This window comes from Artibeus jamaicensis, unplaced genomic scaffold (genome assembly GCF_021234435.1).
Source record: "Artibeus jamaicensis isolate MK-2021 breed Jamaican fruit bat unplaced genomic scaffold, CSHL_Jam_final contig_519, whole genome shotgun sequence".
Taxonomy (NCBI): Eukaryota; Metazoa; Chordata; class Mammalia; order Chiroptera; family Phyllostomidae; genus Artibeus; species Artibeus jamaicensis.
Genome location: NW_026521871.1, coordinates 56,361,211 through 56,498,948, shown reverse-complemented (window position 1 = coordinate 56,498,948; position 137,738 = coordinate 56,361,211). Strand labels below are relative to the sequence as shown.

The 137,738-nt window shown below is 57.3% G+C and overlaps 3 protein-coding genes and 1 long non-coding RNA gene across 6 annotated transcripts; 3 read left to right on the top strand and 1 right to left on the bottom strand.

Moving 5' to 3' along the window:
• The first annotated feature begins 53,239 nt into the window (after positions 1 to 53,239).
• Positions 53,240 to 80,532, top strand: ARL8B (ADP ribosylation factor like GTPase 8B). The gene is made up of 7 exons (XM_037128495.2): positions 53,240 to 53,526; positions 71,443 to 71,523; positions 73,007 to 73,080; positions 73,474 to 73,567; positions 75,547 to 75,614; positions 75,861 to 75,931; positions 79,628 to 80,532. The coding sequence occupies exons 1-7, from the start codon at positions 53,404 to 53,406 to the stop codon at positions 79,675 to 79,677; spliced, it is 561 nt and encodes a 186-aa protein (XP_036984390.1). The 5' UTR covers positions 53,240 to 53,403; the 3' UTR covers positions 79,678 to 80,532.
• On the bottom strand, positions 73,563 to 88,166 carry LOC119036623 (uncharacterized). Its single transcript, XR_008392372.1, has 4 exons — positions 87,930 to 88,166; positions 84,121 to 84,357; positions 75,839 to 83,469; positions 73,563 to 75,272 (listed from the first exon to the last, which is right to left on the bottom strand). It is a non-coding gene; the product is annotated as an uncharacterized LOC119036623 (long non-coding RNA).
• Positions 88,167 to 88,422: 256 nt separating this feature from the next.
• EDEM1 (ER degradation enhancing alpha-mannosidase like protein 1) lies at positions 88,423 to 111,383 on the top strand. The gene is made up of 12 exons (XM_053669500.1): positions 88,423 to 89,039; positions 95,757 to 95,829; positions 98,273 to 98,376; positions 99,321 to 99,492; positions 100,398 to 100,581; positions 101,700 to 101,874; positions 102,615 to 102,735; positions 102,904 to 103,074; positions 104,753 to 104,826; positions 105,746 to 105,842; positions 106,801 to 107,004; positions 108,523 to 111,383. The coding sequence occupies exons 1-12, from the start codon at positions 88,534 to 88,536 to the stop codon at positions 108,610 to 108,612; spliced, it is 1,971 nt and encodes a 656-aa protein (XP_053525475.1). The 5' UTR covers positions 88,423 to 88,533; the 3' UTR covers positions 108,613 to 111,383.
• A 10,779-nt stretch (positions 111,384 to 122,162) lies between these two features.
• Positions 122,163 to 137,199, top strand: LOC119036673 (twinfilin-2). 3 transcript variants are annotated; one of them, XM_037128559.2, is made up of 9 exons: positions 122,163 to 122,327; positions 125,638 to 125,715; positions 127,468 to 127,646; positions 127,998 to 128,093; positions 128,263 to 128,367; positions 128,495 to 128,620; positions 129,221 to 129,371; positions 129,466 to 129,587; positions 133,989 to 137,199. In XM_037128559.2, exons 1-9 carry the CDS (start codon positions 122,303 to 122,305, stop codon positions 137,091 to 137,093), a joined length of 3,987 nt encoding a protein of 1,328 aa, XP_036984454.2. In that variant the 5' UTR covers positions 122,163 to 122,302; the 3' UTR covers positions 137,094 to 137,199. The 3 variants fall into 3 exon arrangements, with proteins under 3 accessions (XP_036984454.2, XP_036984453.1, XP_036984452.2); XM_037128558.2 differs by lacking the exon at positions 133,989 to 137,199 and adding an exon at positions 129,927 to 130,487 and having other exon boundaries at positions 122,180 to 122,327; XM_037128557.2 differs by lacking the exons at positions 122,163 to 122,327; positions 125,638 to 125,715; positions 127,468 to 127,646; ... (3 more) ...; positions 129,221 to 129,371; positions 129,466 to 129,587 and adding an exon at positions 133,159 to 133,229.
• The last annotated feature ends 539 nt before the right edge of the window (positions 137,200 to 137,738 follow it).

The following is a 137,738-nucleotide window of genomic DNA, read 5'->3' as shown; positions in this document are numbered from 1 at the left end:
ACGCATTCTGTGTGACCATGGGCTCCGGAGGAACAAAGCACCCATCTGGGCTTCAAGAGGGTCGAACCCCGAACACTCGATGCTCAGCAGAAGAAGACAGACACAGAAAGTTTCCCTCCCCGCCATGGAATTGTGGCATCAGCAGACGGGCCTCTGCCATCCCAACAGCTGTCACCAGACTGGGGTCCACGAGGCTGGGGCGGCTCTTAGTCCTTTAGGAACCCAGGGGCGCTGCCTGGTTGGGAGGCAGCTTGCAAGAGGCGGCGAGAGCCCAGGAGCGTGTGTGTCCCAGGGCACGGGATCTGGGAGCCACCCGAGGGGGGTTACTGATCGGGTCTGCAAAGACATCATCTCTGTGTCATCCTTCGTGTTTAAAAAAAAATCAGAAACATGGCCCAGAAATCACTGGGCCATTTATGGCTTGTGCCAATGCCAGAATGCCCAATGACGCCAATTGGGAAACTGTATTATTTATTTATTTGTTTGTTTGTTTGTTTGTTTATTGCAAAGGGGGAGAAAGTAGGTCACAAAACAGTATGTTCGGGACAACCCTATCTTTTGTTAAATAGAGAATCCCCTGCCCTCTGCCTCGGCTGGCACACCTGTAAAAGGAGGATGATGACATCAGCTCACCTGGTCGTTGTGAGGTTTGAATGAGCTAGAAAGCCCAGGATGCTTAGACCAGTATCTGGCACAGAGGAAGCGCCAGATTGGCTAAAATCCATGTTGCCATTATTATTATTAAATACATTGTGTTTGCATAAGGAAAAATTCTGATGGACAATGCAGCACAATTTTAACCATTCTGGCAGGACTTGAGTTATTGTTACTTTGAGAATTTTTGCTTCTTTATGTTTTCCTTCCTTCTCCTTCTCCTTCTTCTTCTCTTACAACGAACATGTGTTGTTTCTGTAATACGTATTGTATCATGAAGGCCAAAACCAGAACGAGAATCGGATTCTAAGACAGCCTCGGAAGCCTGGACCCGGCGCAGCCCAGGAGAGCGTGTGGGAGGGAAGAGAGGGCGGCAGGCGGTTTGGGTTGCCAGCTCAGCTGAGGGCAGGGCCAGGCCTGCCACGGGGAAGAGGGCAACTCCCCGCCAGGGCCCCCGGGAGGATTCGGGGAAGCTCTTCCTGCCCATGTGCACAGGCGTTTGGGGGGATCTCATGATCAGAGCAGGGGCAAAAATGTGCAAGTGCCCTCAGCAGGGGCAGCTGAAGATGGGCCTTCAGCTCACCCCCAGTTGTGCCCCTAGCACCCATCATGAGGCCAAATAGAAATTCTGTCAGTGTTTCCTGAAAGAATAGATAACTGCTGTGTGACCTCGGCCACATCCTTTCCCGGTTCTGAGTCTCTGGTCCCTCCTCCCCCAACGTGGTCTTCGTGATCTGGTAGAGACTGTTGTGAGTACTAAGAGAAGCACCTGTACGTAGAGTGTGTAGCACAGAGTCTACCTCAGGCTCACGGCAGGGGCACAAGCACTTGTTGGATAAACGAATGAGGAATGACACAGGAGCTCATTCACACTACCGTGTAAATGACTGCCATGCCATTCTTTCCTAAAAGAAGCTTTGTAGGGGATAAAGGGAGAAGCTAGAAGAGATCTAGCATGCGTACCAGACTCTGCTCTACATGTATTATCTCGTGTAAGCTCCATTTTACACCAACAGAAATTGAGACTCTGTGAGATCAAGTGACCTTACTTACCCAAGGTCACACAGCGGGCAGCTGGCACAGCCAGGATTTACCCTGACTTAAAGTCCTTGCTGAAGAGCCCCAGCCATCACCATGCACAATGGCACAGGGAGGGCAGAGGCTCGGGGGAAGCCACTGGAGGCAAACTCTGCGCTCCATACCCTGTGCTGAACTACCCGAAGGGCAGCCGGACCGGGCTCAGGGCACTAGGAGAGCAGAACCCCCGCTCCTTCCCTCCCCCTCAAAGTAGCTTTTTGATGGCTCAGAGAAAATCATCAGGACCTCATGAAGAAAAGCAAGACCTCATTGGGTTTCTCTACACGCATTTTAAGCTCAGTGTTTTCTCTGTGCGCACTTCCTGAGAGGAGGAAGACCAGAACGTCCCTGCCTCGGGTCATTAAGGCTTATTTCTCCCTGCCCCGCCCCCCGGCCTGTGCAGACCTCCCCCGGCCCTGCTGTGCCAGGCCCCCCCCCCACGCCGGGGAGGGCTGCGAGGGGAGGGCCCCACCGCACTGCATCCACAGCTTCCTTCAGGCCTCCCCCAGCTGCCCGCGGGTGTCTCCTGGGCAGGGCCCCGCTCCCTGACCCCGGTTTCTCACGGACCAGCAGTTCAGACAAGGCCCTCACTGTCCAGGCCTGTCCCCGGCCAGCGGCGCGCGTCCCCGCCAGCCCAGGCCTGCTGCGATGACTCAGCCTTTCACTGGGGAAAAACTCGGTGACTGGCCCGAGAGTCACTTTTTCCAGCCTGCCCTCGTCCTGGGCCGGGTGTCGGGAGGCCTGCATCTCTCTCTTGGAGACTGGCTGCCTCCAGGGAGTTCCCGAGGGTCCCTGGGAGGCAAGATGATTGGGGTTTTGAGGGGAGCAAGTTGAGTTGCTTCAGCTGAGCCAGGAGAGAGGTGTCCACCTCGATGTGCCCACCTGGTCTCCTCAACCTCATCCGAGGGAAGGAACCAGCCACAAAAGTCAAATCTGCATCTTCTACCCCAGGGAGCCCTGAGTGGCCACAGCAGCTGGGGGGGGGGGACTCCAAAAGGCCCGCCCCTCGATCTGGCCCAGACCTGCTGGCAGGGTGCCCGGGGGCCTGGAGTTTGGGGCACACTTGGCCCCCTACCAGCCGGAGTGCGTTCCTGAAAGCTGATGCTCCCTCGGGCGGGCGCCTTACCTTCAATGAACCCGCCCCCTCCCCCCAGCTCGATGCCCAGGGTTCGGTTTCACAGCCGTTCACTTTACTGTCCCGTCTGACTCCCCTCCGCCGTCCCTGGAGGTGGGAGGCCTCCCCTGCCCGGCGGAGCTCACAGAGACACTCCCCTCGTGCGTGCAGGGTGGGAGGGAGAGGCAGTGACCGTGGGTCCACAGCTGGCAAGGGTGCGTGAGGGTGGGGGTGACCCCGGTGGGCCCCGGCACACATTCCGTCCCTCTGGACCGAACGCTGGCCTCCTGGCCTCCGAGGCTCTTGCGTGGGAGGCCGCTTCGTCTCTGTGGTCAGCAAAGATGAGTCTCTCCCTCGTTCACGCGGTTGCTCAGGCTGTGTCCACGCGGCCGTCCCACGCCTGTCCCCGTGGAGTGGGCATCTGAGAGGCACACAAGTGCTGCTACCACAGCACACGAGAAGGAAGAGCACGGAGGGGGACGGCAGGGCTGGGGGCGGTCTGGGGCGATGGGGGCCGGCTGGCCGGGGGGCTGGACCAGGAGCAGTGACCTGGTTGGGATGGGGGAGGGGTGAGAACGGCACGCCTCCGAGCCAACCCTTTCCCTCCCCAGAAGACACTGAAGTCCTAGTGCCCCCACCTCCCCACTGTGACCTTATTTGGGAACAGGGTCTTTTCTGCGGTCATCACGTTAGGTTGGGACCCTCAGGGCGGTGGGCACCCAGCCACCGGGGCCCTTACCAAAAGAGGGGGCTTGGGCAGAGATGTGCACACAGAGAGAACGCCACGTGAATTTGGAGGCTGAGGCCAGGGGGCGCATCTCCCGGGCAACGACGTCAGACTGCCAGCCAGCCAACTCCAGAGCTGGCGGCCGGGCGGGGCCCCTCTCTCCCTCCCTCCCAGCCCCAGGAAGAATCAGCCTGCCGACACCTGGACCTTCGGCTGGAGCCCATACGTTTCTGTTCTTTTATTTATTTATTTATTTATTTATTTATTTATTTATTTATTTATTTTTAGAGATAGAGGAAGAAGGAGAAACATCAATGCGTGGTCACCTCCCATGGGTCACCCACTGGGGCCTGGCCTGCAACCCAGGCATGTGCCCTGACTGGGAATGGAACCAGTGATTCCCTGGCTCACAGGGCAGCACTCAATCCACTGAGCCAGACCGGCCAGGGCCGCTTCTGTTCTTTAAGTCGCCCCATTTGTGGTCCTTTATTACAGCAAGGCCAGCAAGCGAACTGAGGGGCCCAGACAGAACCGCACTGGCAGAAAGAGGGGTGGGCCGGCCTCAGAAAGAAGACGGGATGCATTCAAAGACCCTTTGTGTCTCCTGACCCGTGTGGGCGCCTCAGATGACAGTAAAACAAACTAGTACAGTACGTGCAGGGAGGTGTGCAGAACGTGCGAGGCGAGGCTGGGGAGGCCGCAGTGACCGGGCTGGGGGTTCTCCTGGGAAGGTGAGGCCGCAGCCGAGAGCCCTCGGACCCCCGGGCCGGCCGCTCTCTGCCCCTGCCTCCCCCCTTCCCTCTCTTTCCTGGACGTTGCAGGACCGCAGAACCAGGCTGCTCGACGTAGCCGTCCTGTGTGGGGTGGCCACAGGGAGGGGGGAAAGAAGAATGGAAACAGCGCCCGACACTGCTGTCGTGCTGACGGAACTCCTGGTCCTACCTGGGCACGTGACACGCATGCCAGCTCAGTGCGGAGTGTGGTAAGAGGACAGTGGTGGACATTCTCAGTGCCAAAGTGGGACCTGGCGGGGTCCTGGTACCCTGGGGTCAGGGTCTGTGGGGCGCAGCTCCCCCCTGAGCTGCCCCCACCCCCGCCCAGGCTGACTGACATGGCCCACACTGGACCAGTCAGAGTCTTCCCTGGATGTTCTGGCCTGGGTCTAGGGGAGAAAGTTCAGTCTCTCTCTGAGGAGACAGGACGACCCCGGTGGCCATGTTTGTGGCCGCACAGAGGGAGCTGGCCTGAGGGAATGCAGTGGGCAGGCAGGGACAGAGAGCGTGCAAGCCCTCGGCTGTCCCCGGGCCTGGCTGCACGTGTGCCTTTCCTGTACGTGCAAGAGTTACCCCAAGGTTCATCGCCCCCATTTCCCCTTCATGCCTGCAATTATGAGAGTCTGACTCATCCAGGGACCCACAGTGTAAACGCTTCTCGATGAAGTGACGGGGGTCCCGCCCCTGGCCCCCGTGTGTGCTCGGAAGCTGCCCCTGCCCTCTTTGGGACCTCCCAGCGGATCTGGGGGGGTCACCCATACTCCGTCCCCGACAGGGCATTTGCCCCTGTGAGCCTTGCTGCATTCGCTTTGCCATGCAAACCCTAAAAGACAGAAGTTACCCCTCCACCTCCCCTCTTACTGCTGAGGAAACTGAGGAAATAATAGCGTGTGTGAGCGTCAGAGTCACTTGCATGCCTGGGTCCTTAAGACGGCGCACGTGTGGCCGGGGTGGCCCTGGGCAGTTTGAGCTCTGCTGCGGGAGTGGGTGGAAGCATCGTCCTCACTCGGGTCCCACAGGGAGCGTCTTCCTGTGGGTAAGGGTGGGGAGTGACTGCAGCTTGGTGTGGACTCAGAGTGTGCGCTCGGGAAGGCAGGCCTTCTCCGCGGTCTTGGATGGCCCAGGAAGAGCCACAGACACGGGGCTGGGCAGAAATCAGATGCTCAACAGACGTTCGCTGGACGAGAACGACGACAGCCTCTCGTTTAGCCAGTGCTGCCTCGGCACCGGGCGCGGAATCCCCCAGTGTCCCCGGACATGCCTTCAGCTGGCTGCCGTCCAGCTTTAGGGGGCCGGGGTGATGGGCCCTCTTAGAGAACGGAGGGCTGATGTGGGGAAAGGGACGGGGGACTAACCCGCAGGCACCCAGGGGGTGGCAGGCAGCGCGACCTCCAGCTGTCTGGCCCCCATGTGCGTTCACAGACTTCCGACCACACTACCGTTCCCGAGCGGACCAGTGGATGAGTAGGTGAATGTGTGGCAGGCAGCTCCACACACACACACACACACACACACACACACACGTGTACCGGGGCACGCTTGCCCCGGGGAGGGGCAGATGCAGGGGAGAGCCGGGGGCTTGTGAGGCCCAGAGACAAACTCGGGTGGGACTTTGGAAACTCAGAAGAAAGAGATGGGCCCTTAGGTCTGGACACTCCTGGCTGTCTGACCAGCATAGGGATCGCTCTCAGGCACCCAGCACTCTCTCTGGGCCCGGCGCCCACCGCCTTCCCCTTTGGGACCGTCCCACCCTCTCCGGGTCAGTGCCGGCCGCCTCACCCTCTCTACCACTCTCCCTCACCCCCCGAAATTCACAGGAAGGTCAGCCTCGTCAGTCTTCTCTTCAAATTTGCAGAATCTTTTCTTGCGAATGACCAGTTTCCAAGGCAAAAATTGACATACACTTATGGCGTCCACAGACCCAAAGCGCTGAGGCCAGAAAGACCCATGTTCCCCTCTTGGGTGTTGGCTGAGACCTAAACCAGACCAGATGCACGAGGGAACAGGCCCCCGTGGGGGTGGCGGGGACGGTGCAGGGCGGTCACTCTACCTGCTGGCTGCCTTTGCTGCAGGACTGGATTTCACTCCCTATCTGCAGCTCCCATCTCCAGAGCTCCCACTTCGCCCTGGGGAGGGAACGGGCTGCTTGCTGGCTTTGAGGCCCAGCCAACCACAGAACAAGAAGAGGCACATTCCAACTTCAAAGGGCCTCCGGAGACCAGAGCAGCGGGGCAGCGCCTGGGCTCCCCCACGGGGACCTGGCTGCGGCAGGACCCCGTCACGGCAGGCGTACGGGGCGCTGGCCCGCGGGCCCCAGGGGCGTCTGCGTGGCCCCAAGCAGATTTCACAGCAATTTACTTTCCGTGCGGCCTCCTCTTCCAGGAGAGCAACCTCTGGGCCTTTTGGGGGAAGCCCAGGGACAAGAGTCCTTCTGGAGAAAAAGGCCCTTTAGAAAAATGCACCCTCACCCTTAGACACGTGAGATGTTCGATGACTAGAGCCCCGTCTCTGTTCCCGGAGCCCCACTGGGCGCTTTGGGTGCATGACCTCACCTGACCCTCACTCAGCAGGCCCTGACTTAGAGACCCACTCCCCTGACTAGTGCGCTGGGGAACTGGAGGCTCAGAGACGCAGCAAAAGTGGCCGAGCCAGACCCCCCTGGTGTGGCTCAGTGGCTCGAGCATGGCCTGCGAACCGAAGGGTCCCCGGTTCAATTCCCAGTTAGGTCACATGCTGGGGTTGTGGACCAGGTCCCCAGCGGCAGCGTGCAAGAGGCAACCACACATTATGTTTCTCTTCCTCTCTTTCTCCTTCCCTACAAAATCTTTAAGAAAAGAAAATAAAAGTGGCAGGGCCCGGAGCCACGCCGTGGTCTCCGGTCAAACTGCGTGCTGCTCACCGGCACCCGGGGGACCCAGGCCCCCACCTCCAGGGAAGCCGAGGTGCTCCACTCCCATTGGTTCGTCCTGCAAGGATTTCTCACGCACCGCCTCGTGCCGGGCGCTGTTTTAGATGCCGGAATACGGCGGTGTGAGAGCGAATGCCTCGCAGAGCGTCCGTTACAGCAACGGCCTCGGACAAGGTGAAAGGCAGAGATGCTGGCGGCGGGCTCCTGTTCACAGAGGAGGCCGCCGAGGCGGGGTTCCTTGCCGTCTGACCCCGAATCCGCTCCTCCGCGTCTCATCGTTCAGTGAGTGTGCCTTGAACACCTACTCGGGGTCCGATGCGGTGCCTGGTACGGTGCCTGGTGCGGTGCCCGGCGTGGGCGCGGGGGCCGGGCGGGAACCAGACGGAGGCGGTCTGGGGCCCTGGGGGAATGGCACTCCGGCCAGTTCGCCTCGTCGCCTTCCTCCCCGGAGCCGGGCTCCGGGAACCTGAGCTGAGCTGACCTCTGCCCCCTGGGGAAGCCAGAGCGTCCCAGACAAGCCCGAGATGGAAGGGACAAGCCAACACAAGGCTGGGGATGGTGACCCCTGACCCCTGTCTGTGTTAGCAGAAGCACTAGGCTAGAGGCCAGTGGCTCTGGGTCCTCACCAGCGTGTGACTTGGAGCCTGCCACTGGCCTCTAGCCGTAAAAGGGAAGGATGGGCTGGACTGGCCCGCGCACGCGCAGAACCACGATGCAGCCCCGGGCGTGGCGGCTCTGTGAGCGCGGGCGCGTCGCCTGGGTCCTCACCCTCCGTGCGGCGCCCCTGCTTCCACGACCCCGACGCGGCCGAGAGGCCCTCGTAGCCTTGCTGGGACCCTGCAGCACGTGAGCACCCGGCGGCCTTTCGGGTCCGGTCTCTCCCAGGCCCGGAGGCTCCTTCATCCGCAAAAACCTCTGATTCTGGCCAGAAGTGAGCAACAGGGACCAGATCCACCCTCCCACCTGAAATTGTTCAAAAGTGCCCTGGCTATGCCCCTGACAAAACTCACTACTGTTTTTTAATTGAATGAGACACAGAGAGAGAAACATTGACTTGTTGTTCTGCTTATGGACACACTCACTGGTTGCTTCTTGTATGTGCCCTGGCCGGGGATCGAACCTGTAACCTTGGTGTATGGGACAATGCTCTAACCAACTGAGCTACCCGGCCAGGACAGAACTCACATATGTTTATGATGAAAAAAAAAAAAAATCCAGTGCCCAATGAGGTGGAATTTCCAATCTCTGGCATCCGGTCAAAAAGCACCCCAGTGCAGGTATCTCGGGCTAGAACCGGAACTCCTGAGGGCGGGGGTCCTGTCCAGCATCCTCGGCTGTGTCCCCAGAGCCTAGAAGAGGGCCAGGCAGGAGAATGCGTCATTGAATAACAAACGAATGACAGGCAGCAAGGGGCAGGGAGGACGATGGAAGGGCCACTCTGGGCAGGGGTCTCTTCCGGAGCCCTAGAGACGACCCCGGGCTGCAGCCTGCCAGACGGACGCTCCTCGGGTCAGGCCGCACGATGGGCACGGAGACCCTCTGCCCAGTGACCGCTTCTTGGGAGGCGGCCCAGTCACCAGGCAGGAGGAAAAGGAAAGCTTTTCATCAGCGATAACCATCGCTGCGAACCGCCGCTCCCCACAGCACCCCCCCCTTCGAGCCCTGGCCTGCTTACTGGAAGGCACGACCCTGTTTTCTACATCCTGAGCACTGAGAGGTTGCATCACGGCTCACGGCGAGGCAGAGCAGGCTGGGTATCAAGGCCCAGCGACAAGTCATGTCAGATCCGAGGTGGCTGGGGGCTCGGGGACGCAGTCGGTGTCACCGTGAAGGATGAAGGAATCTGTTCCTTCATTGGTTATTACTCCTACTGTTCAGCCCCTATAGTGAACTGGGTCATGCCTAGGGCATGGGGGTGGGGCGGGGGGGCCAGGTTCTGAGACAAAAATGAAAACGATGGTGATTCAAGTAATTATAAAAGTCACTGCTTTCTGAATGATTACTTCAAAAGGCAGAGTGCTGGAGAGGCCGGGAGCAGGGCCCTGGGCCTAGCGCCCCGGGTTCCTCGCCTCAGCTCTGCCTGGTGCCTGCCTGTGCAGCCCAGAGCAGTCACCTAACCTCTCTGAGCCTCTGCTTCCACGTGTGACTCGGAACGAAGGCTGTTCTCATCAGCGTCAGCACATCTGGAGCCCTCTGAACAGCATCAGGGACTCTGTGCCTGGGGTCCTCCCCAGCTGTACCCTCAAGGGGATATGCTATTGCGGTTGAGAGCTCTGAGTGGGGTGTGGGGCACCCCCTTTTTCACTGTGTGGCCTTCCCGTCTCTGAACCTCAGCTCCCTGATCTGGCAAATGATGCAAAGTAAACTTCTCGAGGGCGGGGAGTTCTGTTCCGTTCACCCCTGTTTTCCCAGGGCCTTCCACCCTGCCTGCCATCATGCAGTGTTCCCCAGTGGGTGAGTGAGCATAAAGCAGTCTGGGCCATCCACCCAAAGTGCTGGGCCCAGGGCAAAATTAAAATGGGGGAGGGGGCTGCTGAAACATTATTAAGTATTTTAAAACAGCAACAGCTGTTGAGCCGAAAACCAAGCACGGGGCTTCCAGCGTGCCCAGACAGGCCACGACCTGTGGGCTGGCTCTGATAACACTGCCCGGCCCCTGCTGGGGCCGAGAGGAAAGAGTGAGGTCACGCGCAGCAGGGAGTCAGCACGTGCTCCGCCCGGCCCCCAGCAGGCGCTCAGTGTCAGCTGACAGCACTCCTCTCCCAGCTCATGGCCCCCCGAGCCCCGTGGGAGCCGCAGGTGGCAGCCCATTGCACAGGTGTGGCAGGAGAGGGTCTGCAAGGTGATTAGCACACTCAACGCCCAAGAGGTTGCTGCGAGGAGGGCAGGATTCGAGCCCCATCCAATGACGCCGGCTCTGCTGTGTGGGACGAGCCAGTGGGGGAGGGAGGGGCCAGGCGGGGCTGGGAGGCAGGGTCCTGGGTCTGCAAGGCTTCCTGTAGGGCTGACTTTCCCCCGCGGCCCAGTGGGAAACCCACAGGCTCAATCGGCCCCTGAGCTGTGGCGCCGGAGTAGCTCTGCCCGTCCAGTGACATGGGGAGAATGGAGGGAACCGGGGACTCGCTCTGGTGGAGCCCAGCCTGGAGTCGGGTCAAGGCCTTCTCTCGTGTGGCTTTCAGAAGCTGCCATGCCCCTCCTTGTCCCACCGGCCCATCTGAGACGCCCCTCCTGAGTGATCAGCTTACTTGCTCACGGTGAGACTCCCTTCACTTGGACCGACCCAAAAAAACTGGTCCGCTGCCCCGTCCTCCCTCAGCGGTCCCCGCAGCAGGGACTTGGTGAGTACTTGTTGAATCCGTGGACAGATAAATAGTTGCTGGACTGCCAGGAAGCTACTTAGGCTCCTGAGCCTCAGTTTCCCCACTTGTGAAATGGGATTAATACCTACTTAAGATTAAGCTTAACGTGAAGACACGCGGACAGGCCCGACCCTATACCAGATTTGGAGGGCTGGCATCTGCGCAGCTATTCATGGCGTCACCCATGTCACCAGCATTACTACCACAGCTAAACTTCATAGGTTGGGGGTCCCTGAACTGAAGGGCTAGACCCTGGATCCTGAGTGTCCCCCAAAGGGCACCACGGTGACTCAGACGAGGACGCCCCAGGGGCCCTGCAGCGCACTCAGGGAGAGAGGGCCAGCCCCAGATTCGGAGGGTTCCTTCTTTCTGGATCCGTCCCTCCTCTCCTGACATCCATCCTCCTCCACCCCCTCAGCCCCGCCCCCCCAACCACACTCTAAGAATAAACCCCACGCCCTGCACGCCTTGGGTGTCACGGTTTCCTGCCTTTACGGTCACGGCTGCTCGGGCCGTGAGGGATTTTCCAGCTCAGGGCAATGCTGGTGGGAGCAGAGGCGACGTGACCCAAGAAGAGCGAGCTGCGCCGCGGCCCCAGAAGCAGGAAAGCCCCAGGCAGGCACCACAGGGCTGGAGTGGGGCCCCGGGGCGCCACCGGGGCGCGGGAGGGGGAACTGGGCCATCCCTCGGACTTTGCCCCTTGCCCCGGCTGGCCATGGCTCGCTGCCAGCACAGGCTGTCCTGACCATTGGCCGAGGGCCTCCGGATTGAAGGAAGGCCCAGAGCAAAAAATTCCACTTAGTGTCTGGGAAAATCTGGCCAGGTTGGATCCAACAGGATCCCAGTTCGGGGCCCGCCCACCCCTTGAGGAAGTCCTTGTCTGTCTCCCTTCTCTGCCCTGTCAGACCATCTCGGAGGACTGTCCTCCATGTCCTGCGCTCACCCCGGCAGCCTCGCCGTGCCCTCACCAGGAGATGCCATCCCCAGAGGGCTCTACCCCCCCTCGGGCTCTGCTAATCTCCCCTCCTGATCTCTGTCTGCTGCTTCCACACCTGTCGACAGGCCGGGCCGGGCTTCTAGTCTTGCCCTGACTCTGACATTCCCAGCCACTGAGCAATTTCCAGCCTCCCCTGGGCCTCAGTGCCCACGCTGTAACACGAGGCCCTGAGGGCCCCTTCCAGCTCTGAGGGTCTGTCTAGGACTCCAAGCTCAGAAACTGAAACACAAAAACCCATACCAGAGGGGGCACGACCCCACCCCCCACTGGGCCCCCAGGACTTGGCGGGTTCACACGCAGCAGGACCTGCTGGGGAGGATTCGAGGGCCCCTGCCTGCCTTCCCAGCTGTGTGGCCGCGGCTGGTCCCTGTGGAAGGGGCAGAGGGTCCAATGTTCGGAGGACTGAAGACGCAAACTTTCTAACCCGGTGCCCCCTGACACTGAGCAGGTTTGCATCTGCCGGAAGCCTTTGTAAAACTGGGAAGAAAAGCACAAGAGAGCAGAAAGCCTGAAGGAGAAAGAAACAGTGAAAGGCTAGGCATCCAGCAACCGCTCTCAGCACCTGCCGTGTGCGCTGGGCTCACAGCCGGCAAAGCACTCCGAACTCCAGGTGCTGCCGTGCCGGCGGCGGGTTCATCAACACACGCTCCACGGCCCTTCCGCTTCCCCTCCTGGAATCCGCAGCCACGCGCACAGCGCACGGGCTGTTCGGCGCACCGGGGAGGCTCCGTGATGGCGGGGCTGACACCCAGGCCAGCCCTGTCCCCCGAGCACGGGTCTGCCGGCCTGTGTCGTCCTCGATGGGGCCTCCCCTCAGCCTCGCTAGGGAGCCGTACGCGAGCTAACCCAGGCCAGACAGACGGACGCCCACGAACACATCGCCCTCACGTCGCTCCTTCGTGATCCTCCCCCTCCTCCCCCTCGGAGCGCACAGTGCACACCGACTTCCCACACGTGCGACCTTCACCGAGCCGGGCCCCGGGGCCCCTGCACACGCTGGCTGTGTCCTCTGCCTGGAAGCACACCATCTCCCCGTCTGACCTGGGGGTGCCCAGCTCTGCAGACCTCAGTTTGGACTGGTTCTCGGCGAGGAGCTGAGCCCCCTGCCTGAACCCAGCGCCACGTGGAGGTGCATTCTCTCTCCTGCGCCCTCACGGCCCCTGCCCTCCCCCAGAGCGCCTGTCAGAGCCATAATTCAATGGTCACGGCTGATCACTGCCTTCCTGCCCAGGAGAACGGGCTCCTGGGACACGGAGACCACGCCCGGCCTTGGTCTGTGTCATCTCTGCCATCTGTCCATCCGCTCGCTAGACACTGTAACTGTGGACACTGAGGCCGTGCTCAGTGTATAACTCCGAACACGCGAATGACCGTCACTCAGCCCGGCGAAGGCCCGTGGGAGGTGGTGGTGCGGTCTGAGCAAGGGCAGGGTGCAGACAGCCGGTCCCGAGGTCCCGGGAGCACTGAGGACACTCGGGGTGAGCCGGGGCCCTCGTGGCAGGAGGCGAGGGGCCACTCTCGGACATTCGCCCGTCACATGGAAGTCAGAGGTCTCATCTTCCCCAATTTTCTGGGTGTTCCAGGGCGTGGACAGCCACGGCGCTTGTGCTGATAACACAAGAGACTCCAAGTTTCCCGACTCGGTGGACAAGAACCACATCTGGGTCCCAATTCCCTCACCAGGCCACGGCGTGGCTTTGGGAAGCCCAGCACCCAGTCTACACTTGGGGGGTCCTGGAGAGTGGAAGGGGGGCCGGAATGCACGCCTCCTCTGGGCGGCCTGAAAGTGCTTTCCGCTAGGAGGTGGGGGACACACGGCCGCCGCCCCTCAGTGTGGCCTTTCCCAGGCCAACCGGTTTCTCCTGAATGAGTCACTTTCTAAATGTGAAATTTGAATTCCTTTCTGTCCTGGCCAGTGTGGCTGGGGCTCTGTTCCTGGTCAGGGCACTTATCCAGCTGGCGGGTTGGAGCCTCAGTCAGGGCACAAGTGGAGGGCGACTGACTGCTGTTTTCTCACATCAGTGTTTCTCTCTCTCTCTCATCCCCTCTTGTTGTTAATCAATACACATATTATTTTCAATTTTTCACTTTTAAATTATCATGGACATTTTCAAACACATTCACGGTGAGAGAGAACGGTCTAAAGAACCTCATACCCAATACCCAACCTCAAGAAGGATGAATTCATGGACAATCTCGCTTTATTTAGAGCCCCCGCCCCACCTTCAAACCGGATGCATGTAAATGAAATTTGAGACAGTCTGCCGCATCATCTGTAAATGCTCTCATGGACTGCTCCCTCCAAAACTGCACGTAATACGTGCTCGTTCCGAGGGGGCATGTTTTAATTTAAAAAAAAAGGAAATCACCCCATATTCTGATCACTCGGGGTTGATGGGAACAGAGCGGCTCTGTCAAACAAAGTCCCGCGGACTGGGTTCGAATGTGCCTCCCGGCACCTGCACCACCCTGAGCCAGGCGCCGCTCTGAGCCTCAGCTTCCATGGGGGTGTGGGCGCGCGTGCCTGCCCGAGGGTCGTGAGGTGGGAGGAGACCGTGGTGCTGGCTCTGCGTCCTGCCAGGGCCAAGGCCGACGGCGTGCTTGGCCTTGGCGCTGAGCGCAGAGCACAGCTGCGTCGCCCACAGAAGGCACAGGCTGCGCAGGAAGGGAGGCGGCCGGCGTGGGAGGGAGCACTTCTGCTTGCCTGTGGGGGGTTGGAATCTCAGATCCCGGGGCGTCTGAAACTGCTCCCAGAGGCCGACCTCAGAGCTGGGTCGTCAGCTAAAGCACATGGATCGGGGCGGCTTTTGCCTTGGAATTCCACACCCTTTGTTCTGGAGGGAAAAGAAGGTGTGGCCTGGACGCTTCCACTTTACAGATGGGGAAACTGAGGCTGGCCAGGCATGCCCCCGGGATCCCAGAGCCAGCTAAAGGCTGGGCTGGGGCCAGAGGCTGGGTCCCACCCTCGGTGCTGTGAAATGGACAGGCCGACAGCATGGGAAATGCCACCTGGAAGGAGAAGGCCCCCGGGGCAAAAGGCCCACGCCCCGCTGCTGGTGTGCACGGTGGGGTGAGGGAGGCTTCTAAGAATCAGGGCCACGTGGCTTCTCCCCAGAGACATGACAGTCGAGTTTGCGAGGACCCCCATCCGTAGAGACAAGGTCACAGACAAGGTATCTGGCCACAAACAAACAACTTCCCCCTCTGTTCTGGTGAATGCTGATAAAGGGCTTCCTTCCTCATTCTCAGGACCTGCGCCTCGGCCACCAGGGCCCCTCTTGTCACACTATCCTCCCACCCCCTCCACCCTCTGGCCGCCCTGGACTTGACCTTGCCCTAGCCTGTCTATTTGACAGGATTCGGGGGCCACTCGACTCTCCTGGGCTCAGCTAGTTCCTTCTCTTCTTTCTGACACCACCGGGTTTGTGTTTCACTTCTGCCGGTGAGGGGTGGGGACCAGGGTGGCGATACACTGTCACCTTATTTCTGGCAGCTGCGGTGGGCCCCAGGGCCGAGGTGTCTAGTTCTGGTTCTGCCACCAGGCCCGCCTCTCCACCTGGCCCGCTCTGGTTTCCTCTTTTGCCCCCTGGGGAGAGGCATGTCTGCCACGCAGCGTTGGGCAGAGGGAGCTGTGACTCCGGCTCCCACGAAACAAGACCCGAGTGAGCACCTACTGTGTGCTGGGTCAACACGGGCTTAATCTCGTGGAAACCTCGCAAAGCCAAACAAGCTCGGAGAGACAGGGTGCTTGCCCACGCCCACCCAGGGGCGACAGGTAGAGGCAGACGGAACCTGGGGTATCCTGCCACCGCCACCCTGACTTCCTGGAAAGTCACCCCTGTAGGACACCCCTGGGACAACCAGCAGCGGAAGCTGCGGACTTTCCGAATGGGGCCAGGTCTCCTCCGTCCGTCCTCTCCCTCTTTCAGTGACAGCTGCAGACTGGACGCCCTCGAAATCTTATCTCACCGAGGGGTGGGGGGCGCGGAGGCTGTATGTTTGCTGCCGCTCCCCCTCGTGCTGTCAAGGGAGCACCACTCAGCGAGGCACAGGGACGGGGGCAGGGTCACACTGCAGGTCAAGGGCAGCAGAGAGCTGAATGCCTGTAGTTCACTCCTCCCGTTGCTGAGCACCTGCTGTGTACGAGCCTGCACGTCGAGGGCTGGGTACCCAGTGGGCTCCCCCCTCGCAGGGTGTACAAGCGTCGGGGTGGGAGTAATAAAGCACCAGGTGACAGGTCCTTCCAGCCGGCTGGTCGCCCTCCACAGGGCTGTTTCCTTTCCGCCGTTAATCTGCCAGAACGGACAAGCCACGGGGCTCTGGGGCCGGACCCTGCGGCGACAAGCCGGTTCCAGTTTCCAGTGAGCTCCGGGCCCCCACTTCTCCCTCTCAGCAATCACCCAGCAGGCGCCGTGCCCCAGGGGAGGAAGGAGAGGGCCCCAGGGTTCGGTGGGGTGGGCTGGGGCGGGGCCCTGACTCACCACCCACCACCAACAGACCTTGGTCTGAACACTTCCCCTGGGGCGGCGGGAACACCCATCTGGAAACCCAGGTGAAAAGAGGGTGGAGCCGGCTCCGGCTCCGAGAGGTGAGCCCGGCACCCGCCTCTGTGTGGTCCCCCTCCCCCATCCTCCACCTTCACTCCAGCAGCCAACCCGGCAGCTGCCTCAGCCTGCAGCTGCTGACGGCTCGCCCTCCCGCCCAGCTAAACAGGGGCCACCCGTTCCCCTTCCCTCTCCCCCCCCCAACCACTCCCCCTGGGGCAGCGGACTCCTGCTAACGTCCCTTCATCCCTCGTGCACAGTGCAGCGGGGAGGAGAACCATCTCCCTGCACCCCGCAACGGCTCTCCTTGCTTCCTTGTTCGGGAACAGTTGCCTTTCTCTTTGGCTTCAGAATAATATTCGGAGACTACCTTCTCCCTGCAAAACACACTTGTTTTGTGTGCTTCGGTCAGTCACATGCCCTGGAGGGCTGGCCCTGCCGGAAAGTGTGCCGTTATCCTCCTCTTGCCGCACAGAAAGACACTGTTCATTCCGCTGACCTGTGGGCCTACGGCTAAGGCAGGCCTGAGCCCAGCTTCCCTTTCTGCAGGCCGGTCTGCGGAGAGTCACCCACTGTCCAGCCCGTTGTCCCCGCCAGGACAGAGGCGAGGGCTGGGAGTGGGCAGGAGCAGTGGCCCTCGGCTGGGCAGTGTCTGCGGAAACGCTCACCCACGTGCAGGCCAGGCGCAGCGCCCGCCGGTCGGGTTTCCGCAAGCCCAGACCACGGCGAGGTGCTGAAAACGCTCTGTTCACCACAGTGGTGTTTGTCCAGTCGTGGTTGGTAAGAAGGCCCGAGACACAGGGGAGAGGAAGGCGGGAGAGGAAGGGAGGAAAATCAGGGGCGTGAGGAATGGAGAGGTGGACGGAGCAGGCGAGGGAAGCAGCCACAGGTGGGAGCGACAGACAGTCAGACAGACGCAGCATGAGAATAAAGACGCAAGAGAAGGAACAAAAGGAAGAGCCAAGGACAAATGACAGGGGAAGTACAGGACCAAAGGAGGGACAGGCTGGGGAGAGAAAGGAGAAAATAACAGGGGGAAAGAGAAAACAGAAAGAACCAGAGATTTTTAGAGCCGGGAAGGACCTTGAAGTTAATTCCTGATTTCGCCGACACACAGGTGTCTAGACCCAAGCCCGTCTCCCAGCTGTGCAGTGGGGACAGCTCACTAAGACGTTGTGCCTCAGTTTCCTCGTCAGCAAACAAAGACAGCAGTCCCTGCCTCGTAGGTTCCCGGGAGGTCTGCGGGACTGAACCCGTCAAGCAAATGCTCAAAAAGCACCAGGATGGATATTGTCATTTGTTGAGTGCATGTGTGTGGCAGGCAGGGTGTGCCGTGGGCCCGGAAGAGGCCTGCGACCCCGCCCTGCCGTGAGGGCCCTGTGCGCTCCCGCAGCCCTGGGCTGTCTGCCCCAGTCTGCTTGGGTGTCCCGACTTGGATGGTAGACTCCTACGTCAGCCCTCTGCTGGGGCGGAGGGTGTGAGCTGCGGGGCGGGCCCGGCCTGCCTCGGCACAGCACGTGCCTGCCTGGGGCCGACACCCCCGCAGGTGCAGGTGGGCACGGCGGCTTGTGGTGGCAGCTTCTGATTTTCCAAGAATAGCTGGAAATCCCCGCTTTTATGTGAAGTCATCCTATTGTTTCAATGGACTTTGTTTTTTAGAGTTTTTCACAGACTTGATTCTTTTTTAGTGATTCATTCTATTTCCAAAGCTGGGCCTCCCATTAACAACGTCTCCCATCTGCTCTGCGGCCCGCTAAAGCATACCTGTGGTTTGGGCCGGCTGGTGGTCCCAGCCCACCCTCCTGACTAGGGGAAGTGACTGTCTATTGCGGAGCAAGTAAACAGACGGCTACCACGCCTGTGATAAGGGTGGTGACAGCGGTGAGTGTAGGGTGAGTCAGAAACCAGAGGAGGGCAGCTACCTCAGCCGGCAGGTGGGAATCAGGGAAGGCTTCTTGGAAGAGGCTGACAACTGGGCTGATTCCTGAGAGATGAGTGGGGACAGGTTCCAGAAATAATCATCACAATGGCAGCGATTTTTTCCCTCGCTGCCTTCCAGGTGTGGGGCACAAGCGTCATCTCATTGAACCAGCCCACTAACCCGAGACATCATGAGGCATTGCCGCCCTTGTTTTCTAGGCGACTCAGGCACAGACAGGGTGAGTAACTCATCCAAGGACACACAGCCCGCACCTGGGATGGGCTCCACCGCACGTCTGGGGACTTCACAGCCTCCAAGAGCAAGACGCACCGGCAACACCAAGGCTGCCCACTGTGGCTGAAGCCTGGGAGGCATTCACGACACAGGACCAGGCACCAGATTGTGGGTCACCAGGCAGGGACGTAGCAGGAGGGAAACCAGGCCCTGCAAAGGAGCTCAGGCTGTGTGACCGCCAGAGGGAAACAGGGACTTGAGGCTTAGGGATCCTCTCCCCTCCCCCCACCGCGCAGAAGAGGAAATTGAGGCCCGGAGCACTGCCCCCCTCACCCAAGGTCACACGGCCCAGCGCCGGGGCCAGCCCCAGACTTTCCCTTCCCTGGGACAGAGCCCCACCCCAGGGAGGAACCGTGGGAAGGGAGAAGGCCCCGAATGGTGGCTTTCAAGACTTTCTACTGAAGATTAAAGAGTTATCTGAACAAGGGGAAATTAATCTGCCTGATTCCTCTCCCTTGCACACCCTGGGTGGACCCAACTTGTTCCTGTGGCCTCGCCCTCCCCACCCACCAGCAGTTCACGAGGAAGGGGGAGGGCTGAGAGATGATTCTTCCTCGGAAACCCTAGGTCAGGGCTTCCTCGGGGCCGGCACCCCAGGAGCCAGCCCTTTGAAGCCACCACAGTGGTAACAGGAGTCCCTGGGAAGGCCTGCTCGGGCGGGGCGGGCCGGCAGCAGAGACAGGCAGGCCCTTCAGAGGCAATTCCCGCCTCTGCTCCCTGGGTCCGTGCCTGTGCGGGTGGGCGGTTCATGTGCATCCGGCCACCAGGGCTGTCCAGCCAAGACGTTTATGGCCGGGCTGGTCCCAGCCTGTTTTCTGGGCAGAGGGGTCTCACAGCCTTATTCTGCGCCTATGGCAGGTGGGCCTGTGTTTATTCACACAGATGAATCCAAACCACTTGGTTGGCTCACATGGCTAGAGCCACTCTAGGGAATGACAAAACGCTGTGCCTAGGAGCCGTGGGCAGGTGACACCCCTGACCTCATGGGACTTAGATCCTAGGAGGGGGGACACAGACAACGGACAGGGAACAAAACCATTTCGGAGACGGCGGGGATGATCCTAGACCAGCATTCTGCAGGCCCGGCACTTGGGGCTGAATGACCTTCGCTTGCGAGGGGCTGGCCTCTGGATTGCAGGGGTTTGGCGGCATCTCTGGCCTCTACCGTCAGATGCCAGCAGAAGCCCCCTCCGTTTTGACATCTCAGAATGCCCCCAGACATTGCCAAATTACTGCTGGGGGGCAGCGTCGCCTGCCTGGGTGAGACCCACTGCTCTCCTGAGAACTACGCGATGAACATGCAAAGCAGGCTACAGGCACTGTGGTTTGGTAGCACTCAGACGAGAAGGTAAAAAGGTGCCGGTGAAAGAACTGTTACTATTTCTTAAACTACAGTATACGTTGTCTTTCTAAATTTCATTTACTGGTTTTAGAGCGAGGGAAGGGAGCGAGAGACCAACCCCAGCGCAGCAGGATGAGGCTCTAACCACCGGGCCACCGGGCCGGGGCCGTACATGTTAAAGTAGATTTTATTTTACCCTGTATATCTCAAATGCCCTCACTTCCTCGTGTAACGAATACAAAAAGTTATTAAAGGGATATTTACATCATCTCACTTCTCCAGGTCTTCCAAGCCTGCGTGCATTTTCTTCTCGGACCCCCAGCTCGGCGGTGCCGTCCCGGAGACGAGCGGGGACGCTGGCCTGCGGACGCTCCCAGCTCACCAGGAACAGCCTGGACCCGGAGCCCGGCTTACCCACCGCGATCCGGGCAGGAGCAGCCCAGCGCCAGGGGAGCGGTCAGCAACGGGGGAGCGGTCAGCAATGCAGGCTCAAGCCTCTCCCAGACCTGCTGGTTCTGGTCTGGGTTTTAATAGCGTCCGGGCATTAATCTGAGAAAGCCCTGGTGAGGAGGACGTCACAGAGCCCAGGCGGCAGGCATTTCCAGGGCAACGGAAATCAGTTAAAATGAAATGCACTTTTCTGTTAGTTAGACTGTGTCTCAGCTCCCCCACCCCCCAGACGGGGATTATTTGTGCTTTTTCTCCAGGTTGCGTGAAATTTAAGCGCAAGCTTCCCCAGGGAGCCTCTCTCTCTGTCCAGCCCCCCCCCCCGAATTACAGCCTCCCCCCAGGTTGTGGGGCGGTAACTCTGCTGCCAGGTCAGCACCGGGGGAGGGGAGACCCCACCTGACTGCAGTGTTGGTGGGTGGGGGTCACCTGCAGATCCCCCCCGAGCAGCTTGGGCCTGCGGAGGCCCCCACCCCAAACGGGGTGGGTGCACACACAGCCACTTCCTCACTCTCTCACGCTCAGGAGCTGCCACAGGGCAGTGAGTGTGTGGATGCAGGGCCAGCAAAGCCCTGTTAGCTCTGCCACCTGTGTGGACTTCGGTCCCTAAGGCCAGAACATTACAAAATCGTGATTCAGGAGCCTCTCCAAGCTCCCACCCCGCCGTCCCCACCTGTCCTTCCTCAGGAAGGCCACCTTCCAGGGCTCAGGCTGCGTCTGCCCAGGGCCAGCCCCTCCCACGCCCGGGCCCCAGCCCCAGATCCGGGTAAGGCCCAGCCCTCCCCGCCGCCGTCAGCGTGTTGCTGGTCACAACACGTCCAAACTGAAGGTGCTTATCTCAGACCCCTGGGCAGTCCTCACCCGGCTGTACTTCCTTTCCCTCTCACCCGGCCTCTGGGCCAGCTCCCCAGTCGCGGGACGGGTGACAAGAGAGGTCAGGAGAGGCTCGGGTGAAACTGTGTGGGAGGTGGGTGCGGGCGGTGGGCTGCCAGGCACGGGGGGGTCCAGATTAAACCCACAGCGCCACTTGCAAGCGGTGGTGGGTGATGGGGGATGGGCAGGCCTGGAGGTGTGAGGAGGGCTGGAGGGAACCCCCCCCCCCCCCGTTCCCCGGGCCCAGCCAGACGGCTGCACTGGGGCTCACGCTGCGGGGTCCTCTTGAGGAGACAGCCATGTTTTAGGCGGGTGAATAAAGCTGTGGGGATGGGAACATCCCAGGGCGGGGGCCCCTGGGCTGCCGCGTCCACTTCCTAGCTCCGGGACCTGGAGCAGGCCGCTCAACCCCTCCCACCCTCAGCTGCCGCACCTTTGCCACAGGTGACCTGACAGATTAAATGCTGTCGAGTGAGTGAGATACAACACGCGTGGCGCCCAGCGCAGGCCTCCCATTCGGAACGTGGCGCCCCTGGCACAGCTCCTCAACAGGGAGGTGCGGGAGGCCGCATGGCTCGAGAGCAGCCGGAGCTCCAACTCCGGTCAGCTGAGGCCGGAGATGCACACTTCCTTCCCCAGGCCAGGCTGACTCACTGACCAGCCGGCCGGGCTGGTGGCTCCTGCGCTGGAAACCCTCTCTCCCGCAGGGGTGCTTTTCTGCTCAGGGAGTGGACACCTATTGTTTTCGCCTGCCCAGCAACCATGCCCTTTTAGTCTGGAAACAGCATTTGTTTCTTTCTCAGCCTGGGAGATATTTTTGTTGTTGTTGGAAAAGATTTCTTTCAAGTGAAGTGGTTAGGCTGCTGGCCTGTAAGCCTAGAGCTACGGGCAAGATTCTTGGCCACCTCATGGGCCTAGGAAGGCAGAGCTAAGAACTATAGAACAACAGGTCCCCAACACTATCACGGGGGCACCTGGATACAGCTGTGCCTGAAGTCAGCCCCTGGATTTTTTTCCCCTCCAGTTGATTTAAATTCAGCCTGCAATCAAGAGTACCTGACTGACTAATAGTGCAAGACTTGTCTGATACTAAAGCTCATGTACCTTAAACCCTATCAGACTGACTCAACAGTACAGAGAGACTGAAGAGGGAAAAGGCAAAACAAACAAATCAAGAACTTTCTCTTTCTGGCTCCCTTTCATGTTATAGACATGGTAGCTCAGCTCACAGTTGCTGAATGAGTGTGCAGACGTGTTGGAGGAAGTCCTTCGCACGACCACTTATTAATGACCTGGTTCCCCACATAAACATCACGGTTCTTTGTGTCACCAGAGCTGTCCTGACACGCGACAGCTGGGCCAGCCCCACAGAAGTGAGTGCAGTTTCTGGTGCCCCTTCGAACACCCGCCCTGGGGAAAGCTATGGAAGACTACGCCCGGGTCTGTGCCGAGTCGGGACGGCCCTGGCCGCTGAAGGCCTCCGGGCGAGGAATCATTCGGCAAATATTTGCTGCCCCTGCCCTGTGCCACTCTCTTAATCGCCATCATCAAGATAAGTGGATCCAGTCCATCATTTCTTAGATAGTTAGCATTCCAACAAACGGAAAAAAAAGCCCTCCCTTCGCCCTTCCCAAGGCTGCTCTGTCTTCCCTCTCTGGCTTCTCGGCCATGGCCTGGCAGTCCAGCGTCTCAACCTCAGAGCAAGTGGCTTTGGGGACTGAGGCTCCTTGAGGCCACGTGTTGGGGCATCGAGTCACCGAGTCCCACAGAGAAATGCCTCCCAGTGAACATCACGCCAGAGCAGCTGGACTTTCGGCCAAGCTGACCAGTGACCTGGCTGCTCCTGAGGGCAGAAGATGGGAGCTGGGGGGCTGGTGTGTGGGGTGGGGCGCTCCCTCTGCACAGCCTGCAGCCGGTCACCCCAGGATGACCTCACCTGGCACGCCAGTGACTCACTCACTCCCTCTTTCCCGGTCCCAGCCGGGTCTTGCTCATTTGGAATACCTGAGGGGAATACCAGACTCCTGCATTTAGCAAAACCAAGGTTGCGAGCTATTTTTAAAGGCATGACATTGTCTTCCTTTCGATTAGAGGCAGCAACCCCTGCACAGCACGGAAACCGGCCTCGTGTTGGAGTCACTCCTGTCTTAATAAAGCCTGTGAGGACGTGCCTCTGGCAGCAAAGGGAGGGAGCAAAAGCAGGGTCCTCTTTATTTTTCCAAATGTTTTTCATTGTGGTAAAAGATACAAAAAAATTAAATCTATCATCTTAACCGTCATTAAGTGTAGAGTTCAGTGGCACTGATTACAAGCAACCATCCCCACCATCCATCTCCAAAACTTGTTCACCATCCCAAACACGAATTCTGTCTTGCCTTGACCGGTGCAGCTCAGTGGATTGAGTACCAGCCTGTGGACCAAGAGTTGTCTGTTCAATTCCCAGTCCGGTCACATGCCTGAGTTGCAGGCCAGTTCCCCAGTAGGGGGCGTGAGAGAGGCAATCACACACCGATGTTTATCTTCCTCTTTTTCCCTTCCCCTCTGTCTAAAAATAAATAAATAAAATCTTTTTTAAAAAACAAAAAAGTTAAAAAATAAAAAGAAAAGAAAAGAAAGAGTCTGTCTCCAATAAACACTAACTTCCCATTCTCTTCTTCCCCCCTGGGAACTTCCGTTCTACTTTCTGTCTTTGTAAATGTGTCTGTAGGTACTGCACAGAAGTGGAATCAGACAGAATTTGTCCTTTTGTGACTGGCTTCTCTCACTTAACCATGTCTTCTAGGTTCATCCATAGTGTAGCATGTATCGGAATTCCATTCCTTTTTAAGGCTGATTAATACTCCATTGTGTAAATATGCCATATTTTATTTATCTATTCATCCGCGGATGGACATTTGGTTTATTACCACTGTGGGTTAGGGTAGGCGGTGGATTCCTGGGTCCTTCAAGGCCATTTGTTTCATTTAACGGTTACGAAGTCTTCCCTGCAAAGCTTCTCGGAGCGCGCCTGTGGGCCGGCCTGAGCTCAAAGTCTGAACCACTTCTCAACATGCTGTGAAGATGAGCAGCTGTCCTGGGGAGGGAGGTGCTTTCTAACTCCAGAACGTCCCCGTAAAATCGTCCTCGCCTCGTTTTTACAGTTGGCTTAGCCACCGTGTCCCTGGGGAGATAAAAGGAGCCCCACCTGGCCTGCTTGCAAATCACAGCACATCTGAGATGGGAACGATCTGAATGAGCAGGGCGTTTGCCTGCACCGCCTTGTCTCTGAAGCGCGGTGCGCCCAGACCGCCGGGGTGCGCCCTCGATGCCCAGGACGCGCTTCCGTTGGTGACGCAGTCTTCGTCCACTAGCTGTGGGACGTGCGTGGGCAACTGCCTCACCTCTTTTGCCTCAGTTTCCTGATGGGTGAAGTGGGACCAGAGTAGCAGAACCGACCTCCTAGAATTGTTGGGAATGTCAAGTACAGTGAAGACTGGAAGGACCGGCACAGCGCCGGGCGGGGGTGGCGGGCGTTCAGTCGACGGTGGCGGCACGTGCCCTGTTGTGGGCTCATTCTCCCTTCTTCAGGGTGGTTTTGGCGCCGACCGTGTCCATCAGCGACAGATCGTTACAGGTTGCACGCCTGGTCTCAGCGCAGGCTACGGCGTGTGCCGAAGGACGCCAGTGTGGGGCCCGGGTCTGGGTTGGCTTCCTCGCCCATTCACACTCCCTGGCTATTCTGAGGTCCCCGATCTGACAAACAGGGTGTGACCTGCCGCCCAAGCTTCCAGCGAAAGTCGAACGGGGCGCCCGGCCGATGAGTGTCCCGCACCCGCAGGCCAGATGTGTCCCGCCAGCCCCTCCGCCTGCTCCTGGCACATTCCCCCGCGCTCCACGGAAGCTGGCCCGGGAGACTTACACAAACATCGCTCACTGAAAGGGGACGAGGCCCGCGCACCCTCCGAAGAGAATCCTAAGAAACGGCTCCGCGGAAAGAAAGGTTAGGGGGAAACTGTAGAGGACTCAAGGAGTCACCGCGGCCCGCACGCGCGGTCTTTGGACGTCAGCCCTTCCCAGGGTGAGGAGCGCCGAGACCTGGCGGAGCTGTTCCGCCAGGCAGGTGGCGGGGCGGGCGCAGCTCCGGGTCACTTCTGGGGGCGGCCTGGCAGCCCCACGGCTGCCGGGAGGCCGCCGTCTCCGTGACCACCGAGGTGTCGGAGGCGCCGCGCGGGTGCTGTCATCCTGCGACACCAAAAGCCCCCGCCCCCGCGCGGCCGGCGGGGGGATTCTTCTGGGAAGGCGGTGACGTCGCGCCGGGGGCGCCTGGGGCGGGTGCGCAGCGCCCGCTGCCGGAGCCACCTCCCCCCGCTCCTGCCAGGCTGCCCGGGAGGGCCAGGGCAGCGCAGCCCGACCGCGTCGGGGCCCACGTGGCGGGCCGTCGGGCTCCCAGCCGCGCTGACGGCCCGGGGTTCCTGGTGCCGGCTGGAGCCCGGGTGCGCGCCTGGATCAGGAGGGCAGCGCGCGTCTGGGTGGGGCCGCGCGGCGGGCTCGGGTGGCGGCCGGGCAGCCAGGGCTGGTCTCCGGCGCCCTCTGCTGGGCGGCGACGGAGTTGCTCTGAAGTCCCCTGGAATGGGGTGGGGCGCGGCGGGGTGGGACAGTGGGGTGCGGCTGGAAAAGTAGGGATCGCCGACCTCATAACGGAGACCACGCAACCGGCCCACAGAGGGGAGCGGGCCTGTCCAGCCCCACAGCTGCCCCGGGACCAAGAGCACAAGGTGCGCGACCGCCACGCTGGTGAGAGCCAGCGACTCCTTTCACCCGCTGCCCCGGTTCTCACTGTGGTCAGGACCCTGACGCTTCCAGGGGGCTCACCACGTCAAAACCTCAGTCATAACGACGCTGAGAGGACACTGGGCCTTTTTTGGCGGTTTCCCGTTTGTGCAGTGGGGTTTTCCAAAGACCCCATGAGCGCGGTGCAGCCGCCCGGGGAACCCAGAAGCAGGTGGGAAGGTCGGGCCTTTGGAGAGGCCGGCGGTAATGCCCTCCCTCCGGGACATAGGCGTTCCTGCGCAGTGCTCAGGATTCCAAAGCGAATTCACAGTCGTTCTGAAATGTATCGTAGGGCGAATATGGATAAGTGTAACCCATGGAAGCAAGTTCCTTAGGGCCCCCAACGGTCCTTAGGGATGGACGTGGTCCCGAGACCAAGCCTGGGAGAGCAGGGCTCTGTGGAGAGCACAGTCCCATCACGCTCTTCTTCACCCCATAGCCCTTGTCACGGGAGAAATGGGCGGGTTTGACTGCTCTGTGTGTGGACAAGGATCTTGTTAAAATGCAGATTGGGGTTTGGGGGCACTGAGGATCTGCACCTCACAGACCCCCAGGTGCTGCTGCAGCCCCGAGGCCACGCTTTGGGGACCACCACTCTGCTGAGACCCCTCTGGTGACAGCAAACGCACCGAGAGGGAGTTTGCACAGTGAGGACCAGCTGCCCTCTGCTCGGGGCGGAAGCCCCTGGAGGAAACCGAGGGCCAGCTGGTTGGCAAACTGGGAGAGGTCGGAAGAGCGGGGTGGGCGGGGGTGGCGTTGGTTGCCCCCCAAAATCTGCAGGAGCTCCAGACAGTAAACTACGGAGCGACTGGATCGGATACGATGCGGGCAGCTTTGCTGAAAGCCGTGTGTGAGGTAGAATTATGCTTCTTTGGCTCCCGTTCTGGAATCGGCTGGAATCATCCACCAGTCTCAAAGCACAGAGGAGTAGATCATTAAATAATGGGGATTTTACTTGTCAGGGGAGAGGAAAGAAAAGCCGTTGCTTCGGGAGGGGGGAGGATTGTAAATACGCCATGTCGCATTCTTTGGGTCGGGGTGGAAATACTTGAAACCGCCCCAAAGCGTGTAGCGGTCCCCGCTGGAGCGGCGGCGCAGTTTACATCAGTGGAAAACGACTCTGGGTGCCGGGTCTTTCCACTTGCAGAAGGGAAGAGAGGAGGCTGAGGCAAAGGCCCTGCCACAGAAGGGGTTACAAGAAACAGGAGCATCCAGAGCCCAGCCGAGTCACCCAGGGCCTGCCAGAGCCCGGTGCATGCTGGGGGGCGGGGAGGGGGGCAGCCTCTGTGTCGCCCCAGCTTGTTGCTGCCGTCTGGGACTGAGGGCCCCTTGTTGTCGAATCTTCCTTTTTTTTTATTTCTTGAAAAATGCCTAACACCAGGGTTTTTATGGGAAATGCATCCTTTTTTTTTTTGTAATGTTGGGAAGAAAATAAAATTAAACACACAATCAAACAACTCCGTTGTGCTGGGCCAAACACATCACATCTTCCAGGCTCTGAGATAAACGCGGTGGGAGCCCGGTTTGGGGGGCCTTTCCCTGGCCAATCGCTGAGGCCTCGGAGTCTTGGGTAACAGGAGCAGAAATCGTGAGGGGGAGAAATGGGGGCCGTGTCCTCAGGGGTCGCGGACAGGAGGGTGCCTCTGTTAGGTGGGGGCGTTTGCGGGTGTTGGGATGGGGAGTTAAGGGATGGAGGCCACTCCCCCAGTCTCCCAGCTGAGGGGACAGGAGAGATCAGGTGCCCAGGTGAGATGCAGTTGAGATAAAATAGTGGGAACAGGACTTGGCCTCCTGGCTCAGAGAACGGACGCCCAGCCACTCCGGAAACACCTGGACCCGCCTGGGGAGGTAGGTGGGGGCCTTCGGTCGCTTTAACGTCTCAGCAGCAGACAGCACCTCAGCAGGGGCCCTTCGTGGGGTGCTGACCCTTTGCAGAGCGCCCCCAACTGAGAGGCATGTTCCATTGGCCTGAGGGACAATGCTACGTATCTGATTAAAACGTGGTAACAACGATGGCCTGGCCCCTGTCCCCGTCACAGGGGGAAGAAAACTTAGCCAGCAGCTGGTGGGACCAGGTCTGAGCGACTCTGAGTTGGGACAGTCTCCGCTGCTATGTGACTTGCTGTTTTAATCATCACTCTTAACACAGTGCTGGCTGCGTGTTAGAGAATCTTAACCACGCGCTTTATTTCTTAATAACACTGGTGTGAGTTGCTTATTCATGAGGATTTTTAGCTCTCACTTTGGTCATTTGTTCAAACACACATCTGGTAAAAACCTACTATGCACCAGGTTTGGTGCTCCATAGTAGGAATCCTCTATGAACAAGAGACAGAAGGTCCCTTGTCTTGGTGGAATGGGCGAGGTGATGGTAGAGAAAGAGCGTTAAACCGCTGCAGTCCAGGGTGTCAGGGGGAAGGCTTTGGTCCGAGGGGTGAGCGCATCACCAGGAGGAGTTAACTGGGGTCAGCGGGGCAGGTGAGGCGGGGCAGGCAGCGGGGATGCAGCAGTGGAGAGGCCGGGAGGGGAACGAGTTCAGGCCGCAGCGGGGGCAGGACAGTGACCCTCTGGGGCCCGGTGGAAGGGGCCCCGGCCCAGATCACACAGGGCTTGTCATGTTAGGTCTTATATAAATATAGCTATATACACACAGATGCACACATATGTTTTAATTTTAAAACAAATCAAATCAGAATGTTGCCTGATACTGTTCTTTAGGCTTTACTGAGACATAACTGAAATTAACCACACGCATTTACAGTGTACAACTGGATGAGCTTTGACCTTCATATGCACCTAGTACCCTGACCGCCCTCGAGAGTGAAGTCCAGCAGCCTCGAGGTGGTGGGGGCTTTCCGGGGCCGCCTGCCGTCCCCGCCTCTGGGCGCCACTGGTCTGCTTTCCGGCCCCGTCTGTCAGCTCGCGTTTTCTAGAACTGTGTCCATGGAACGTGTCATGTCCGTCAGGTCACACAGCGTTGGCACCTTCATGCAGCTCCTGTCACTCGGCATAACTGTCGAGAGAGTCGTCCTTGTGGCAGGCACGGCTATTCCTTTCCTTCGCCAAGTTGTGCCCCATACGGCTTTGAAATGCGCCTTTCCCATGTCACGCAGCGAGCTGGCTGGGCTGGAGGTTGGGCTGCCAGAGCTCATCTCCGGCCGTGCCCTGTACGGTGGGTGACTGCGGGCGGGAAGCTTCAGTGTGTGTCCAGTTTCCCCAGCGCCCCACGACCACCTCTGGGACGATGACCTCGCCGTTCAGGAGGCGTGCTGGGAGTGTGCGGGAGAGGGCGTGCACACCTGTGTCTGGCAACACTCAAGAGAAGTGACTCCTGCCTCCGTCTGCACCTGGAGCATTTTGAGAAAACATCAGATGCAGCCACGGAATGCCGACGGGACCCTGCAGCCCACAGCAGGTGACAGGCCACAGACCGCAAGGTGGGCCGAGCCGGTTCCTCCGCCCCTTCGCTGCCCTGGAGCACAGTGGCACCCAGAAGTGGGGTTCGGTTGGAAGGAGCTGAAGGAGTCTCTACAGGCGGGAGAAGAGGGTAGCTGGGTCACGCGGACAGGCGGGCCACACCATTCCAGCCCCAGAGAGCCACGCCCTCCCAGATGGCCCACTCAGACAGACTGAGTGACAACATGGCTGTGTGACGTCACGAGAAGTTTCCCCGAGGCTTGCGTGCCAAGTGGGGGGTCTGCCTTGTGTCCGGACGGGGTGATACGAAGTCTGCAGGGAGTCGCCTGTGTGGGTGTTGTCCGCCATTTCCTCCTGTTCCAGGGCTGGAGGGTGGGCAGCAAAGAGCCACCAAAGTCCAGCTTGGGGGTCTGCTGAGCTCTGGCTTCAAATCCCAGCCCTACTGTGTCTGAGCTCTTGAACTTGAGCCAGCTACGGGAACTCCTCTGCACCTCATGTTAGAGATGGGGGTAAAAAATAATCCCTAAATCCACAGTGAGTGTGAAGGCTGAAAGGGAAGGGAGAAGAGGTGTGCCCGGCGCAGGGGAGAGGCCAAGTGGACGGCGTCCCCACCAGCTTCTGTGCGGGTGCTTTGAGTAGGCACTCGCTCTCACTCTGAGCCTCTGTCCCGAGGTCCCTCCTTAAATCACACCGTGTGCAGAAGTCTGCCTGTCTTAGGCCTCTCCCCAGCTGGACCAGACGTCCCACAAGGAACAGCCAGAAGGAACGGCGGGTGTGAGAGCCAGGAGCTAAATGGGACAGGAAGTTGTCCTTGGGGAGGGCTGCCACAACAAAGGCCCACTTAAGGAGCTCCGCTCCAGTCCGGAGGACTCGGCCGGGGGACGAGCACGGCCAGGAGGCTCATGAGGAACCGCGTGGCTCTCCGAGAAGGAAGTAAACAGCCTCGAGGCTCCGTCAGCTGCCCCTTGTGGGTGTGGGCAGCTGAGCAGGTGGCAGAGATGGGGTGCAGGTGATTCCTGGCACAGGAACTGGGCGGGGGGGGGCGGTAGGCGGGGGAGAGCTAGGAGGAGGTGGGCAGGGCTGAGGGTCTCCCACGCTCAGGCGGCCACACTAGCACTTCCTCTCTGCTCCGTTGTTTAGAGCTTGTTCCTGAAAATTCAAAAAGATTACTTCGCTGCCCCAAACCAAAGCACCACTGCTGTTTCTCTAAAGCCGCTGTCCTGAGGCCCCTTTCAACTCGGGGGCTCAAAGTTGATGATTCAGAATTACCTGTGACCCTGACAGATGGATCATTTGTCACAATCTTTCTGGTTGCAAGTGTCAAACCTCCTCTCTACGAGGCTACGTCAGGGCGGGAAGGCAGTGCCCCAGGAGACTGGCAGGGCGTCAGTGCGGTCTGTGGCGGTTTCGCAGAACTGAATCAGAATGGCCGACGCCCAGAGCCTGGCACCTCCCCAGCCCGCGCTCTGTCCCCGGCCTGGGCTCTTTGTGCCCCACTGATGGCCCCAGTGAAAAAGGAAGCCGGCGGCCTCAGCGATGGCCAGGAGAAGGCTTCCTGCTCACAGCGTCTGTCTGTGGATCTGGGCCAGGATTGAAGTCGGCCCCTCTGAGTCCCCGAGCCAGCCCTCAGTGGGGACGGGCCCTGGGAGTGGCTGGACCTGGGGACCCGGGTCACAGGCTCTTCCCTGCAGCAGGCAGGGACCAGCCTTCCCCGAACGAAGGAGGCCCGTTGGAAAGACCAAGAACAGTGGCTACTTCCAGCCCCTTACTTAGAAAGGGGTGCAGAAAACCTGGGCGAGAACCTGTGACTCCCCCTCGGAGGCAGGAGGTCCAGGGAAGGGCATGCTGACTGACCGAGCGTTGGCTTCAAGTTAGACCTGCCACGCCTTGTTCTTTTACACTTGTCATAACAACGATCTGAGATGCGCTGGTGTTTTGCTTTTTAATCATTTTACAGAGGAGGAACCAAGGCCCGAAGATGTTCCCCGACTTTCCCGAGACCCACAGCCAGATGAGAGGGCTGGGGCTGGCGCCGTGCACCGTTCTCGCTCTGGCCGTGCGGAGGACGGGCACGTGGGGAAAGGGGTTTGGACACGTGTGGGGCAGGCTCCCCGGACACCGAAGGTGAGATGGGGGCGCACGTTCTGCGGCTGGTGCAGAGGAGGGAGGCAGAGACCTGAGTCCACGGCCCAGCTGAGCCTCCGCTACTGGTCGGCTGTCGGCCGGAAGCGTCCTTCCGGAAAAGCAACACCCTCCTCCCAGGCCGGTGTGGCTCGGTTGGTTGGAGCATCGGCTGTAACCGAAGGGTCAGGGGTTTGATCCCTGCTCTGGGCACACGCGTGTCTTGCAGGTTTGGTCCCCAGTCCGGGCGTGAGACGCAACCAATCACTGTTTCTCTCGGTCTCTAAAAGCAATGAAAGAATGTCCGGGGTAAGGATTTAACAAAAAGGCAACAACCCTCAGAGACAGACAACAGAAGGGTGGTTATCAGAGGGAAGGGGGTGGGGGAGGAAAAAGAGGGCAAAGGAGTCAAATACATGGTGACAGAAACAGACTTGATTTCGGGTGGTGAGCACGCCGTGGGGTGTAGAGATGTTGTATTATAATGTCATACACCTGAAGTGTATATAATGTCATTAGTCGTCCCAAATACATTTAACTTTAGAAGAGGCAGACCTGGCCCTGGCTGGTGTGGCTCAGTGGATTGAGTCCTGGCCTGTGAACCAAGGGGTTGCAGGTTCAATTCCCAGTCAGGGCACACGCCTGCATTGTGGACCAGGTTCCTAGTAGGGGATACGTAAGAGGCAACCACACACTGATGTTTCTCCTCCTCTCTTTCTCCTTCTCCTCTCTCTCAAAATAAATAAATAAAACCTTTTTTTAAAAATGCAGATCCAACTGTGTCGTTCTGCTGCTTGAAACGCCTCCACAGCCTCAGGAGCGCCCAGACCCCTCGGCAGGGCCAGCAGGCTCTGGCGCGTGGGCCTCTCTCTGCAGCTGCTGTCCACCTCCCGTCCCCGAGGGGCACGGACTGGGTCTTACAGGTTGCAGTCTTCTTTGCAAAAGCTGCCCCCCAAACCCATGTTTATAATAGCTGGTGCCTCCCCCCATTCTGAGCCAGCACCCACTTTTCCTTCCCATTTGTAGAGTTGACACATCACCTCTTACGTGAAGGCCTCCTGGATTGCCTCTGATAAACACCCTCAAGCACACATACTCCTCCCTCAGAACAACTCTCAGTGCAAAGAAATGATCCTCTTTCGTCTGAGTCCCTGCTGAGAGCCCAGGAAGGAAGTACTCCCCAAAAGAAAGGTTCCACCAACAGTAGACGTCGTCTGAGCATGCACTCCGACTCCTCCTCCCGGTTGGAACGGTCAGCGTGTGTAGGTGTCCAGTTCTGCAACTTCAAGAGCATCCAGGTGCAGAGGGAGTTTTGGTGGGTGGAGTCTGGTCCAGTCCCAAGGTGTTGCATTTTATTGGAAGCCTGAGAAAGAAAAGGCTAGCTTGGGCCATCTGGCCTGGGGACAGGCGGACTCCCAGCTGAAGGGGTGCGGGTCACTGGAAACCGCTGCCCTGCCTGGGGGAAGCGGAGAAGGTGGCCGCTCGGCTCCCCCCTCTGGCTCCGCAATATGCTCCGCAATGTGGTTGATGTTCAGCGTTTGCTGCCACGTGAGGGGAGCTGTTGTGAGAACCGAGAACGGCTTCTCCGAGGGCCACCAGCAGCCGGAAGGATTCTGCGCTGTTGGCATCCCCCGAGCCTGTGGCGCTGGCGGCTCAGAAAAGGGGGGGGGGGCGCTCTGGGTGTGTGGCAGAGCGCCTAGCCGCGTTCGAATCCTGCCTCTGCCCCTCGCCAGCTCTGCCACCGTCAGCGGGTGGCCAGGCCTCTCTAGGTCCTGCCTCTCCCAGAGTCAGGCCTCTGTTCACCCAGGTGCAGTGAGACAGCTGGTGTTGGTGATGTCTGGCATCCCTTCTTGTGAGAAGCTGCGTCTTGCGTTCATTACTCACCCTGCCAAACGCGGGCCGACCCTTCGAGTAGACTCTTCATTTGCCTTTCGCCGTCGGGAGAAGGGGGGTGATATGCAAAACAGTGAGTCTCGGGGGCCCTCTGTGCCCTGCTTCCCAGGCCTGGTGCGCGTGTCAGGTTGCGCGGCGGAGAGGGATTGCGGTTGCCCGTCCGCTGGCCCTGGGGCGGGAGGCGGTCCCGGATTAACCGGCTGTGGTCGCAGGGTCCTCACGCGGGAGAGCGCCGCGCAGGGGCTCGGAGCGATGCCGCTGCTGCCGGATGCACAGGTGGGAAGGCCGGCAGCCACTCAAAGCCGCACGCGGATTGTCCCCTGGAGGTCCCAGAAGGGACGCGGCACCGCAGACACCTTGATTTTGTCCCAGCGAGACTAATTTTTAATGTCTGACCTCCAAAACTAGAAGCTAATAAAGTTGGGTGGGTTTTTTTTTTTAATTGAGATAAACTGACACACGGCATCGCAGTTGCAGGCGTGCCACGCTATTCGGTATTTGTACACTCGGTGAAATGATACCACAATACGTGTAGTTACCATCCATCTCCGTACGTTACAAAGTTTATTTTTTCTTGTGTGGAGAACTTTCAAGATTCACTCTCCTGGCACCTTTCAAGTGTGCGGTGAAGTGTTGTTAACTGTCAACACCATGCTGTGCATCTCAGTTCCAGGACTGACCCATTTTATTTTAATTTTTATGACTTATTTTATAACTGGAAGCTTGTAGCTCTTGACCCCCTTCACCCATTTCACCCCCCCACCCCCCTCTGCTCCGGCAGCCACCGGTCTGGTCTGTTCTCTGACTCTATGGTTGTTGTTGGGTTGAGTTTTTCAGGTTCCACGTGTGAGTGACATCGTATGGCCTTTGTCTTTGGGGCCTTAGAGTGACTTCTCTAACTCACTTTGCTGAGCGTTATACCCTGAGGGCCCGTCCATGCCGCTGCAAATGGTAAGATTTCACTCTGTTTGGTGGCCGAGTAGCGTTTTCTGATATACGTGTGGGTGCACCTCATCTTCCTCACTCACTCCTCGGTTGACAGCACTTGGGTTGTTCCTATATCTTGGCGATTGCAAGTAGTGCTGCAGTGAACATGGGGGCGAATATACTCTTTCGAACCAGTGTTTTGCTTTTCCTGGGATGTACGCCCAGAAGGGGAATTGCTCCTCTGTCCAGCTGTGCCGGTGGATGCGGCCCGAGTCTTCAGGCAATGAGGGAGGGGTAAGGACTCTGTACCGTAGCTGGACTTGGAGTGAATGATCTAGAAAGGAACCAGACTTTGCACCCCAGCAAGACTAACCTTCTATGACCAATCTCACTTGCCTCCCGTGTGCTTCTCTGCTGAAGTTTCTATTCCATCCTTTGAATGTATCAGTTTGTATCAGTTTCTGACGGATGTGCACCAGTCAGAAAGGGCGAGGCTGCGCTACAGTAACAAACATCCCCACCCCCTGCATCAGTCAGAAAGGGTGAGGCTGCGCTACAGTAACAAACAACCCCATTCCATGTTTTCACGCAACCAGCTTTATTTCTCACTTCCATCTCACGCATATTATTGCTGAAGCCTCTGTTTGTCATAGTCACTGGGGACCCCCAGTTGGGGGGGCTCCATCCGGACTTCCTTGATGGCTCAGGCAGGGAAAGGGAGGGTGAGAAATGACACCTTTTGCCTGTAAGTGACACGGCCATCACACCCACACTTCACTGGCCAAGGCAAGCCAAACACTGGCCCCTTACATTCAAGGAGGTAGGAAGTAGGACCCTGTCACTTGCCCAGAGAGGGAGCGAAGGGGAACCCTGCCCACAGCCCTGCTCCCCACCACCAGGCGCCACTTCTGCTGCATGTAGCAAAACATCAGATTGAAACTGTGAGGAGCTTTATTACATCACACAATGAGGGACCCAAACATTGCAGGGGCCGGCCCATTCACCCACTGGCCCGATGCCGGCATTCCGGGGTGCCGCCCCAACGGTGGGGGGTGGCTGCCTTTGTCATGGTCCTCAGGGGCCGCCTTCCCTCAGTCACTGCCTACAGACGACAGCAGCCAGAGACAGAAAGGGAGCCATTGCTGCCCGGTGTCCCTTTTTATGAGAAAGGAGAACCCCCCCGGAGGCCCCCCGGCAGGTGCGGCCCATCTCCTCGGCCAGAATCGCACCGTGTTCTCTGGCCTGAACCTTCTGTTTGGACGGAGCTGGCTTCAGTGGAAGTCATTCCCCAGCGTTGCCCTGGGAACCAGGCCTCCCGCCCCACAGCAAAGGACACGGTCTCTTAAAAGGACACTGAGCTGGACCGGGGTCCTGTTTCTGAGAGAGGGGGGCTAGGGTCCCAGCGGGGTAGGGGACCGGCTGCCACCCGGGGCCCCAGGGAGCAAATGGGGCTGCCGGGGAAGACCGTTCTGCCGCAAGTGTCCTATCTCGGTGGCCTAAACCTTCACATTGAACTTCTGGTGGAGGCTGTGCGTCCCTTTCACAGCTGGGAAGTGAGGTGTCAGACACCCACAGGCCTGTCTGACTCCGCAGCCCTGCTCCCTGCTCGTGGCCTGGCTGCTTAGTGACTAAATACAGTCACAGAGCAGAAAGTCAGAATTAATCTTTTCGAAAGTCCTTTGGGGAAAGCAGAGGAGGAAGAGGTGACTGCTGGCTGTTGGTTAACCCATCATCAGCCCCAATACAAACAAGATTTCCGTGACTAAATGCATTAGCTAATCACTGAATTCCCTTACTGACGTCAGCCCGAGATCCCTTTGTTACTAGGGACAGTGCCACGGTGTGGCAAGGAAAGAGGGCAGGTGTGTTCATCTGCAACTTTGTCCGGAAATGCACCTGGCAGAGGGGTGTGGCCGAGCTGTCTCTGGGGCAGCTCCCCAGGAGGCCAGGGCCGAGGGGACGCCTCCCTCCCGACTCTCCCTCCACCGACTCTTTGGTTAGCCTCGTCTCCGTGAGCAAAGTTGGCATCCGTTTCAAAGTCAGCCCTCCCGCTGCCTGTGCCGACAGACCCGCTGATAATGTCCCAAGAGCCCACATCTAAGAATCTGGTTGGTGGGGTGCAGAGAGGGGTGGGCCCTGCTGGGGCGGAGCCGAGTAGTGCCCCGAGGCGCGGTCTCCACGAGGCCCGCAGCCCGTCCCTCAGTTGCTGGCTGCCCGACCCCAGGCTGGGCTCTGACTTCGGACCCGGCAGGGGCACCTCCCTGCCCAGAGGCCCTGCGGCAGGCCCGGCGCTGAGTTGCGTTGCTTCCACCGTCATACACGTCCCCACGCCTGCCCTCAGAGGCAGGCGGCTTCCCCACGGATGGGGACACAGAAGCTCAAGGAGGCGGAGGGGCCTGTTCACTGTTGTCACCGCTGGAATGTCATCTCGGATCGGGTGGCACGGCGAGTCCTCCTGACAATGGCTGTGGGCTGCCCCCTCCGTGCCTCCGAGGAGCTTGATTCATCTGTTTTAAAGCCCCTGTGAAAAGTCCTCCCGGTGGAGGTGGGTGGGAGTGTCCCACGTCGGCTCAGAGAAGTTACAAGACACTTGCTCCAAGTCACACAGCCAGTGAGAGGTGAAGGCAGGATTCGAACCCAGGTCTGCGTGGCGCACATCAGCGCTCCCGTCACTCGTGAGCTGCTGAGCCCAGTCCTGGGTTGCCCCCCCAACTGGATAGCAGCTTCTGTATAACAGGGAACTGCCGCATTTAAAAACATCATACGTTCCCCCGCGAGAGGGTTACGTTTGGTAGTACGAGCTGGTTTTGAGAAGCTTATCAGTGTGATCTCCTCTTCGAAAGGGCTCGGGGTGGGTTTTCGGAGGCAGCCCTCTGCTGTTGAAAATGCACCTTCCATTTTCCCGGGGTCCCTTCAGGTCAGACTGTTTAAGAAAAGAAAGACTTGAACTTGTCACTCAGCTCTCCCTTTGAATGAGTCATAACAGGACCCTACGAGGGGCAACCTGGTTCCAGGAACCCGTCGTGGAAGCTGGGTTTGTCGCCTTTGCGGGTGCGTCTCAAACGCCACTCGGGTGCTGGTTTGGGGCCATGTGACCCACATGCTAGACCGAGGGGGAACTGGGCTGTAGGTCCCCTCAGGTGACAGACGTCTGAGTCACACAGGCTCTGGGACCAGACCCCAGGCAGAGGCCAAAAAGCAAGAGAAGACCATTCGTGGGGATGGCCTCTTTCCTCCTTCAAGACCATATTTCGAAATCAGGGATAATAAAATAAAGACGACAATAGTAGCAGCTAACATTCATTCAACACTTGGCTAGAATGATTCTCATTGGTGTTGCTATGGTTACTCTGTTAATTAATAATGCAACCATCCAAGGGCCCTATAAGTAGCAATTATTCTTGCAACAGAGCATGGAGCTTAAAAGATCAAACTGCATTTCATTTATTATCACCATCGCCTCTTGCTGATCACGTGGGTCTGAGACGTCGTTACCATTTGCTGGGCCTCGGTTTTCCTCATCTGTAAAATGGAGGCCACTCGGTGTCTGCCCCCTGGAGCCATGCGAGGGTGACATAAGATCAGGTCTGTAAAGCCCTTACTGGCATAGCTGCTGCTGGGAGCGAGGGCTCTGTGACTGGGGGCGACAATTAAACGAGAAGCAAAATGCTGGGAAACTGTCCTTTCTGTGCCCTCAGAAGAGAGGGTCTTCTGGGGTCAGCTCTTCTCTGCCTGTACCTTTGGTTCACACCTCGAGGGTCCCAGCTGTCCAAGGGGTCGGGGATCGGAAGGAAAATGAAGAACAAAGTCACCTCTGCAAACGAGGTGTGATTTCTCACCTGTGAGCCGTGAAATGTGCTCGGTGTCTCATGTGGTGGAAGGTGGCCGGGCAGGGTTTGTGCACTGGTGGCAGCAGGGGGCAGGGGCCTGGGGGGACGCAGGAGGAGGGTGGCACCCAGCTCTCAGCGTTCCTTCATGCCTGGGACTTAGTAGTGGACACGCGCTCTCACCGTCCAGGTGGAAGGGACGGCACACCTGACGTGGCTCACGGCCTCCTGCTGGTCCGGCATTTGCTACCATGGCCACCGTGTTGGGGGTTAGACGGGGGTGGGCTCCAGAAATCGGTGCTGGCAGCTAGGCCTTGAAAAGGGGTCAGAAACTGCCACGAGGTCAGAACTGCCTTTTCGGTGGGGCTGTCGGTGGCCTGGTGTTCTTGAGGTTGAGTTGGTATGTGAACCTCGGGTGTTTTAGGACAAGCCCGGTCCCCGTGCTCTGCATTTTGGGGTTCCTTTCTCTCCCCATCCTCGAGGTGGAGGGAGGGCTGACCCTGCCCCAGGCCTGGGCTGCACAGCAGGGGCCACGAGGCGCACGGCGCCACCTAGTGTCCACCTCCAGATCGTCTGCTGGGGTGGGAGAGCCTGCGGCAGCCGAGACTGGACGCCAGGCAGGCCAGGCTGGAACCTTCTGGAGTGGATGTGAGTGAGAGGGCACCCCCCTGGCCCCCACCCCAGTCCGGGTTCAGGGACGGCCTCTGTGAGGAAGTGGGGTTTGGTCCGAGACCTGACAGGTGAGCAGGTATTAGCCAGGCAGAGTGGGTGGTGGGGATGTGGGTGCTGGGGGTGTGGGTGGTGTGGGTGTGGGTGCTGGGGCTGTGGGTGGGGAAGTGTAGCGTTTTTTGAGAAACAAGGAAATGGCTGGTGTGGCTGGAGGTCAGAGTGCAGAGGGGACAGGGACGTGGTAGGGAGCTGGTGCGGGAGGAGGCCTGGGGCTGGCGTGTGCCCCTCACTTTGTGTGGCCTCTGGTGTTCAGCACCGTGATGTCCAGGCCCTAAACCTGTCATGGGGCCTGCCCTTCTGCAGGCCAGGGGGTGGGCGCCCCTCTGGGGCTGGCAGAGGCCCCCAGCCAACACACGGAGGTGCCCGCGGCCGCCTTTTCTCTTTGGTGGGGGGCACAGCCTTGTCCTGGGAGCCTTGGCTCAGCTCCTTGGGGTGTCTGGTTTGCTCTCCTCATGCCTGGCGCTGCTTGGGGTCTGGTGTCCCATTGAAGAAATCAGGTCCCCACTTCCTAGCCCGGCTCCAAGGCCTGGTCCCTTCTCTCACAGTGACAGTGGCCACCATCCTCTGCTCAACATCAGGTCCCCCGGGGGCAAAGGGGACGGGGAGCCGATAGGGCTCGCTCCTGGACGGCTCGCGGGCCCTGGGCCCCGGGCTGAGCGCCCGCCCCAGGACCCCATCTCGTGCCCAGAGAGACGCCAGCGGGAGGGACTGTCTTCGGTGCCCACCGTGCACATGAGGAGGCCGATGGAGAAGTCAGGCAACTGGCCAAGGCCACGCGTCTCAGCAGGTAGCAAGGCTGGGACGTGAACCTGTCTGACTGCACAACCCCAGTCCTTGGCCGGCACCCTCGGTTCCCTCCACCCATCTCTCAGTCTCTCTCTCTCCCCGCGCCCCCTGAATTTCTGGAGCTGCCCTGACAGCGTGATTCTCCTGCAACCAGGGGACCCCTGCTCTCCACCCCCACGCTTCCCGGTGGCTGCAGCTCACGGCCCTGTCCTCACAGGGCCTCTCTGTCCCCGTCATCTGTTGTTGCCTGGTTTCCCCACCACCCTACTGTGTGCTCTTTGGAGCTGGAGTTTCGCCTGCTGCCTGAGGGTCAGCCTGCCACTCCCAGGGGCGAGTGTTCTCTTGTCCAAACCATCGTTATCTCTGCTCTGTGCACTCCACTGGCCCGGCGCCAACCCTTGGACTCCCAGCGGAGTGACAGGGTGAAGGGCAGGTGCCATGGCAACCCAGAGAGTGAAGTTCTCCTTAAGACACGTGACTCAGGGTCTGAGAGGGGGCAGCACCATCCTTAGCATAAGTTTCCTTGTGATGGCGCTTGTGGGCTTCACCAGGACCCGGGGTGAGGGGGTGGAAATGGGGAAGTGTCCTGTCCCACTGACTTTGGGGGCCAGTGTGAGACAGGCTGGTGGGACGAAGAGTTGGCTTGTGTCCCTCAAGATTCAGAATGTCCCACGAGATATCCAAGTTCCACTTACTGTTTGTTATTCGAGCAGAGATGCTAATTTTTTTTGTATAAACACGAACGCCAGGACAGCCTAACAGCCACCGAGCTTCCCAGGAATGCTTCCGTTGTGGGAACCGAAGGGCAGCTCTCGCACTTGGCTCAGAGCCGTGTGCCCTTTTGGAAAGTGACGTCACTAACAGCAGCACCACACCGGGAATCCGAGTGGCCCGTTGCACACGACCGCATCAGTTTCACCAACAGCTGCTTCGTGCATGGAGATTTTTCAGGTTTTATTAGATGCATTGGGGTGACATTGGCTAATAAAATTCTTCAGGTTTCAGGTGTACAATTCTGTAATGCAGAATTGTATAGTGCGTTGTGTGTTCACCACCCGAAGTCCTTATTTGGAAATAGCAAATACCAAGGAGAAGGAGCAACAGTATTCACTCAAACACTGTCTCACGCCCCTGAACCCCAATGCAGTCGTTAACCGCAGGCGCCAACGCTGGGCTCCGCACTGCCTTCCCGGCCAGCTGAACTTTCATATCGAAATACCTGTCACACCGTGAACTGTCTGTTTTATTTCTCCCGTGTAGAACAATATACGTTTAGGAAAGTGTTTGTTGGTAGATTGCACTGTCTGTAGATTTCAGCTGGGCGCAGTAAAGCCAATATCACAAAAACATTTGTTTTAAGAAAAAGGGGTTGTGGTGGAACAGAGAACTACAGTTCTAAGGAAATGAGAGTGACATTTGTTTTCTTGGTGCCAGAATGTATACACCCAATAAGTGATAGTTCCATCCACGCTCTCGTGGCAGCCAAGGACTTGCTTAGTTGACTGTTTTTGCTCCCGAGACATGGCGATCTTCTCTTTGAATTGCCTGCACAGGCAACACGGGTTTTAGTTGTCCTCTCCTGAGAAGTTTTTGGAGTTTTGTTCATTGAGGAAGATTTTGATTTTAAAAATAAAATTGTAATTTTTTGATTCCAGAGAGAAAGAGGGAGGGAAGGAGAGAGAAACCTCAATTTGCTGTCCCACTTATTGACACACTCATTGGTTGATTCTTGTATGCGCCCTGACTGGGGATCGAACCCGCAACCTTGGCACATCAGGAAGACACTCTAACCACTGAGCTACCCAGCCAGGCCAAGGAAGATATTGATTTTTGAAAAGAACCGACAGCTCTCCGGAGCAAACTGCTGAGATTCGGGTGGGTGGTCCAGCTGGGTGGGTGGTGGGTGGTGGGTGAGGGGGTTCGTGGTCTCGGACTGCGAGAGTTGGGGCGGGGTTGTTTGCTCGTCTCTCGGTCTCCACCCTGGCACGGGGTAAGTGCTGGGTACTGAGCCGAACCAAACTTCATCAAGAACGAGAGGTGAGCTTGGGGTGAGAGGGCTGAAGCAAGTGCACGGAGCGTGAGCGTGGGGACCCCCTCCCCCAGGCGGTGACTACACTGCTTAAAAGACAGTGCGGCAGAGGCCACGGTCCAGGCAGAGGGGACGCTGCTGTGAAGGGAAACCTCCCTTCCCTGTCTGTCCCCGTGTGAAGCCCACGGCCCACAGGTAATTGTTAGCAGTAGCGGGGGGCTGGGGAGCTCTCTCCCGACAGGAAGCACCGTTGGCAACGTAGCGAGTCCCCTTCCGGGCTGGACGTGCACGCACGCAAGGCCCACGCAGCCTGAGCAGGACTGCGCCCTGACCGAAAGTCCTGAGTAGCTTGGCTCGGAAGGAAGTTCCAAAGCGAGGCAGCCGAAGGGGTTTTGAAGACAGGGAGGCACCAGGACCACGTTCATGGAAAGGGCGCTTTTGGATGCGCAAGTTCTTAGGGAAGCACTTTTCCTCCTCGTCTGAAATGCCATGGAGAACGAGCACTTACCTTCTAGTTCAGGGGCCAACAGCAGCAGCCGGACACGTGGAGGACAAGGTCGCCATCATTCGCCGTCAGGGTAAGTGTTCTGAAAGACGGAAAGTGTGATGGTCTGGGGGCCATCAGGAGAAGGTCACTTTACAGAGTTATCAGGGAAGGTCACTTGGAGGAGGTGACCCCTGAGTCCAGACCAGAGACTGTGCAAAGGTCCTGAGGTAGGAGAGGGCTTGGTGGGCTGGAGGAAGCCCCTGAGGCCTAAGGGATTAGTGACCAACCAGGAGAGTCCTGGAACAGGAGACCAGAGAGGCAGGCAGGGGGCCATACCTTGGAGGGTCTTGTAAGCCAACGAGAGCTCCGTGAGATGGATTCAGACTTTATTTTAAAGGAAAGAATGTGCTCTGACTTGGTTCTAAGTGACCTCACTAAGACAGTGAGGCAGAGAAGGACGAGAGCCAACACAGGGGACCAGTCAGGGACCATTGTGGTCATCAGGGCCAGAGAGGACGTGGCCTTGGATGAGGGTGGGGCTGTGGAGACAGGAAGAAGTAAATGGACTCCAGATCCGTCCAAGGTAGAGACAGCCACCAGGACTTGCTGGTGGAGTGACGAGGGTGTGAGAGACAGAGAGAGAGAAAGGGACCACCAAAGGACCAGTGCCTAGGATCCGTTCCTGAGTAATTGTGTGGGTGGTGGTACTATTTATAGAAACTGGGAAGACAGGCCAAGAGCAAATCCGGGAAGCCGAGGGGTCAGGAAAACGAGAATTCCTTTTTTGGTCAAATTCGTTTTGAAATGCCTCTTTGACACCCAAGTGAGATACCAAGTAGGCCATTGGTTAAATACATTCAGAGTTTTGGGAACAGGTCTGTCTGGAGGTAGAAATTTTATTTTATTTTTTAATTTATGGATTCGAGAGAAACATCGGTTTGTTGTGCCACTTACTTGTGCATTCATTGGTTGATTGTTGTGTGTGCCCTGACCGGGGATCGAACCTGCGGCCTCGGTGTAGCGGGAGATGCTGTAACCCCACCTGGCAGGCTGGAGGTGTGTTAGAGTCCTCACATATGTTTAAGGACAAGGGAGTGAACGTGGGCCGGTGGCTGCATTTTCCAGTTTTTGGACTCCCTTACTGCAAAGTTTCTGAGCGGTAGGAAGAAGAACCTACGTAGGAGGAGGCAGAGAGTGTGTTTCCACATTTGAATGTCCCCTCTGGGCTCTGTCTTGCCGCTAAACCAGTTTTTGGCTCCTGCAAGAACTTCTAGAGTTTCTGTGCGGTGTGGGGTGCGAGCGCCCCCTGCTGGTGAGTTCTAGCATTTTTCCCAACACGCCCTGCAGGGCAGAAAGCAGCTTTGAGTTCAAGCCAAATACCAAAGAAATACCAAAGATTTCTTTGGAATATCAAAGAAATCAGGGTCAAGGTTGCACCCAGGTAAGATCACAGGCTATGGGAGGTGTGGTGGGACAGCTGGGAGAAGCTTGGTCTGGGGCAGACAGGGCAGATTTGAATCTCACCTTGGCTGAAGCAAATGACAAGTCTCTGCCTGGAGACAGACTCTGGACGGGCGTGTCCAGTAAATTGTCACCATTTTCTCTGACGGTGACAATGTTCTCTGGCTGTTCAACGTGGCAGCCACAGGTCACATGTGACTGCTGGGCGCCTGAAATGTGGCTGTCGTGACTGAGAAACTGAGTTGCTACATTTTTAAAATTTTTAATTTATTTATTTTAGAGAGAAGGAGGGGGAAAGAGAAGGAGAGAGAAAAACATCAATTTGTTGTTCCACTAATTGATGCATTCAATGATTGATTCTTTTTATTTTAAAGATTTTGTTTATGTTTAAACAGAGTGGAAGGGAGGGAGAAAGAGAGGGAGAGAAGCATCAACGTGTGGTTGCCTCTTGTGCACCCCCCACTGGGGACCTGGCCCACAATCCAGGTACGTGCCCTGACTGGGAATCGAACTGGCGACCCCCTGGTTCCCAGGCCCATCCTCAGTCCACTGAGCCACACCAGCCAGGTCCATTGGTTCATTCTTGTCTGTGCCCTGACCAGGAATCGAACCCTCAACCTTGGCGCATCTGGACGACACTGTAACTAACTGAGCTACCCGGCCAGGGCAGCTTTTTCCATTTTCATCACTTTAGTGTAAATAGCCACCTATGGCTGCTGACTACAGTATCGGACAGCGTAGCTGTGAAGACTCAGTTTATCCGTCTGCACAATGGAGGCGACGGCACCCACCTGCGGCTTTTGTGCAGGATCAGTGAGACGATGTCGGGAAACACCAGGCGCGGTGCCTGGGCCATGGCAGGAGACTCGCCACGGAAACCGCAGGGCCTTCCACCCACACGCCCCCACCGGTGGCTAACTTGCTTTTATTCATCTGCTGCCGTGACTTCCAAAGGGAAAGCCACGGGTACTCAGTAGCACTGCTGATCTGCCTCTTAAAAGCCTTCTGTGTGGAATGGGTGGGTGGGTGTGGTGGCTGCTATCGTCCCCGTTTCTGGGATGGGGGCAGCATGAGCTTATGGGAAGGCAGTCGTCCCAGTCCATGGATAATCAAAGGCAAGGCCAAGCAGATGACAGAGCTTGGCCCCCGTCCTGCAAAGCCACCCTCCGAGCACGCAGAACAACTCCGTCCCGGCTCCGCAGATTTCGCAGGGTGATTGGCTGCCGAGCTCTCAGCCTCTCCCACCGGCCGACCTCGCCTGGGGCGCACGCCAGGCCAGTGAGACAGGGAGCGGAGTGAGTTCCGATTTCGGCCTCAGCTGCAGGGAGGGGACCATCGCAGGAGCCGCGATGCTGCCAAGAGCAAACCAAGGCTCTCCATGCTTCTCCAGCCTGGGCGCAGGCAGCACCTGGCGTCTCCCAGGTGGCTCCCTGGTCCTCAGGGAAACCTGTAGGTGACTCAGGGAAGACACCGCTGAACACCATGCAGTTAAACTAATGGTGGCTCGGTTGACAGCAGGTCAGCACTTTCAACCATGTGACTAGAAAGCCACGAAGGTGGCCCTGGTTGGTGTAGCTCAGTGGATTGAGTCTGGGCTGCGAAGCAAAGGGTCGCTGATTCAATTCTCAGTCAGGGCACATGCCTGGGTTGCAGGCCAGGTCCCCAGTAGGAGTCTTATGCAAGGCAGCCACACATTCATGTTTTTCTCCCTCTTTCTCCCTCCCGTCCCCTTCCCCTCTCTCTAAAAATGAATAAATTAATTTTTTTTAAAAGAGAGAAAGCCATGAAGGTAAATGAGAGGTACTTTCTAGAAACAGTTAACTGTGTTGGCTTAGAGTCAGGAGACCTGGGTTCAAGTTCTAGCTTCTCCATTTGCCCACCATGTGACCCTGAACAAGTCCTTGTAATCTCCAAGCCTCTGTCTTCCCTCCAGGAAAACGGGCGCGCTGTCACCACCTCAGCAGATGGTTGTGAGCGGAAATGCGCGTGGCACCTGGTAGGTCGCAGGGACTCGGAGGTGCTGGCTGGCGTTACGTGCTCCCGGGTTAGCGTGAGAGGAAAACCCCGACAGCACAGCCCTTGGTGTCCCCCACTGTGTGGGTTCCATTGTGTTCCCCCAAACTTGTGTGTTGGAGTCTTAACCCCCGGGCTCTGAGCGTGACTGTACTTGGACACAGGGCCTTTGAAGAGGCCGTTAAGGAAGCGTGGATGCACAAAGAGGGGCAGAAGGACAGAAGGACAGAGGGAGACCGTGTGAGGACAGAAGGAGATGGCTGCCTGCCAACCAAGGACCGAGGCCTCAGAGGAAGCCAGGGCTGCCGACACTTTGATCGCAGACTCCTGACCTTTCCTGACCTTTCCTGACCCGTCCAGCCTGTGCTCCGCATTCGGGGCACGAAGAAAGCGTCAGGCAATGGTGAAAGAGGCCGGTGTTGGCGTTCCCGAGACAGACTGGGCGTTGGGGGTCCATCAGCACCCCCCAGAGGAAAGCAGGGAAGATGCCCCGTGAGCCCACAGCGGGACGCAGCTCACGGAGAACTCTTCCTCAGTGAAGACCCCCACCCCCACGCGGTCAGGCCCCTGCTGTGGGCTCACACGTGGAAGAAAGATCAGACCCAAGGCAGCAGGGAGGGCGCGGGGTGGGAAGCAGGGACAGACAGACTTGGTCCCCGTGTATAATGCGTGTTCCACGGTGGCGTGCCGAGCTGGAGGGGCTGCCCGGCCGAGGAAGGGTCACGTGACTAACGCCAGGCCTCAAGTCCAAGGTCATTCGTCTCCGGCGTGTGGAGAACCAGAGAACAAGATTAAGTGCGAGATTAATTATCACGGCTCTGAAGGCTTCTTTTTTCTTTTCTTCCCTCCCTCTTTCCTTTTTTCTTTCTTTGAATGTTAATACTTTATTTGGGTATAAAGACAAGGATCTGGAAAATACATTGTATTTGAAATTTTCTTGGTGCTCCCTCACAGTGTGAAAGCCTTCCCCCGCCCTCCACCCGAGCTAATCTGCCCAAATTCCAATACTTAAAAATTACAGCGGCAAAAACCAAAGCCCGAGAACAAGAAAACCAGCTGGAGAAGGCACCCCGGGCCAGAGCGCCCCGGGGTGCGGCCCCCCGAGGCCCCGAGCTGGAGCCTGCGGTTTGGCTCCACTCTCTCTCCTCCTGCCTCTTTACACAGGGGTCTGGGCGGTGGCTGGGCCAGTCCGAGTCCGGACCCGAGAAGGCTGCTCCAAGCGCTGGGCGGCAGGGATCGTGGAAGCGGGCACGGGTCAAGGTCTGCGTCATCACTTGTCATCACTTCCCATCGCTGCACACCGGGCGGCAGGAACTAGGCTGTCCTCATCCTTCTCTGAAGCTGTTTTGGGCCAAACATCTGCTTCTGCTTTTCCAACCGCCAGCATCTGGCCCAAGGAAGGGAAGGGAAAGTCTTCCTTCCGACTCCTGGCGCCACACGAGGACGCCCTGGCAGTCAGTGGTGACAGAGGGGCGGCAGGTGGGCAGGGAATCCTGGACTTCCACTGGGGATGCCCGAGAGGCCCGGCCTGAGCAGAAGGGGAGGAGCAGGTGAGTCACTCTGTGCTCTCCCAGCCTTCCTCCCACGCCTTGTCCCGGGGGGAAATACGCTCCTTTCCTATCACCTAAGAACCTCCCTGGGGGCTCCTTAGAGACCAGGGGAGGCACAGATTCCTGAGACCCAGCAGAGAGCAGCTCTGCACCTAGAGACACCCTCTCCCCCATCCCACCGGCCCCACCTGTGCTTCTGGGGAACAAGGCCCCCGGGCCCTGTTCCAATGTGCCAGTGCCCAGGGACTCTGATGCTTGTTCTCTCTGCGTCCCTGGTGCCGAGTCCGCTAGGACCTGTTTCCAATCCCACCCACCCCCACCCTGCTTTCTGATGTATCTAGTTAGGGAAGTGGAGGACAGAAGCCTCATTTCATTTTTTTAAAGATTTTATTTATTTCCGTTTAGAGGGGGGAAGGGAAGGAGAAAGAAAAGGAGTGAAACATCGGCGTGCCAGAGATACGTTGGATTGGTTGCCTCTCTCACACCCCGACCTGGGGACCTGACTGCAATCCAGGCAGGCGCCCTTAAAAGGAATTGAACTGGTGAACTTTTGGTTCGAAGGCCAGCACTGAATCCATGGACCCACACCAGCCGGGGCCAGAAGCCTCATTTTACATGCAAGGAAATCAAGCCCAGAGAAGCCCACGGGCTTGCCCAAGAGCAGGCCCCCGGCTTAGTTTTGGAAATGGACTTCAAGTTCCAGTCCGCCCGACAGGCGCCCGTGATCCTGACTGCGGCACGCAGTGCCTCTAGGGGGCGTTGTAAGAACAGAACTTCAGATGGAGTCAGGGAGATGGAGATGGGCCTCTGTTTTATCGGGAAACTCGACCTCCTACCATGACTAAATCCCGCCTTTCAGGGGCTTCATGCAGTGAAAGTGCATTTGTCACTCAGATGCCAATCTGACCCAGGAGCTCCGGGACGCTTGTCCCAGCTCAGGGCTCTGCCTTGGAGGCCTCTGCGTCCAGCGGGGAGGGTGGAGACAGGAAAGGGCGCACCCTCCTCGAAACCTCCGCGGCCCAAAGCGAGGCACGACAGTCCTGCTCACTTCCTCCCGGCCAGCGCCAGGTGTGCCGCCTCGCGCAGAGGGCGGGCTGCTGGGGAACACACGCCTCCGGGGCAGCCGCTTGTCCGCAACAACTCCGCACCGTGGACTGCGCAGCGCACACTGTCTAGTAAAGTTATTTCCGCCCCAGCCTGTGTGGCTCACAGTGGGTCGGAGCATCATCCCGTACAACAAAAGGTTGCGGGTTCAATTCCTGGTCCGGGCACATGCCTAGGTTGTGGGTTCGATCCCCAGTCAGGGTACGTACAGAAGACAACCAATGGATGTTTCTCTCTTTCTTCTCCTCGAGTGAGGATTTTTTTTTTTTTTTTAAGTTATTTCTGGGCCGTGGCTGGTGTAGCTCAGTGGATTGAGCTCGGGCCTGCGAACCAGACAATCGCGGTTGGATTCCCAGCCAGGGCACATGCCTGGGTTGTAGCCCAGTTCCCTGCAGGCCAGTTCCCAGCAGGGGATGCACGAAAGGCAACCATACATTGATGTTTCTCTCCCTCTCTCTTTCCCTTCCCCTCTAAGGATAAATAAATAAAATCTTTTTAAAAAAGTTATTTCTGCCCCATCTCAATGACCACAAGTTCTTTCTATTCTTTAAATACTGTGTTTTCATAACTGAATTGGTCTAAAATATGTGGTAATTTGATGGAAACTTCGTAGTTCTTTTATTTTTTATTTTACTTACCTTTAGAGAAAGGGGAAGGGAGGGAGAGAAACAGCGATGTGTGGTTACCACTCATATGGCCCCCAACCAGGGACCTGGTTTGCAACTCAGGCCTGTGCCCTGACTGGGAATCAAACCGGTGACCTTGGTCTTCACAGGCCGGCACTCAGTCCACTGAGTTGCACCAGCCACAGCCCCTTCAATGTGCAACGAGGATGAAGTATCTGTGAGCAGCCCCTCTGCAGCCCGCTCTTTCCCGGGGTCCCTTGGGTGTGGCCCGCCGCAGCCTTCCCACCGGAGGGCAGGCCGGAGTGCAGCGGCCGTGGCCTCACTTGGGCTCCTGGGTTCACGGCAAGAGCGGATCTGGAAGCCGAGCCTCCTCTTTCACGAGTGGAAACGAGCACCTGAGAAGGACACACGCGGGCCCATCTGCTCAGCTCTGCGGCTCAGCGCGGGCATCAGCGCCATCTGCTGGACGTGGCGGCGGCTTGCGAATGAGCCCCGCGGCGCCAGCCCGCACCCGGGTTCCCGCGGAGGGTCTCTGTTGCCTCGACGTTCTATGAAGACGAAGAGGTACTAGTTCCCCGAAGGAGCAAATCTGCATTTTCTCAAATGCGTGCGTGTATCTTCCCCTACAAGCAACCAGTAAAATGACTCTTTTTTAAAACCAGGAAAACTCTTTTTTAAAAACCTGAAAGGTCTCTTCAATGCTCCGTAGGACATTTTTGGCCGCAGGGCCCAAATGTTCAGGTTTACTTTGCAGGCCCCGCTCCCGGCAGGGCGGCCACCCACCCCGCCCTGGTCCTGCCATGGGTGTTTTGGAAGGACACGCCCATCCTGGAAGCTTCCAGGCCACCTTTGACCTCGGCTGCTTGGAAACCTCCCGCGCATCCCCGCACCATCCCACTGCGCTTCAGGTCTCGGTTCCCGCACAGCGCGCCCCCCCCACCCCGCGGGCCCTGACGCCCGCCGGAGCTCAGGCCCAGCCGTCCGCGTGCGGAGCGCCCACCCTCCATCCTTTCAGCAGCCAGGCAGAGGTTCGCTGCTTCTCACTCCTGTGCGCCCGCCCCTTTCTGCCATCACCCAGCGTTGCTTTAAGAGGTTAATAAAACCCAACTGACCCGCTGCCAAAGGAGGCGGATCCGGGGGCTGTGAGAAGGAGCCTGGCCACCCTCCACTGTTGGGGAGACATTTACAGATGCCCCTGCCAGTGTAGGACGGAGCCGGACACTGGATGCGGGGGGGGGGGGCGATGGGGGGGTGGACAGAGAACCTCGGTAATAAAGATAGGCCCAATAACTATAGATACAAGGAGTGGTCTCCGATCTGCTCTACTTTTGGCCGAGGTGCCAAATAATAGATGTCACATATTAATGTGACCCCTCCCCGCAGGACTTGCAAAGTACAGAGGCTTTGTGGGTGGAAGCCTCCACCCCCACGGAGGATAGAAAAGGGGCCCAGCAGGGAAGTTAAAGAAAAAGATGGTGTTTGCAGAAGGCTGTCCCTGCGCTGGGCGGCTCCCCCACCCGCGGCAAAGGGATGTGTGTCGGTGCCTACTTGTCATCTTAAAGGGAGGGGAGGGGAAGGGGCTGGGAAGGGACCTGTTAGAGAGGTGGGCGTCCCAGTGGGCTCCTGCCTCAGTGATCTAAAACGTGGGGCCGGCTGGCCGTTCTGACCGCGGGGCAAAACCACATCACCACACTGAGGCGGCCTTGTCCCCAGGGTTGGTGACATTGACAAACACAGGGCTGGGAAGGGAGGGTCAGTGGCTCTGCATCCTTTTGGGTTTCCGTCAGAAAGATACAGTACATATAAGTGGCTTCACAGATAACGGTAAAAATAACTAGAAAATTAGTAGTAAAATAATTAGGATACAGGGGGCTTGAGTATTTCTTGCCATTATTTTTAATAAAATACCTTTAACTGTCAGTGAAAAAGCAAGCTGTAGAATAATTCCTACAACACATTCTTATTTTTGTATGTATGTGAAAACTTATACATGAGTATAAGTGCCTATTTGATCAAAACAGAGTCAACTAGCCCTGGCTGGCGGAGCTCAGTGGATTGAGCACAGACTTGGGAACCAAAGGATCGGAGTTCGATTCCCAGTCAGGGTACATGCCTGGGTTGCAGGCCAGTTCCCAGCAGGGGACACACATGAGGCAACCATACATTGATATTTCTCTCCCTCTCTCCTTTCCTTCCCCTCTACGTATAAATAAAATCTTAAAAAAAAAAACAAAACAGAGTGAACTATTAAACTAGGTTGATAGTTCAGAGATGGGGGTGGGGGGAACCAAGAGACAGGTAACTTTTTCCTTATCCTGCCTCTGAATTGTTTGAATCTTTACAATTTTTTACCATAAAAAATAATAATTTGTAAAGTGTTTTAAATGGAAAGCTTGAATTTGGAACTCAAAGTGACTTTCCCATTAAGCAATGGCATTAGAGGTGAAGGGAATTACGATCCTCGTGAGGGCTGAGGCATATTCCCTTTCTCATTTTGCAATTAGCTCCTTTGTTTGTTTCCTGGTTGTCAGTCTTTCCCCTAAGAATGGAAGCTCTGTGACAGCTGACCCCTAAGCGCCTGCAAGGTCATGGTCCCAGCTTGCTTCGTCACTTCCTTAAACTAACACAAACTAACTTCCTTAAACTCCCCCTTCGCCACTTCTGCCCCTTCTCTCTGTCTTCCTTTGCTACGGCTCCTGTAACCAAGGCCCACCAACTGGGTGGCTGAAAACCATACAGATTTATTGTCTCAGAGTCCTGGAGGCTAGGCACCCAAGGTCAAGGTGTTGGCGAGGTTGATTCCTTCTGAGTCTGTGAGAGTGTCTGTTCTGTGCCTGCCCCCCAGCTCCCGGCGGTTTGCCGGCAAATCCTCCCACAGCGGTTCTGCCTCTGTGGTCACCTGGCCCTTTCCTGTCCTGCGCCTGCACCTCTTCTCTTCTTCTGAGGACACCAGACATTTTGGATGGAGGACCCGCCCTGCTGCAGTATGACCGCCCTAACTGGTTACATCTGCAATGGCCCTGTTTCCAAACAAGGTCGTGTTCCGAGGTCCTGGGGTGAGAACCGCAACATGTTTCAACAGGGACACAGTCCGACCCAGAAAGGCTTCCTACAGCCAGTCCTCCGTGGAGCTGCCAGAGTGGACTTTTAAAAACGTACACCGCTCCGCTCTCCTGGCTGCCCACCACAGCAATGAGAACGCCAAATCAGGGCCGCAGGGCTTCCTTCAGGGGCGCCTCCCTCTCTCTCTAGCCACACCTCTCCCCACCCCCGACCTCATTCATCCGAGAAGCCCTCCTATTTCTATTTCCAGAGCATTCCAGTCTCCATTTCCCAGGAGGTCTTTGCTGTTCCTTCTGTCTGGAACGTGCTCCTGCTACACGTACACCTGGCTCTCCTTCTCACTTCTCCCTCCACAGGGAGAGGTCCGGCCTGACCCTCCCTAGAACAGTGACTGCTTCCATCCCCTTGGCTCAGCTTCTCTGCAAAGCCAGTGCTGTATGTCAGTCATCTGTGTTAGGTAACATGTCTCCTCACAAGACTGTAAGCTCTATGAGGGCAGGGATTTTTTTAAATTTGAAAGCCTTGCAAGATATTGTTATCAATTTTCTAATTAAGTTAAACTTTTGAACAGGCAACCATTGGTACACTGGAAGTCAAAATGATATAAAAAGGAATCTAGAGAATTCTCATTACCATTCCTGCTTCCAGTTACCCAGTTTCCCCTACCCCATAAGAAACCACTTTTAATAGTTTCCTAGTATTTCTTTATGCAAATACAATACAAATTTGCATATATGTGCATACATATTCTTATTTTCTGACATACACCAAAAATATCATTATATAGGGCCCTGGCTGGTGTAGCTCAGTGAATTGAGTGCAGGTCTGTGAACCAGAGGATCACGGTTCAATTCCCAATCAGGGCACATGCCTGGGTTGCAGGCCAGTTCCCAGCAGGGGATACACTAGAGGCAACCATACATTGATGTTTCTCTCCCTCTCTCCTTCCCCTCTAAAGATAAATAAAATCTTTTAAAAATATATCATTATATACATAGGCTGCACTTTGCTTCTCTCCCTTGAAAATATTTCCTGGACATCATTCCATGTCAGTTTACAGAGAACTCCATCCTTTTTACAGCTGTATAGTATTCCCTTTCAGAGACATACTACAGTTAATCTTGTCAGTTCCCTGCTTGTGGCTTCCATTTTTCGCTATTGCCACAAGTGCAGGACAAGGATTTTAACACTAACGAGCGGAAGAGGGCGTGCTTAATAGAAAACAGCCCAGGGGAGGGTCCAGCCCGAGGTACTGCGCAGAAGCCCCAGCAGGCGGCGCTGCCGGAGGAGGCTGCGCCCAGTCGCCGGGCCTCGCCACTCTTGCCGCGGTGCCGACGTCGGCGCAGGAGCTGCGTGGGGGGGAGGGAGAGTCATATGACCCGCTCGGCTTCCTGGCCCGGCTGCTGCCGCCGCCCGCGTTCGCTGTCGCGCCGCGCGAGGAGCCGTTGGGGGGTCCGGGCCGAGGCCCGCTCGCGTGGAAGCCGCCGCCGTCCACCTGCCCGCGCGTCTGCCCCGCGTCCCAGCCGCCATCATGCTGGCGCTCATCTCCCGCCTGCTGGACTGGTTCCGCTCGCTCTTCTGGAAGGAGGAGATGGAGCTGACGCTCGTGGGGCTGCAGTACTCGGGCAAGACCACCTTCGTCAATGTCATCGCGGTGAGCGCCTGCCCGCTCGCCGCCTGGGCCCGGGTCCGGGACCCTCCGCGCGGCGGGGCGGGGCGAGCGCGTTGGTTCCCCCCTCCCCCGCCCAAGACCGGCCTGGCAGCGTCCCGCGTGCGGGCGGCTGCGGTCGTCTTGGACGCGACCAGGGCTCGGGGAGGGTGAACTTGGGTTTGTCACGCATTTAAAGCGTCTGTGGGATTGGGGCTTCCCTGCGGCTTGCACCGTGGGGTCAGCCGAAGGGTTAACTCCAGCCTGTCACTTTCCCGAAGGGTGCGACTTGGCGAGCCGCCTCCCGTGGGTCCTGGGAGGGAGGAGAATTGAGAGGCTCCATCCAGTCGCCACTCGGACTCGGAGCGCCAGCGCGGGCTCCTTCCTGAATGGTGTGCGCAGCTTGCCTCCTGTCATCGGGTGCGGGTTCCACTCGTTTCCCCAGGGACCCCAGGGACAAGTTGGTGGCTGCTGCGCGGTAGAAGCCGAGGGCAGTTCCCTCTCGTCTGCTGCAGTGCCCCGCGTGTATTGAGCCGGCAGCGATGGTCTCTGCTGTCCAGGTCTCGGCTGGGGGACAAGGTGGAGCTGTAAGGAAGTTAACCACCTTGACAGACAGGGCGTGGGGTGTTTCTTACCAGAGGAGGGAAGGGACGGGGCTTATTCCAGGCCCGGGGCACGGATGTCTGGGCGGGGGGAATCGCTGCGGGCGCCCATTTGCAACGCGCTGTTCAGCAGTGACCAAGTGCCAGGATTGTTATTACATTACGGCTGTTTGGATGGTTGCGGGAGGAAATAAGAGCAGAGGGCTCTTCTCGGCAGTCTGTTTGGAGCCCAGGAGTTGCTGTGACTCAGTCTCAGCTGGTAGGGCTTGTCCTGAGTTTGGGACTGTTGTCAGGAGAGAGGGCAGCGCCTCTTCCACCTTTGAGGTGACGGCTAGGAACCGTCCTTGCCAGCAGGCCGGCTGTCCGACTGGTTCGGTTGCAGGAGTGATTCAAACATAGCGCCTGTGTGGGAGAAGATACCAGCCGTGTGACTCTTAGTGCTCAGCTTGTGGGGCGACAGGAATGAGGAAGGCTTGGAGGAAGAGAGATGAGCAGGAATCTATGAAGTTCCATTGCAGAATGTTGCCTATGAGTGTAAATTATTTTATGTATTCAGCTTTCTGTACTAGGACTTTTTTTTCTTGAGTTGACTGTGTTTCAATAGGTATTATAGGGTGGAATATATATTTAATACCACCAAGATTAATAAGGGAAAACTTTCAGCTAAGGGTCCGTATTAGCACTTGTGAATTACGTGGAAGAGGTGCCTGCCTGTGAGCTCAATATTCCCTTGGTAATAAGAATTGGAGTCTCCTTGTACATCCCATCTGCTTGACAAGACTGAATTAATGTGTAGTGCAGAATTAATGTATAGGTGTATTACTGCAATCAGTTGTCTTTGTTGCAGAGAAGTAGTTATGCTTGGGAAACCTAAGCAAAACTTTAGTAGGACTTTGAGGAACTCAAAACAGCATAGGTTAATATAAAGAGTGTGAGCTTGGAAGTGCAGCAGCCCTGGGCTTGCTGTCTGGCTCTGCCCCTTTCAGCCTGGTGTCCCCTTTTCGTCTTTGCTCTCTTGTCTGGTGAGTGGAGATAGTAAGCGGTTTCTCGGAGTTGCTTGGAAGAGTGGACAAAATGACATGTGAAGTGGCTAGCATCCTGCCCACCCAGAGAAGGTGCTGGGTGTGTGGCAACTGCTGGCACCTGCACTTCCTCCGTGCAGAAACCCGGAGGGGGCTTGCTGAGGGTTGCCTTCTCTGCATCTCAGTGTGCAGCCGGCCGGGGCTGCAGCGGTGCCTGTAGGTGTTGAGGTGAGGAATTGTGTTGCATCACATCCCATCGTTTGTTAAAATTAGATTATTTTTTAACAACAAAATGGGAAAGCTGGTGAACTCGGAGTGAAGCAGTGGATCCACTGCTATGTTAACATTAGACACTTCTTTTTTTCATGATGACGTGCTCAGGTTTCATTCAGAAAAGCACCTGGCCTGTGACTGCCCACATGTGAACTGAGGTGCTGGAAAAAGAGACCTCAGTAATGCCGCCCTCTTTCTTTCAAACGTCAGATTCAAACCTCATCTCTGAGCCTCGTTGAACATGTTGAGGGTGAGGAGAAAGTTGGTGACTGAAGGTGATTTTACAGACTTTTGGATAGAAACAGCGTGTCCCAATAGTAAATTTTGTATTACCTTTTTGCAGGATCAGGGGTCCTGTGCTTGGTATTCTGTGTGAAGTGTGTGTTCTGTAGACTCAGGAACACAGATGTGCTGAGTGCTACATACCACTTTTGTGCAGGTCCGACAAGTAACTTCCCAGGTATGAAAAGCGCCAGGTGAAGCCAGTTTCTTTGGGTAGAAATCAGCTCTTCTGTAAACATCAAATTACAGTGTGGCTATATCTTCTGCCTTAAAAGTTAAAAAAATATAATACATGTTATTTAACTCAAATGGTTTGTGAAGCTGAAAAACTTATATGTAAATTTGGTTTATTCTGAAATTAGGCAGTTTACTGACAGAGAGTTTCACTCCAAAAATTTGTGTTCTTATCGTTTTAATACTGAAATGAAACTTCATTTTACCTAATCTTTTATGTCAAGGTGCTTGACGTATGTAGTGTCCTCGTTGTTTTGGACATGTACAGAGAAGCCCCGGTCTCTCTTGTCCTGAGCCGAGTTAGGGAAGGCGCGGGGCCGCTGCCGAGCTTCCTGGCAGTTATTGCGCAGCGAGCCACGGGCCCCACGTGTGTGACGCGTGTTGAGCAATGGTTAGTGTTAACTGAGGCTTTGGATGGGTGACGGGGGAGGTCCTAAGAAATGTGTGATAGGATCTGCCAAAATGTAAGTCTTATAGACAGACATTATGTATTTTTGAAACGAGTAGTTTAAGTTTTCGAAGTGTTGATGCCGTAGAGGTTATCCAAGGACAGTTTCTTACTGTGGAAAGTGAGGGACTGGAGATATTTGGGAAGATTGTAGAAATCTGAACCTAGAATTATTTTTTAAGAATTTGTAGAAACCGTGATGAAGGGTGTGATTTTACCCTCACTGGGTAGGTGGGCCTGGGAGACCAGAGAGGCTGCGTGAGAACCCTGCGACCGCAGATCTAGTGAGTCGCAGAGACGGCTTCGTACCCGGGGCCGGAGCTCCTCCCCAGCCGCCTCTGCAGGCCGGTTGAGCTGAGAACCACAGAGCAAGTCTTTTCACAGACAGCTGTGCTCCTCACACAGGTCTAGGCAGCGGCACTTGGCTATTTTGGGGTAGGAATGGCGAAAACACTTTTTAAACAGAGTTTGCCGGGGCCTACATCTGAATTGGAGCAGACCTGAACTTGACCACAGACGCCGGCTTCCAGTGAGGAGTGGGTGGGCGCAGCCGAGCTGCGGGCCGCGTGAGACACATCCTGCCTGGGGCATCTCTACAGAGGGCCTCGCCCGCCCCTGCCTCCCACCCCTGCCATTGTTGCCCACGCGGACCTGGAACGGCCCAAGCCCAGTGTGCAGGTTCAGAAGTGTCGGGGTGCAGTACTGCGTTTTCAGGTGCCGCCCCAGTGTATTTCACAACTGAGAACACTTTGCTCAGTCTCTCAGAGGTGAAGTGGAGTGTGTCTGAACGTGGAGGCAAAATGCACTGTGCACCTACGAAACAGTCACTTAAGTGTTATGTCTGGCAGATTTTTTTCTGATTATCAACATCATACAGGGTCATTAGTAGAAATTTTTGAAAAATAGTTTAGAGTGAAAGAAACCGCTTAAATCTACCATCCAGGGTTACCACTGTCAGCATATCAAAATAGTTCCTTTTGCCTTTTTTGAATGTATATATCAAACACCTTTTTAAAAAGTTTTGAAGTAAGTCCTGGTTGGTGTGGCTCAGTGGATTGAGTGTCAGACTGAGAATGTGAAGCAAAGGGTTGTTGGTTCAATTCCCAGTCAGGGCACATGCCTGGGTTGCAGGCCAGGTCCCCAGTAGGGGGCATGTGAGAAGCAACCACACATTGATGCTTCTCTCTCCCTTTCCCTATCTAAAATAAATAAATAAATAAATAAATAAATAAATAAATAAATAAATAAATAAAGTTTTGAGATAGAGTTTATTACGTGTGCATCCTAATTTGTTTTCTTTCCGTTGTGGGGTGTGCATTTTTCTACATCTAAGACAAGCTCTTGCCCCGTTTCTTAAGGCACTGTTCCCTTCCAGTTTTGTTGAGAAATAATTGGTATATAGCGCTGTGTAAACGGAAGGCACACGGTGGGACGCTGTGAAATGATGACCACATCGGTAATCATCTCACACGCATCTTCTCATACAGATACAATTAAAGAAAAGAAAGGAAACACTTTCTCCTTCTGTTGAGACACTCGGGATTTGCTCGCAGCAGCCTCCCTGTGCCCCACGCAGCAGTGTTAGCTGCGGCCAAACGTCTGTGCCTGGGACCGCCTTGCTCCAGCCCTCCCTCCCTGCACCCGCTGCCTCCCATGACCACAAGTCTTACCTCTTCTTCTGTGAGTTGGTTTTTAGATTCCACATCTAAGTGAGGTCGTTCAGTACTTGTCTCTTGAACGTACTTCACCGAGCACAGTGCCCTTGAGGCCCACGCATGTTGTCACGAATGGCGGGTGCCCTGGCTACGTCAGGCTGCATCAGCGTGCGTGTGCCCATCCGTGGGGCGCTGTGGCTGGTTCCGTGTGTGCTTCCATGGTAGCTCATGCTGCTGTAATGTGGGCTGTGGGTGTCTGTCTGACTTAGCTTTCACTTCCTTTGGGTGTGGTTCCAGAAGTGGGATTTCTGGATCATATGGTACTGGGCATTTCTGAGGGTCTGCCATCCTGTTCTCCACGGCGGCCCGCCCCAGTCCGCACTCCCACCCGCAGGGTGCGGCTTCCCTCCAGGCCAGCCTCCGGCATGTCCTCCCTTTCCCGTGGTGGCCGCTCTAACAAGAGGGAGTTGACAGATGCCTCGATGGGGCTTTCGTTTGAATTTCCTTAATGACTAGTGAAGTTGAGCAACTTTCCATGTATCTGTTGGCCTTTCGTATGCCTTCTTTGGGCAACATCCATTCAGGTCTTTTGCCTGCTTTTTAATTGTCTTATTTGCTATAGGTTTTTTTGCTACTGAGTTGCATGAGTTCTTTTAATATTTTGGATATTAATCCCTTATCAGATGGATGGTTTGCAAATAAATATTTTTACCATTCCATGTGTTGCCTTTTCCGTTTCGCTTTGTCCATGGTTTCCTGGGCTGCGCAGAAGCTTTTTAGTGCGACGAGGTCCCACTCAGTAATTTTTCTTGGTTGCTGGTACTTTAGGTATCATATCCAAAAAACTCTGGCTTCTTATAGCTGCTTTATGGCTTCAAGCTTACATTTAAATCTTTAATGCATTTTAAGTTAATTTTTGTGAGTGGTGTAAGATACAGGTTCAGTTTCATTCTTTTACAGGTGGACATACAATTATCCCAGCCTCATGTATTGACGGGACTGTATTCTTGACTCTCCTGGCAGATACGAGGTGACTGTACGTGCTTGGTGTGTTTCTGGGCTCCTGATCCTGGGCCATGGCCGATGGGTCTGTTATTATGCAGGTCCCACACGGTTTTGATGGCTGTAGCTTTATAGTGTAGCTTGAAGTCAGGAAGTGTGATGCCTCCTGCTTAATTCTTCTTGCTCAGGATTTCTTTGGCTGTTTGGGTCTTTTGTGGTTCCCTGTAAATTTTAGGAGAGTACAACTGTGTTGAATGACTTGCTAATTTATTCTGTTAGGGCGCACCTGTGGGTATGTCATAATGTACTTGATCATCTCCTCATCACCGGACAGCGCATGGTGTCCAGGGTTTTGCTGTCGGACATCAAGTTGACCTGCATCTCCTGAGGGAGTCGGCGTCAGGGGGGGTCGCAGGGCGTGAATGCCCTTCCTACCAGGTGGCCAGACTGCTTCCCAGGAGGTGGGCGTTCCCACCGGGAAGGTCTTCTGAACAGGTTTCCTTCGCAAAGGTGGGCTTAAGTTACGCACTTTGTCCTCTGATATTTTGAGGGGACAACATTTAGTTTTGTTGATAAGGTAAAACAGCAGAAATATTTTGAAACAGTCATAGTGGTAGATAATTGTCTGCTTCTGTGTTTGATGTTTTGAGGACTTGTTTATGTTTCAGCAACTGCAAAGACCAGGACTATGGAAAACAGAATTCCTTTTCAGCTTTCTTTTTCAGTAAACTTAACAAGAAAGCCATATAAATGTAGTTCATTTTCTTTAGCTATCACAGTCTAATTTGTTTTAAACTTATCGGCGGACTGCACTGGGAGTTTCTATTCCAGAATTGTGGCGTATTTCCATGTGGTTCTTGCCATGCAGGGTGCTGCCGTGTTGGCGTGGGAGGTGTTAAAAATATTCTGTTCTAAATCAGAGTCCTCAGAAAGTCCACTGAGTAGACTATTTTTGAGGCTATAGCAAATTAATTTTAAAATTTTTATAACTTGAGTATCGTTTGTAATTATAAAACTTGATTCATGTCCTTTGAGCTCATATGAGAAAAATCTAAGGAAAAACATTAACCTATTTGTTGAATAGGTCAAAGTTAAATGACATTTTAAAGCATTTAGTTTTTCTAAGATGTGACAAACCAAAATTGAAGTCTGAGGGAGTGATTTGAATTAATTTTTGTCCTTCAAAGTCAAAACCAGAAGGCTGGCCCCGACTGGCGAGGCTCAGTTGGATGGGTGTCGTCCCTCAAAGCAAAACGTCACCAGTTTGACTCCTGGTCAGGGCACCTGCCTGGGTTGTGGGTTTGGTCAGGCAACTGATCCTTGTTTCTCTCCCTTTCATTCTCTTTCCCTTCCCCCCTCTCTCAAAATAAATAAGATCTAAGGGGGGGGGGGGTGTTTAAAGCTGTACTTGGGTGTCTTCTAAGGAACTGCAAAGTCCGGAGACGCAGATCTGGGTAGAAACTCCCGCTGTGCTCTGAGCGGGGAGAAAAGGGCAGAGTTTATGACGACATGAAAGGGGGGCCACCCAGAGGGAGCATACACGTTGCTTTGAAAGCTGCCATTGCTGCTGGTGAGCAGGTTTTTAAATTGTTCTGTACATCATGAGTTGCTTATGTCTGTTGCTAGATGAAAATTTTATTTTTTTAATAGAGAGGTCAGTGGTGCAGACCCAGCTCCAGGAGCTGTTATCAGCAGCCATTTGAAAAGCTCAAGAAGTTTGCTTCCCAGGGAGGAGGGGCAGCACTGGCCGGGCTTCCTGGGGCCTCTCCACTCCGTCCCCGGCGGTGGTGTCTGTGGTCTCGGCAGCATCGGCTTCAGCTTGCTGGTTCTCTTCCCCACACGCAGAAGTGAGGTCACAGGTTGTTTCTCTCTGCCTGGCTCACGTCGCTTGTCTCTGCGTAGTTTCTTGATAACAGTGTGGGGATCGTGCTTCCCTACAGTGTCCTTCCGAGGAACACGTAAGTTTTCGTTGGTTTGGGGGGGCAGACTTTGGAGGGGGCCTCACTTTGCCAGTGAAAATTAGCTGCCAGGATTTGAGGGGAGGGTGGAGGCAGCTGGCGTGTGGGGCACGTGTTAGACTATGGCGGCGTGGACAGGGGTGGGGCACCCGAGATACCAAGGCATCTCGCTGCCTGCCAGACACTCTGTATCCCCTGGGCCCCCTTCCCTTAGACGGCACCGTGCAACACGTCTTTAGGGCCCAGATCTGGGAGAGCTCGCCCCAGCCCTTCTGGGCCACGTCAGCTGCCCCTTGCTCCGTTTATCGCATTTTGTTTAAAACCCGTATCCACTTGTGCCAGTTCTTTATCTGCCTCTACTTCTAAGACTGTAAACTTATTGTCGGTGCCCGTAAATGGACCTGACTCTACGGTAGGTGCTCCGTAATCGTTCATGGAGCAGAGCGGTGTGGGGCCGTGTTTAAGCCTGTGGGTCAGACAGGCCCAAATCGGAGCTTCAGACCTGCCAGAGCACTGTGCCCCCGCGATGCTGAGGGCTCCTCACTGGAGTTGGGAAGGTGGACAGTGGCCCTGGGCCCGTGGTTGAGACCATGTCGTGAGGGCGGGAGTGTGAGCTCCAGTTAGATGGCAAATGAAACGAACCCCTCCCTCCCCTCAGGTGAGCACTGTGTAGGGATTTGATTTCACAGGGAGATGGAAGGTTCTGGAGTGCCAGGGCTGAGGTGTACAGGCCACTAGGGACCGGTTTCTGATTCTTGCTGAAGGGTTTGTCCTGGAGAAGAAAGTGTAGTAACAGTTTCTGCCCTAAACCACGGTAGGTGTGCTGGGAGGTGTGCTGGTGCGCCCCCTGGAGGAGAAGGTGCTTGTCGGTACTGGTGCGCCCCCTGGAGGAGAAGGTGCTTGTCGGTACTGGTGCTGGCCCCGCCCCAAGAGGCTGCGGAGCTTGGAGTTGGGGCTTGACTGCACAGGCTAGTAGGCGGCCAGGCTGCCGTGGATTCGAGACCTCTCAGCTGCCCACCAAGCCGGTCTGTTGCTGCTGCTGAGCAGCCCAGCGTCCACCTCACGCTTCCCTTTGAGTGATGACCCTGGCCTCTCTCTCAGCAAGTAGTCCTCCCCTGCTCGAAGTGTTCTACGTGAGTGGAAAGTAACATTAGGGCTTCGAAGTTCAGACCTGGGTTCAAATCCTGGTTTGGCCACCATCTAGCTGTGTGTGCATGACCCTGTGACCTTGACTTCAAGTCTCCTTTTCCGTAAATGAGGCCAATAAAGGGAATGACGGTGTGCTGCTCTCGTCACCATTACTGTTGGCAGTGTAAGTCAGCCCTACATGTGCCAGCCCGTAGAGCAGTGCCCTCCCGATCCAGTCCTCACGTCTGGCTGGAAAGTGTCTCCTCGCTCGCACCCCTTTCCTGGACTCCTGCTTCCCTGCCAGGCCCCACCGGGCTGGGAGTGAGTGGGTTGTAAACAGCTACTGAATAAATAATGATGTTAGCATCTAGAAGGCACTGCAGTTTGGAACCCGAGCAGTAGACGGTGACTCAGTATTTCATGACGGTCCCTCACTCAGGAGCCGAGTTGCGGTGTGAAGCAATGCTGGCCACACAGCCGGGGCTGATGGAGGGATTAGTGCTTCTTCGGGGCACCCAGGGAGGGCCGGGTGTGACAGACGGCCCCTGAAAGGGAATGTGTGCAGACTGCAGCATTTTCCGACCTGCCGCCCACACTCTGCCGCCAGCAAGTCCCACGAGTGAGCGTGGAAGCAGAGAGGTGTGTGCCCCCACGTGAACAGACGGGGCTAAAAGATGGACTGAATTTTAGTCTTAGATGTTTTTTAGGGAATTAGTAACTGTTTGAGATTTTAAACAGTGAATGGCGTTACTAAACATTTCACAGTGGGGGTTGACACAAAGCTGTCATGTTTGTATTAGTGGAGGAGATAAGGTTGCAACTGATTGGTCACACCCAGGTTTCAGTGGAGCCTAATGATGAGCGATGAGCGCTTCCTCCCAGGCCGACACCCAGGTTCTGTTTACAGACATGTTCTTGCCTCCCCAGCAGTCCAGGGAAGTCTCGGACTAGTCAGTCTCCAGGAACTGAGGCAGGGAGAGCCGTCTGTCAATCTGTCTGTCTGTGTGATGGCACCCCTGTGGGGCAGGGATTTCAGAACTTCGCTGACCCTCCAGGTAGAACGAGAACTGGGGAGAGGCCGTGCGTGTGCTGTGATTCTCAGTCGTGTTTGGAGGGTCTTTCCCAGCTGACACCCGAGGGTTCTGCGCAGCAGCAGGAGTCGTGGCTGATTTGAAACAAGACAGTTTCAGGCCAACTTCTCAGTGATGTCTCTGGTGTTTTAACTGCAGATCTAAATAGCCGTGGATGGATGTTGCCGTTTCCGTGAGCAGCAACGTTTATTTCCCTGGAAGAAGAATGAGACAGACTCAGAAACTTGTGTAAGATGTTGACCACCAGTTAGATTTCTCGCAGCCCAGGAACAGAAACCCGTGTCACTCTCCTGACAGAAATGGAGCTGACCAGAAAGCAGCAGCTGCTATCAGGGGACGGGGACCTGGGGGGTCCTGAGAGGGGCAGCTTGGTTCCCACTGGGCATTCCCGCTGGGCTTTGTGTGAAATGCCGGGTGTGTCCCAGTTCCTTTGGCATTTACCCAGTGCCACGCGATGAAGACTGTCGTTACATCCATTTTACTTTGGCGAAGCCTTGCAGAGTTAGGGAGAGTGCAGAAGGACACACAGCTAGGCGAGTGGTCAGACCACAGTTCCAGCCTCACGCAGCTGTCTCCGGAGCCTCGGCCACCAGACGCACCGCCTGTTTCACTGCGCTCTGGCGCCCCGTTCACGGGCCTCCTCCGGCAGCTCCGCAGCCGCTGGGGTCCCGCAGACCGCACTCGAGTGGGCATGAAACAGCTGAGGGACTTTTCCTTTTCAGAATGGGCCTTGTTAATCGTAGTCCACGCTTCCTTCTGACTCTGGCTCACTTTATGGAGACCAGGCTTTCTTACTCTGTTTGAAAGAGTACCAAATTCATTTTCCTGTTTGTACTTTAAAAATTTGTTACGTATATTGAAGTCTTTCCATAAGGGAGTCTTTTCTTAAGACTAAAGGACTTTTGTTACATACATAACTTACTGGTTTGCAGCATTTGGATGGTTTCAGGAATCCCCCTTCTTCAGTTCAGTAATAGAAGGAAGGCTCTTTGAGGATTCAGAAGGAAACTTTTAGAGTTTTTTAAACAAGCTGTATGTGCACACAGAGGGGCGTGCTATGAAAATAAATCTCTTGCTCTAGTTCCCCAAATACGTAGAACTTTGACATGAACAAAATCACTTCTTTGTTAAAAAGATATTACTTATCTTTTAAATAGGAGAAGGGAAGGAGGGAGAGAAACATCAATGTGTGGTTGCCTCTCATGGGTCCCCTGCGGGGAACTGGCCTGCAACCCAGGCATGTGCCCTGACTGGGAATCGAACCACAACTTTGGTTCATAGGCCCTGCGCTCAATCCACTGAGCCGCACCAACCAGGGCCAAAGTCAGTTTTTTTTATAAAAAAAGTATTTACGTGAAAGAAAAGTAAAAAAAAAATTTTTTTTTTAAGTAGTTGTTTAAAGACCAACCAATGGAATAGAACCAAGGCCTGAAAAACGCGACTTGTACGCCAGTGTCCCACCCCCTGGGCCTCTGTCTGCAGAGCCTGCTGCAGTCCACGTGGGAAGGTCGGCTGTCTTTTCTATAAAGATGCAGGTGCTTGTTAAAGAGTTACAGTGTTCGAGGGAAACGCATCCAGACATGTGAGTGGCTTCACGAGTCAGCATAGACCACATTGGCTGGGGCTCTCCAGCCCTGATTGGGGAGCGGGGTTCATCCTCATGTTGTTGCTGCCCCATAGGAATTTCTGGACGTTGAGTGGAAGCGCCGCCCGGTGTGCGAGCCCGGTGTGCGACGGGGCCCCTGCGCATGCGCACTAGCACAGGGTCCCCTAGACAAGCCAGCCGAGGTCTCCTTCAGCAGTTGCTTGCATGCAGATTTCGTGAAACTGCTAATGGAGTGGTGTTAATGAAAGGTGCTGTGAGCACGGAAGACGGTCGTTAGAGACGACCTGAAATGGCGTTTCTCCGGGAAGAGAGGTCAGCAGGAGTGGGGTATTCAGGCTCCCGAACTGTGGGTTTGGGAGCCTCGTGGTCCTCGAAGAGTTGCTGGTGAGGGAGCTGCTGCAGAGAGCGCTGCCGGGACCGGCAGGCGGCGCGGGTTAGTTGGTTGCTACAGATGAGCTGGATTAGGGTGACGAGCATTTAACTAGTCATTAGGGGGCTCCCCGTGCAGTTGTGCTGCATAGGAAGTCCTAACCTAGAGAGTTCTCGCGTGGTGTTCAGTGTGCGTGGCCTCACACCAGGGCAGACGCGGGTGCTGATGCTGGGCTCTGGGTCCCACGGCATCAGGAGATGCCCGCTCTGTGTGTTCCTTCGAGCTGGCTCCAGCAGTAGGCTCTCCACCCCCAGCCCCCATAAACCTGACTGCTTGCCAAATTACTGTGGACTCAACACAAAAAAGGACAAAACAAAAAACCCTAGCAATTGTTTCCATTTAATCTTCACTGTATTTTTTGAACCTAGCAGGGTTCACACTGACACCCGGAGACCCCCTGCTTGGACCCTCAGAGCCAGGGTGGCCCTTGGCCCCCTCAGTCCGAGTGCGTCAGGAGCGCTGCCCAGCAGAGAGCTGCCCGGATGGTGCAGGGTCGGGAGGACAGGGCAGCGGTCCCGAGTCCATCGAATTTTCTTCCCGCGCCAGAGCGGGTCTTTCTGCGGAGGAGGTGAAAGCAATGCAGGGTGGGAGTAGAAACTGTCTGCAGGGCTTTTGAGACTCCAGAAGGCAGGAAAGCAGAGAAGGGGTGCAAACCCTCCAGGGCGTGGAGGCAGTGGCTTCAGGAGGCTCCTTTAAGGAGATTGGAGGCGGAACCAAAACCTGAAGTGTCAAGCACCCCTTGTTTCTGTAGGGTGAGCACTAAAGAGAGCCCCCTCCTCCCAAAACAGACGCCAACAAATCCACTGGAATTTTGAGAGGTGTTAGTTTTTACTAATAAGGTTTAACTACCCAAATGAATCTTTTAACATTTGCCTTTAAACTGACATTCTGTGGGAAGGAATTCTGTATGTAGTTAGAAGTCCAGATTTGCACATAAAACTGAGAACAATTTTGGGAATTATTTAAGGAAAGATTGGAACACTGGGATCTTTGAAGTGCTGCTGGAGCTGTAACCAGACTGAGGGGCCACGAGCCTGCGTGTGGCCGAGCCCATGTCCCCTGGGTCGGGGACAGGAGCCAGCAGCCAGGCAGTCGGGGTTCGTGGCCTGTGGGAGTGTCCCACACCCAGAGGCCCAGGTGGCTCCCCTGTAGCTTCCAGGTGGGGGGTTGTAGGGAAAATCATTCATCCTGGTGACTAAGGGGGTCAGGGTCGTAGCCACCACCAACTAGCCAGTGCTAGGGCTGGGGAGCTGGCCAGGGCACCTGGTCCCAGTGCAGCCAGCTGTCATTGCATCCGGCCTTGCTGCTTATCTGGGCCTGGAGCTGAAACACAGCTGAGGCCCAAGGTTGTCTCCAGTTTGACCAAAACTCTGTCTCTGGGACCTTAGGAGTCTGCCTCAGGCTTTGCTCTGAAGATTATCTGATGCTGATCCAAACCTCATTGTCTTGGGGGCTTAATGCTTGAGGGAGTGGTCGAGGGAGGGAGGAGCAAGGAAGGAGGAAGGCGGGTGGGTCAGGGTGCTGGGCGGGGCCAGACTGAACCAGAAGAAAGAAAGAAGAGGTCCCATTAAAGAAACGCAGTTTCTACGTGATCACAGAGGGTGAGTGTGAGTGCCCCCTTCTAGTCCCTTAACAGTATTTCCGGGGGCTCTCCCCAGACAGGGTGAGTGTGTTCACAGCAGAGCTGCTGGTAAGTGCTTAGAAAAGAGGAGGAAGATCCGTCACAGCCGTGTCGTTTTTCCAGAAACCAGAAGGAGCTTGGCCTGGGGAGAACACACTGTATTTATTTCATTTTCCAGCTCATAAGTGGCGATGAGACATAGACTTAACGACGTCAGTCTGAAAGTCCAGAGGCTTTTTCCCTACGCCCAGACTGTAAAATGGATTTTTCTGTTGGGAGACACTTGCAAGTTTGTATTGTCTTAGGATATTAAGGGACAGAAGCAGATTGGGAACAGCTCATCCTTGGACTCGCGGAAATTCCTGGGGGCCGGTGTGCGCCCGTGCCCGCCATGACAGTGGCAGTGGCGCCGACTTGGCCGGCGTACTTTATTCTATATGTCCTTGGTAGAACGGAAGCCAAGGTGATGTTTGATTATCCTCATCGAGATCACTTTAAAACGTTATATCTGGAAATAATTTCAGGTTTGTGGGAGACTTCCGGGGTTAAAAGCTTGGCAGAGAACACCCGAACAACCTGTGCCCAGGGTGGCATTCTGCGACCTTGGCTTTCACGTCCTCACACCTGCGCCGCCTACAGGAGACCACGGCCCTTCGCTCCCAGCTCGTGCCTAAGTTCCTGTTTCCTGAGTTGGGGGTATCCGTTCCCTTGACCAGCACAGTGACCGACTTGACCACACCAGCAAGGACAGTGCCGCACAGACTGACAACCCAGTGACTTCACGGACAGCGTTTTCCCTCCAGCACAGGGTCCAGTTCAGGGTCAAGCCCACTGCTTAGTGACCGTGTCTCTTTAGCCCCCTGTGGTCCAGAACATTTTTTTAGCCTTTGTCTTTTACAACATTGACATTTTTTGGAAATATCCCTCCCCCCTTTTTAATAGACTGTTCCTCATTTTGGGTTTGTCTGACGTTTGCTCATGACTAGATCCGATGTGTGCGTTCTCAGCTGACGTATTACATAGGGGACATTGTGTCCTTGTGGTGTCCCTTCTGTAGGCACACGATGTCCATCTGAGCCTGAGGTGACACCGGTCACCTGAGGTGGTGTTGCTTTTGGTCGTTCCATTGAGGCGCTGACTCTTCCCTTGTGGAGCTCTGGTGTCCCCTTCCACTGCGGAGCGGTTGGGGGGCGCAGTTGGAGACCTCAGGGGCAGCCTGCGGCTCACCAGAGTTCCCCCAGGAGCTAGCTCCTGCGTACCTGTTATTTCACGTGCTTCACCAGCACCCCCCTCAAAAAACAGTCTTACTCTTTTTTCTTACTAATGTATCTGGAATATAAGAGTAATATTATTACTAGAAATCCCACTTATTAGCATCATAATGCTACTATTAGAAGAATGAGTATTGATTGTAGTCATTTCACATTTGAATTAAAAGTTCTTAGGAAAAAACATGACTACCTTGTGCGTTTATTGGTCGTATCATTTCACTTGTTAAATGTACAGTTTGGCAGTTAAACAACTGAGTCACGGTGTGGGTAGTTTCAGAAAAAAAAAAAAGACCTCAGTGCTTAGCATGTGAAAGTAGCTGCTTTTGTCCAAGAGGAGAAATTTATATGAGGCTTTTTTGTGCTCTTATTTCATTGCTTCCCAAATTAGCTTAATAACCAAAGCCTTTAAAAAACCTTCTAGAGAAAAAGTGGTGGCACATTTATTGGAGTGGGCACTTTGTTTCTCAAGTGGATGGGATCGACCTGGACTGCTGCCCTGAGTGGGCTGATCCAGCGGAGTGGACCTTCTCTTCCCACGCAGTTAGCACTTGCACTTGCTTCTTGCCCTTGCTCATTTGGAAGAGCAGTTGTGCAGACAGCCCTGGCTGGTGTGGCTCGGGATTGATCGAGCACCGACCTGCAAACCAGAAGGTCGCTAGTTCTATTCCCAGTCAGGGCACATGCCTGGTTTGCAGGCCTGGCCCCCAGTAGGGGGCGTATGAGAGGTAACCACACATTGACGTTCCTCTCCCTCTCTTTCTTCTCCCTTCCCTCTCTAAGAACAAATAACATCTTTTTTTTATTAAATCCCACACTAGAACGGCACGTTCATGGGCAACAACTGGCGTCGATGCATCATCACCACCTGGAGTCCCTAGATCTCATTAAGGTCATTTGGGGTCGTGCTTCCTGTGGGTGTGGGCAAATAAATGTGCGGTGACAGGTGTCAGTACCGCTCCCAGAGTTTTGCCTTTTCCAGAATGCCGTGTGGTCAGAACCACACGTGTAGTCTGTCCGTGTCCAGCCTTCCCTCGGACAGGCATGTAGGGCTTCTCCGCATGCTCCTGGCAGCTCATGTCTTTCAGGGCTGAGTACCGCCCCACTGCCCGACGTGCGTGGGATGTTTGCCAGTCCCCTGCTGCAGGGCGGCCCGGCTGCGTCCTCGCTGGGGCAGCTGTGGACAAAGCCACTCCGACCTTCCGTGTTCGGGTTTTGGGTGGACGTGGTGCTCCACTCCTTTGGGAGCACAGTGGTCAGAGCGTGGGGCCCGGGCATGTTTGGTTGTGTGGGAAGCCACTGAACTGTCTTCCGAGCAGCTGCTCCGGTCTGTGTCCCTCCAGCAATGAACAGGAGTCCCTGCTGCTCCGAGTCCAGGGGGGTCCGCGCTCGTGGCCAGCGCCCCCCCCCCTGCACTGGTACGTCGTTTTAATTTGCTCGCCCCTGACGCCGCGGGATGGAAGCGTCTCTTCCTGGGCTCCTTGGCCGTCTGTGGTCTGCGGTGGGTCCTCTGGTGAGGTCTTTGGCTTCTCTCGTGATTGGGCTGTTTTCGTACAGTGAGTCATCGGAGCCCTGGTGTGCAGGGGGCCGCAGTCCTTTATCGGGTGTTGCTGCCGCACGCACTGTCTCCTGCTCTGTGGCCGGTCTCTCTCAGGACTGTCCCTTGCAGCGCAGGCGGTTTTTCATTTGAGTGAAGTCCAGCTTCAGTCCATTCATTAGTCCGTTCCATGGGTCATGCCTTTGGTGCTGCTTTTGCCAGTTTTTAAAGTCGCGGTCATTTTTGGTGTTACATTATGACTAGTTTTATACACGTAGTCCTGACGTGACTAGATCTCCGAGTGTGAACCATATGTGAAAGTTGCGAGAACTGCAGTGTCCAGTGCTAATGGAAGTGGTACGTACGGCCCTGTGCACACCTGTTTGAAGTTAGCCCAGACTCCACGGAATGGGGCGGGGTAGGACTGGTGGAGTTGTGTAGCGGAAGTCGGCGTGAGAGTGGGGCTCGGTGCACAGGACTCAGGGAGCCGGGCCGCGTGTAGCCCAGCTGGGCGGGGTCACAGCTGGCAGGCCGCCACTGTCGGGGCCTTGGAAGTAGTTGTGCTTGTCTACATAGTTCTTGCTTGAGGTATGTCATGATCTGGGCTGTTCCCTGAAAAATTAGTGTTTGGTACATAAAATGTGTAAATACGGGTATATAAAGTCCGTGTTAACTGTGCCTCATTGGGTGCCCTTCACAGTCACAGTCAAAGTAAGGACTAGGACGGCCCTGACCAGGTAGCCCAGTTGGTTCAAGCGTCCCACACACCAGAAGGTGGCTTGTTTGGTCTCCAGTCGGGGTGTGTGTGAGAGACTCCAAGTTTCTCTCTCTGACTCTCTCCCTGCCTTCCTCTCTCTAAAAACCAATAAAGGGAATTTTGAAAAAAATAAGGAATACAATAAGAAATGTGGAAGCTCTAATGAGAATTGTGATACTTCACTGAAGAATATAAAAGACTGGAATGTTTGAGTTGATAGACCGTGTCCCTGGATGGAGGGGCCTGGTGGTGGTTAAATGTCATCAGTTCTGAGCTTTGTTTGGAGTGTGCAGGATGAGCCTGGGCAGCTCCAGGAACGTTCCAGACCCGCCAGTGACCCGCGCCGTCCTGGGGAACGCAGGGCTGCGGTGCGGGGCTCGCTGGGTGCGGGTGTTGAAACGAGGACTGCGGTGGCGGTCGGTTATCCGTTTGAAAACAGGCAGCTTTCTTGTACCATATTATCAAGTTTTTAATTTGAAAAAGTCACACAAATGCTGTCAGAAAGTGTCTGATTTTAGTCTTAGGACAGGAAGGTAATGAACAAAAGAGCAGAAATGGTTACATAAAGGAGACTTTATGACAAAACATTTTACAAGCCTTGTTAAAAGAAATACTCGGGAAAGCTGTTGAATTTCAACAGCAATTGTCAAAATAACAAACACTAAAAATGGAGAAACTGAAGTTTTACTTCTGACTTTTACTTTGTGAAAAGGTGTGTGTGTGTGTAGGGGGGGATTAATACATTTTCATATGTAGTCATACGACATTTCCTTTTTTTACACTTAAGGAAATAAGTAAAAAAAATTCCCTAGTTTCAGAACTGTTTTTCTCTAATGGGAGACGTTTCTCTGGTGTCCAGGTGCGAACAGGGCACCGCCCTCTCCAACAGCAGTGGCTGTGGGCACCGGTCCTAAGGCGTGAGTGACTTGCACAGGCAGCGCAGAAGCAATGTTGGCGCTGGGGGGTCACCGGCGACTGTGCTGACCCTGCGTGTCTTCTTCCTTGCAGTCGGGCCAGTTCAGCGAGGACATGATACCCACGGTGGGCTTCAACATGAGGAAGGTGACTAAAGGGAACGTCACGATAAAGGTGCGTCACCCTCACGCCAGGCTCCACGCGCTGCTCGCGTGTGCAGCCGAGCGCGCTTCTGTTGGCTGCTTTTTCGTGAGTGTTACTGTTCTTAACTGGTGAACGGCCTCTTCCGGAGTGTGAGTGGTTTGTGCCTTTTTCTCCCTCTGATGGTAAGCATCAAATGGTAAATGCCCAGAGAAAACTTAGCCTGTGGGTTGGCAGAGTTAATTATTTGGGATTTAGATGGTCCTGGGAATAAAAAACCTGCTCTTCAGAGCTTTTGGAATGTGGTATTACATTATTTCATGGGCAAATTGTATTTTGAAAAATAATAACGTACTATTTATAACATTGGTAATTTAGTATATTTGTAGTAGCAAAGGTGGTAACCTCATGTTCCCTTTCTTGACTACTAAGCCTGCAAATTAAAACTATAAAGTGGGGGAAGTGGCTGATGTAACGCACTTCAGCCTTGACAGCGAGTTGGACCATCTGTCAGGGGCTGCACTGGGGTTTCGGTTTTGGTGGGCCGGGCTGGTTCAGTGGTTCAAGGCCATGTTGGCTGAGTTCTCAAGGCAGCTTCTCGGGCAGAGGTTCTGACCCTCTGTCCCCAGGGCCAAAGCTGGAGGGGATGCCTTTGAAGATAAGCACCACAACCGGGCTTTTATGGACTACATCATCTGGAATGGCAGCCACAGTAATGAAATCACTGTGGTGGTAGCTCTTATATGGGTCAGATCATTTCACAGCAGAGAAGCACCCAGGCAGAAACACTGGCTGTGCCACTCACAGAACAGTTAAAAACAGTCAGGCATTAATCTGCGCCCCATTAGATGGTGAAGCCATGATGGGTTACGAATGAAGCGTTTTCTGTGTGGGCCCTCAGATCCAGGGGATGCATGGGCCTGAAGGTTCGGGGGGTGTCATGTTAAAGGTGTAGACAGCAGTTCCCCTGTCCGCTGTCTCAGTTACCTGTGATCAGCCACAGTCTGAAAACATTACATGGAAAACAGCAGAAATAAGCAATTCATCAGCTTCAGATCGTGGGCCATCTGATGAAGCCTGTGCCCTCCCTCTCTGTCCCACGCAGGATGTGAGTCCTCCCCGCGTCTGTCACATCCACCCTGGATGCACTGCCCGCCCCTCAGTCACTCACAGGTGTTGTTCTGTTTCGTCATCACTTAGTGTGTGGGACGCATTCCCTATAGGCGTGGAAGGACTGCCGCACTTTTAGTCTTGAGAATGTGTTGGTCAACAGGCAAAAAAAAAAAACACTGCACGGAAACTAAATCTTTGCTCAGGTAGACTTACTAGAGTCAGTGTGAATATATTAAGTGTGAGCTTCAGGTTTAGAAGCAGCCGCAGGAACGTCCAGATTAAGAGCCTGTTGAGCTCCAGTTTCTCAGGAGCAGTTTGGCTTGTGGTGAAGAGGAGCGCAGGGTCCCGCACTGGCCCTGCCCATGTCGCCGGGCCCCGTGCTGAGTGTCTGTCTCGTCTGCAGATCTGGGACATCGGCGGGCAGCCCCGGTTCCGGAGCATGTGGGAGCGGTACTGCCGCGGCGTCAACGCCATTGTGTGAGCACGTCCTCGGGTCGGCGGGCTTCGGGCGGTGAGGGGGGCACTTGTCTTTGATACTTCCAGGGGCTCACTTCTTTATTTCTGGCAATGACAGTCTTTCCTAGATGTCTTGTTAGTGTAATTCAAGAGACGTCAAAGTACTTGATCATAGAGTGAGCGTTTTATCTCTGCTGTTTATTTGTCACCTCCGAGCCAGGGGACGCAAATGTGTTGCTGTCATGTACTAGCTCCTAAGAACAGTCTTATTTTTAAACTATTTTAGGGTGAGGAGCTTATCTTTATCTAGGGTTTTATTTTGATTAACAATTTCAGTAGTGTAACTCAACATTTTTCATATCAATTGTGATCCTGAAAGATTATGGCATATTGAGATCGCTTTGTTTTCTTAAGGTACATGATAGATGCTGCAGATCGGGAAAAGATAGAAGCCTCTCGAAACGAACTACATAATCTTCTAGATAAACCACAGTTACAAGGAATCCCAGTAAGTACAGAGTGCTCGTTATTTTACATTGCATATACTGTCTGTAACTTACCATATTACTAGGAGTATATGACAGTGTCTGGTTACATTATGATTGATGTCAGTAAAATGTCATCTGTTCTACAGTCTGGGAGGCTTGGCAGACTGAGCACTGCCGTGCTCTCCTGACCAGCCCTGTACTAAGCCGTGTGCAGCAGGGGCCGCGCTCAGCGCGGGGGGCAGCAGAGCACACAGCATCTCGGAGCCTGTGGTCTAGTGGGAGAGGGAGGCCTGGAGTGCCGGGCTGGCGGCGCCGGGACCAGTGCTGCGTGGGAGCGGGGTGCGCCAGGGGGAGGGGAGCGGGGACGCTCTGCAGAGGCGACCCTCCAGCTGAGGTGTGAGCGCTGTGTGGAGGAGGCTCCTTGGTGGGGGGAGGTGGGGCCCGGAGAGGAGGCACATCCCGGGCAGCAGGGTGGGGGCTCGGGGCCTGTGCGGCTGCAGGGGCACTGGGGGAGGCGTGGCGTGCGCTGGACTGGGTGGGAAGCCGCTGTAGTGTTGTAGTGTTGTAAGTGATCGGATGCATTATTTAAATCCGGACTGCACTTGAAGGGCGGACCGTGCGGAGGACAGCATGGCAGCTGTTGAAGTCTCAACGGGGGACAGCACCATAGTTGCAGGTGGTGGTGGCAGGACGGTGCAGTGGGGACAGATGTCAGCGACGTCTAGGAGCCCGGCCCTCCGACTGAGCCCGGGGGAGAAGGGAAGACACGGGAACAGGCCCTAGTTCCCTGTGTAGTTGGGTGGGAGATGGCGCCGCTGGTTGACTGAAGAGGTGCTGGCAGAGGATTGGGCTCCGGCCTCACGGCAAGCCCACGGGTGTCGGGGACTTGGAGTGGGCCACCTCAGTTAATCCTCGCAGCAGCGTGAGTTGGTGCTGTTGTCCCTCCTCTACCACAGTTGTTTCTCAGGCCGCGTGGCCACTAGTGTGTTGCACAGCCGGATTCTGAATGCGTGTCTGCCAGACTCTTCCCTCCACGATACAGACCTGTGGCGTGTGCCACGAGTGGGGTCAGTCTCGTGGCTGCACTGTCAGGGCTCTCGGCACCCCTGGCGGAGAGGCAGCACCCTCTCCTGTCGGGAGGGCTTTGCTCTTCCTGCTTCCCTGCAGCCCAGGCTGCGTGGTCAGGGCTGTGGGGGTCCCAGATCGAGTGTCGGGCGCCAGCAGACGGGAGAGCAGAGCCAGAAAGGGGGTCAGGAGGCAGGAGGTCCTTGAATGTGGGGAGAGGGCTGAGACGCCAGGCAGCCGCATCCGCGACAGCCAATCGCAGGCGAGCGTGGTGGAGCGTCAGAGGACAGGCGGGCCGTGGCGAGGCGACTCAGTCGGTCAGCGAGTCATCCGGGCACCGTGGGGTTGCCAGTCCCTTCTCTGGTTGGGCCCCGGGTGGGAGGCAACCGGTCTGGTCTCTCCTCAGTGTTTCCCTCCCCGCCTTCCTCTCGCAAATCAATCAGTTAAAAAAAACAAAGGAAAGAATAGAAGAACCGGCACCATAGGCTGAGAGCAGTTTCAGTGGAGGGCGGCGGCCACACAGACTAATGAGTGTCCGCGCTGCGGACTCCGCAGTGAACAGCAGCCTGAACAACCGAGTGGGGGGAGCTGCCACCACCCGAACACGTTGCAGTGTGAGGGCCTGTGGCGGCATTTCCGCTGCTTTTAAAGATTTGATTTCTTTTCAGAGAGAGGGGAAGGGGGGAGACAGGGAGATAAACATCAATCAGTTGCCTCTCACACACACCCCAACAGGGGACCTGGCCCACAGCCCAGGCCTGTGCCCAGATGAGGAATCGAACCTGTGGCCTACGGTTTGCAGGACGACGCCCAGCCCACTGAGCCCCACCAGCCAGGGCAGCATTCTCACTTTAGCATCTACACAGAGGAATACGATGTGCTTCTGTGGCATGTTCTTATGTTAAGTTTACTCTTAACATTTTTCTCTTTACAGGTGCTAGTCCTTGGGAACAAGAGAGATCTCCCTAATGCCTTGGATGAGAAACAGCTCATTGAAAAAATGTATGTCTTAGAGTGGGTGATGGAGTTTGGGTTTCAAAGTTGGTTCTAAAGTGCACTGTTTTGCCCACCACTTGGTTTAGCATCGCAATGCCGCACCTTTCGGTGCTGGTCCGGCCCTGCCACTGCTGTAGCAGTAAAGCAACTTCTGCAGCTCAGTCATGGACATGCAAGTGGAATCGGGCAAAGAGTGACAGGGAAGACAGCTGTTCCCCGCACAGACTCACCTCTCCGTTCTGCTTCTTGCAGGAACCTGTCTGCCATTCAGGATAGAGAAATCTGCTGCTATTCAATTTCTTGCAAAGAAAAGGATAATATAGGTAAGAAATGACAGGTGTTTTTGTTGGAAGAAAGTGTTATCACTGGAAGGGGTGTCTAAAGATATTTCTGTTTATTATCCCCATTTGTGTTTAAGTGACTTTCTTTATACAGCACAGTTGCCTTCGCCGGAGGAAAAGAGTAGACGTTATACCCTTCAACAGCCGGGACTCGTCCCGAGTCTGGTCTGCACTATGTAAAGGGGCCGGTGCAGTAGAGACACCAAATTAAGCAAATGGGGTATTGAGCCATTGCGTTAATTTTTACGCAGCTAGTGTCTGGCTGTGCTTTATAACACAATGACATTCTTGAAATGAGACCACACAAAGGTTGGCCCACAAGCGTTGTAACAAGCTCTAATTTATGGAACCACTTTGTCACTGAAACGTGCTCTTGCTCCATTGGAGAAGGAAAGCCCCAAATGCCCCTTATCTACTAACGGGCTAGTTTCCCAGGACCCCCATAGCAAAGTGCCACAGACCGGGTGGCATAAAACAGCATGTTCCTTCCAGTTCATGAGGCCAGATGGCTGTCATGAAGGTGTGGCCCTCCGACGGCCCAGGGAGGTGCCTCCCCTTCTCTAACGGGGGCGGGGGGGTTGCTGGCTGTCCGGGCTCGCCCAGGCTTGCAGACGCACCTCGAGTCTCTGCCTCCGGCCTCAGGTGCTCACGCGGCCCTGTCCCCTGCGCGCCCGTTTTCTCTTCCCACAAGGACGCGTCACTGCGGTAGGTGCCCATGTGATCAGTGCGACCTTGGTCGTAACTGAGCACCTCTGCAGAGACCCTGTGTCCAAGTAAATCCTGGGTTTCTGGGCGGCTGTGACGTTTTAGGGGACACTGCTCAGTCGGAGTCCTTGAAGAATAATTTTCAGTCCAGAGTCCTTGAAGAATAAGTATGCATGGCTTGGCTTTCATCTCTTAGCTAAAAATAGGTAAGGGATTATTTAATAAGCAAAAGTGTATTGAAGTAAAGTGCAGTGAATAGGGCCAAAGTAGTGTGCTTTACAGATATTCTGGTCTTTTGCCTTTAGTCCTCATTCAATATTGGTTCTCATCCTACTTACCTTTGTTCCCCGAGTCAGTCCCAGTCTGTACCCCAACTCCCTCCTCAGTCCCCCAGGAGTTTTTCTGGCTGGTCCAGGGCCTCCTTGAAAGAGCGCCCAAGGCTGCCCGAGCCCAGCACCTGCTGGAGGGCACGGAGCCACCTCTGTGGGATGAGCAGAGTAGGGACTTGATACACTCCAGAGCGGACTGTTCGAGCATTTAAGGTTTATTTTTAATTCTCTTTTCCTATGTTGGGGGAAACTCCTATTCGATTTTAAGTTGTGCCTCCGAGCGAGCACGGGCTCACACATGAGCAGCTCCCAGGAGGGGCTTCCACAGCAGAGGGCCGGCAGTGTCTGGAGACAAGTGGGTCGGCACGACGCCGAGGGCGGCGCTGGCGTCTGGGGGCGGAGACCAGGCCCAGGTGCTGTGAGCACCCTGCAGACCCCGCAGCGAACACCTGTGCAGCCCGAATGTCTGGGACGAGGCTGCGTGGCCCTGTTCCGTCCCAGCCCTCACTGTCAGCACATTGCGCCCTCCGTAAGTCCCGTGTCCCCTTGTACTTACTAATTCCTAGGATGGAGGGACGTTTTTGAAAGGAGGAAAAAAACCTTTGTTTTTCCAACCATGATAAAGTAGCCGGGGGCTTCCCTGAAGAGCGTCTCTGGGGGGCGTGTGTGCAGCACAGGCAGGGGGCTGGCGAGAACCGCCCCCCGCCCCGCGTGTGCCGTGAAGCCCACTGCCAGCAGGACGTCCCTGGGCCCACGGAGGAGAGGGAGCCGCTCACTGTTCACCCGGCTCAGAACAAGGAGTCTGTGGGTCGGAATGCCTGCGTATTCGAAGTGGAACTACAACTAGCAGCCAAGTCGATGACACTTGGGTGTTCAGGGCAGAACATCCTTCTTAACTGTGGCGTCTGTAGCACATTTCAGTATCACATTTATCAGTTTCCAAATTGCTCCAGAAAGGGCACATGCCCGTCTGTCACACTCCCCGCCCCCGAGAGTGGCACAGGAAGTGCTGTCGTTGGTCATGTGTCCTCTGACCCCACGTGGAACAGGTCACTGCTGGCAGGCTGGTCTCTGCAGAGGTGGCTCACAGCTGTGGCCCTTTTCGTCTAGTCTTAGGGATCCCTCTGTCCAGTGTCCATGAGTTTTTTGTTTTGGTTTTTATTTTTCCAGTGAATTTCAGAAATACTTAAACCTGGTCAGTCCACGTTCAGACCCACCTTCCTCCCATTGAGTTCTATGAGTGTGGCTTTGCTCTCTCTGCAGGCTGTCCCCACACCTTGGGCAGTCATGTGGGTTCCCCTCACCGCCCGCCTGGGCGCTGTCGTGTGGCACGTGAGCGGGGATCTGCCCTCACCCTTGGGCTTGGAGAGCGGCGCTGCCTCTGCCAGACGCCCACACACAGCTCACATGCCTGATGTGCTTGCGAGAACTCGAGGGCAGGAATCCAGTGTTTGGACTCAGCTGGCGTCTCTTCTTGTCTCAGTGCTTTTCCTGGCCAACCTTGGGGCCGTGGTCTCGGGCCACCCGTGTGGCGGTGTCCTGCAGGTCCCCGTCTCCTCCGCAGACCTGTGTGGCTAAACTGCTCCTGGGCCCATGTGCCTGCGACCGTGCCCCGTCATCATTTTTGAAGGCTCTTCTCCCTCCATCACCGAGCCGCTCAGCAGCTCCGTGACACACTCCTTCAGACCAGAAGGTCCTCTGCACCAGTGCCTGTCATCCCCCATCTTGATCGCTCATCCCCCCCCCCCACGCCCACTGCACTTGGCTTGCTTCCGGCCTTTGTCACCACACTGTCCCCATCGATGGTCCGTAGCCCGGCAGCCCTTCCGGTACCAGTGTTGATCTCCCTGAACAAACCGATAGTCTCCCTGCTTAAAGCTCTCCAGCAGCTCTTTGTTGGCATGAGGAGAACACCCAGATTTCTAGTGTCTTACCATGACACATGGGTCCCCGGGCTCCCTCTAGCCCTGCGGTCCTCGGCAGGGGACCCTCGGTAGTGTCTGAAGGGGTGACAGGGCGCGACACCTGAGGGAGGATGGTGATGGTGGCACATGGTGGGGAAGGCCATGGGGGTGCAGACACCCCACCGTGCAAGGGGAGGGGCGTCCTCCCACCCAGCAGAGCTAACCAGCCCCGTGGCCAAAGGGGCAGTGGGAACCCCTGCTCTAGCCTGAGCGGTGAGTGGCACCCCACCCCGCCCTCGGCTTCAGCCACATCAGAACACTTCCCGTCCACCCAGAGCTCCGTACAGTTTCCTCTGCCTGGCATTCTGTGGGGCGGCCCCCAACCCCAAGTGGATGCTCACGTGTGTCCCGACCATGGTACTAGAGGCTTGTCAAGGGCAGAGAGGACGTCTCTTGGAGCTGTGTTCCTAGACTTCACGTGCAGTACCTGATTTCACAGGCAGTCCGTGAGTTTCTGAATGAACTGAAGGAGGCCCGAGTGTTCTCCACAGTGCAAACCAGACTCCTCGGTCCTCGTTCCTCGGTGGTCTCCTTAAGACCCAGAGGACGGCAGCAGCGGTGCAAGGGCATAAGGGCGGAACAGGGCAGGCCCACGTGGCATGGGCTGCACCTTAAACATTCTCTCCAATGTTTCGCTTCTTAACTGTGGTGTCTTACTGCCTTTTTCCCTTCATCTTTAGATATCACACTTCAGTGGCTTATTCAACATTCAAAGTCTAGAAGAAGCTGAAAAGCATCCCCCGAAGTCTTCCAGTCCTTCCGGCTGTAATCCTAGAATTATTGTCCGTTCCTCCGAAGTACTTCCTAGAACACGGTCCTTCCTAAACCCAAGAAATTGCCTTTTTCCGAGTTTATTTCTCATGTGCACTGCTGAAGACGTGTGTCTCTAACCCTTCATACAGAACCCAGAGTCAGCCTGAGTCGCCATGGTCAAGTCCGCACACACAGAGCTGCTCACACACGCTTGTTTCACACGGTGTGTGGAGCTTTTTTAAAAAACATACTTTTGACCATCTTAAATCAAGAAAATTGCACATTTCTGTTCCGGTCTTTCTGGGCCAGATTTTTATATTGGTTTTGGTAAACGTCTGTCTGATATTTCACTGTAGAGTCTAGTAGCCTCTCACCGGTACTGACCTGACCCAGCATGGAATTTCTAGTGCCACGCCCAGCATTTAGGGAGCCTGCAGCCGAGTTGTGGGGGTGTGGGCGTGGCGTTTCCACCGCCCACCAGCGCATGCGCGATGTCTCACTGTTCACTTTAGCAGCTTTGGGGACGGCCTTCGCGGCGGGGGCATAGGCGCTGGGCCAGGGTCGCTGGCTCTTCGCACGGGTGTCGTCTTGCGTGGTGAGGTTTTTACTCTGCTTCCTGCGACTTCTTCACCACCAGGAAGCAGCAGGGGGCATGCGGGGGGCCTGAGTAAGGCATGCTGTTTTGTATCTGTCCAGATCATTACTTCTCTATTTCTTCTCTTTTTTTGCTGGTTCAACACACTTTTGAGGGTTTGGGAACGGAAGAGTCCCACAGAAGCTTTATGAGTTCAGAGTGTTCCGGCCAATGCAATAAAGCGTGTTCAGAATGTCAGACTCGCCTCTTTCCGTCTCCATCACTCACGTCTGTGCGGCCGCATGGCTCTCCACATGCCTGACCTCTCGTGTGGGGCATGCGGCCAGCTCACACGGCGCAGACACTCGTAAACAGAAAGTCCTGCCCACTCTGTCTCACTGATGGCAAGCCCAGCGCCCTTGTGCTTGGTGCCATTAGACACTGCACTCGTTGTGACGACTGGGGACTGGCCTGCCTTGTCTGACGCTGCCAGTGGAGTGTCTGCAGGTTGTCCAATGATTGGTCACACGTGGAACCGAGGGCCTGCAGTAGTTGGCTGCAGTCTCCAGGAGGCAGGGGCGTGAACACTCCACCGAGCCTGCTCTGGAGCCGAGTGGTCTCCAGTTCCTAAGGGGACATGTTCCCACTTACGCACGCGTGAACGGGCTCATGAGACCACTCGGGGTAGGTGCAAGTGAGGCTCGCCCGCCTCTGGGTGGCCCCGCAGTCCCGCGGCCTCACCCCTTTGGCCGTGCTACGCCTGCAGGCACTGTGCTTCGCACACACGGCGAGTCCTCCCATGAACTCCCACTTTCCTTTGTGGACTGCCACTGCCATAACACTCTCATGCACACGCAACCACACCGTGTTGCACAGGTACCACTTGTGTTCTCCGGCCACCTCCTCACGAGTAGAGTCACGGCTCTTCACATTGTGTCCTCGTTCTTTGAAGCGTGTTACATGCTCCCCGACAGGGCGGACAGCTCTGTGGGTCGAGGGACGGCTGCATTCACTGCTGGGGCTCCACCCCAGGCGCGGCTGCTGTGAGCCGTGCTTGGCACGTGGCGCCGAGCTCGTGCCTGGAAGGAGGAACCGGGACTGGACTGCGTGGCTGTAGGGGCCGCGTGAGTGCACGACTGGACCTGTGGCTCAACCTGAACGCGCTCCTGTGTCTGTCCGTTGCTTTCAGCTTTTCGGGACACCCAGACACCACCACCCCCATTCTCCCGTGCATTAACCTCTGCATGTGAAAACTTTGCAGTTACTGAACTCTGTAAATACGTGAATTTTCTATTTAGGTGGATGCATTTTCATCTGTTTACTGCTCTTCTCAGCTTTATTCAATAAACTTGCATTTTGAGGGTTGTATTGACAGTTTTAAACTGAAGCGTGCGTGTCATGGCGGAGGGTGCGCTCCTGCCGGGCGGAGGCGGAGAAGGGAGTTTCTCTGAGCAGGGGCCATGGGTCGTGGGCCGTGGGCCGTGGGCTGGGAGAAGCCAGCTCAGCTAGCAAGGGACGGGTCTGTCGGCTCGTTCAAAAAGAAATAAACTTTAAAATGCCCATGTGATTGGAACTTCCTTTTTAGGGTGGGTACCACGGGTGCTAGGGCTCGTAAACCGTCAGGACACAGCAAATTTACGACCTTTAAAGTGGCAAGAGCTAGTTCAGCACCTTATAATCCAGTTGTTTTAAAAACCACATCAAAACTCTACTAGTAAACAAACTGCAAGTCATGCCTCCTTCAGCTCCAGAAAGAAAATACTCAGACCAGTTTTCCCAGGTGAGGCGGTTGGCCCCCTCCGCCCGTGCACCTGCCATCTCCTGCACTGCAGACGCGAACCTTCGTCTCCCGGAGCGGTTGGAGGAGTGGTGGGGTCTGTTTTTACCCAGGGCTGAGTTCCACCTGGCTCCTTCTGTGAGTTACACTGCCCGTCTGCACAGCCAAACCTGCCAGCCGGTCAGACGTATGACCTCGCAGCTCGGGGACCGGAGTCCCTAGGCTGTGAGGGTAAAATTCCCCCGTTGACTTGGGGGAGCCATTTAGTCGAGCCATCACGTTGGCCCTGCTCTCACCGCCCTCCAATCCAAGCGGTTTGTGAAGGTGAGAGAGAGGGTGTGGGGTCGGGGTATGAAATTAGCTTACTTCACCCTTGATTCTAAGTTTATATCTGACTCTGGAAACTGAGACTTCTAAAATTAGTCTCTCTGACTGTCAGGTAAACTGGCCACACTGGCCGGGGGCCACTGCAGGTGGTGCTCACCGTCCTGGCTGAGGGACTCGTCACCTGTGTGTTCATCCCACCCCGAGGGTTCCGTCGCGCTGACATCCGGTGGAGTTGGCCACTCCGGCCCCCCGGGCCTGGCCGACTGTGGCTGGCGTGGAAGTTTCAGTCCACCGTCGCCAGCACCATAGCTGTCATGTCCATTCAGCCAAATGACTTCCTTGAAGTCACCACTTCCTCTGAGGACACCACTGTGTTGAGAATTTGAAATGTCTTCGTTGTGTTACGAGTCTCGGAGGGGGTGCCCTCTGTGACATGTGTGGTCAGCAAAGACACTGAAAAGGAGGGCAGCGAAGCAGCACCTGCCCCGCCGACCGCCCTTAGACGAGCCGTTCCACAAACGCACACCCGGCCGCAGCCCCTGCAGGTGCTTCCTGTTCACCTGTGAACACCCTCCCCACGGTTTTTGTAAAATTCAGCCGCTCAGCAAAACGGGCACTTTGGAGCGGCTGCTGCCTCTTGGATGTTCTCGGGGAGGCAGAGGCAATGGCGCAGGTCGTTGGTACACTAGGCGCAAAGCCCAGGGTAGGTCCGCAGCCGGCAGGCGGCCGCCCCTCATTGCTGTGTCCCTGCCGCCCCGCCCTCAGTAAGGCACACCTACCCGAAAATGTTGAGGCAGCGCTGATTAAGGAAATTCAGGTTTCCCGGCAGGAACGGGCCAGGGAAGGTACTTCAGCCCAGCTTTCTACTGGGGCATCATTCATAAAAGAAAGGGATGGAGCAGAAACGAATCCCCATCTGGGGATGTTCACGGAGCCTGGCTCCATCGACGAGCACTGGGACCCACCAGCTTGCTCCCGCGCTGGTGACTGTGTGACTGCCAAGGTGCTGGGCCCCCTCTGCCCCCGTCATTTCCTGTAGAGAATTTCTTCCACTAACCGGCCGTGGTTCTAGCAGCCTAGAGATTTGGACTCTGGTCAAACAGGAGAGAAATGAAAATGCCAACTTACCCTAGTGAATGTTATTGTTGCATGTTTCTCCCCCTGGAAAGTAATGCAAAACACAGAAATGTTTACATTAAGGGCTGGAGACCACAGGCATTTTGCAAAGTGATACAATAACGTTTTGAGCGTGCTCTATTTAAAGCCGTTTAAGAAGGTGAAAGCAGAACTGTATATTGGTGTACAGTGTGGACAAATACATCCCAGTTTGGGGGTGAACCATGCAGGGGGTGTCCAACATCTTGGCATCTCTGGGCTGCACTGAAATTGGAGTTGTCTTGGGCCACACATTAAATACACAAACACTAACGGAAACTGAGCTGCAAAAAAAAGGGTTTTAAGTAAATTTATGATTCTGTGTCAGGCTGCATTCATAGCCACCCGGGCTGAGTGTGGGCTGCGGGCCGAGGATTGGACACCCCTGGAAGAACTAACGTTTAACACTTCATAGCTGCTGCATCGCTAGTTTCTGCTAGAGAACCCTGGACCAGTTTTCGGAAGCTGCTTCCTTTGACCGTAATGAGGGCAGAGGTGGGGGTTGGGGGGAGAGTTGGGGGGAGACAGCAGAGCCCTTGCCTGCCCTTTTGAACATGGCAAGTAGGATGCGGAGGGCTGCTACTTACGTTCTCTCCTCCAGCCAGCTCCTCGGTAACCCTGGAGGGGTTGTGGACCCTGAGCTTTGTAAATCTGTATCCTTTCTAGTTACCCAGCACTTGAATTGGGTGTTTCCTGTTCTGTTGGTATCATTCTCCAGGGAGAAAGGACTTGCTGTTATTTGCCATGACACCAGCTAATCCGTGAAAGCACCAGTTCACCCCGCCCTGGAAAGGGGGTCGATCTGATCCAGAAGCATCAGTAACCTAAGGGCACAAGACACGGGGGTAAACCTCAGTTCTTGATGGGTAAGGGCTGCTCCTGATTCAGTGGGACAGTAAGCTCACCACTATCTTTATTTGGGAACACACTGATTTTTAACAGTTAAGTCCCATAATTCAAAATTAAAAATACATAAAAGACACAAGCTCTGGACCCCACCCACGATTGAGTGAGCACCACCCTGGCCTTACAGGGAACCCTGGTATCAGTTTCTTACTCGTGACAAGCGAGTAGAAGTACGCAGGCTCTTGTTTAATCCCTCTCTGACACCGAAGGCAGTGCACCAATCGCCCACACCTGTCCTCCCGTCGCCTGTCCTGGGACCTTCCCACAGCTGCAGAGCAGGTTCCTCGACCCTTTCACGACAGCCTGCCTCCCACGGGTGTGGGTCTCACGGTGGGGACTGGGGGTCTAGTGACCGGCCCCACTGACAGACACTCGGGTGTTTGTAACCTCTCGCTCTTCAGCATTAACCGCAGTGGATGGTGGCGTGCGGTGCAGCCGTGCGGTGCAGCCGTGCGCAGAAGCGTGTCCGGGTGAGCGGGTAAGAGCGTTCGTACCGGTGTGGGAGCTGCCACGCGCCCTTCCCGGGCATACCAGTTGTTATTCCGACCAGCCTCCGGCCCCTGGGTCTCTCCAGCAGGGCGCTGCCAGACATGGGTTTCTGCCCATCCAATTGGTGAACAGTCATGCACTGCTCGATTTTAAACCAAATGCGCAATTTAGCTCTCATCAGGCTGTGGGAAAATACTACCTTATTTCTAGAGTTGGCTCTTCACCAAATTAATAGTGGGATTCAGGTAACCCCCCTTTTATTTATTTCTTTTTTCACTTAAGTTGATCGCCCCCTTATAAAGTACGTATATATTGCTTCAGAAAGACACAAAAATCGGTTTTAAAAGCCATCATCACATTACTTGAGTTTATAACATCATTGCTTTGGACAACAAAGTATTTCTAACTTCTTAGGGTAGGAAAACCCCTTCTTTTAATAGGCTCTGTTAACCCCGATATTTGATTCAAGCTCTGGGATCCTGGCAGGACAGAGCCTTCCGCTGGTGCTGGCTGCGGTTTAGGGACCTGGCGCGCTGACTCATGCACTCAGAGTCACGCGACTGGCTCCCAGAATGGGACTGTGCCGGTTTCCACACAATGGAAGGTGTCTTTAAAGGCACTGACACCCACGCAGGCCTTCTCACCTCCTTCATCAAAGAGGGAGACTGAACTTGGATCACCACTGGGATGTGACCGCACCCCAAAGAGACGTGGGGTGCAGTGTGGTGCCGCTGGCCCGGGCGGAGTGGGATAGAACTGCAGGACGCAGGGCCTTTTCAGCTCTTCTTGGACCGTGGTGTTTTAGCCCTTGTCCCATTTTATACTATTTTCTTAGCCCGTTTTTCCCTCCTAAAACAGTGCTTTGAAAATGGGGGGGAGGGGCGTACTTTAATTCCTCCGGCAGACCTCAGGTGTGTCTGTACCAGGTGCTCTGAACGGGCTTGGGAGTCACAGAATGAAGGGGAGTCGTCAGCGCTCACCAGGCACTGACGTCACTGCCCCATTGTCAGTGTGTGCCTTCCGTTACAGTCTCGGCCTCTCAGCCGCACAGGACTGCGAGCGCTGGCCTTGGCACCCTCGTTTCACAGGTGAGCAAACAGGTCCGGAGAAGTAACTTCTCGAGGTCACTCGGCTGGCAGAGCTATGGTTTGAACACCCCTGGTGATCGCACTTCTGAGTCTGGGTTCTTGGCTGTCGTCTTTTTGGCAGCTCCCCGAGTAAATTATTTTCCCATAGTGTATTTCAGTTTGATGTACTTCGTTTTGGATCTTTTTATCTGTCCTTCGACACTCTTGACAGATTATGTGCAGAAAAGCCCATCACAAAACTGAGTTTCTTAAAAGAACTGATTTTTCGGGCCGGGTGTCTGATTAGATACAGTGTTGTTCCAGTCTTATTTACCTTGAAGGGAGTTCTAGTCCAACCTAAAGGGCCAGCAGCAGATACTGCATTTTCATCTGGGTCAGTGTAATTCGAGCAGGAAACACTTCTGACCCTGGCCCTGCGCCCAGCCAGGCACTGATGTTGAAGACGTTGCCTGGGCTGTGGTTGGGAAGCACAGCCAGACCAGGTGGTCTGCTCTGAGGGCCAGCTGGTGGTGGTACATCTCTCGGGACGTATGTGGGAGACCTGAGCAGTCGCTCTTTTTCTGCAGAGAGCCTATTAACTCAGAGAACTTGAGCTCCCAATCCAATTTCTTCCCTTTTGGCATGTACAATAGACCTTACCTGGCTTTCTGTGATGAGTAAATGAAAACATACATGAAATATTTTGAAAACCACAAGACGTATACAACTGGCAGCTGTTGTCAGTCTTACCATAAAAAGCATCTTTCATAATTTGGGTGATTTTGTTCCACTATGAGAAGGGATTTGTTTTCATTAGACCTTGTGTTGTAATTAAATGCTTCCTCGGGCTCCTTTCCAGTCTCCCTTACACCTCCTGTGTTGCAAAAAGTCCCCTGACCCTGAGAACGTGACGAGCGTGCCACATGACAACTTTGTCATCCTCTTAGTCATCTCCCTTGGTCCCTCAGCCAGTCTGTGATTTGGGACTCCCATCAGGCCTTGCTTCCCAAGCTTCTCGGGAACCTGGCCTAACGGGCACAAAGTCTAAACTTACAGAGCAAACCTTAGCAGGCGTCACCGGATGCAGCCAACGAAAGGAAACAACCCCTGTTGAATCGTTGCAGGAAAGCCACAGCCCTTCAGAGCCAGCATGTGCGGGGTAAAGTGATCCGATCAGGGGTCTAGCCCGCACCTGAAAGGTTTGGGTACAGCTGGGCTGCAGCGCACGGGAGACACGCGGGGGGGGGGGGGGGGGCAGGAGGGGACCTGGTTCGACAGCTCCAGTGAAAATCATTGGGGGGGGGGAGGTGGCAGCATTCTCGACCCCTCCCGCACCGCCCCCGCTCCTTTCTCAAGGTCTTATTTCGAGACCAAGACAATACAACCTAACCCAGTAGTTCCTGAAATTGCCAGATGCTAAGAATCTCCCAAGAGCACTTGTTAACACGCATTCCTGGGAGCCTCCGCTGGAGTTCGGTGGGTCTGGGACCAGGTCTAAGACCGGGTCTAACTAAGACCGGGTCTAAGAACGTGTGCTTTACACTAGATGAGCGGTTCTTACAAATTAGTGTTCTAATAAAAACAGCAGGATTCAGGATAGTGTCTTGTGCAATCCGGAACTAAAAAGTGGTATTCTACCCCTTCGCTGTAAACAGGCGAGTTAAAAACCCTGCCCTTCTGGGGGAAAGGTGAAGGGATTATGAAGTACAAACCGGTAGTTACAAAATACGGGGATGTTAAAAAAAAAAAAAGCATAGGGAATATGGCCAATGTTGTAGTAATTATGTATGGTGTCAGGTGGGCACTGAAAATATCGGGGGGGGGTCACTTTGTAAAGTATACGACTGTCTAACCACACCCTTCTGATGCTGTCCCCCTGGAAGTAACATAAAATAATACTGAAAGTCAACTGTAATTGAAAAAAAATTTTTTACCTCTGCCCTTGCTATGCAGAGTAGCTCCTTCTACACAGAAATGGCCCTGTCCCTCCTCTTTCCTCACATATTTTAACTGTCACCAACCCGGACCTGCAGCTGGATGGCTCCGTCCAGTCCTAGCTCCGCCCGGCGGGTCGAGATTACGTCTCCGCCGGCGCCCTGCGAGCGCTCCCGTGCCGCGCTCCCATTGGCTGGAAGTTCCGTCGCCCGGAGTCTGAGCGGCCTCTACTCGCCACGCCAGCCGGTCGGGACTCTGGACCGCCCAGGGGTGGGGCCAGGCGCGTGGGCGTGGCCAGGCCGAGGTGTGGCCTCGGGCAGAGCGGGCGGGACTCGCGGATGTCCGGGCGACCTATGGCGCGGGAGGTCGTGCGCCGCACCTTTCGAGACCGGGCTGGGCTGGGCCAATCCCGGGCGACCAGGCGGGCGAACTCGAGGCCTGGAGGGCCGGGCTGGAGGGGCTAGGGGAGGGAGACAATGGGCCGGTTCCTGGTGCGTCACCCCGGAGTTCCTTAAAGGGGAAGCAAGCGAGGCGGCGGCCGGCGCGGGTGCGGTGGCGGAAGGCCCCGCGCGCTAGGAGGATGCCTGCGGCGTCCGCGAGACCATGCAATGGCGAGCGCTCGTCCTGGGGCTGCTGCTCCTGCGGCTTGGCCTCCAAGGAGCGCTGTGGCTCGTCTTCGGGCTGGGGCCCAGCATGGGCTTCTACCAGCGCTTCCCGCTCAGCTTCGGTTTCCAACGCCTGACAGGCCCGGACGGCCCCGGGTCTCCCACCCCGGGGCCCGCGGACCGGCCCCGGACGGCGGGGCCATCGTGGCTGCAGTCGCCGGGGCCCGGGGCATCGGCGGGGCGGCAGCGGGCCCCGCGGCGGCCACGGCCGGGCGTGTGCGGCCCCTCGCACTGGGGCGATGTGCTGGGCGGCTGTGGCCGCGGCCCGGACGAGTACGAGCGGCGCTATAGCGGCGCCTTCCCGCCGCAGCTGCGCGCCCAGATGCGCGACCTGGCGCGGGGTATGTTCGTCTTCGGCTACGACAACTACATGGCTCATGCCTTTCCGCAGGACGAGCTCAACCCTATAGATTGCCGCGGCCGTGGACCTGACCGCGGGGACCCGTAAGTAGCTCTCCGCGCCCGACTGCCCTCTGCCTGCCGGTGCTCCAGGAAAAGCCAGGCGCTTAGGGTCCTGGGTCGGCGCCCCCACCGCTTTAGCTGGTCCCCATGAGGCCCACTGAGCTTGCGGTGCTGGGTGGGCCGGGGGCTGTCTTCTTTCTTGATTATCCCGGAATCCGGAACTACAGGACAGCCACCCAACGCAGCCTCTTTCACAGATAGGGAAACTGAGGCCCGGGGCCCGGAAGGGACCGGGTAATGCCAAGCAGTGACTTGAGGGGCTTTAGACTCCCATCTCCAGTCTTCTTCAGATGAACGTACAGTAAAATGAAAGCCGTTTAAACGCAACTTCCGAGCAAGCCCCTATCTCTCTCTCCCCACCCCTAGCTTTTCTATCTGAAAATATAAAAATTCAGGAGTTGATCCCGGGAAAGGACTCCTGTAAAGCCCTTTAGGGAGTTTGAGGCAGAACAGGGCGACACCCTTCCTCCTTCAGCATGGGGCTGCTTCTTAGGCTGTGAATACTCAGGTGAAGGGAGGAGAGGCCGTCTGGCCCAGATTTGCGGTCCTGATACTCAGGGTACGATTCCTTGCCCCCGAGTTGACTGTCAACGTGTTGCCCTGTATGTCTGTCCCATAAATTTCCCCACTCTGGTGGCAGAGCCCTCGGGGAAGTTCAGCCAGTCCCCTTGTTTGTGAAGGCCGAGCTTCAGGGGCCACTGCTGTTGACCTCAGAGTCCAAGAGGACAGCACACCCAGCTAAGGACCTCCTCAGCGGAGGAAGGTGCACCTTGTCACTGACCCTGTCAGGCCAGATAGGTGACTGCCTCCTTCGGGGTGCCCCCCCACCCCAAAGGTGGAAGCAGAGGAGACAGGCTGCTCCCTCCTTGGGGACCACGCCCTGTGGGTGCCTTCCGACGGTTCCCACACAGGTTCGTCCTCACCTGGTGAAAAGCAGATGAGCCCAACCCGTAGGTTCTAGAAAGGAACCTAAAGGGACTTGGAGAGTTTTTAAAGTGGTTTGTTTCTCTACCGGGTAACGTCTTACACTGCAGTTTGAGAGCGTGATTTTCAGGGACGCATGGTCACATCCCAGGTTGTCTTCTAAGGAAGGGTGGGTCTTTCCAAAATTGGAGGAAACTGATTTCTTTCTCGCTTTTCTGTATCAGTCTTTATACACTTGAATGTATTTTCTATCTTTTCTTTTTAAAGAAGAAGTTTTATTAAGCCCTGGTTGGTGTAGATCAGTCGATTGAGCATGGGCTGTGAACCAAACAAAGGGTCGCTGGTTCGATCCCCAGTCAGGGCACAGGCCTGGGCTGCGGACCAGGTCCCCAGTGGAAGCCACATAAAAGGCAACCACATGTTGATGTTTCTCTCCCTCTCTTTTTCCCTCCCTTCCCTCTGTCTAAAAAAAAAATTGCAAAATAAATAAAAAATATTTTAAAAATAAAATACTTTTCAAAATTTTATTAAATATTGAAAGAAGTTATTGGGCCTTTCTAGATTATGGGAATTAATGAGTTATTCCTTTTGCTTAACTATACTGGTTTTTAAACCTATATATTTTTTACCGTAAGTTTTTGAGAAAAATTAAAATTTGAAAAAGCCTCACATGCCAGCAGTTATTTTTAGGCGACCTTTCCTGCCAGCTCCTGCCCCTGCGCTTACACGTTCTTTACAGGTTGAAGTCGCAGTGTGTGGGCATGTTTCAAATCTTAGTGTTTTCTCCCACCTGCTCATGGGGTTACAGAAGGGGCAGAACACATTCGAAAGTACCCTCTTGCCTCTCAGAGACTTTTTCTCTGGTTTCCGTTTTTGGGGTGGGCCTGAGAAAAACAGTGTAGTGAGGACTTGTGATAGCTACCTTTCCAGTTGGGACCCTGTGGTCCAGAGAGTGAGTCAGTGACATTTCTGTGTGTTTCTTAATGAACCTGAGAGCACTCTGGAGACCTGGAGCCCCTCGCCAGGGGCAGCTGGCAGCTGGTGTCCCCGCGGGAGTCCGGGGTGGCGCAGGCCTTTGGTTCTGGGGTAAGCCTGCTGGCGAGTGTTTCGGTTTCATTGTACAGTACCGTTCTGGGGAGGCTGAGGTCAGGTTGCTTGAGACACGTAGGCTGTTGGAAAGGCAGCGTGTGAAGGGTGGTGTTTGGGTAGGAGTTGGAGCTGGAGTCTTTGAGGTGAAAGAGCCCAGGTTTGGGGGCCTTGACTAGACCCTCCCGCTGGACTTGGCCAAAGAGCGGCAAGGTTAAGTTTTCTCAGTCCCTCCCCTGAACTCTGCCCAGACTGGAGTGTTTTCAAGCGAAGTTCAGACCCTGGGCTCTTTGGACGGTTCCCACTCAGATTCATCCTCGTCTGGTGAAAAGCAGGTGAGCCGAGCCCAACCCTTAGGCTTTGGAAAGGAACCTCAGGGGTCTTGCAGAGTTTTTAAAGTGGTTTGTGGCCATGGCTGGTGTAGCTCAGTGGATTGAGCATGGGCCTGCGAACCAGACAATCGAGGTTCAATTCCCAGTCAAGGCACATGCCTGGGTTGCAGGCTGGTTCCCTGCAGGCCAGTTCCCAGCAGGGGACACACGAAAGGCAACCATACGTTGATGTTTCTCTCCCTCTCTCCTTCCCTTCCCCTCTAAAGATAAAGAAATAAAATCTTAAAAAAATAAAATAAAGTGGTTTGTTTCTCTCAGAAACAGTAAGGTACATTCTCATCTGCAAGATAAATAAAAATCTCTCCAATGTTTTATTGTTTTTAAAGATTTTATTTATCTATCTTTAGAGAGGGAGAAGGAGAGGGAGAGAAACATCAATGTGTGGTTGCTTCTCGCACGCCCCCTACTGGGGACCTGGTTTGCAACCCAGGCATGTGCCCTGACTGGGGATCAAACCGGTGATTTGGTTCGAGTGCAGCCCATGCTCAGTCCACTGAGCCACACCAGTCAAGGCCTAACATTTTATTTATTTTTTAAAAGATTTTATTTATTTATCTTCAGAGGGGAAGGGAAGGAGAGAGGGAGAGAAATATCAATGTATGGTTGCCTTTCATGCGTCCCCTGGCTGGGAACTGGCCTGCAACCCAGGCACGTGCCCTGACTGGGAATCGAACCGCGATCCTTGGGTTCACAGGCCCGCGTCAACATTTTAAAAAATGAAATGTATTCCAGTGATTGCTGTCAAATGTATTCTTAGGATTCCTTTTTAAAATATAGAGTAGCATTGCTAATTGAATGTTATGTAAAAGGTTCAGAAACAAAATGTGGGCACTAAACATGTGTATCTTTTTATTTTAGTCACATTTCTCCAGTCTCATCTCACCGTCTTGTTTGACTAGTGACAGGGGGTTAGTTAACATGAAGTTAGTAGAACCTGAACCCTTTAAAAAAAAAAGAGACAAGTCTTTCCGCCCAGCTACAGATTACTATGCAAAGTCATTTCCTCTCACATCCCCAATTTGGGGTGGAGGGTCCAAATTCAAAGCTCCTTCCAGCCCTGGCTGGTGTGGCTCAGTGGACTGAGTGCCGGCCTGTGAACCTAAGGGTCACCAATTTGATTCCCAGTCAGGGCACATGCCTGGCTTTCAGGCCAGATCCCTGGGTGAGGGTGTGCAAAAGGCAACCAACACTGATGTTTCGCTCCCTCTCTTTCTCCCTTCCTCCTCCCTCTCTGAAAATAAATAAATAAAATCTAAAAAAAAAATCTCCTTCCAGTGAATTGAGTATACACTTCTGCAGTCCTGTGAACAGTGGTAATTTGGGTCTTCGGCACACGACCCTTCTTTGCTGTCTCCCAACTGTATTGCTATTCGAACAAAAATGCAAATCTCCAACCCCCAAACCGACTCATTCCTAGGCACCCCTGTCTTAAGAGGGTCTCACCTGCATCCCTCGCTCTTAGATCCTGTCCTCCGTCAAGGTCAGGCCCAAGTCCTCTGTGACCCCACTGACCTGTCTGAAGATGGTTTTCCTGGATCAACTCCATTCTCCTTGGGCTGCTTTCCTTTGAGCTGCTGCCCAGCTTCTAACATCATTTGAGACCCAAGCCCTGTTCCCCCTGCCTGTCCCCCTGGGCCTCCGGACCCTAGAGCACAGGGCTGCTCCCTAGGTCCCCCCTGTGCCCTCCCAGCTGCAGGCAGAGTCCTGAGCAGCCGGCACAGGTTACATATGTGTGGGAGGGTTTTTTTACACGTTTGATTTGGTTAACTGTGATCAAAAATTTTCTGTCGAAGGCCTTAACAGTTTATAGTGGGGAGAAAGTCATGAAGTGTGGGGGGGTGGGATTCTGCGTCACCACGGTGCTCCCCGCCAGTGTGACGGAAAGACGGAAAGTTTAGAGCCCAGCCTTGCACTGGGAGGTCCAGCGCCGGGCTTGCAGCAGGTAAATGGGGTCGAAGTGGCCAGCTAGCGGTCAGGAGTCTCCACTGAAAACAAATCCACGTTCTCGCCGGCATTGTCATTTGCCACAAAGGACTCACGATGGTTTGGTGGTTTAGGCCAAGAGGGCCTTCCAGAGCCTGCTCGTTTCGTCACGCCCCGCCCGTCGTTCTTTTCCCTCGTGGCACATTGTGAAAGCGTGTAGAGAGCAATGATCTGATAGGAAAGAGGTAGAAGTGTTTCAATGGACACCTCGCGGGGGTGTCAAACGCACTTTCACCAGGGGCCACATCAGCCTGCGGTTGTCTTCAGAGGGCCGGATGTAATTTGGGGACGGTATAAATGTAACTGCTCCTTAAGGAGAAGCAAGGAGGAGAAGCAAGGGGGAGGGTGGCCCACAGGCCTTGTGTTTGCCACCCGTGCCTTAGCGCTTTGAGTGGGTTTGACTGGGTGGACAGAAGGGCCCCGTCCCTGCGAATGCTCGTTCTCCGTGGCAGCGCACGCAATAGCTCGTCGTTGGTGACTGCTCGGGTGTTGCAGCGGCAGGTGTTTCAAAACCGGGTCCACTTTACTAAAGCCTGAAGGGAAAGGCGCAGTGAAACGTGGGAAGCCTGCAGCGCCCCAGCGGGGATGGGGCCCCTCGCGCAGGGTGGGTGGTCGGAGGCCTCTCTTTGTTTCTGAGCAGCAGAGCCGTGCAGTTCAGTGTCGATGCCCGACAGAGCCTGGAGTTGGCGGGACTGGGTATGAGGCTGCCCCCCGCCTGCTTTGACTTCTCCAACTTTCCGCAGATCCCGTGCGCCTTGCAGCAGGCAGCGCCCTTACGGTGCTGACTCCCATCCGTAGCTCTCATCTGTCGAGGGCCTTCTGCAGTTCTTTACATTTGTTTAGAAAGAACGGACAGGCCTGGCTGGAATGGCTCAGCGCATTGGGCGCCGGCCTGCCAACCAGAACGTCAGCAGTTGGATTCCTGGTCAGGGAGCACGCCTGGGTTGCAGGCCAGGCCCCTGCCTGGGGGCGTTGAGAGACAACTGATCCGTGTCTCTCTCACTCATTGATGTTTCTCTCCCTCTGTTTCTCCCTCCCTCCCCCTCTCTCTCTAAAAATAAACAAATAAAAATCTCAAGCAAAAAGCATGGATGGACAGAAGAAGTGGGCAGGACGGGGTCACGGCCCTGCGGTGCACTGGCTTTGTGGCCTGTGAGACACGAGACAGCCACTGATCTAGACAAACTTCTTTCTGCACAAGCTTTTTAAAAAAAAAAAAAGGGTCTAAAATGTGCAGTTTGGGCTTTGCCCCAGATTAAGTGGCGTAACGTCATAAAACAGGGCACCCAGGAGGCTCCTGAAGGTCAAGGTGCCTGCCCCACGGAGCTGCCACCTGCTCCCTCTCAGGCCATGGGTCCGACCGAGCAGGTGGGACAGGACCCATGCAAGTGTCCCATGGAGTAGACAGAGCCATCTGGGGTTGACAGAAGGCACCAGAGTACCGGTGGCGGGAGAACTGGGGCTCTTTCACTTCGGTCTGTAAATAGCCATCGTGTTTCTCCCCTTGCGTTCACCTTCTTGAGCTTCTGCAGTTGCTATGGGTTGTGGGGGTGGGGCAGCAGGATCCCCGATCCCCACGCCACCCCCAGAACTTGTTGGGCTGCCGGGATGACATTCACTGCTTGTTCCTCCCTGCCCTTCCGGGTGCGTGAGTTGTCATTGTCACAGGCAGTGTTACGGTAGCCCGTCAGAGTGCCCAGGGCACCTCAGAGAGGGGAGCCCTGTCGGTGTGGGGAGGGGCAGGAGGAGCGACACAGCCTCTGTCCTGTCCTGTTAGAGCCCATCTCGGAATCCGGAAGAATCCTGATTCTTTGGGTGCGGTGTCAGGGAGGAAGGAGTGAACCGACCCCACCCCGGACCCAGGACCGAGATGTGTTAGGGGCGTGGCTGACTTCCGCAGCCTGCGGTGTCTGGAGCAGGCCCCACACCGGACTCTTAACCCTCTTTGTTCCACCTTGCAAGTGGCTTCAAAATCTGAGCTTGTTGAAGCTGAGCGGAGAGATCACTTAGGGTGACGGAAGTGCGTTCCAGAGGTGGCAGGTGACTTGTCACCAGCTGCTGACTTCGGTTGGGTCTCCTTTCCTCTGTGGTGGAGGGCCATCTCTGCCGTTCTGTGTCTCAGTTCAACCTGCAGGCATCACAGAAATGGGGCTCGAGAGAGGGAAGACCGTGGCCACCTTCATTCACCCTGAGTCGTCCTCACTCCCTGAAGAAACGAGTTACCAGCCGATGTCGTTTCGGACGGATGTGGGGTTTTGCTGTCTTTCTTCTCTTTTAGAATAAAGCACCTTTGTTTGCTTTGTTCTTCTTTTAGTTCCAATCTGAACATCAACGATGTCCTGGGGAACTACTCACTCACACTGGTTGATGCATTAGATACACTTGCAGTAAGTATCCAGCCTAATTTTTTTAATTAATTAAGGCATTTTGGAGTTTGGTAATCCTAGTTTCTCCAGGGATGGGAATTTCAGCAAACCTGACACTCGAACTGTATTTCTAGCTCTCAAACTTGAGTCTTTTATCAACCTTAATTCCTGGGGCAAGAACAGCCTCAAAGGAGAGACAAGGAAAATGTGATCCCCTAAAAAATGGAGAGGAAAGTGGGGTGATTTGGGGGGAACAGTTTTTCTCCCAGTCTCCCACTATTTTATTCCCTCAAAGAATCAAAAGAGCATTTCATTAGAGCTTACAGTGACTGTGAACTTGGACAGCAGTAAAAAGCTTTCAGGATTAAGAGAGACGAACTCAGGGTCGGAGGGTCCCTGGACACATTGTCCCACTCCTGGGCCCTGGAACATGTGGGAGCCCTGTCTGGCCCTGCATCGGTGCCTCTCTGGGGACCTCCTTTCCTCCCTGTTTCTGTGGGTGCTGCCTTGACCCCTCATCAGCCCCAGGGAGCGGATGACCTGGGACCAGACTCGCTGAGCCGGTGGGAAGCAGCCAGCCCTGTGGGAGGTGCTGGCGACCAGGCCGGACGAGTGCTTGGTCTCCTGACCCCCTGAGTGAGCACAGCTCCCAGGGGACCGTGCCCCAGGCGATGTTGTAGAGTCTTTGCCCTTCGTCGTCCAGCCAGCCTTCGAGAGAGAAGACCCCTGCCACTTAGGCCCCAGTCCCGTGTTCTGTAGCTTACGCCACCTCTCACTTTCCTTGTGAGAGGTTCAAGTGTCAGCTGTGAGAGTTGCGCAACACCGGCGGGGCTTGCATCAGACTCACTCTGTGGGAGAAGCACCAGAACTTGGATGGGCTGGCGAGGCCCTCGGTCTCACAAGGAATCGGGTGGGGTCCCGCCAGGCTGGGGGAGCGCAGCACTGCGGCCTCTCCTCCAGCCTCCGTCACTCTGACTTCGTCACCCGCCACCAGGCGTGCCCAGACCAGCACCTCCGGCCCAGTTGGAGCTGACTCCACCAACATAACAGGCTGGGTTGCGTCACAAAGTCCCGGACTCCTATGCAGCTGCGAGAGCCCAGCTCTCCTGCCCTGTGTGTCTCTGGGCCCCTGCCATGCTCCTCAAGTTCAGGACCTTATCTCAGACCCCAAGGGCACCCTCCTTGAAAGTAGGGTTCTGTCCCCGAGGGAACTTGCGAGTTTGCATGTCTGACTCCCTGCTGGAGTGCCACGCCCACCCCAGCGCTTCAGAGGCTCTGGAGCCCCACAGCACGGAGACCGGCTGCCCGTCCCATCCTGCCCTCTGGAGCGGAGTGAGGGTCTCAGACCTGCCATCTGTCCTGGCAGCAGTGGTGAATCCCAGCCCCGAGCGGCCGTGGTGGCTTTCGTCTCCACCTTCCACTCGAGCTGGGGTCCGGCTGGCGGCAGATGTTCGTGCTGGTGCACGTCTGGATGAAGTGGGCCCTCTGCGGTTTCATTGCACAACGTCCGGCCTTTGCTGTGTTCCCACCTCAGGCTTGTTTTTCAGGAGCTACCTCTGTTGAGGTTTCCCTTTTCTTTGGTGACATTCCAAACAAGCTCCAATGGCTGTGCCAGCACACCAGCGTGTCAGAGCAGAGCTCAGCCCCTCGAAGATAGCGGTCTCCTGGCGGGGGGGCGCAGCCTGCAGCCCGACCCCAGGATCTTTTAAAAAGGAAGAGCTTCCGGGCCAGAGGGGAGACATCTGCGCTGCTCCGTGCGGCACGGGGAAGTGGACGTGGGGCAGGGCCCCCCCAGACCAGGTCGTGCCAGGACTCGGGGGAACCTGCGAGAAATAGTGGCCGCGTTTGGTGGCGTCACAAAGCTTTGAACGGCACGGAAGCGTTCCAGTCCAGGTCACTCTGAGCGTGCCGGTGCCTGGCTCGCACTTTGTGAGAGAGCTGCCTGCGTGGTGTGCTGCCTCGCCCCCAACGGGAACCGCAGTTCTGGACACGTTCGTAGGAGGACAGAGCTGACTGTCACAGTGTTTGTTTCTCACGTCACTGGTGTGACACTTGGCTCCAAGAGACAGCGCTTCTACTTCTCAAGGCGCTCAGACATCTGGGCCGCATCCCGGGCACCCAGGCTGTTGGTGTGTCTGCGCAGCAGAGGGGAGGTCATATCTTTGTTTCTTCCCGTTCTGCCATTTCCAGAGTTTGAGGACCTCTAACACCCCATGTGAGGGAGCACGGAAGGGGCAGGCAAGGGTGCCCGTGATCTTACGGGGGCCCTGTGCCCGTTTGCCGTTCGCAGACGTGGCCGCGCAGTTGGAGGAGGCGGCTTGCCGTGTGTCCTCGAGCATCTCTGGGCGCCACCTGGGCGTCCCCACCCCACGCAGAGGCCAGGCGATGCGGCGCAGCCCCTGCGGCCCCTCAGCTCCCACTCCGCCTCAGGCTGTCATAACGGTTTGTGTTCCTCTTTTTAAAGATAATGGGAAATTCATCCGAGTTCCAGAAAGCAGTCAAGTTAGTGATCAACACAGTTTCATTTGACAAAGATTCCACCGTCCAAGTCTTTGAGGCCACGATAAGGTAACACAGCCCCCAGGTGACGAGGCTCCCTGTGTGCGCGTATGGCCAGGGCTGCCCGAGAGGGGCCCGGGCCAGGAGAGCGGGGACGCGGGGACGTCTCCATTCTCGGATCTGTCAAACCCACAACCGCCGACATTTCAGAGTAGTTACTTTTCAGACTGAACAGGAAGTGCCCCCTAATGCAAGTCCGGTCTCGTTTCCTCCCTCCCCTGTGTCCCAGGAAAGGCCCCCCCTCTCCCACTGCGGGGGCGTGCTTCCCCCCTCGAGTCTCTCCCCACGTGTCGGGCACGTGTTCCACACCTGGTTTCATACCTTTCCTCCTTAGCTTGATAGGGTGTGAGTGTTTCCATTTCGTTGTTTAAAATTGCCTGACTGCGTAGCATTCCAGAGATAGCATTGATTTGACATTAGAATTGTGAAAGCATTTACAATGCCGTTCGAATCGGAGGGGACGTGCATTCACCACTTTTCAGAGACAGGTCTAAGCTGGTGGCCTCCTACCCCGAGTGGGTCCCCTCCTCCTCTTCCTCACCAACCTCTTCCCTGTCAGTTGCTTGGCAGCCAAAACAAGGAAAGTTACTCGGTATTTGCTGTCATGCCCAGTTCTTTTCTCATAACGCTAAGTTTGTTCCCCACGTGAGAGAAATCCAGAGTAATCATTAGAACTAAAAGGCAGTATCTATTCTGGGAGCGATCTGAGCCCTCGCTCGGGCGAGGGGGTTGAGGTGACAGGCCCCGGCTGCCACGTCACGTGGGGTCGCGCCCCCTCGCTGCCTCCCCGCAACTCAGCCGACTAGAAGTGGGCCGGAGAGAACACCAGGAAGCCGGCCTCCGGGTTCCCGCCGCCCGGAGCCCCACAGCGTCACAGCGGCAGCATCCTCCCGACCCCACGGTGTGCCGCCCTACTGACACGCCTCGTGTCTGTCTGTCCTTCCTGTCCCCAGGGTCCTGGGGAGCCTCCTCTCCGCCCACAGGATAATCACGGACTCCAATCAGCCCTTCGGGGACATGACAGTGGAGGACTACGACGACGAGCTGCTGCACATGGCCCGCGACCTGGCCGTGCGGCTGCTCCCGGCCTTCGAGAACACCAGGACAGGCATCCCCTACCCCCGGGTAGGCCGCCACCGCCCGCCCTCCTGCCTGCAGTCTCCCGGGGGAGCCGGCGTGGGCGGGGCAGCGCTGAGAATCTGGCCCCGAATGTGCTGTAAATGGTTTTCAATCCTTTCAGTGTTTGCTGAGCACTTACTGTGTGCTGAGCACTCAGGGACATACTGGACATAACCCTTCTGCTTAAGGAAGGAGATGTGTTCCTGCGCTCCATATTGTCCGGTCCTCAGGGGGTCTCGAGCCCCTGCTACAGAAGAGTCTGGGGGTTTGTCTTCATCTCCGACTTGGGTGCACTTCCCCGGACCCTCCCGTGGATGCTGGGGGAGCTCAGTGAGGCTCTTCCCCGGCCTTCCCCGCACAGCCCGCCCCGACCGGCCAGGTTGCCGCCGTGCTCGATGCAGGTCTGGCCTGCCGTTTCCTCCCGAGGCTTCTCACTGGATGTGCCCAGGCTCCTCTGGGCACCAGGTCAGCCTTTGGGCGACCAGCAGAGGACGGCCAGGCCCCGGCACCTCAGCGACAGGTGGTCCGCCATGGGTCCCCAGGTCCCGCTCCCAGCAGCCTGGGATTTATTTACGCTCTCCAAACAGGAGCGAGCCCCCAGCTGCTGCAGATGGGCGCTCAATCCCAGCTGGCCTGGCCCCTCGTGGCTGACCCAGAGCTGTGTGACCGCATGGAGAACCTGCTGGAAGGAGGGGGACTAGCGAGCAGCCCTCCGATGACTGCCCGAGGCTGCTCTTACTAGCAGACGAGGCTCCCCAGTCCCTGTTGTCTTGTTTGTGTCTTTGAAACTGTGCTGCCCGTCCCGGAGGCCGAGCGAGGCAGTGAGCTGGGTGGCTGCCGTGGGCGTGCCCCGCCGCCAAGCCAGGGGTCCCCGGAGTTGCGCCTGCATCCTTGTCTCTCCCTGTCCCCAGGTGAACCTGCAGACGGGCGTCCCTCCCGACAGCAACAACGAGACCTGCACGGCCGGAGCCGGCTCCCTGCTGGTGGAGTTCGGGATCCTGAGCCGGCTGCTGGGGGACTCCACCTTCGAGTGGGTGGCCCGGCGGGCTGTGAAAGCCCTGTGGAGCCTCCGGAGCAACGGCACAGGGCTGTTAGGTGCGGGCACCTGCGGGGCATCTGCTCCAGCCACGGGACTGCGGGCTTGGGCCCTGTCTTTTCCTCTTCTCTCGGGCGCCCCCTCCTCCCCACACCTTCTTTCCGTACCTCCAGATCTGACGCTCCCTCCAGATCTGACGCTCGGCAGGTCGGCCCTCAGCAGGGCCCTGCCCGGCTTCTTCCTGCGACCTTCGTGTAGAGGCAGGTGGTGAGATTCCATGGGCGGAGAATGCTTCTGCGGGTCCCTTCTGGTCTGCCCCTTGGCAGAGCCCCCCAAACAGCTGCTCCCAAACACGGTGTGAGGCGGGCTGCTGCTGGCTGCTCCCCTCCTGGAAGGTTGAGGCCCCTGGGCAGTGGTACGCAAACATGGCTCCTCCCTCGCCGTTTCCATAGCGACTGTTCCCTAGAGCTCACGTCATCACAGGAGTGTGGCAGGTGGCTCGCGCGGCTGCAGGTGTGCGCTGGGCTGGCCCTTCAAGGCCCGGGCCATCCGGCAGCAGCTGTGGACCGAAAGCTCAGATCAAACCTGTGTTGGGGGCTCGTTTTTCCCCTGAGAGTGTTTGGTCAAGATGCTGGGGGTTTTAATTAGGAAAACTTTTGAGTATATAAAAGTAGGAAGAAGGGATGAGGCGGGATGGATGCCTCTGCGGCCGCCCTTCACCCTCGGCGGTTTTCAGCCTTTTGCTGACTCGATGCTGTTCAAAAACGGGTTTTCTCCCATGTAACTGTCTGACAGTCAGGCATGTGTTTCGTCATCGGGAAGTGACTTGAGTGTCCTGGGGCCGTACGGCTCTGCTTTTTTAAAGGTGATTTGTGATTATTCCTTACATCCTTTTTTTTAAGATTTCATTTATTTATTTTGAGAGAAAGGAGAAGGGAAAGAGAAGAGAGGGAGAGAGACATCAGTGTGTGGTTGTCTCTCATATGCCTTCTACTGAGGGCTTGGCCCATAGCCCAGGCATGTGCTCTGACTGGGAATTGAACCAGCGACCTTTTGGCTCACAGGTTGACACTCAATCCACTGTGCCCACACCAGCCGGGGCCACTCTGGGCTTTTAAAATGAGCTGTCCGTCTGGAAAAACCCAGTGACAGCCCTGTCTTGCCGCTGTCCCCACAGGCAACGTGGTCAACATCCAGACAGGCCGCTGGGTGGGGAAGCAGAGTGGCCTGGGGGCCGGGCTGGACTCTTTCTACGAGTACCTCCTGAAGTCTCACATCCTCTTCGGGGAGAAGGAAGACCTGGACATGTTCAACGCCGCCTACCGGAGCATCCGGAGCTACTTGCGCAGAGGGTAGGCGCCCGCCCATCTCCCGTCGCCCTGGGAGCACACAGCACACCTCCTGTCTGTCCCTGAGTGCACTTGCGGGCTCACTGGGCCTCTGTCCTCGCTGGTTGTTTGTCCATCATTTGGGGGCACAGGAGTGCATTAGCCACCTGCTGCTGTGTAACAAGTTGCCCCAAAACTTAGTACTTGAAGCAACATCTGAGGGTCAGGAGCCGGAAGCGGCTGCACTGACCAGGGTCTCACGGGTTGTCTCCAGGCTATTGGTGGGGGCAGCGGCCTCGCCGAGGCCCAATCGGGGCCAGAGCACCCACTCCCAGGCTCACTCACGCAGCGGCCCCTTGAGGTTAAGCTCTGATACGATCCTCCAGGCCCGTGGTGTCCACATGTTAGACGGGAGACTCCTTTTCTGTGCAGAAATACCCAGGCTTCCCCACTCAGGTCCAACCCCGGAGCCCCACGGAGCCCCATGCTGTGCTTCGTGACGGGGCCACGTCCTTAACCCTCAACATCAGGGAGCCTCCTGCAAGCATGGCGGGACCTGAGCTATCCCGATGCTTGGTTGTGACCTTGGCGCAGTCAGGATGTCTGCACCAGACTCCAGGACCCACAGGTGGAGGCAGCCTGTCTCCGAAGGCTTAAAGGGGGAGGAAGGGGCAAGGTTCAGTTAAACTACCCGGGGCGCCAGCGGGATAGAGTGGGCCTGTCCGTGGCCTCTCTCTCACGGGACTGCTCTGCATGGCCCTCAGTCGGGAAGCCTGCAACGAGGGGGAAGGAGACCCCCCGCTGTACGTGAATGTGAACATGTTCAGCGGGCAGCTGATGAACACCTGGATCGACTCCCTGCAGGCCTTCTTCCCCGGGCTGCAGGTACGGGGCCGCGTTCACCCGCCCGGCGCGAGGGCATCTGTCGCCCCAGGTTGCCGCTTTTGGGGTGGTCGTGTGTCCAACCGGGGTGGGGGCGGGTGGGTGGTAGGAGAGCCCACTGCCCCGTGTGGTGTCTCGCCACTGCGCCTGGTGACCTGTGCCTGTGTGCAGGTGCTGATGGGAGACGTGGAGGACGCCATCTGCCTGCACGCCTTCTACTACGCCATCTGGAAGCGGTACGGCGCCCTGCCCGAGAGGTACAACTGGCAGCTGCAGGCCCCGGACGTGCTCTTCTACCCGCTGCGGCCTGAGCTGGTGGAGTCCACGTACCTGCTCTACCAGGTGCGGAATCCGCTCGCCCCCACCCCCACCGCCGCAGGTCCAGCGCCCAGCAGCCAGGCAGGGGGCCTCGGCTCGCGTCTGCGGGCTGGTGGCCGTGGGCCTGCGCTGTTCCATGGTTACGCTGATGGTGCCCACCGGTCCCTGTGTCCTCAGTGGCGGAGCCATCACACTTCCCTGGGACAGGGACTGCGTCAGCGGTGGCTCGGCGCCAACCTAACGTCCTGTAGAGCCGAACCGCGTCTGAACTGCAGGCCTCCTCTCTTGCATCCCCGGATGGTCCAGACTGCTCTGCTCGGTGTTTCTGAAATCGATCTGCCCCACCACTCTTTCTGGGGGTGCAGTTCGTGTGCTGGGGGACCTGGTCTCTGTGATAACTGTTCAGACAAAAAAGTTGTTTTCCTTGGTTGTGAGGAGAGTCAGGGACATGTCTGGACACCTGTTCTTGGTCAATGCTGAGAGCATAGTGTAGTGACTTCCGTGCCAGGGGGATGGCACTGCTTGTGCAGTCTCCGCCCCCTTGTCACAGGTGGCCGTTTGTACTCCACCTGCCGTACGTATATACACACAGCCTCCCACCTCGCGCTGCGTGGGACGCTGGCCTGCCTGTGGTGTGGCTGGTGCCCCGGGGCCCGCTGACCCCTGTGAGCTCCGCGGTGGCATCGGCGCTGGGATCAGGTCTAGTTGGTGACATCTGAACACCGAGGCCGGCTCGCTGGCTTCTCCATGCAAAGCAGGGATGTCCAGTGAAGCTGCTGGTGGCCCTTGTGCTCCTGGGCTTAGGTGGCCTCTGAAAAGAGGGGGGCTGCCCCCAATGGGTCTCCCTGAGCTCAGGGTGCCCCCAACCTGTCCAGCTCCCCGGCTGGCAGGCCCGTGCCAGCTCAGTTCCCGTCAGCTTGGGTCTGTCGCCTTGGAGACTCTCTCTCTTCCTGTCTGTGCTGCTTCCCGTTTCCAGCGCGGCCCCTGGGCTCGGGGACGCCTTCCCGCTCTCGGCCTGGCCTCCGCAGCCTCCCTCTGTGCCTGCGGCCACCCTTTAGTTCTGTTTTTGCTGCTGCAGGTTGGCACCAGGCAGGAATTAAACAGGGCCCCGGCCGTCAGACTGTTGGTGGGGCGAAGTCGCATTTTCCCAGAGAACCCCGTCCTAGCAAACCACCTCTGAGCCAGTGCTGGCGCAGTGGGCACCCCCAGGCCGGAGCTCAGGGCGGGCGGACGGGCTGCAGAGCCTCCTGCAGGGCCCCGCGTGCCCCGTTCCCGTCGCTGCCTCACAGTGAGGGCCCAGCACTGGGGCGAGCACCTGCTTCCCAGAGCCGGGAGCGGGCGTTTCTGGGGAGGTCCGAGGTGCGGCTGAGCCCAGATCTGCCCTCGGCGTGGCACTGTCCGAGCGGCATTGCTCGTCTCTGGCAGGGGCGCAGCTCCGGAAGGCCAGGCCGGGTCTGGTTCGGCCCAGGACTGGGCTCTCTCAGCCCTGCTTAATCTTCAGTAGGTTGTTGGGGCGGTCGGCGGGAGCTGGCAGGCACCCCAGGCCTGTCGCACTGTGGCCCTTCAGGACCAAGGGGACCTGGCCCTGTGCCAGTGGCTTTGCCAGTGGCTCATCTGCTCAGAAACCCCTGCGGCGCCCGCCAGCTCTGCCGCCCGCACGACCTCAGACCTCGCGGGTGACGCGCTGTCGTGCTCCCCCTAGGCGACCAAGAACCCCTTCTACTTGCACGTGGGCATGGACATCCTGCAGAGCCTGGAGAAGCACACGAAGGTCAAGTGAGTGCCCTCCGCCCCTCCCTCCCTGCGGCACTTCTGATTTCCTTTGAGTTGTTCTGCAGAAATGTTGTCGATTCGCTGTGGCTCTTTAATGTACAGGACAGGTCGTTAGTGTTAATTTTGTGCGGAAATTGCTTCCTGTTTGTGTGGGAGAACCTGCCCGTGACAGTGGGGGTGGCTTCTGTTACTTCACCGTTTTCGTTGTAAGGTTCTAGCAGACTATGCGTATTTTTTTAAGATTTTATTTATTTTTAAAGATGGGGGAGGGAGGGAGAGAAGTACTGAGGTGTGAGAGACACATCGATTGCTTTCCTCTCAAAAGCCCCAACCAGGGACCAGCCCAAAACCCAGGCATGAGCCCTGACTGGGAATGGAACCCGTGACCTTTCAGTTCACAGCCGGGGCTCAGTCCACTGACCCCCACCAACCCAGGGGGCTGTATGTGTCCTTAGCGTGTGTGTGTGTGTGTGTGTGTGTGTGTGTGTGTGTTACAAACTCTCTTTCAACACTGTGATCTGCTTTTCTCACCTAGCAGTATGTCATAAGTATTTTCTTATCCTGCTTTCAGCCATCCAAATGATACACCAGTTCTATAAATATTAGGATGAAAACATGTAAATAAGTCCTTCCAAATTCCCTGCCGGTCACCTCCCTGGTGTCCCGTCACACCTGCGGCAAACACCTGCCCGCATACCCGCCTCCCTTCCCCACAGCTAACCGGGGGGCTCAGCTGCCAAGTCCGTCTGTAAGTGGATTTGCAGGCGGTCCAGCTAAAGACCGGTGGCCCTTGACCCCACCGGGTGTGTCCTCCCTGTGGCGTCGGACACTGCGGTTACTGCCCCAGGCTGGACCCCGCCCGCCCCTCGGTGCGTGCGGCCACGCAGGGGCGGGCGGGGCTGACCGGGCTGTGGCCCCGCAGGTGCGGGTACGCCACGCTGCACCACGTCGTCGACAAGTCCAAGGAGGACCGCATGGAGAGTTTCTTCCTCAGCGAGACCTGCAAGTACCTGTACCTGGTGCGTGTGTCTTGAGGGGCCCCACCCCCGACCCCCGTGGCTTCTGACCTCGGTGTGCGGGAGGCTCTGTCACCCAGAGATGCAAGCCTGACTCGGACCCGCGGTCCTGGTTGAGGAGGGCCCGGGAGAGCGTATCACTGTGCTTTGGTGTCACTTTCCAGGGGGGACCGCAGAGGGGGTGCGCCCCAGGCATCCACGTGGCATGGCCCGCGGCCTGCTCCCGGGAGCCACTCACCAGGTCCCCTCCGACAGCACAGCAGAGTCAGGCAGTGACGCAGGCTGAGCAGGGCCGGGCCACAGTCCACGCGGCTGCCATGCCTGGGGGTGTTTGCAGGGTGGGTCCGGAGTGAGCGGAGGAGCCCCCTGGGGCCCAGGGTCGGGTGAGCCAGCCCCCCACATCCTCCTCCTGTTCGCTGTGCGGGCTGGGTGGACGGCGCGGGGACTCCCGGGTGTCTCCCGCCTGAGACGCCTCAGCGCCAGCTCCTTCGGCACTGACCCCGCCTGGGGGCTCCCTCCCTGTGCCCAGCCTCGGAGGAGAGCAGCCCGAGTCCCCTGGGTCCCCAGAGCCTGGCCCCGCCCTGGCACCGGGATGCGCTGGGCGGTGGCCCGTGTGCTGAGGACACTGAGAAGGACAGAACACCCGCCTCCTCCAGCGTCTGGCAGGGCAGGGGTGCCTGGGGCTCCGGAACCCAGCACGAGCACATACAGGGCCCACCCCGGGGCTTCCACACGCCGCCCAAGTCTGCATCTCAGCCCCCGGCCGTGCGGCTCTCAGCCGGTGGTGGGGACATCTGAGTTAAACAAAGTTGGGGATCCGGGCTTGTAGCCTAGTCGGGAACCGCAGCTGTTCATTGGCGCTTCCCCCGTTTGCTGCTGCAGAGCCGAGGGCTGCCCGGGAGTCGGGACCCGCGGGACACAGTCACCAGCTGCGCCTATCTCCCCTTGTCCTTCCCACCAGCTCTTCGACGAGGAGAACCCAGTGCACAAGTCTGGGACCAGGTACATGTTTACGACTGAGGGGCACATTGTGTCCGTGGACAAACACCTGCGGGAGGCACCATGGAAGGAGCTCTTCCCCGAGGAGGGCCGGCGGGGCCCCGCAGGGAAGCCCTCGCACAGACCCAAGTCCCAGGATGCGAAGGTCATCAACTCCAGCTCCAACGTAAGTCGAAGTTGCTTCCATTTCCAGGTGGTTCACACGTGGAGGGAGAGAAAACACTAGCAGCCAATTGCAGGGCCCGTGCGGGTTGGCTTAGCGAGGAGTTTCCCGCAGCCGTTCACATAAGCAGCGCGGGGGGTGGGAAGCCACAGCAGTGGGGCCCATTATCACGCCGGCTGCAGGGGCTGGCAGGGACGGTGGTCACAGGAGCTGGCAGACAGGGGCCTCCGGCAGGAAGGAGCCAGCTGAGGATGGACTTGACCCTCCTCCTTCTGACATGCTTGCACCAGAGGGCAGGGGCCTGTGTTAGAGTTACCTTGTTGTCCAGAGCAGGGTGCACAGCGGGGCAGGTGGGTCCACAGGTGGGTGGAGGGGGGCAGCACTGGTCAACATACTTTTCATGAAGATGCCCCTGAGGGGCAGTGGGGGCCCGGCCCCACCCCAAGCAGGCTGCACTGCACAGGCCGGTCCCCCGGCAGGCTGCAGGGAGCACGTGGAAATGGGGCCTGTGTCTCTCCTCCTCGTCCTCACCGTCGCCGTCGCAATCTGAATCAAGTCGCAGGTTTGGAAGTGGGCCGTGCGTCGCTGGGCCTGCCGGGCCTTCTCTCCCCACACGGCATCAATGCCACCTCCCCTCAAAGCCTTGGTGGCTGAGGTTCCTGCCGCCTGCCGCCTGGCGTCGGGCGCTTTCCACCCCAGACTCTGCCCCGGGACTGCCCTGTAATGTCCACATGAAGGTCTCGGCCATTGGCCTGTGAGTGAAAGTGAGAGGCCAGAGCGTGGAGAAGTCCCCCGGGTTGTCAGTTCTGGGTCGTACACCGTGTGGTGGAGCCAGGCTTGGGCTGGAAGGTGACACCCATGTGATAGAGCTGATTCTGAAGGGTTTGGGGGCTGACCAAGAGACCCCGTTCCAGACAGGTCAGGGCCTAGTGGAAAGACCACCTGCCCTCAGGTCCTTTTGAGGAGGGCCCAGCCGCAGTGCTGCCGAGAAAGTCAGGAGGGCTTCCTGGAGGAGCTGGCTTTTCAGTGGGTCCTGAAGGCAGGAAGGGGCCCCTGGGTGGGGGCTGCTCAGGGAGAAGGAAGTAGGGGTGGGATGCAGGGACCGGCTGAGGGACCCATGGGGCTTGACTTTCTGAGGACGTGGAGCCGGGCCAGAAGGGTCCCATTCCGAGCGATGGGGGCAGGTCCCCTTGGAGAAGAGCCTGCTGCAGTGTTCGGGGGAACTGCCCCCAGATGTCACGTTTGGTTACACGTGAGGGTCTTCCTCACGTCAGTGCTCCTGGGGGACAGTGGGCAGGGTCTGGAGACAATCCCAGTGGCCACACTGGGTGGTGGGGTCAGGGGTCATCTGGTGGCCGGGTTAGCGATGCTGCCAACCCTCCCGCAGCCCACAGGCAGCCCCGGGTGTCCCCAGGGTCTGGCTGAGAAACCCCGGGTCAGCTCACCCAGCCACGTTAGCCGAGGCTCAGCACGGGGGTCTCTAGTCCTAAGTCCCCAGCGTCCCCCCTTTTCTCTCCCCAGTGCAACCGTGTGCCTGACGAGAGGAGGTACTCCCTGCCCTTGAAGAGCGTCTACATGCGGCAGATCGACCAGATGGTCGGCCTGATCTGACCCCCCGGCCCTGCAGACCCCCACCCACGTCCAGTAGGGTCTTGCTCACCTCACCGTCTCTCCTCTGTTCAATAAAGTGCCCTGTTTTCCTCAAGGACACGGTTGGAAGTGAGAAGGTCCGTAGAAGGCGGCTTCTGCTGACCGTGCCGGTGTCGCTCGGCGCAGTGGATGGGAGGCTCCGGATGGATCCTCGCAGCTTTGTTCTGGGGGTCCCGTGGCGCGGCCGGCCTCCTGGCCGCAGTCCCGCTGCGGGCGGAGTTTCTGTGCAAAGGGCCTGAAGTCGACTGCACTTGGTCATCCTGTCTCTCTCTCACTGGACAGTCGGGCCCTCTTCCCGAAACCCGCCGTGATCTTGGGTCCCGTGGGGGAAGGTCACCCAGTCACCCGTCTGCACCCCCGCAAACTCCGCGGTGTTAGCGGCGGTCTGCTTGCAGTGTCCGCACTGGGTGTGTTTCGAGCCAATGCGGGACTCACCCCGGAGCCGCCGGGTCCCAGGACCAGGCCGGGTGCCTTTCGGGGAGAGAGGGAGCCCCGAGGTGCCCGAGCTTCCGTCTGCCTCACATTCACTCCCCAAGGAATCTTTATTCCGACCACGTCCGGGTCAGGGTTTGGCTTGTTTCCTGTGTCCGGTGCCGGTCCACCGAGTCGGGAGGGTGGTCAGGTGGCTTCTCAGCTCCCGCTTCTTGAGCCGTTTCTCTGTCCTGCAGGCTCTGGCCTCGGGCTGTGTGGCTTCGGTTTGGGCCACCGAGTGTCACAGCTGCACTGGGTCTGAGAGGTGTGTTCTGAGCCATTCAAGGCAGGACCACAGGGGAGACGTGGAGGGGTGGGTGTCAGCAAGATTCTGGCAATCTCTTGGCCGGCTGTTGCCTTTCAACCTGACATTTGAAGCATTTATAAGGAGGAGCGTGTGCTAACCGCCTTCTTCCTCATTTCCTCGGCCAGAACGAAAGTGTCTCTCTTTGAACATGTGCCAAGCGCTCATGCAGAGATGTATTCGAACCCCTGGCCTCACACTATCTTGTGGTTGTCTGTCTGTCTGTCTGTGGAGAGGCGAGCCAGGTGTGAACCAAAGGGACACATTGTCCTCCTTCCTGAAAATTTGTTACTGTTTTTTAAAAGAGATGTAGGGTTCAGTTCACTGAGATTTCTTCAGGGGTGTTTTTCAGTAATAATGTATCACTTCCATCTTTTAAACATTCACTCTGCCAGTTTCAAAGTAAAAGAATCAAATGCTTCTGTTTTAGTTCTACCCCCCCACCCCCATTTCAGAAGCATTCTGTGTATCAACACTGTCTCGTCTACTGAATAGAAAGTTTTCTTGTTTCCATGGGCTCGGGAAACCCAAGAGTCTCTCTCTGGACCCTTGCACCGCAGGCAGAGGCTCCCCCGTAGCTCTCTTTCCCCGGGTAAATCCAGCAGAGACTTTCCCAACCTGCTTGGGAGCATGGGCCACACGGAGCCGGGGAGCAGGCCCTTGGGCGTCCTCTGTCCCCAGCACCCTGGCTTTCCTCCCAGCTCCGCAGACACACCCAGCACCCCACGGTCCCCTCTGGACCGGGCCTTACTCCTCAGGTCCCTGGCTGCTGCTCTGTACTGTGTCTGTGGATTTCAGGCCTGGGGGGCCTGCTCAGGGCAGCGTCAGACATTCCCTTGCTGGGGCTTGGCCGGGAGGCCCCTCAGGAGCAGCCGTGCGCCCATACCCTCCTCGAAGCCCCGCAGTCAGCTGGTGTCTTGGCCGCTTTGGCCCACACAGCGCCAGGGCTTGGAGGGTTGTGGGGGAGGCTGCCTTCTAGTCAAGTGGCTCGGCTACCCCCGCCAGGGGTGAGACCGTCACAGGGGTTGCCTCTGCTGCAGGTGATGGGACGGGAACTCCCCTCCCTGGAGTTCTGGGAGCCTGGAGGTGACAGTCAGCTCTCCAGCCACACTGGCCCTCTGGAAACCCAGCTCCCGTCACCACCCCTTCCCTGTAGGCCGCTCAGCCGGGCTTCTGTGCAGAAGCTGCCCTGGCGTGGGGCGCGGGTGCACGTGGGGTCCTTGTTCTCAGTGTCTGTGCATAGACAGACTGCAGGTCAGAGCCTCAGATCCGACGAGGCAAGTGTGTCTTGCGGCGGAAGGGCTGCTCCTGGTCGACCGACCCCCTCACAAGCTCTCCCCTGGGGCGGCTGCTCTCCAGTTCCGCACTGGCCGCCTTGCCGGAGCAGCGGAACCCTCAACCTTCCTCTTTCCTCTTCCATCTGGCCACGTCCACGGCTGCCCAGGGTGTCTGGGACAGTGGCTGGGCTGGCCGGTGTCCCTGCCCACGCAGGGCTCAGGGTTGCCACCCCGCTGGGACGTGGGCGAGTCTGGTGACAGTGTTGTTCGGTCTCCGTGGACCTGCCGAGGTGGCGCACCTCCCCTCTCCACAGAGGCAGAGAGTGGTTCTCCAAGTATTTTGTGGTGGTTTTAATAGCAAAACACAAGCTGCATTTTTATTTATTATGCACAAGAAAAGTAAATCTGTTGTGGTTTTTTTTTTTAAGCATTCTAGAGTTGGAAGCTCTGGAAAACCTACAGAAATACACAAGTGCTTCTCTGTAATGTGCAATATGCTTTGCAACTAGAGATGATATTTTCTATCTAATCTGTAAATAAGAAGTGTATTTAAATTAAAAGGGAGCTTTTTGTAAAAGGACCAAATGTTCTTTTATAAATGTACTAAGAAATATCTTGCTGTGTGAAATTTATCAGGATTTTATGAGCAGTTTTTATTAAAAGATTCTTTTTGAGTTGTCCGCATGTCTCTCCTTCCCAGACCCACGCCGACACATTAAATGCAGAACATGCAGGGCGGGGTGGGGGGGTCTTTAAAGGAAACTATAGAACTTGAATCGAAACTTCCTGTTTTTACAGCTAAGCCCCGGGCACTCCCACCAGATTTGTCTGTCGCCAATGTCGCCTTCATTGGCTGTCCATTTTTGTGCCCTCTGTCCCCCGTTCCTCTCACATCAGCACCCCCACCCCCGCCCTGCCGGCTTCCAGGACCGACTGCTCTCAGTCCCTGTTGCTGTTCATCAGCGTCTCCAGGTTCCAGAGCTGGTGTCTGTGGGGTGCAGGGGTGCGGCCCTCCCTCCCGCCCTCACGGACAGCAGTGATGGCGGCGCGAAGATGCCCAGGAGAAGCGCAGGCCAGGGGTGGGCCGGGGACAGGACGGGATCTCGAAGAAAACTGCTGATTCCGCCCTGGGACATCTTGGCTTCTGCCATTCAAGGGCCCAGGGAAGACACTCTCCTTCCATGCGTTGCTGTTGAGTCTCAGCTACTTACAGGTGAAACGCAAAACAACAGCACGCCTGTGAGCCTGGTGGACATAACCGACACACCAGGTACCGGTGAGGCTGTGTGTGGCCAGGGCGCGTTGGCCTGTCGGCGGGGCTGCAAATGTGCACAAGCCCTCGGGGGAGAGTCTGACCCCGCGAAGCTGAGTGTGCGCGTGCCCACGCAGGGCTGCCGTGCCGTGACGCGGGCGGGGGCGGGCGTGTCAGTCCCCCCTCAGCAAGCCGTCTTCGGCAGGACTCGGCAAACTGGGACAGGGGCCCAGTCCGGCCTGCCGCCTGTCTCTGCTTTGTTTTGTTAGATAAAGTCATGTTCCTCTTTTTTTTTTTTAGCACATGGTCACGATTGCTTCCCCAGGACAAGGGCAGAATCCAGCAGTGGCAAGAGAAACTATTTGGTTCCTAAACTATCTAGTTCCAATATTTACTTACCATCTGGCCACTAGTGGAACACGTCCGCCAGCCTCTGGCCGAGGGAACCTGCAGCACGTGGGGCATCAGCTGACGTAGGAGGCTCCCTGTGGTGGCTTCATTTCACTTTTCTGACGTGAAAACTTGGAAAATTACCCAGTGTCCTTCCAAAGGCGTCGACGTGTGCTAATGGAATATTACAGACAGGAGTGAGTCACAGCGGGTCCTCTTTTTAAAAAGCATTTTATTTATTTTTAGAGAGAAGGGAAGAGAAGGAGAGAGAGAGGGAAAGAAACATCAATGTGTGGCTGCCTCTCACACTCCCCCTCCTGGGGACCTGCCCCACAACCCAGGCATGTGCCCTGACTGGGAATCGAACCGGCAACCCTTTGGTTTGCAGGCCGTCACTCCATCCACTGAGCTACACCAGTCAGGGCCACGGTGGGTCCTTTACATGCAGTTTAACAGTAACCCAAACTGAACTATGCACTTAGAGATGGAAACGCAGGTGGGAAGCTATAGAAAAACAAGCCCTGGCTGGTATGGCTCAGTGGATTGAGCACCAGCCTGGGAACTAAAGGGTCACAGGTTAGATTCTCAGTCAGGGCACACGCCTGGGTTGCGGGCCAGGTCCCCAGTAGGAGGCACCTGAGAGGCAGCCACACGTTGATGTTTCTCTCCCTCTCTCCTTCCCTTTCCCTCTCTCTAAAAAGAAATAAATAGAATCTTAAAAAAAGGCCATGATCATCACAGACGTTGGCTAGGCGGCGGCGTCTCGGGGCTGGGTGTGACTGGAGAGGTGCCAGGTCCCCCACGCCCACAGGATCCATGCTTAGCTGGGTTCAGTCCTAGCTGAGTGGCGGCCCACTGTATGTCCACTCTTTCTGCGGCCCGCGTGGGCCAGAGGCTCTTCAGGGTGTACGTCGCATTCCATCACGAGTGAGCGTTAACCTTGCATGTGAAGTGCACTTCCAAAATGTGAACTACAAGTCATCATTGAGTCTGTTCCGGTGCAAAACAGCAAAGGGACGGTGATAACACTGTGGCCCCTCTGGAGAAGTCCCCCTGTTCCAGGTCCCCTCCCAGGCGCCCTTTGCCTCACGTGGACACAGGCCTGGACACAGTGGTCAAGCTGCAGGGCTCACTCTAGACACCCATCGGGGGGTCTTTTTTTTTTTTAAGAAGATATGTTTATTTATCTTTAGAGAGAGGGGAAGGGAGGGAGAAAGAGAGGGGGAGAAACACTGATGAGCGAGAAATACGCAGACCGGCTGCCTCCTGCGCTCTGCACCCTGGCTGGGGACAGTCACACAGGCTCGTGCCCCAACCCACCCGCAGAGCTCACAGGAGCATGACCTCACAGTGACTCCTGGCCACCTGCTCAGACTTCCCTGGGTGTTCCGGGAGCGTGGAGGAGGAAGGTGGGTGGCTGACGGGAGGAATAAAACTTTTCGTGGCCCCGAGCGAAGGCTCCCAAGAGTGCTTGCGGTTTTAGACGCGCACTTTCCAGAAGCATCCATCTCTGAAAAGTGGCCATTTCCACCACTGGTACTTCAGTTCCTGCTCCGTGAGCTGTTGTACATACTGTTCGTGTCCACCAGAGGGCAGTGCTGCTTCGCGTTTTGTCATGGCGCCTGTTACAAAACTACCTCTCTGCGGCTGTGGTCCAGAAAACCCCGGGGAGGGGGGGCCGTTTCCCACGCAGTGTGCAAGCGTGACTTCGTGGCCCTTTGGCATCTCTCGTGGAACTCGCGGCCTGTGCTGCTAACTGACATGTGAGCCTCGGTGATGACTACGGTGACCTCTGTGCCGATGCTGGGTGCCTCTTTAGGCTCTTTTCCTTCTCAGTTAAGACTCACAGTGCCCAGGGCCTTGGGGTGCTTGGTGGCCGGAGAGTGAATCTAGGAAGACGCCACGGGTTTGGTGGGTGTTGCCAAGCAAGCGGTGAGGCGTTCAGGAAGGGGGTGCTGTCCAGTCCCCCGGAAAGCGACCTTCCCCAGTGGCACACAGACAGCTCGCCTTCCACCTGGGGAAGGTGCTGTCGGCCTGAAGCATCATGGAGGACACAGGCTGTGCATGAAGCCTGGGGCACCTCTGGCCACCCAGGGAGCACAGCTCCGCTCTCTCCTCAGCCTCCCACAAGGTCCCCAGGAGAGACCTACCTCCTGGGAGTCACCACCCCACCCTCCATTTTCCAAGTCTGAGTTGTTTGCAGGCAGTGTGGCAGGTTTAAGGCTGGACTCTGCTCCTTGTTCGCTGGGTGGGTTGGTGAACCTCTGAGTCTCAGTTTCCTGGTCCGTGAGACCAGACCAACAATTTCCTCCTCTCAGGGCTTCGTGGGGGCTCAAGCCACGTATATGGGGTGGGCCTACTCTGCAAGCCCACTGCCCCACCCTCAGCTCAACTGCCTGGCGGCTGTGGGCCCGGCTCTGAGAGGTTCATGGGATGCACGTGACCACCCGACCTGCCTGCCCCATGGCAGAACCCCGGGCCCTCGGAACAGTGGTTCTCACATTTGAGCACCAACCGCCCGCTCCACCCGAGGTGCTGGCCAGCCCCGTCTCGGTGGGGTGCTCCTTCGGGTGGCGGGCGGGCCACCAGCCCTTCCTGCTCCCTGGCTCCGTAGACAACATGGTCCTCACCAGCGCAGGGGCCTCTTCCAGCCCTCGGAGGCCTGGGGAGGACAGAGGGGCCGAGGGGGCAGGTCCGACCTGTGCTGAGCCATGACAGCCGTGCTCCCCGCCCTGAGCCACGGGCGCCCCAGGTCCTCAGGCCTCGGCTCCAAACTGGAGCACTGGTCACTTCCCCGAGCCTCCTGCAACAGCGGCTCCTCATGGGGCTGCTCAGCCCCATAACCAGGTGAGGCCAGTCCCGCCTCACAGACCTCTTGCTACATATCTTTTTAAAAAGAATCCCCTGTGTGACTGCTGACCGTTTGCTGGGTGGCCTGAGTCCGCCTCTCCAGGGGGCTGTGAGGAGGCTGGTGGAGGCAGCGCCTTGAGCAACCCTCCCCTGGACCCCCAGCGTCCAGCGGCCGCCTGCCCGCTTTGGACAGGCTTGGACAACGCCGTCCTTGAGGGCAGGACAGCTCCCTCTCAGAATGCAGTTCCCAAAGCCGCAGCAGCACCGGAACTGGTTCCAAACGCCAGTGACGGGCCCCCAGGGTTTAGGGAAAGAGAGACTCCGGATTCTGCAGTTGAGGGCCAGGCAGGGGGGTCCTCCTTGCACAGGTGGGTCAGGTTGCTGCCAGCCTGGAGCCGGGAGGGGTGGCCAGTGGCCTTGTTGAGCCCCCTTCCTGTGTGGGTGGCAGGCACTGGGCACAGCCCCAATCATTCGCTCTCCCCCAACATGCCCATCCCCTCCACCGAATGCTGCTCAGGGCGGAGAGGCGGCCGGTGTTCCCTCACAGCCAGGTGTTCCGCTGTCATGGGGGTCAAGAGGTGAGGCTGCGCCTTGGCCGAAAGTGAGCGCAGTACGAGCTGTGGGCCAGCAGGGGGAGAGGGTGGAAACTGGGGTGGGGGAGCGGCGAGGTGGGGAGGGGAGGGGGGCTCTTCCTTTTTTCTTGGGTGAAAGAGAGGATGTAGATATGTCTGGGTGGCTATACGAGGGAGGGACCCAAAAACCTGGGGTTTATTTAGAAGTAATCGTGTACTTATTCTGACATGTTTAAACCTCAGTCACCTTCCAGGTCCTCTCCATGATGCAACACACCTATCGAGATGTTTTTCCCACAGCTCAAAACAGTTTTTGAGCTGTCGGTTTTGGTGCCTTTTAGTTCTTCTGCCGTTTTTTGTTTCACCTCGTCCACATTGGCAGAACGTTTCCCTCTGAGGACTTTTTTCATCTGGGAAAATAAAAAAAATCAAAGTTGCTCAGAGTGAGATCAGGTGAAGAGGGAAGGTGAGGCACAGGGGTCATGCCATTTTTGGTCAGAAACTGCCGAACACTCAGCGTGGTGTGGGCAGGTGCGCTCGTAAGTCACCCACTGTGAAATGGGCAAACACAGTGAGCCTTTAAAACACATTCACTGAAGCCAGATGCAGCCTCTCACAACAACACCAGCTGGTACCCTGAACCAGACAGGTTCCTAGAACACTCACCTAGCAGGGGAAGCCTGGGAGGGGCCCAACCTCCAGAAGGCAGTTCTGGGGTTTGGGGGGGTCCCCCCTCGTATTTCACCCTATGACCCTGGTTTGGGGAAGAGCACCTCGGGCTCCAGGCCTGCCCGCTCGGGTCAAGGCTGCACAGTGCGAATGTGAGGTGTGGGGGGAGGCACATGCCGGCCACCTCTCCTCCCAACAGCTACGGCTTCCGCAGCGGCTCTGCACAGCCCAAAGTGTGCCCAGTCCTGGGGCTTTTTCTAGAAACCACTGGAGAGAAAAGGAAAAGAAAAACTGCTGTTGGTGACTGCTGAAGTTCTTGTGTGTGGGGTGGAGACCTGGGGTTCCCAGGGCTGCCGCCCTGCGGGGGGAGTTTTCGTGGGGACCCAGCCCGCCCGGGCAGCTGGAGCGCTGAGGCCCAGCTGCGCCCATAGCACGTGCTCCTGGACCTTCACACGTGGGGCTGGCCCTCCGTCTTTTCCGCTGGAAACTGCTGCAACCCCTGGAAACAGAGGGCTCTGATGTTAAGCTCGGAGAACATGGGCTCTCCTCTGGGCTCTGCCTGTTTCAGGATGAGTCATCACGCCTTCCGTTCAAAGGCTGTCGGAGAGGAACACACACACAGGGCCGGGTCGGGAGGAGTTTCAGGCGTGAAGCTTCTGCCGCCCTCCGGTGCATTACCTCCTGGTGCCCATTTGTGATCACATGCACAGGGCGTCGCCAGCCAGGACATGCTCACCCAAGTTCTGGTGTCCAGTTTTTACCGGGGCTTCATTATGTCTGCGGGGTTGATCGATTGACTGATTGACGGGCCCTGTGTCTGAACTGAGCCTCCTTGTCCATGGAGCCAAAGTCCCCTCCTAAGTCACCTGGGTGGTCTCTCTGGCAGGGCCAGCCCCTACCCCTGGCAATCGGGTGGGGTGAGAGCTCTCAGGAGCCAAGAACAAAGTCTAGAGCTCTCTTTAAGCAAAGTGAGATTATTCACCGCACTGGGCGGGCAAAGCGGGGCCTGGGGTTTAAGTCTGAACAGCACTGAGAGCCAGCGGACCTGCTCCCACCACACCAGTAGGTGGGCCGGTGGTGGCAGCGATGGCCCCCCACCCCTGGGCCCGAGAAGATTTCTTTCCATGGCAAAGTGGACTCTGAGGGGTGAGAAGGTAGGGATGTTGCCTGGCAGTCCCGGGATGTCACCTCTGAGTCCTCGTAAGAGGAAGGCCGAGAGGAGAGGGAGACTCAAGAAGGGGTGAGAGCAAGGCACTTGGAGGGTGGAGGGGAATGGCCCTGAGCCCAGAGGTACAGGTGCCACCAGGACCTGGAAACGGCAGGGGACGGTCACCAAGCATGGGTCCAGCTGCCCGCCGCAGCGAAAGCCAACCCTGGAGAGGCAGGTGCTGATGGAAAGGAAGGTGGTTTTATTCGGGCGCCGACCACCTGGAAGGTGGAGACTCGCATCTCAAAGCCCGTCTCCCCCTCTCAGAGGAGGCAGAGGTTTCTGTCAGGAGGAGGACAGAACAAAGATCAAGGGAAGAGCTTGCAAACTCCTCCATGAGCAACTAAGCGGCCCATTCTGATAAGACAAGAGAAGGCCCTGCTCTGTGTGCGCGATCCTAGTTAGTCATCCCGGCTTCAAGTCTCCCTGGCCCCGTGGCTGAAGGTCAGCAAACCTCCTGGAGCTGGAGGCCTGCAGGTCAGAGTGAATGTCTTTTGAAGTCAGTTCCTAGGATTCTTTCACAAACAGGCTGTTCCTCTGCCAGCCGCGTGTTAGTCGAGTCCCACTCGCAGACACAGGGTCAAAGGAACGTGGGGCGCGTGACCGTCCCCACTGGTGCGACGTTGCGCTGCTACAATGTGACCGCTCTGTCTGCACTAACGGGACTCGCGGCTCCAGAAAGCTGAGGCTGCAAAGAGCTCAGTGGCTTGTTGAGAAAAGTCCACTGACCCAAACGCAGGCTCCCCACGAGGTCTCGTCAGGACAAGCAACGCATTCTGGGGGCCGGAGGTTGCTCCATCCGATGGCTTTGCAAGACCCCTTCAAAGCCCCTGCCCGGCTGTGCCCCCGGTCCTGGAAGGGTACGGCGCGCTCTGCGCAAGCGCAGTCAGAGCTGGGGTCAAAAGAGCTGCCTTAAACCATCACCCCCACCCCGCCGACACCCCATACATATTCCAGGTGTGCCCCCCACCCCCGAAGACGCTAAGGCAATTCTGAAAAGGCTGTACTCCTCTCCTCGTGGGAGCAATGACCTTGACCTTGGATGACCATGGTTCTCTGAAGGACAGGACTACGACCCTAAGAGGCCCTGCCTGAAATGATCACGTAAGACACTGCTGTTCATCTTAGTCTTTGAAGAGCCGCCTGTGTCCCTGCCCGGGCTGCGGAGCGGTCTCTGCGTGTGCGGACTCCACGCAGCCCCGCCCCCACGGGCGATGGACTTGTAGATCGCTCCCAGTTTCATGCTTTCGTGTTTTGGTGCGGGCACCCGGGTAGGATCAGTGCCCGGTAACGGAACTGCGGGATCGAAGGCATTTGTTGTTCGCAGCGGCCCTATCCCCAACGGCCGAAAGGGGGAACCGGCCCAGCGTCCGTCCGCTGGAGTGGGTGGACAGACAACTGGCGCAGATGCGGGACGCAGCGTTGTCCTGCAGTGTGGAGGGACCTCCAAGGTGCTGCACTGAGTGGAAGGAGCCAGACACTAAAGGCCCCGGATCGTCCACTGCCGTTCCTGTGAAGGGTCCAGAGCGGGTGCATTCGTAGGGACAGAAAGCAGGCTGGTGCTTGCTTGTCGGGTGCAAGGGGACTGGGAAGGAAGTGCTTAATGAGCAGTTTTCTTCGGGGCGACGGAAATGTTTTGGAGCTGGTTAGAGGTGGTGGGCACACCGCGCTGTGAATGCCCCGAAGTGTTCGCTGTAAAAGGGTTAATATTACGTTATGGGCATTTCCCCTCAATTTTAAAAAGGGGGCAAATGCACGTTCATAGATTCGTAGATAATGTCCTACAGGAAGATGGCACCAGTTTACTCTCCTCTCAGCCTGTGTCCCCACCCCTTGGGTTGGGTCTTTACCTCCAGGTAGAAAATCTGCAAGTCTGGCCTGATTTCCACTCATCTTGGTGAGATGGGAGAACCAACCTTTCAGAGGTTGAGGGATGATTTGTATTCCCTTTTCTTTGACTAGCCTCTTACCTTTGCCCAGTTTCCTACTTGCTGTGGGTCTTTTTCTGATAGATTTATGAGAACTCTTTATATACAAAGGAAATCAGGTTTTTATCCTATGATATAAGTATATTGTTTGTAGCCAGTTACTTTGCGTTCTGGCTTTGATGGCGGGTTTTACCACTTAGAGTTTTGTTTCAAATGTGAAAGAACTTACCGGTTTTTCCCCTCATGGTTTTTGGTTTGCTAACACTCAGAAGGTCCCCTCTGCTCCAAGGTTCTGTAAACTTCTCCCTTTTTCCCAGTGTTTTTATAGTTCACTTATGTTTATCATTTACTTCCTTGACCCACCTGGAGAAGGTGTTCTGATGATTTCAATGGCTGATTTTGTGTTGAGAAACATCAGGAACAAAGGAGCAGCCGACCTGCTCCGAATGCTCGGCTCAGCCCTGGCCTTGCCGAGGAACCGTGTGTAGCTTTCACCCTCGAGTCTGAAAGGAGACCTCGGCCAGACGCAGGTCTGCCTGGCACCCTGCTGTCCTGGGGCTCCTCGCTTGCACCCCAGGTCTGGAGCTGAGACAGACGGGGCTCGAACCCCCACCTCCCGGGAAGCTCCCTTCTCTGATTATACCCTCAGCACGGGGCTGGGGGGGGTGGACCTAGCGGACGATAGTCGCTGCCCGACAGGACTTCTCACCCTTTGTACCAACATCTGAAGTAAAGGAAACTAAGGTGGCTGGGGACACTCACAACCACGTGACCTAGATCAAATCACTTCACCTCTCCGAACCTCAGATGCAGATAATACTCTGCCTTGCAGGGCCGTCCTGAAGACTAAATACATGGGCCCACACACAGTAAGTGTATAACACAGACTCTGACGGTATGTTCAGACTTGTTTTTTTTTTTTTAAATTAATTGATTTTAGATAGAAAGAGGGAGAGGGAGAATGACATGGACTTGCTTTTCCACTTATTGATGCATTCATTGGTTGATTCTTGTTTGTGCCCTGACTAGGGATTGAACCTGCAACCTTGGTGTATCGGGACAATGCTCTAACGAACTGAGCTACCCAGCTAGGCAAGCGAGACATCTATTTACTTGGCAAATATTACTGAACACCTACCAATGCCGGGCACTGTTCTCGGTGCTGGGGATACAGCAGGGACAAAAACCTAACTCCTGGTGGAAGCCATGAATGGAAAAGCAGGTGACTCTACCTGCCGGGTAGCGACAGAAACGAGGGGCTGGCATGGCCGGTCTCAGCCAGGCAGCAGGGGAACCTTGCAAGTGAAGGTAGTCACTGTTCATCCCCTGACAGACATTTTTAGAGAACACGACCTGATTACTTTCCATTAATCTGTTTTCCTGGCTGATTTCTGTGTCTAGGAGGTCAGGCTGTGGGACTGCCAAGTGCCCGTGGGGAGGGAGGGCAGGTCTGAGCCGATGGCCAGTGGCTCTGTTTTGCTGGCTCCGTCCAGGCTGCGGCAGGGCCCAGAGCTGGGGGAGAGGGGGACTCAGCTAGGAGCTATTCCAAGGTCAAGCTGCAGGGCCACCCAGGGGTTTAGGTTCCACTGTGAGTGTGGAAGTGGACATGGGATACACACCACACTGGAAGATGAACGTGAAACCCCTCCCATTCTGTGTGTGCTGGACACTGGGGGGATGAGGAGCTCAGGGGCTCCACAGCAGAGGTGTGAGTCAGGGTGGAGTAGTGGGGAAGCGGGCAGGGAGCTCAAGCCAGGACCTGACACCTCCAAGGCCACGCTCCATCACCAGCCCTCAGCAACCTCAAACCCCAAAAGTGGCCTCCTCCCCAGGGCTTCCAGCCAAAGTCCTGGGACAGGCTCTGATTGGACCGAGGAAGGTGCTGTAGTCATCGCTGAGTCGATCAAGAGGCCTGGAAGATACCTTACGCTGATTGGCCAGGAGCAGCAGGCAGGAGCTGATGTCAGACAAGGCCAGGCTGCTGGGTGAGGACTAGTTCGCCGGGAGCTGGGAAGCGCCCCACTCACCGAACTCTGGCCAGCCTCCAGCCCCTGGGCCTTTGCACATGCGCTTCCCACCCACCCTGCCCCGGGGTTGGGTTGCGGGGCAGTCCGCTAACTGGGCCAGGTCTGCACTCAAATTTCACTTCTTCTTAGAGGCTTCTCACACTCTGCGGGGCTGGCTGCTTGGGAGTCAGGAGGGCCCCCCAGAGACAGGGCGGGGCTGCCTCTCTGGTGCCCACTACCCCGCAGGAAGGGCTCGGCCAAGGTCTCCAGGGCAAAGGATGCTGCGCAAACACTTGCACGCCCATCCACACGCGGACCCCCTTCCAGGCTACAAGTGGGGGTACGTGGGCATCCCACCCGGCTTGCAAACCCACCTGGCCTCGAGGGCACAGACTCGCGCGCGCGCGCAAGCAAAAAGGCCCTTTCTCCATCAACCCCACTATCGCGCGCGCAGGCGCAGGGACACGCCCGCCCGCTCCCCGCCGGACGCCCACCCGGAACAAGCAGCGCTCTGCGCGCACGCGCGGCCCCAAGTCCCGCCTCCTCCCGGCCGCGCCCGTGGGGGCGGGGCGCGCTGGGGGCGGGTCCTGCGACCCCGCCCGGGAAGCTGCTCGAGGCTGGGCGGCCCCCGCCACATCCTCCTCCTGCTCCGAGGCCGAGCCAGCGAGCGGTGCCAGGGCCGAGCCGAGGGCTCCGAGGGCGCGGGCGGAGCAGGGCACGGAGCCATGGCGCATCAGACGGGCATCCACGGTGAGGGCGGGTGACGGGCGCCCAGGGGGCACAGGGTCTTCACCCGCGGCTGCTGCCCCTTCCCAGCCCTCGGCTCCCGTCTCCTCCCCGGCACCAGCCCGGGGAGGCTTCTTGTTCTGTTTTGCAGCCGCGGGTCGCCGGGGGTGGGCACATCTGGCGGGGGTGGGGGGGAGGAGGACTTAGTGTGCATAGTCAGGAGTGGGTGTACTTGTACGTGCACAGCTGGGGCGGAAGCCCCTGTGCTCTGTGCGCCCTTCTAAGGGTGGAGGTGCTGGTGTATGCCCATCTATGGATTTTTGTTCCTTTCTGGGGGTGGGTGTACCCGGATGCGCACATCTGGGGAAGTGTGCACGCATGTACACTTGTCCTGTGTGTACAGTCCTGTTCGTGTGCTCATCCGGGTGCACATGCACTCCGGCCGATTGAATGGACACAGTAACATGGAAGCACCTTCAGACATCAATGTTTCATGACTGTGTGCAGTCGTCCGTGGGTGTCTGTGTGTGTGTTCTCAGTTTGGGTGCATCTTGGTGTGCATTTGTTTCTATGGATGCGTGTACCGGCTGTGTCTGTGTGTGGCTTGTATGGGTTTATGTCTGTTTGCGGAGGGGTCCTTGACCTTTGGCTCCTCCAAGCACCCTCACACACTCCTGCAAGCCAAGCTGGGGAAACCTGGGACAGGGCCCTCAGAGTGGGAGAGTGGCCAGGCTGACCTTGACCTCCAGTCTGCTCCTTTGCCCCTATTTTATACTCCGATCTTCTGAGTCTGCCCCAGCCAGAGTCGGAGGGCTCCAGTCCCAGGTTGGGAACACAGAAGAGGGTCTAGATCTGGGGCTGTGGGAGAGGGTCCTGGCCCTAGAGACTCCAGGCCAGCTCCCCTCAACCCCAAGCTTCTTCTACAAACCAGAGCATCACCCCCTGCCAGGGGCCTCGGTTTTGTCCTTAGGCTGGGAGAGAAACAGTAGCCGGGAACCAAGTGTCCCCACCCTGCCTGGGCCTATGTCCCTGTCCGCTGGCCGGTTCAGCAAGTGCCCGCTGCTGGGCCGAAGAGCACGGTGGCTTGGCTGTCAGCCACCCTTCCCACCACAGCCCGGGCCACCATCGACCCGCCTGACCACCTGGATCTGGGCTTGTGGTTGTGGCCGCTTGGTGGCCCTGCAGCCCTGAGAGGGCTTCCCCAGCCCCGCCCCACAGTACCAGAGAAGGCCTGAGCCCTGGCAGGGCGGGCCTCCCAACCCACCGGGGGACCAGCCTCTGGGGGGCGGGGGAAGAGCGGGAGGGCCTGCCTCATGACTCAGCCCCTTGGGAGGAAACAGTCCCCACTGTCCCTTCCTTCCCCTTTGTCCACTGCTGCGGCCTCCAGCTGGGAGGGGGTTTGAAGTTAGGGTCCTCTCTGCACCCCATAGTCAGGACCCTGCCTCAGTCTCTCCTCTCCTAAAAGGTGAGGCAGGCCTGCCTCCGGCACCCCGGGGGCTGGGCCGCCCCACCTGCCTGTGAGCAGCCCACTCCTCTGGCCCAGGGACGTGGGAAGACAGACTGCCCTGAACTCCCAGGTGCCAGCCCCGCCCTGGCCACAGGTGTGACTGCTGACCTCACAGCAGGGCAGGGGAGGGACCTGTAACCTGAGGCTCATGGGGTTGGGGGCGGGCATGAATCTTTAATGACCTGGGCTCAGGTGTCCCAGGCCTGGCCTCTGGATTATTGATGGTGGCTGCTGAGTCGGCCTGGAGAGTTGTTGCTTCCCCTTCTGGGGTGTCACCGCCTGGTAACACTAGAAGGGGCACATCAGCCTCTCCTTTGGGAGAGTTGCTTGGCCTTTTACCCCAGGAGGCCTGCGCAGGTAGGGGAGCGAGTCGGCACAGCCTGCCCTGCGGTCAGTACAGCAATAAAACTAATGCACGATTAGCAGAGGCCCCTTCTCCCACCTACCCCTCCCCCGGCCCTCTGCATCTGGGGAGCATGAGCTCCTCATTAGAGAGGAGTTTGCAGCTTAGTGAGGTCCAGGTCACACACCACTGTGGGGAAGGTGGTGCCTCTAGGCCATGTCTCCATCTGGTACCTGCGGGGGTGTGTTCTGCCTGGGCCCAGTGGGGCTGTCCTCATGCCACAGTGCTCTGAGTACCAAGCACCTTTGGGCTCAGCTGCGACCCTGCCCACCCTGCAGTGGAGGTCTCAGGCCCAGGGTTGTTACCCTGCAGGAGGGGCACCTGAGGACAGGACCAGAGTCTGTTTCCCACAGGCCCCCCTGCCCCTGAGCTGGAGCCCTATAAATATTCTCTGACCTCAGCCCTTCCACTGTGTCCCTGCAGAATTCTCTAACCCCTGGGAACCCTCAAGGTCGTGCCGGCTGCCCCTGTGTGCCCAGAGGCCACATTAGGCTCTTCCCTACCCGGGCCTTGGTTTCTCCATCTGAACCTCAGTGGCTCTGTCACTTCCCATGGTTCCCTAGCTCTAACTATGATCCTCACCTCTGTACTTGGTCCTCATTCATTGGCTGGCACCGTCCAGCTCTGGCCCAAGGACCAAGACAGGGTCTGTTTTGGGGAGTTCCTAGGAGTCCTTCCTCTTCCAGGAAGCCCTCCCAGCTGCCTGGGGTCAGGAGTTTGCTGCCCCCAGCAGAACTGTGTTCGTGCCCTTCTTTGTGTTGTGTGTGCTCTGTGCATCTTTTGCCTGCAAATCTGTCTTCACTAAGCTCTGCACTTGCCTGTTCGTGTGTGTGTGGCACGCATGGCACTGGGCTGGGAGTGTGTGCGTGTCTAAGTGTGTGAGCCCATTCACGTTGGACCCGCTGAGCATGTGCTCATGGATGAGGACATCTGCATTCCTGCCCTCCTCTGGCACCTGCACGTGTCGGTGTGCCACGTCCAGCCACGCTGGGCTGAGTGTGTCCTGTACACGTAGCATGTCTGTGCACCCACGTGTGTTAATGGGCGCTGCGGCCCCGGCACACCGGGGGCGTTTGTTCACGTGTCTCTGTCTGGGGTGGGTCCCGGCCCATCTCGGCCACCCCAGACTGGCCTGGCCTGTCCCAGAGCCCGCCTCCTCCTCCTCGGCCGGGCTGTCCCATCCCCGCTGCCCTGTCACCAGAGCCGCCCCCAGCCAGCAGGCCACTTGCCTGCCACCTCTACTGGCTAAATTTGGGAGCTTATGTTCGGTGGCGTCTCAGATTCCTGGTCACATGGGGGGCTGCATTTAACCCGGCTCCCAGCTCCGCCACGCAGCTGCACGGGACGGAGCAGGCCCTGGACGTGTCCCTGCCCACCCTGCCCCCGCCTCCCACTCACCCCCACCATGTTTCTCGTCCTCGTAGCCACCGAGGAGCTGAGGGAGTTCTTTGCCAAGGCCCGGGCCGGCTCCATCAGGCTCATCAAAGTCGTCATTGAGGACGGTGAGTGCCCCCTGCAGGCTGGGGTGATGGCTGGGCATGAACCCTGCTGCTTCTCGGGGGTGGGGGGACACTGGCCTCCGGCCCCCTCAGGCCCTCAGTTTCCCCATCTGGGGATGGGGGACCTTGTAGGAGAGCACTGCAGGTGGCCTTCAGTAGCAGGAAGCTGAGCCGGGGGCACGGAAGGGAACGCCTGGCCAGGTCCTGCCCTGGGCCCCCAGAGGCTGTGTGGGACGGGGATGGGATGGGCAGGGGGCAGGGAATGTTAAGCCGGGCACTGCCCGTGTGGTCAGCACCTCTCACCTCCGTGGGGCTGGCAGGCCCCGACTGGCTCAGCCACTGGCCAGGGGGTGTCCTAAGAAACCGGGGCCCTGCCCTTGAGAAGTGCCCCCACAGTGGGGAGAAGGGACTCATGTCCAGATCCCTTTGATATGAAGATGGGTGACTTCTAGGTTTGTCTGGGCCTTGGCCTCCGGGGACCTGGGGCTTCTGCAGGAGGAGGGGCTGGGTGGAGGAGTCTGAGCTGAGGGGGCTCGGAGGGGCCGAGGGTTAGACTGCGCTTTGTGGGGGCAGGAGTGGAGGACCCCCTGCCCCTGGAGACGAGGGGCCAGACTCTGGGACAGGAAGTGGGCCCCCCAGTCCTTCCAGCCCTTCCATGGAGCCACACAGTAGGGGCTTTTCAGGGGCTCCCAAGTGGGCTTGGTGCGCACCGAACTGGCTCAAAGCAGGGCCTGCTCAGCCAGGGTGTCCCTGCAGATGCCGAGCAGGGGGGCGCTATGGGCGGGCTCCGACCTGTCTCAGCTCTGCACACGGTTGTTGGGGCAACTGAGAGTGTCCGGGAGGGTCTGGGTCCCCTGACGGTTGGCCATGGCCCATCCCCGAGTGAGTGCGGCCGACCTCCTGATTTTTCTAGAGAAGCTGTGAATTCCACTTCCTGTGTAAGACTTCCCGGTTGGAAAAGTAGGCACCGGGTTAAACCATGTTGACAGTGCTGTTGGGGCCGACTCGGACTGCGCCGGCCGGTTTTCCATACAGACCCCACGGGGGCTGGGACGGGCAGGCGAGGGGGCGGAGCCTCCAGAGAGGCGGCTGGGCCTCGGACCTGGCATGGTGGGTCTCCTCGCCCCCATCAGGAGGGCCTGATGCTCAGGGGCCACCCCTGGCCAGGTGGGGTGGCTTTGCCTCCGGCCTGCGCCCCTGGGCTGCTGTTTGGTGCCCTGCCGAGGCTGATGGGCCCACTGCACCCTGGGCACCAGCCAGGGGGCTGGCAGGCCAGTTGGCTAGGCCTTGAGAGGTGACTACGTCTGATTTGTTACTTTTTGGGGAGCAGATGGCAGCTGGTGGGAGGCAGCAGGATCTCTGTTTGTACGGTGCTGGGTAGGAGCCCTGGGCTGCAGGGGCGGGGGTGGCAGGAGGTGGCACAGCAGGGCTGTGCACGGGGCCGCAAGCTGGCGGGTGGGTGGCTGGGTGTCGGTGAGGGGCCGCGCTGTTGGTGCTTGACTGTGGTTGTCTTGGCCGGGTCACCGTGGTCACAGACCCACAGCCGTCTCCGAGCCCTTGTAGTTATCGGCCTCCAGCTGCCAGCTTTTCCTCTCAGTCAGTCATGAACTCCGCCACTGATTCAGCCTCACAGCCTCGTCCCTCGGGGGGCTGTGGGCTCCCCAGCGGCCTGACCCACCACCAGAGGAGGGAGGGCCCGTCGGGGGTGGGTGTGGGCCGTGGCCACTCCTGGGCTCACCCGGCCTCTGCCCCCAGAGCAGCTCGTGCTGGGGGCATCGAGGGAGCCGGTTGGCAGCTGGGACCAGGACTATGACCGGGCTGTGCTGCCGCTCCTGGACGCCCAGCAGCCCTGCTACCTGCTCTACCGCCTGGACTCGAAGAACGCCCAGGGCTTCGAGTGGCTCTTCCTCGCCTGGTCACCTGATAATTCCCCCGTGAGTCCTGGAAGCCCGCCCCCTCTCCTCCCCCCCCTCCAGTCCCAAGATCTGGGGAAAGGGCAGCTGTCTGAGCAAGACAACAGGTCCCCCTGCAGGGAGCCTGAGGGGCAAGGTCCTGGGGGGGCCTGTAAGGCTCCTGGCTGGTGAGCCTGCTTTGGGAGGTGGAGGTTGGGCTGGCTGAGGGCTCCCCCTGCTGTCCAAACCACCCCACTGCCTCCTCGTCTCTGTACTGCGCCCTCTGCGGGTGCACCCGCACAGTGAGGTGGCCTGACCCCACCCAGAGGTTCCTGCCTGCTGGAGAGACGGCCCTGCCTGGAGGGGTCTCACAGCTCGACCCCCACTCACCAGGTGCGGCTGAAGATGCTGTACGCAGCCACCCGGGCCACAGTGAAGAAGGAGTTTGGGGGCGGCCACGTGAAGGACGAACTCTTCGGGACCGTGAAGGTAACGGGCCCACAGAGGACAGCATGCGGTCAGGGATCACAGAGCCCGCGGGCTCCATCTGGGCTTGGGGGTGCGTGGGGAGGGCCCGGGGCTGCAGCCTGGGGTGCTCAGTGCGCTCCAGGCAGTCCATCCCGAGGCGCCTGTTTACACCTCTGTGCCCGCCGGCCAGGACGACCTCTCCTTCGCCGGCTACCAGAAGCACCTGTCGTCCTGTGCGGCGCCTGCCCCTCTGACCTCGGCCGAGAGAGAGCTTCAGCAGATCCGCATCAACGAGGTGGGTACAGGGAGAGTAGGTGCGAGTCCCAACCAGGGCCCTCCGGGGGGTGCCAGGCCTGTGCTCCCTGGGTGGGCGGGCTCCAGAGGGCAGGTGAGTGCCTTACTCAGGGCTCCCCTGCCCCCAGGTGAAGACCGAGATCAGCGTGGAGAGCAAGCACCAGACCCTGCAGGGCCTCGCCTTCCCGCTGCAGCCAGAGGCCCAGCGGGCGCTTCAGCAGCTCAAGCAGAAGACGATCAACTACATCCAGCTGGTGGGTGTGCCCCCACCCCGCCTGCTCGCACATGTGTGCAAAGGTGTACACGTGCCCCCAGCCTGTCCGCCGCAGCTCCCCTGTGTACCGGTGGGAGCACCTGTCCACCCCACCCCCCTCTCTTCCGGTTCCCATTCAGGGTGCAGCTGCCCTGTATCATGGATGTACTCAGTTCCCCTGCCCTGTCTCTGCTCATGTGCAGGGATGCCTGTGGCCCACTGTCCCCTGGTCTGCCTTCCACACTGCATATGCGTGCTCACCCCGGGATCTACTGACCCCTCCGCTCTGAGCCCCTCCTGTCCCAGATGCTGTCTGCAGCCTCCTGACTCTCTGTCCCCACAGGGCCCTCTGCCCCAGCATCCACGCTGCTCCCTCTCAAGCAGAATGTCTCCTCCTTCCTAAGACACATCTCCACCCCCCCTGCAAGGCCTCGTGTCCGAGGGTGGGCTGGCCCAGTGGCGGTGTCTCCCTGAGGCCAAGGCCCTTCCCACTGTCCTGCCCACAGCCCTCGGTGGGCTCCAGCAGAGCTCTCAGAGTGGCTGAGTTGGGGCTGGCACCCCCCTGGTCTCGGCGCCCTGACCCGCCCCTGCCCCCTGGCAGAAGCTGGACCTGGAGCGGGAGACGATCGAGCTGGTGCACACGGAGCCCACGGACGTGGCCCAGCTGCCCTCGAGGGTGCCCCGAGAAGCCGCCCGCTACCACTTCTTCCTCTACAGACACACCCATGAGGGCGACCCACTCGAGTCTGTGGGTGAGTGGCTGCAGCAGGGACCGCAGGGCAGGGCTGATACGGGGCTGCGCTGCCGCGGCAGGCCAGCCCGCTCACCCCCACGCTCCACCCTCAGTGTTCATCTACTCGATGCCGGGGTACAAGTGCAGCATCCGGGAGCGCATGCTCTACTCCAGCTGCAAGAGCCGCCTCCTGGACTCTGTGGAGCAGGACTTCCAGCTGGAGATCTCCAAGAAGGTGGGCGCCCCTTCCCCTCCCCGGGCCCTGCCACCTGCCCTCAGCGTGGGAGGCGGGGGTCCCCGGATGGGCTGCCACCTGTTGGATGGGCGGGGATACTGAGGCCCCAGGGCTGACATGCGTTGTCCGAGGCCGCCCCGCTGACTGCTGTCCCGGACAAGCCCTAGTCCCGGCACCACGTCTCCCGTCCCCGGGTCCGGGGCGCAGAGGTGACCAAGGGGCACAGGGCCTGGAGGTGGCCTTCCAGGTGGGGCTCGCCGGGCTGGGGCGTGCAAGGTCAAGGGAGTGTGGCCCAGGAGTGGGGGTAACCAAGGCCGCGTGTGCCCCGGCCCCGCACAGATTGAGATCGGGGACGGGACGGAGCTGACGGCTGACTTCCTGTACGACGAGGTGCACCCCAAGCAGCAGGCCTTCAAGCAGGCCTTCGCCAAGCCCAAGGGCCCAGGCGGCAAGCGGGGCCACAAGCGCCTCATCCGGGGCCCCGGCGAGAACGGGGACGACAGCTAGGAGGCGGGGCCTGAGTCATGCTGGTGTGGGAGTGTGGGGCCGCTCCCTGTCACCCCCCCTCCTTCCCGGCTTGGGCATCTGTGCTGCCTCTCGAGGGGCAGGTGGGCTGGTGGCTGATCACTCATGCGGCTTCTGAGGGCCACTGAGCCGGCACTTGTGACCCTCCCTGTGGCTCTGCCTGTCGCCTCTGTGTGCCCAGGGTGTCTGGGGACCCTGCCTGGCTGTCTCAAGGGCCTGGCATGAACCGGCTCCCAGGGAACTGAGCCCAGGGTCCCACACAGCCTGGAAGCCTTTGGCCACAGGGGTGGGGTCAGTTGGGGCGGAGCAGGGGTCACTGCAGGATGAGATGGTTGAATGCTGTATTTTTTAAAGAATAAAATATTTTTAAATCAACACACAAGTCTGGCTCCGAGGGACCACCTCCGGCTTGGGCAGTGGGAGGCAGAAGGTGTGGAGAGGGCGGAGCCTGAGATAGGTCCCCTTGTGGCTGGGGGCGGCCGGCCGCCTCTGTGGCAGCTCTAGGTTCCCCAAACTTACTGGCTGTAACCAACACAAACAACCCTGGTTGGTGTGGCTCAGTGGATTGAGCACCAGACTGTGAAACAGAAGGTTGCTGGTTCAATTCCCAGTTGGGCCACATGCCTGGGGTCTAGGCCAGGTCCCCAGTAGGGGGCGCGCAAGAGGCTACCAAATACTTATGGTTTTCTCCCTCTTTCTCCTTCCCTTCTCCTCTCTAAAAAAAAACCACCAACATATTCTCTTAACAGTTCTGATAAGTCTGGAATGAGCTTCCCAGTGCTAAAACCCAGGCACTGGAGAAGCTGGTTTTCTCTGCAGGCCTTGGGAGAACCCATTTTCTTGCCTTTTCCAGCAGCAAGAGAGCCCCACCTCCCTGCCAGTCTTCAAAACAGGAGACTCCCCTCTCAGATCCTGTCCCCACCTGCACGGTCCCTTCTGCTGCATGCACAGCTCTGGGGGTGGGGCAGGGTCTCCCTGGGGGCCTCTGGGGCCTGCCACACTGGGGTGGCTCTGCGTGGCAGGCTTCTGAGCCTCTGGGGGCTGAGGCATGGTGGGTGTATGGACATCTGACATCTGCGATGTCCAGTCCATGTGAGTAGACATCCCTCTCGGGATCCTGCGTTCCTGCCCCCGAGGCAGACAGGGTGGCTGTGGGGGGGTGGGAGAGGGTCAGAGGGCCAGGGTCTTCGGTCCCAGGGACTCTGGAAGAGTCTCCTTGGGGCTTGGGACTCAGCAGGAGGTGTGCCAGGGAGAGGGCGTGCCGGGTTGATGACTGGGGTTCAGCCGCTGACCAGGCACTGGCACTGTCCTTTCTCCTGTGAGCACGTCCTGGGCTGGGGCTCAGGTCCCTGTCCCAACCCTGGGACCTTTCTCAGGCCCTGCTACAGACCCCGGAAGTGTAGAGCAAGAGCTGGACCCAGAGAAGGGGGCCCCCAACACTGGTCCCCAGGTGGACAGAAGGACCCTGCAGTTGCCACTTTGCCATTTGACCCCCTAGACTTGGGAGCCTGCTGCATTCTTGGCAGCTTGGAGTGGTGACCCCCACCCAGTCGCCCAGCTCCCCCCGACCCCCGCCTCCCTCTATCTGTTGGCTCACGCATAATCGCTCAGGGATACGGCACCTGCCCTGAGCTGAGTGCCACAGAGCCGTGGATTCGACCAGCTCTGAGCACCGCCAGAGTGCTGGGTGCTGTGGTGGGCCCTGGGGTACAGACAGGAAAGACCCTGGCCCTCAGGAGGCTGGCTCTCCAGCAGGACACAAAGACAGTACATGACAGACCACGGAAATGCAAGGATGTGGTGTGTTAGTAGGTAAAAAACGCCAGCTACACAGAGGAGCAGCCAGAAGAGGGCCTCGGGGGAATGGGAGGCCCCGGAGGAAGGGTTGTGAAAGGTCAGGGAAGCCCACGTGGTGAGGGCAGTGTCTGCGAGTAGAGGTGTAAGGGAGGTGACTTGGGAGTATCTGAGAGAAGAGCTACTGTATGTTCAAAGGCCCTGGGGCAGGAGAGGGCACGGGCACGCAGGCGCTGCGCCAGGAGGCCAGCATGGCTGGCGACCGGTCAGGGCGGCATTGGGAGGACATGTCCTAGGGGACCCTGTGACTTCGAGTGCAGAAAGGGCCATGGAGGGGTCTGCGCAGAGGAGGGACCTCATGTGACTTAGGGGCCACATGGGAATAGGCCATAGGGCATGAACACAGAGGCAGGCCAGCCGCAAGGGTGTGGCAACGGCATTGGTCTTGGCCGGAGACAAGGTGGCTCTGACCACCAGGCTGGTGGACATGAGGACAGAGGGCGACGGGCAGCTGCTGGGCAGATCTGGAAGTGGAGCCATGGGACATGCAGGGGAGCTTGGCCCCGCCCGCCCCCCCCAACCCCCGGTTAGAGCCTGAGAGCAGGGAAGAGCCCAGGGGGAGGACGAGCCAGACGCCCCAGCTGGCCCAGCCTGGGGTCTGTGCTCTGGCCACACCAGGTCGTTGGGGACCAGAGGGGAGGCCCTGCCGCATGGGGAGTGTTGGGCTCTGGCGGAGGCAGGTGCAGCTTCAGTTGGCCAGCGCTACCTGTCCCGGGCTGCGCAGGCCTCGGACAGCTCTGGAGACGGGGCTGCCGGGCCGGGGAAGACCCGGAGCCAGGTGCAGGCTGGAGCTGCGGGCCGGAGCACACTGCCCGTGGGCCAGGAGCCGAGGACCCCAGGAGTGAGAGTGGAAGGGCCCTGGCGCAGGTGCGGGCAGCCCCGCTGAGGCCCGGCACTGTGCCCGACCCCGATTTTTCGTGAGCTCACACTGGGCTCTGGGCCTCTGTGTCTTCGAATTCCCAGAGGGCAGGTGCGAGGCCCAGCAGGGACGTGTGGCCCGGCTGGGACAGGACCTGGGACAGCTGGGCAGGGGCGGGAGGCTGAGGGGTAGTGAAAGAGGAAGGAGCTGAGGGGCCCTCGGTCTGCCATCTGACTATGCAAACGACTTCTGACTCATGGCGCAGTCCCTCCCCCAGCCTGGGCAGGGAGGGGGCTACTCGGTTGTGAAATTCTCACTTCCTTTGTTCTGCAAGACATCACTGTGAGAAGGGACCTCGCACGCACAAGCAAGACCCTCTAGAGAAGCCCCCACTCCTTATCATGGTAGGACGGCTGCCCTGAGCCCCCCAGGGGAGGGGACAGCCTGGGGGCGTTGGGAAGAAAGGTGGGCTTGGTGGCTGCAGACAGTAGTGGAAAGGGCAGTCACCCACGTGGCTCTGGGAAAATGACACTCCCCAACCAGAACAGAAGCCCTTCTCTGAGGGGCAGGAGGCACAACCCATTGCATGGATGAGGAGGCTGAGGCTAGGGCTCCTAGTGGTGGCCCAAGGTGAGCCCAGGTGCCCAGGCCTGGGCTTCGTCTGTCCCTTTGCTGCCCATCCCGCCCTCCGATCTGTTCTGATTCACAGCAGGTCCAATGCTCCTGGGCAGCACCTGCCCTGGGTGGCCGCAGCCTGGACCCCAGCAGGAGACCCTCGCTCCCGCCTGGGTCTTGGCCAAAGGGAGAGGGAGGTGTTGGGGAGTAGTGGGTGGTGAGGGTCAGCAGAGATGGCTCCTTGCTCAGGAGAGAAGAGAGATGGCTGAGGAAGGGAAGGGGGACATAGAGGGGAGCCTGGGGAGCAGCGGGGCCCCTGCCCAGCTCTCTGGTCCTGCTGGGGTTTGGCTCCAAGGGAAAGCTCTAGGTTGCAAGTCTGGCTTCCAGGTCTTGAATGCAGTCGTGCGTGGAAGGCTGGGTCTGAGACCCAAGTCCAGATCCCCAGGGTGGGGAGGTGGGGGGGGATCTGGGCAGAGGCAAGAGGGAGGGTGGGGGAGGAGCTGGGGGGAATGGAGCTGGGACTGCCACTCACCGCCCCCTCCCCACAGGGTCCCTGCCCTGGCGCCCTGCTCCCCCTGCTTCTCCTGGTCCAGGCCACGGCGCTGGCTCCAGGCCCCTTGCCTGCCTTCCTGCCCTGTGAACTTGAGTCCCCCCACAAAGTCAACTGCGCGTGGCTGTTCCTGACGTCCGTGCCCCACTTCTTGGCATCCGATCCCCAAGGCAACATCACCGAGCTTTCCTTGCGCTGCAACCGCATCCGCCACCTCCACAACGGTGACTTTGCCCCGCTGTCCAGTCTGAAGCGGCTCGACCTCAAGTGGAACTGCCCGCCGAGCAGCCTCAGCATCATGCACTGGGCTTGCCACATGACCATCGAGCCCAACACCTTCCTGTCCATGCCCACCCTGGAGGACCTGAACCTGAGCTACAACAACATCACCACTGTGCCCGCCCTGCCCAGCTCCCTCAGGAACCTGTCCCTGAGCCACACCAACATCCTGGCCATCGACCCCTCCAGCTTCAGGGGCCTGCACATCCTGAGACACTTGTACATGGACGGCAATTGCTACTACAAAAACCCCTGCGGCCGGGCCATGTGGATGGCCCCGGGCGCTCTCCTCGGCCTCCGCAACCTTGTCCACCTGTCACTCAAGTACGACAACCTCACAGCAGTGCCCCGCCTCCTGCCCCCCAGCCTGCAGACCCTGCTGCTCTCCTACAACCGCATCACCTCCCTGGGGCCCAAGGACCTGGCCAACCTCACCGCCCTACGCGTACTGGACGTGGGTGGAAACTGCCGCCGGTGCGACCACGCCCCCAACCCCTGCGTGGAGTGCCCCTACAAGTCCCTCAAGCTGCACCCCGACACATTCAGCCACCTGAGACACCTGCAGGGCCTGGTGCTGAGTGACAGTTCTCTCTACGCCCTGGACGCCAGGTGGTTCAGCCACCTGAAGAACCTCTCCGTGCTGGACCTGAGTGAGAACTTTCTGTACAAATCCATCTCCAAAACCAAGGTCTTCCGGAACCTGACGACGCTGCGCAAACTCAACCTGTCCTTCAATTACCAAAAGGGCATATCCTATGCCCACCTGTGGCTGGCAGAGTCCTTCCGCAGCCTGACCTCCTTGCGGCAGCTGGACATGACTGGCATCTTCTTCCGCTCACTCGATAACGGCACGCTCTGGCCGCTGACCCGCCTGCCCGCACTGCAGAACCTGAGTCTCCAGATGAATTTCATCAACCAGGTCAACCTCAGCCTCTTCCAGGAGTTCCCACAACTGCGCCAGGTGGACCTGTCCAACAACCGCATCACCGGGTCCGCGGGGTCAGCGGGGCCAACGGGGTCGGAGGGGTTGGTGGCCTCCGCAGTGGGGGTCAGTGCCGAGGAGGAGGTTTGGCCGTTGCCCAGGAGCCTCGCTCCAGGCCCCCTGGATGCCCCTGGCTCTGAGGACTTCATGCCCAGCTGCAAGGCCTTCAACTTCACCTTGGATCTGTCTCGGAACAACCTGTTGACCGTCCACTCCGAGATGTTTGCCGGACTGTCGCACCTGCAGTGCCTGCGCCTGAGTCACAACAGCATCTCACAGGCGGTCAATGGCTCCCAGTTCACGCCACTGAGCAGCCTGCGGGTGCTGGACATGTCCCACAACAAGCTGGACCTGTACCACGGGGGCTCGTTCACGGAGCTGCCCCAGCTGGAGGCCCTGGACCTCAGCGACAACAGCGAGTCCTTCAGCATGCAGGGCGTGGGCCACAACCTCAGCTTCGTGGCCCGGCTGCCCAACCTGCGCTACCTCAGCCTGGCGCAGAACGCCATCTACAGCCGCGTGTCCCCGCAGCTCTGCAGCGCCTCGCTGTTGGCCCTGGACTTCAGCGGCAACTCCCTGAACCTCATGTGGAAGGAGGGAGACTTCTACCTCCACTTCTTCCGGGAGCTGACACAGCTGCTCCGCCTGGACCTGTCCCAGAATCACCTGCACGCCTTCCTGCCGCACACCGTGGGCAGCCTCCCCAAGAGCCTGCAGCTGCTGCGTCTCCGTGACAACTACCTGGCGTACTTCAACTGGAGCAGCCTGACCCTGCTGCCCAACCTGGAAGTGTTGGACATGGCAGGGAACCAGCTGAAGGCCCTGACCAACGGCAGCCTCCCTGCTCGCACCCAACTCCGGAAGCTGGACGTCAGCCGCAACAGGATCAACTTCGTGGACCTCGGCTTCTTCACTCCAGCCACGAGGCTGCAAGTGGTCAACCTGAGCGCCAACTCCCTCAAGACTGTGGAGCCCTCTTGGTTTGGCTCCCAAGTGGCCACCCTGAGGGTGCTGGACGTGAGGAGCAACCCTCTGCACTGTGCCTGCGGGGCGGTCTTCGTGGACTTCCTGCTGCAGGTGCAGCAGGCTGTGCCCGGGCTGTCCAACCAGGTCACGTGCGGCAGCCCGATGCAGCTGCGCGGTCGCAGCATCTTCGAGCAGGACCTGCGTCTGTGCCTGGACGAGGCCCTCTCCTGGGCCTGCTTCAGCGCCAGCCTACTGTTGGTGCTCCTGGTGCTGGCTTTCACCCTGCTGAAGCACCTGTGCGGCTGGGACCTCTGGTACTGCTTCTACCTGGGCCTGGCCTGGCTGCCCCGGCGGAGGCGCACCCTGGGCGCGGCCGCCCCGGACTACGACGCCTTCGTGGTCTTCAACAAGTCGGACGGCGCCGTGGCGGACTGGGTGTACAACGAGCTGCGGGTGCAGCTGGAGGAGCACCGCGGGCGCCAGGCACTGCACCTGTGTCTGGAGGAGCGGGACTGGCTCCCCGGGAAGACGCTCTTCGAAAACCTGTGGGCCTCGGTCTACAGCAGCCGCAAGACGCTGTTCGTGCTGGACCGCACGGACCGGGTCAGTGGCCTCTTGCGCGCCAGCTTCCTGCTGGCCCAGCAGCGCCTGCTGGAGGACCAGAAGGACGTGGTGGTGCTGGTGATCCTGAACCCCAACGCCCACAGCTCCCGCTACGTGCGGCTCCGCCAGCGCCTCTGCCGCCGGAGCGTCCTCCGCTGGCCCCACCAGCCCAGCGGCCAGGGCATGTTCTGGGCCCAGCTGGGCATGGCCCTGACCAGGGACAACCGCCACTTCTACAACCGGAATTTCTGCCGGGGACCCACGACAGCCTAGTGCCGCAGGGGGCTGCCCACGCCCCGCCCCGCCCAACCGTGCCCTCTGCCCAGGACACCCCAACCTGCCTCGCTCTACAGAGGGGCTGTTGGGGGGGCCCCCACCCCCACCCCAAGCATACAGAAGGCACTCAATAAATGCTACTGGCAGCCCCCACGGCTACTCCTCCACCCACCTGTGGGCATGTGTGGGAGCAAAGAAGGGAGAATTCTCCAGGTTTCCCACAGTGAGGTGGGACTAGAGGCGATTTGGGGTCCGCAGGAGAGGGAAGCCGCCCACAGCAGCTGCGTTCTGGGGGCCGGCTGCAGAAGGTCACTGCTCTCTGTCTTCCCAGAGAGCAGGCTGGGTCTCCTGCCCCTTCAGCCCCACCCCTCTCACCCTGCCCTGTATCCTCGGCTGTGCCAGGCTGCCCTCTGTTGTATGTTGGTCTCAGGCTCTTCCTCCTTCTCCTGCTAGGCTGAAAGTGCCTTCAAGGCCGAGGACCTGCGTGCCTGCTTCATTCATAGCCCCCAGTGAAGCCCCGGGCCCCAGTTGCGGGGGAGGCTTCCTGCGAGGTTCAGTGGGGTGACTGCGCCCTCTGGTGGCTACACCTGTGCTGTGTGCACGGGTGGTCCCGGGGTCAGGAGAGGAAGGCTGAACAGGATA

Excerpts from the sequence above, each read along its gene's own strand:
- ARL8B (XM_037128495.2), top strand. The coding sequence starts at position 53,404 with ATGCTGGCGCTCATCTCCCGCCTGCTGGACTGGTTCCGCTCGCTCTTC. Across the intron at positions 53,527-71,442 it reads CCTTCGTCAATGTCATCGCG|TCGGGCCAGTTCAGCGAGGA; the intron begins GTGAGCGCCTGC and ends TCTTCCTTGCAG. Across the intron at positions 75,615-75,860 it reads AAACAGCTCATTGAAAAAAT|GAACCTGTCTGCCATTCAGG; the intron begins GTATGTCTTAGA and ends TGCTTCTTGCAG.
- EDEM1 (XM_053669500.1), top strand. The coding sequence starts at position 88,534 with ATGCAATGGCGAGCGCTCGTCCTGGGGCTGCTGCTCCTGCGGCTTGGC. Across the intron at positions 101,875-102,614 it reads CGGAGCTACTTGCGCAGAGG|TCGGGAAGCCTGCAACGAGG; the intron begins GTAGGCGCCCGC and ends CATGGCCCTCAG. Across the intron at positions 105,843-106,800 it reads CCTGCAAGTACCTGTACCTG|CTCTTCGACGAGGAGAACCC; the intron begins GTGCGTGTGTCT and ends CCTTCCCACCAG.
- LOC119036673 (XM_037128559.2), top strand. The coding sequence starts at position 122,303 with ATGGCGCATCAGACGGGCATCCACG. Across the intron at positions 128,368-128,494 it reads AGCAGATCCGCATCAACGAG|GTGAAGACCGAGATCAGCGT; the intron begins GTGGGTACAGGG and ends CCCTGCCCCCAG. Across the intron at positions 128,621-129,220 it reads CGATCAACTACATCCAGCTG|AAGCTGGACCTGGAGCGGGA; the intron begins GTGGGTGTGCCC and ends GCCCCCTGGCAG.